General features: G+C 40.5%; 3 protein-coding genes across 3 annotated transcripts; 2 read left to right on the top strand and 1 right to left on the bottom strand.

Annotated features, from left to right (window-relative positions):
* The first annotated feature begins 23,943 nt into the window (after positions 1–23,943).
* LOC137259392 (zinc carboxypeptidase-like) lies at positions 23,944–36,792 on the top strand. The gene is made up of 11 exons (XM_067797060.1): positions 23,944–24,041; positions 24,338–24,419; positions 25,143–25,276; positions 28,525–28,621; positions 29,282–29,383; positions 30,826–30,930; positions 31,123–31,236; positions 32,727–32,817; positions 35,126–35,340; positions 35,927–36,014; positions 36,611–36,792. Exons 1-11 carry the CDS (start codon positions 23,944–23,946, stop codon positions 36,790–36,792), a joined length of 1,308 nt encoding a protein of 435 aa, XP_067653161.1.
* An 18,053-nt stretch (positions 36,793–54,845) lies between these two features.
* Positions 54,846–68,687, top strand: LOC137259391 (carboxypeptidase B-like). Its single transcript, XM_067797059.1, has 11 exons — positions 54,846–54,916; positions 57,170–57,251; positions 59,033–59,166; positions 59,894–60,005; positions 61,668–61,775; positions 63,058–63,156; positions 65,709–65,819; positions 66,327–66,414; positions 67,022–67,233; positions 67,651–67,735; positions 68,488–68,687. Exons 1-11 carry the CDS (start codon positions 54,846–54,848, stop codon positions 68,685–68,687), a joined length of 1,302 nt encoding a protein of 433 aa, XP_067653160.1.
* A 7,879-nt stretch (positions 68,688–76,566) lies between these two features.
* On the bottom strand, positions 76,567–130,494 carry LOC137259390 (uncharacterized). The gene is made up of 7 exons (XM_067797058.1): positions 130,188–130,494; positions 111,784–112,067; positions 81,772–81,936; positions 81,195–81,333; positions 78,969–79,126; positions 77,473–77,644; positions 76,567–76,709 (listed from the first exon to the last, which is right to left on the bottom strand). Exons 1-7 carry the CDS (start codon positions 130,492–130,494, stop codon positions 76,567–76,569), a joined length of 1,368 nt encoding a protein of 455 aa, XP_067653159.1.
* Positions 130,495–144,179: the final 13,685 nt, after the last annotated feature.

Below are 144,179 nucleotides of genomic sequence, written 5' to 3'. Positions count from 1 at the left end.
AACACATGCAGATGATCGCTTGTTGAAAGCGGCACTCAGCAATATTCCAGCATTATGGCGACAATCAAGTTAAAACGAGTCTAAACCAGACAATCCACTGATTGACAGCATGAGCAACTATGTACTTGGGACATGTGCTTGAAATGTATCATCAAAGTCAGCAAGTCTTACCATCTGATCCCGTTTGTTGCCTCTCATGACAAGCATGAGTTGCCAAAGTCAGTTCTCACACAGATCTTCACGGGTGTTGATATTGAGGGAAGAGTAAAGTAACACATAGGTGCTCGAAAATAGGGGACAGTGGCCCTTTATGCAATCTGATCAGTTCGATGGAAATCAGTTTCAGATGTAGTTGACATGGAGTCAGCTGGAGGTGTCACAGGAATCCTCAGGAGAAAGCACTTAGAAATCGTGGACCGAGAAATGCGAAAAACCTTAGAGATACGAAAGGGTCATCCCCAGACCCTGCAAATGTCACAAGAGAAGAGGTATGAATGAGGGCATTGTTCTTCATAACTTCAGCATTAGAGATCACCTGGACAATCCAGTGATTCAAAGTATTAGCATTCTACTGTTCTTTCCTACTCAACACGACCTTTTGACCTTGACTTCAGACATGTTCCACATTACCGATGGTCTGTGCTGGAGAAAATCTGGACCAGACACCAGTGAGTGACAGCATGAGCATCCAGTGAGGGAATGAGTTAAAACTTTACATAGTATCGGCAATATTACAGTCATATAGCGATGTAACAATGGTCACCCGTGTACAATGTACGTCGACAAAGGACACGAAAGATAACTTGACGATCACAGATATATATTTAAACCAGTAACGAAAATATGAAATACTTTAGCTATAGAGGACAATGCAATTTAAAAATAGTCTATAGATGGCCAACAACTGAAGGTATATAGCATTTATACTAGGGAGCATGAGCATCTAAAAGTTCCCTTTAAGACGCATCCTGGATATCTCCAGGGCACATGTTCCGATGAGTCTCCACTATACCCTGGATGCATCTACGACTTGGCTCGAAAATGTTATTATCTCTCTTTGCTGGCTCCGCATTCTGACAAGTAGCCAATCAGCTAAGCCTCCGTTACAACTGAGCTTGCCAGTGTCAACAACGGTAGCGCTCGCAGCTGCGAAGATTTTTTCGCATTGTGACACTGACTTGGGGGAAATCAATCACAATGATGGGTCCGAAAATTAAAAAAAATACATGCAAGAACTCCTGCCTCTTTCAGAGAACATGTGCATGATTTGTGTTGCCAGTTGTTATCGGTTAGATAATTTAAAAAAGCGACTGATTCGGTCAATTTCCTAGTGTATACACTTCATTAGATGAAAAGCCAGGCAAGGGAGGTAATACATTTATCGGGCTTAGCCGTAGATGCATCCAGGGTACAGTTGCGAACGTGTACCCTGGAGATATCAAGGGCGGGTTAGAAGTGGTCAGGAACCAATACTTGTAAAAGCCGCATAGCGTCGCTGACGTCACGGTAAGGTAATGAGTGAGTTTAGCTTACTCAGCAATTATAGCTGCGGTCTGTAAACAATCGAGTCTGGATCATCAGCATGAGCATCGATCTGTGCAACTGGGAACAGATGACGTGTCAACCAAGGCAGCACGACTAACCACCCGATCCCATTACTTTCTTCTTACTGTAAAGTATTGACGTCACTATAAGTATTCAAATCAGATAAGTGAAACACTGCATTTTCTCCATTTTGTTTGTCATAGGGCAATCTACTGGAGCAGTATGTTAAATGACAACCCAACCGTTACAGAAACTTTTTTCTCCGGAAAAGAAGGAGCCGTTTTTCACGCAAAAGACATTTCAATGACCAGTTTTACATTCAGGAACGGAGGTAAGGAAAGATGAGAAAATGGTATCATGATATTCCCCATGCACTGCACAGGAATACGCAGTGTGGCATTTTTGCATATTGAGTGGTAATGCAAACTTGTTTGCTACAAAAATTAACACACCATGAATTAGCTTTGGAAAGCTGAAAACCGTTCTTCAGTCATTTGTGTACCTTAATATAACAAAGCTGTAATTGTCTTCTGATGCTGCACATGTGGTAACTAGGACAAAAAGAGAACCATCGCTGTTGCCTTAATGTGATTTTGAAAAGGGAGACCGATACTTCCGTTTGGAACACCCATTTCATGATTATTGACATCAGAAACAGTGGATCATTGTTGTACCTAGGAGGATGAATGCGTATATTAATAGCATTAATACTGCAGTGTAATATTTTCACGGCAATATTACACTAGTGTAATACGGCTTGACGTATGACGTCTTAAGGGTTCAATGTTGTGACGTCACAATGCTAATGTCGCCGTGGCAATTTCGCCGCAGTTTCTGTCAATTTATGTTAGCGAGTAATAAACAGAATACTGAAGTCGTTTCCGTGAAATACCATTTTTATTAAACTCGCTAGAGATTTAGTGTCAAACTCGCTTTCACTCGTTTATTCCAAATCATTAACTCGTTTATTCCAAATCATTAACTCGTTTAATAAAAGTGGTATTACAGGTAAGATCGTTTTGTATCTATGAAATAGATGAGGTCTTAAAGATCGTTTTCCTACCAATGACCATCAATGTATCTGAAAACGTTTTAATCCGAATCCAGTCATGAATGAAAGTATATGGACTTAAAAGAGTTAACTGTCTACAGTTACCTTAGCTACTTTCAAATCAGATGCTGGCATATCTGTCGAGGCATGGTCAGTTTTGATTAGAATAGAAATATGATCACTCCCACATAAATAATTATGGGCAGACCATTGACAAGAGATGATCAGTCAAGACCTGAGTATGCGCCGCTGCTGGATGTAATTATACTGGACCGCAAAAGAAACGTGACTTTCAAACCCAAATGCAAACTTTTGTTTTTAAATGGTGGTGTTTTTGTCATGATTGCATCTGTTTCAATCCAAATTGACAGTAATTTGTGTAGTTACTAACATTAGTGTATTTATGATGATAGGGTATGTCTACCAGTAGCACCCAAAAGGCATCTGCAGGATCGCTTCCACAGAACCACAGAAAGATCAAATTTCAGATCAAAGTGAGTGCTGGTACAGTTTGCGCTGAAGAAACTTCAGGTACCACAGACTGTATCGTATCGTGCCACTCTCCTCACAATTCGTCATCGCCAAAATTGACTGCAACACGGCATCAAAATTGATGCTATTGCCAATGGAGAAATGTGCTTCTTCATGAAAGTCAATTTAATGTGTTTCGATAGCCCATGAAAGAGTGAGAATATAGCAAAGACGTGGGGAACTGCTTTTCCTATGAGTATTGAAAGAGACTCGTAGGATGGTCCAAGAATCGCAGTGTGGAGTGAAATAAGTTCGAACCAAAGAGCTGGCATTGTGGTGTTCCAGATTCTCAATCCAGAATGAGGAAATGACATGCAAAATAACGTTTGTGCCCACATAGCCTGAGCAAGGCATCCAAACTCTCAAATGGCCTTCACTATCCAGATGTGCGTCCAATCGACTTTGGGACGAGATTCAAAACGGACTGAATGACCTCGAACCAGGGTTGATGCGGAAAATCTGCTTATTTGAAGCAGTGTAAAGTGACAATACGCATCAAATAGAAACACTTGTGCTGTAGCGGGTAATAAACCCTGCAGCTGACATCTTAGGCGGGTCGTTCATTTACATTAAGCTTTGGCTCATTTGCACAGAACCTGGCTAAATACGGGTCGTGTTTCTCTTGTATTACAATATCAATATTTCAATCATTTTCATCTATTACCGTACATCTCCCACAAATGTGAAAGTCGATATGCAAAATAAATGACCACGTATCTATCATAGTACTAGTGTGTCAACCAATGGAGGCATTTACGTATCGCAAATCAAAAGCGCCTTTCGTAAATCTATAAGCAAGCCCGCGAATCATGTTGTGTCAACCAATGGAGGCATTTACATATCGCAAATCAAAAGCGCCTTTCGTAAATCTATAAGCAAGCCCGCGAATCATGTTGACAAACTCTTTTCTTGTTAAACCAAACCAGTTTCATCATTCCCTGTCTTTTCATGACAAATACCCAAAACGGTTTCCAAAGATGTATCTTTTTCGGTTAAACATGTAATAATGTACGTTATGGTCCGCATGTTTACTTCCATCAATCAGGTGATGCATATTAAACAGTTCGACGACTTTCGTGATTACTTTAGATTGACGATTGGTCGAAAACATCACGAATTTGTGTCAAACTAGCAATCGCCTGTCACAACAAGATAGTGAATCCTTCAGAACAGCGCGAAGTGCTGTCACATAACTTTAGTTATGATTATAAATGTTTTACATTGGCAGAGCAAAACTTGCAATTAGAATTACACAATGCTAGATGTATTTTTTGTCATAACTTAACAGTTTCAGATACTATACTTTTCAAACCACTGCATCACAACTCATCTTGAACGTCCCCGGTAAATGACAATGAGATATGCACAGCTGATGGCTATTTTCAGCTCTGAACATAAGTAAAACAAACATGATAATCTTATAAATTTGGGGTGGCCTGATTTTTCTCATTCTACCTACACTTTTATTTTGTCTGTAGGCAGAATGAGGAGTAAACCGTCCCAGCATACAATACAATTCAAAATGAAAACCACTGAAATGGTAAAACAGTCTTGTCAGGTGATGTTTAATTTAATTGCAAATTCATTGCTTTCGCTGACAGTTGTTCGTTCTCACAAATCGATGTTATGTCGTTCTTTCACCCCCTGAAAAACGTTTTGCGAAATTGAACTCGTACATAATGACTAGATATGACCCGTGATGGTCCGGGGTAGAATAGGCCTTAGCAAACCATGCTTGCCATAAAAGGCGACTATGCTTGTCGTAAGAGGTGACTAACGGGATCAGGTGGTCAGACTGGCTGACTTGGTTAAGACATGTCATCGGTTCCCAATTGCGCAGATCGATGCTCATGCTTTTGATCACTGTATTGTCTGGTCCAGACTCGATTATTTATGGACCGCCGCCATATAGCTGGAATAGTTCTCAGTCACTGTATCCTTGCTTGTTCATCAAACCAAGCTATGAAGTTACCACTGAGCTTCTCTATAATTCTCATTGTTGACTGTTTCAACAGTTTTTCTTGATCAGTGGCGACTTGGCAATGAAATTAGTAGTTCATCTAATAAGGAAGTGAAATTTTAGCTTTATTTACAAATTAGTTAACTTGTTTACATTGCTTGATATGACCACTATCCATTACGAAACTGTTGAAGGGAGATAATTCATTAGAATTCACAGGTTTAGAGGGATATACCTGAAAAAAAGAAATCATTTTGTTGAAAAGCGATCATCTTTGTAAAGCGTTTGACACCTCTCCTTAATTTGACTCCCCGCTGACATTTGAAACTTCCCTAAATATGAATGTCAAGAGGGAACCCTACCTACAATCATGGCTGATCACTGCGGCTGGAGTCTGTCAATCATTTTCTAGAGTATAGACACAAGTACTTATTATCTTATCAACCGCTGAATTCATTCCATTGACGATGCAACGCTTTCAACGATGCACGTGGGGGTCACACACGATACTGATGGTGGGCTGTTTTAGGTGGGGATGTTGCTGTTTCTGGGTAGTAGGTCAGACTTGTATCCTCTTTTTCCAGGTGGTGGAAGATCATACGTTTGCCTTTCCTCTTGTAGAATGTGTGCACTGAAATCGAGGATGTCTGGTGTGTAGTATAACAGTATTAACAAGATAGTCGTTTTTAAGCCATGTACGTCCAACCTGACATGATGCAGAACGGGTAGTGGCAGTGTATAAAAGCCCCAAGCCTCTGCCAGACATTACACATTTTTTCTATGACCTTGAAAATTTCCTATCTTGTTTCGTAGTTTTAGATAGTTGAAGAATGTAAGGTCTTATTTTCAGATAGTTGAAGAAAGTATGGTTTTCTGAAATATTTAAAACATAACATCTAATTCAAATTTAACTTAACTAATTTGAAATCCAATTCCAGTGAAGGCTACTAAACACTTGCCTCTAAACTCTTCTCATAATCCCTTTCCTTGCCTCCATGTGTTCAGTTATCAAACCTCAGCTCTGAAATAATTTGATCAACGGACAGCTGGCCACGGTCACGATGACTAATGATCCCATCGTTGACGTTAAGGCATTTATGTTGAAGATTTGTATACCGGGAAGTCTAGTTGATTCTATGAGGTTAACAGATGGCCTTCATGTCTTGCAGAATGGTTTCACATTTCAGATCTTTAACATTAAAATTCTCAGCTTTATTACCTTTTGTAGCAGAAAGTGTGAATACGATGTTAACCTCGAATCCTCAGAAGCTTTAAGTAGAATGATCAGGGACATGTGTCTCTCTCCCAATAGCACAAGCCACTTCATGATCTGAGAAGTCAAGTCCATAGGACATCGTTAAATATTCAACAGTTTATATATATACACATTAATTAAGCACCACCAAAAATCAAAACAGAGGAGCCAACCAGATATGTCTAAATACCCATGCAGCTAGCATGAAATTCACTTGCTGACTCAAAATGTATGCTTTTATGCTAAAGTTCTGTCATGGCACAAGCGACTGGGGGTATAAAAAGGTGAAATGAAGTATTCTCATTGCTTTTTTATCGACGCGTCAATAAGTGAACAGTGCTGAAATTGAACATTTTGGACATGCCGAGGCGTATGCGTTCTGAAAATACCGGATGGCAAATTATGGGTAGGCATGATGCTGGTCTGTCCTGTCGCAGCATTGGGTCCAGATTGAATATCAATCACGCTGTCATTAGTGGCCTTGCAAGGAAACATGCGGCCACTTGTTACGTCAAGGATCCCCACGATCAGAAAGACCACTCCCCGTGATGACCGTGCCCTAGTTCGCCCAGTGAGACGCAGGCCCATGTCAATGCCAAAGATCTCAGAGAACAATGGAGAGTGGGTGTTCGTCTCTCAAGCGGTACCATCCGAAGGAGGCTCAGATCCGCTTGACTCCAGGCACGTCGTCCGATCAGACGTCCCTTACTCACTGGTAGACACAATTCTTAACGTTAGGCGTAGTGTAATCAACGGCAAAACCACAATTTGAGGACATGGCGCGGGTTCCACTGGTCCGATAAAAGCCGTTTTCTTCTTCGTGTTACTGATGGCCGTTGGCTAGTTTGGAGGCGTAATAGAGTTTATCAACAGCGGCTGATCCATGCAGCTGAACCCTTTGGTGGTGGCCCTGTAATGGTCTGGGGATGTATCTCCTATGACTGTAAGCTGAATCTTATCACCGTTCAAGGGGCAAAGATACCAAGGAAGTACTAGAAGCTGCTGTTGTCCGCATTTTCATAACAACCCCCTCGTCAGTGGGCCTGTACTTGTGGACGATAATGCTAGGCCCCATCGTTCCAGAGCTGTTATCGCATACTTGCGGAACAACGCAGTTGACAGATTACCATGGTCTGCGACAAGCCCTGATCTCAACCCAGCTGAGCATTTATGGGACCATCTCGGCGTCAAGTTCAACTAAGGTATCCTCCTGTTCAAAATCTACAGAAATTAGCCCATTGGCAGACGATTGGCAGAGGATTCCAATGATGCGCATTCGGCGTTTAATTTCCCGCAGTAGGAGGAGGACTGCAGCAGTTGTCCGAGCGAGGGGAGGATACACCAAATACTGATGTCACCATTACTGATGGCTTCAGATTGAACAGTGAACGTTTGTTTGAGAACTTTGTGTACGTTGGACCACAGACATTGTGTGACCATAGTTTTGGACATGAATATTGATAACGTTTGTAGTGCCCCATATGACCGTCAGTAAATTGCAGCCGAAAGTAAGCGTTGGTAGTTGATGAATTGACACTTTAGATGGTACAGTTAACAAAATTATACTGTGTGTTTGGTTTCCATATCATGAATGACCAGTGTGATGTCACAACCTTATAGCATGAAAATGGGTGATGCTTAATTAATGTTCTTGTGTGTATGTGTGTGTGTGTGTGTGTGTGACATCTCACATATATAACAATGAGACAGCATAATGCATAATTGACGAAGGATACAACATAACTGTTGTTAAGCAGTTAGCTGATCAAGCGCAATCTGTTGTATAAACACCTCATCCTTCACAGCAACTCCTTCACACTGTAACTCACGCACTCACTTATACTAGTAGGAATGGTGTGCTTGTGGTTATGCTCGTCACACAGAGGCCCGCTTCGATTTTCCACAATGTGTGAAAACAATGTGGGAAGTCAATTCCTGCCGTGATATAGATGGAATATTGGTAAAGGGGCATAATATATACTAAACGCATTCACTTATGTCTGTAGATATAGATGTTGTATATCTGTATTTAATACCGCAATTCTCTTAGTGATTCGTCGGAAAAACAATTCTTTGATTAAGCTAGGTTGAGGAATCTTTTCACAAATATATCTTACCTAATACTCATTATATTTCTGTTTCTAGTATGGTGGTCTACCTTCAGGTTTTCGCACTTTGCAGCCTGTTCTTATATTGTATTGTCCACATAGTGATATTAGTTTCAGCTTTCCACGCTAGTTATGATTTCAGTTGTGATATTTTGCTTGTTTTACTGTCCTTCCGCAACAGGTTTTTATGATATACATATATTCCATTTCAGTTAAATGTTCTCGTCACGATATGACTGAAATATTGCCGATGTGGCGTTAAATGTCAACTCACTCACTCGCTCATTATTTTTCTTATTTTCAAAACTGAAGATCCGGCAATGTATCTTTGTGGCCTGGATGGAATTGTTCAGCTGATGAAGGCAACGCAGTTCCCATTGTTCGGCCGAGATGAATGTCTTAACATGCGTCCGGATGGACTTTACCTCGATTCACTCGTGGTACACGGTGATCACATGTACGTGTAGTCAAATGAAAGTCACCATAACATCAGCATCGTGTCTTATTGTGATCTTCATCAGTATATGAAACTCCTACATAAAGACAGGAAGCCCAAGATCAAGGGACTCATAACAAAAAAATGTTGCACGCCCTGTTAACATGTAACCAGCCCTGTATTAAATCGGGGATAATCTACAGGAGGGATAGGTCACTCGCTTGCTTTCTTTACTTTCTCTCTTTGTACTAACTAACGTGTGCCTCGTCATGTTCCAACGCACACAATGGCTTGGCTCGTACCCAGCGCAACTTCCACCGTGTTTAGCAGAACTTCAGCCAGTTTATTGTATCTGTCGGAATTTTACGATGAATCAATGATAGTGAGAATTATATGTGAATGAATGAAAGAGAAATAGAATAAAAGAAAGAAGTACATATGTGAATGAATGAAAGAATAAATGATACACCGCCTCCTTCCCTTCCAAAACACGTTAAAGAACGCAAAAGAGAACACGTGTTAACATCACCTGCCCTTTGAGGCATGTTAATTTACATTGAGAATTCAGATATCTTATTGCTTTTGGGAAATGGTATGGACATTGACACAATGTTAACTGACACTGACACACACCCCTCATAAACAGAAAGTGTAAACCTGTCACAAAGCGCTGTAAACACCTTTCCAGTTTCGTCAAATAATAAGATCAACAAGAAAGAAAAACGGTAGGGTACTATAACCCTGAAGCATCACAAGCATCAATGGCGGATCATATTTTTCACACACATCAGATAAGTATTTTAAATCACGAACTATGAAGGATCGTTTTAATAATCTAAGTTCTCGTTTAATTATTGCACTTTTTAAAAGAATTAGATTTGTTAACTGATATGTAAATATATAAATATTTTATGATTGGAAGTTTAAATCAATAACTCAGATTGTTAGTGGCTGTGCCCTCAAAGTATTGGAAATATTATCGTCCTCCTGAGAGGGTACGTAAGTCCCGAAACGTTCAAAGTAAATTTAAACTTACAAGTATACTAAAAAGTCTGGTTGGTTTTAATTTTGGCTAACATTTCCCACAATCGCCAGCACCTGAAGGAGTGATGTAAATCCAGCTACGGTCCATGCAGGTAGTATGTCCCCATGGTCCCTATTGTCTTATAATTGCACTGTTTTAGTTTCACATGCTAGTTTTAAGTTCATATCTGTGATAATGTAGTACTTTTAATGTCCTTCGATGAGAGTATTTTACGTTCCCAATTTACTAATTTTATTATTGATATAAATTGAAATGTTCTCGTCACGATATGACTGCAATATTGCCGATGTGACGCTAAATATTAACTCACTTGCCCACTTTCACGTACATTACATACACCCTAACATTTCGTTTAGATTATGAAACTATCACTGTTACTTGCAAACACATTTCACCTGATAGTATATTCCCCTCATAAGAATTAAAGGAGTATATGAAAAATGTTTTTTGAAGAAACAACTAGAAACGCTCCGAAAACAGCGAGTAGTATTCCAATGGCTGATCAGAACAGATCGACGATATGTCACATTTTTCACACACCTCAAATACACCCTGTCAACTTTTTAAAGTCATTAAAGTATCGCTGTTACTTGCGGATACATTTCAACTAAAGGCACGTTTCTATCTAAAACTTAAACCAATGTATGAACGAAGCTTTTAGCGGCACAATCTAGTCTATCTTCCCTGTGAATCGGGAATGGACGCCAGTGAGCTATAACATACCGACTTGAAACTTTACTACTCATTTACTGTCCTCATACCGACACTTATACCAATTATTTGACAAAATAGTGACAAAATAGTTACCGTATCGTCTACATGTAGGATTACAGTTGTCACAACACTCAGAGAATTTATTCAGATGTTGAAAATATACCAGGTCCAATCTTAAATACTAAGCTGATGCCATATTGGCTACACTGGTTACGCATCGAACCGCGGCATGTGTTCGAGGATTTCAATCTCCCTCTCTATATAGTCTCCCTGATTAAATATAGGAAATTGAGATATATTATGGTGTGAAAAGAAAGTAATTAATGAAATACTTGTAGTGGGGTAAACGTAAGCATGTGCAAAAGCAAATGTAATAAAACCATGACTTGACGGTCACTGTTAATTCATTTGTTGTCATTATTCACTGACATTATTCACTGACTGAAAGAATTCTTCTCGTCACATTTAGTGTTAGATAAGTTTTCGAAATATGTCCTATGGTCAGTTACATGGTCAAATCTATACCCTTGGAATATGTATTAGCTCCAGCTACAAAATGAAGTTGCAAACCAGCCATGTAACTAGCAAGCTGCGGGCCTCAGGGCAGATGCTATTTCATACACTGTTTTAGGTAACCATTCTGTTCATCCTCAAGATATTCTGTTTTTGCAGATCTTGCACATCTTTCTTTCTTTGCGTTGACGTTTGCATGACAAGGATTTTTCTGCCTTTCTCTATTAACCCCCTTTCATAGGGTCACAGTATAGGGAACAACTTTCCTTGATAAACAAGTGTCAGAAAACAGTATACATTGATATTTCTCCACGAAGCCTCAGTTATGACTATTGTTGAAATGAATGATCTTTTAAAACCGCACTCTGCAATAATCCCGCTGTGTGATGTCCTCTTCTCTCCAGAGCGATCTTTGCTTTCCCCATCTCCTGCCATCTCTTCCTATTTCCACATTATCCCGTATTGACCCAAACTTCTCATTGTAGCCTGTGGGGCGATGGGGTAGCCTAGTGGTGAATGTATTCCCTCGTCACGCCGAGGACCCGGGTTCGATTCCCCATATGGTTACAATGTATGAAGCCCATGTCATGTGTTGCCGCAGTAATATTTCTGGAATATTGCTAAACGCGTCATAATGCCCACTAACTCACTCATTCAGGTTGTATTTCTGACGGTGTTACTTTCAATCTGTTCTTACGCTGTTACGAAAATAAATACAAAATACAAATAAAACATATCAGACAATCCAATGACTATCACCATTAGTACTCCAGGGTCTAACATATACTGACATTTGTGTGTTATCTCTAACTCCTGGTAGTTCACTTCGCTTTGGCCGACATATGAAGTCGTTGGACCATTTGATAGCCGACCGTGAATATCAAAAGTGCAGTGCTAAACTACAAATAAACCAACCGTTTGACATCCTGTATCAATTGTGCGACAATATTCGTTACAACATAGGTATTATATACGATTTGTTAGAATTACTCATTTTCAGTAAAGTAAAGAATTCAGTAATTGTGTGTTCGAGCTCCAGGCGGGTTTCGAATCCACATTCATAGAGTTATGTCCCATATCGTCAGCGATCTTACCCACTCATCCATCGGGGACACAATCTCACAACCTGCAGCATTTTAGTCCGACAACGAGTAGACTAGACCATTTACGTTTTGTTCTCCTTTGACAAGTAACAATTTGCAAGGTTCCCACGACTGAAATCTCTGAATACGTGATGCTGTGTGACAAAAACATTTAGTGTCTCTACTAGGATACTTGTTAAACCGCCATGTAGGTCAGTAGAATTAAAGTATTTTACATGAAGGTAAGATAATGTTTTATATATTTAAGAAGGGATGCTGCGTGTACCTGCACCTAGCACTGATACAGATGTATAGGTTGATTGTCTTTTTCTGCACCTTGTTACGACACTTACACGTTACACATGCATACTTCTTGCCTGTTGATCATTATAACTGGTGACAGTAGAAACTGGTCTAATATCGGTGACCAATGTACATTACGGATTGCGTAGAATGTTTTGTTTTCCTACAGGAGACTGGTCAGGTTCAGACCTCTCAGTCGAATGATGCCAGAGCGTGCAGAGATACCACTGGATCAGATTCCAGAGGATGCTGGCAAATGGACCTTCGTGGTACGTATCTTTAATCATATCATATCATATATCTTATCTCATGGGCGGTGGGTGGCCTTATTGTAAAGCGTCCTTTCATTGCGCTGAAGACAGTTTGGATTCCACACATGGGTACAAGGTATAAAACCCATTTATTTGATTCCATATTGCTGGAATATTACTAAAATACAGCGTAAATAATTCTCAGTCATTCATAAGCATTCATATATGGAGGAATAGCGTGAGAAGGATGTATGCTTGTTGAGGCAGTTGTTCAAAACACTGATCACTCAGTTACGAAAACATGTTCGGAGATATGCTCGCGACCTTTCCTTCCCTTAAGAGAATACAACAAGGAGCCTGGAAGCAGCATGGAGTGGGTGAAAATTTAACGTCGCATCTGCATTATCTTAACCACCAAGCGTACACACATACCCAAATCCATTATTGACAATAGACTAAGAACTGGTCTTCAGGTATCCATGTTTGTCGTAAGACGTGGCTAAAGGGAACAAGGGGCGGGTGGAGGGAGGTGGCAGACTCTGTGACTGTGTTGACACACGTCATCGTATCCCAATTACGTTGATAGGTGTTAACTTGATGCAATATTGGTGTGTGCGACGTAATACTCGCTCACTAATAGCGAATTGTCACGTTAAATGCACATATTTACGGACACTTGTTTAACAAGACCCCTGAAATTCCTGACTTTCAGCAACCCATGCTTGAAATAAAAAAGGCGACTATGCTTGTCGTAAGAGGTGACCAACGGGATCGGGTAGTCAGGCTCTCTGACTGGGTGGACACATGCCATCGGTTCCAAGTTGCGCAGATCGATGTTCATTTTGTTTGTCACTGGATTGTCTGGTCCAGTCTCGATTATTTTACAGACCGCCGCCACATGGCTTGAATATTGCTGAGTGCGGCGTAAAACTAAACTCACTTACTCAGTTGTTTAACAAGGGTGAATGATATAACAAGTGTTTTTGTTTCAGCGACTGCTAGAGGTTAGAAGAGGCTCACTACCGGGGTTCAATATGGCAGGTTTCTCTGGACTCTGATGAAGAATGTTTATTATTGCTCAATGATTTAATATGTGAAGAAGTTATTTGGATAAACATGTTTATAATGCACATGTGGTATTACAATGGCTGTTCTGATCCACATGCTAGTATATTTTTGGCGTAAACAGGAATGTTCCGTATTTGGGCATTTACTCGGCTTTCATATTAATAAACGCAGTCTGTGTAGGGCAAAGCCTGATCGTGAGTCTTATTAAGATGGACTTTGACTATTTCATTTCCACCAAGCCAACTTTGGCGACGTACTGACTACAACACACAGTGAGTGAGTGAGTGAGTGAGTTATGATTATAAGCCACATATTTAAGCCATAGGACGTTAGTTAAAACTGTTATAGACAAGTCAGTATAAAAACAAAAACAACTTACAGACCAGCAAAATCTAGAGGCAGATCACGACACTGAGGTGAGTGAGTGAGTTTAGTTTTACGCTGCACTCAGCAATGTTCCAGCTATATGGCGGCGGTCTGTAAATAATCCAGTCTGGACAAGACAATCCAGTGACCAACAACAATACTATACTAAGGGCCTTGGGAACTTCACTACTTTTGCTTCCTGCATGGACAATAGTTGGATTCACAGCATCACCATCCCTTCAGCTGCTGGCGATGGTAGGAAAATGTAGCCACAATTTAAAAGGACAAACAAACTACGTTTAGAAAATTGGTAAGTTTATAGTTTACTTTGAAGGCTCTGGGACTTACTTACCCGCTCAGGAAAACAATAATTTTTCGATACTCCAACACCCTTTTGATTATTCAGCCACTAACAATCACAGATGCTAATTTACACTAATACTGCCACTGATGAGATGCCAGTAGTATTAAACTTCAGAATTCCTTACCCGAAGAAGTCAGACTTACACAATCACCAAGTGAATTCAAGAATAAGATTACACTACATTGTAATACTTCATTCGGGTTTACTAGCAACATTTGAAACAGGTTCTTTTTCTTCCAGAATGAAATCGAACCCACATGAACCCGTTATCACTCTATAGACCATAGCTCTACACGCACGCCGATATATAAAAAGTTAAGGAATAGTGGATGCCATATTACACTGTCGTGTCGACATCGACCCGTTCCGATTTCAGGCTGAAATTTAAGCTAAGAATTCTGTGACGTTCCAAACTCTACATACGTAACTCTCAATCATACATTTTCCCATACACCCTACTGATTTCCTATTTTGTTAACTTTAATACAACCTGAAACTCGAGAATACAACCAAACAACCTCTGGGGTGAACGTAGTCCCGCACTCGCTGCCCATCGAGCGTTCTCATTTGTCTGCTGAACAAGACTGCATGGTTAGAGTTCTCAGATGCGGTATGATGTTGACACCCGGTCAGACGGAAGCGTTGCATTTAGTTGAAGATGGACATTCTCTTCTTGTTCTTGGTCAAGCGGGCACATGTAGGACCGTTTTGATCAGGAAGATAGACCGTTGTTCACCTAAGAATGGAAAGACTCTGTAAATTTAGCACGAATGGGCTGGATTGAGAGATGGTTTAGCAGCGTGGAGCTGTCAACACTAGTTTTTAACAGACGAGTTTAAGCCGAATTAGGATCACTGATGTAATTATCATTGATGACATCAGCAAGACCTAATAGATATAGCTATCTCCATGACAGAGCTGTTCCATATGCGTCCATGCAATATATTTGTATTTGATAGTTGGGATTGATTTGACCCTTGTCGGGAGGGTTTTCCCTTACGACCTCTATTACGCTTTGAAGGAACTCTTGTACATGCTGTTGAACAGTCTTAACTGTGTCGTCGGGGATTACTGCATCAGGGATTTTTTTTCTAAATATCTGCAGGCAGCACATGATGCATAGGACTTTTAAGCTGAGTATCTTATGGCATCTCTCTGAGTATGCTACTTGTATGTTTGCTGAATTTGTTAATGTAAGTATTCCCTCCCCTTATCTGACAGGATGTCAAGAGCCATTCTAGGACAATACTTAAATGTAACAATGTCAGCAAATAGGAATCTCATTGAGAGATGTGACAGTATATTTTACGTATAACCACCGATTCACCAGTGTTAATAAGTACATTGTATCTCCAATTGTGAAAGAAAATTTACCTACATGGAAAACGTGCAAATGTAGGTAAATAGAATTCCCATTGCTCTAGCTGAGACGTGTACTGATGATAAGTTCTGTGTCAGATTAATTTGTCTTGAAGTAGGAATCAGGTACATAGCTATCAATGTCTTCAATGAATACTACATATAATCATTTTCATTGTACGTTAAATCTGTTAATCTTATATCTGTATTTCAAAAACATTCTTTCATGTGTTTTGGAATCCATAGTTATATTGTTGGCTTGAAATAGTGTTCGAAACGTGTATTGCTTCACTATATATATATATATATATATGCCAAATTGCATTGTCGTGTCGACATCGAATCGTACCGATTTCAGGCCGAACTTTACGCTAGGAAGTCGGTGACATTTCAAACTCAGCTGCACACGTACCTCTTAGTTATACGTTTTCCCACACATCCACCGATTTCCACGATATACCACCCATTTTATTAACTTTAACACGTCCTTAAACTCGAAAGTGAAACCAAACAGCCTCTGGGGTGAATGTTATCCCGCACTCGCTGCCTCTCGAGGGATCTCATTGGTCAGCTGACTGGAAGTATTATCTTTCCAGAGCAAGTTCATAATAGCTGAGCTATAATATATATATGTGGAAATCGGTGGATGTGTGGGAAAACGTATAACTAAGACGTACGTGTGCAGCTGAGTTTGAAATGTCACCGACTTCCTAGCGTAAAGTTCGGCCTGAAATCGGTACGATTCGATGTCCACACGACAATGCAATTTGGCAGACGCTAGTCCTTATTTACTCTATGTATTTATATGACGTGCGTTTAGATCTATGGTCCCACTTTAACCTACAGAGTGATAACGGGTTTCTATGAATGGACCCCATAGCTGGATTTACACCATCCCTTAAGATGTCAGCAATTTGTAGGAAAATCCAGTCAAAGGTTTCTATGTGCAAAAGAAATAACAACTCTATTTATTTGAAAAGAAAATATCCATATGGCCAAATTTCTTTAATTAAAAATGAGTTGTCTTCCTTTAATGCATATGAACATTTACATTTCTTGCTCTGCCCCCAAACAGGTGTATTCACACATATAAAACTATTTATATTTAGAATTGGACCTATTACATCTAAATCATTCATCCACACATCTTTAAAATATTTGTGGAAAAATGTTTCCAGAATTTATTTTCATAAAACTTACGTAATTTTGAGTTTGTAAAAATTAAGGCACAGTTATTTCAGAACAAGAAGTTGTCTGAATCGCAAGATTCATCTCAGTTGTTAGCTTGCAGTCTTGAAACTAATAGGCCATGGTCCTGTTCCCAAAACATTTAAGATCTTTACATTATTTATCACACGAATCCGTTCTAATAACGTATAGATTACAGAAATAGCATACGTAAATTTTAATTCTAAATAGTGTTATCATCAAACGGTGTTGTATGAATCTGTTCCCTAAGAAATTGATCACTTCATCGTGCATTGAGCACAATGTAACAAGGAACACCTTTTATAATTATGTTTTTAATTTACCCTGCACTCACAATGTTGAAACCAAGGTTAAATATTTTAGTCTTGTTCCCGACTCTAGTACCATCCCCAGATATCTTAAGTTGAACAGTTTCACCTAAACCTTCAGAATGTGAAGATAGAACTCGCTGGCGAGAATCACGCAGAGACTGTTGGATCCCATTACCGTCGGGTGTAGGAGTAATGTTGTAGGATTAGTTCTTTCTAGCAACAACATCGGCGATAGTGTAGCTTCTTGGTAGTGTGGGGAATAACATAGACTTCTCGTGGTAAGCCTTTTGCGAAATCCTGAATACATCTAATATGTAAATGAGAGTTGTGAAAACACCAGTATCACTATCGGATCCATTCATATGTTCATTGGGTGTCTGAGTGGCGTTGCTATTTTTGCAACTATCCTGTTTTTAAATTTTCTCTGGCAACGAGTTAGAAAAGTCCTTAAGGACGTTATCAGTTTGTCTTCCGGTATCTTGTTTCCGTGTACCAAGTTAAATTTTTTGCTCAGTAAAATGTAACTTTCTTTTCAGTCTATCATCATTTTCATTTTGAGTTCGAACATATTGTGTAAACTTTTGTTCAACTTTCTGTATGTGCTCCTCCTTTTCTTGGATGACAGGCTGTAATTTCTCTGTGTGTTTTACTGACTCGTGTCTGCTGACCTCAACACACCAGGAAAACTTGCTTTATGTTAACCTCTCCTTGAATTCAGAAAACTGAAGATCCCCTTTATTCGAGCCCTCAAGCCAACTTTTCGTAAACGAAATAGTTCAGTTCTAAGTCTTTTTAAATCTTGGCCTGAAGGCCTGAAAGAAACACACAACTTGTCTTCAAGGTCACATGCAAACATTTTAACTAAATCAACAGTCAATGCCTTTGACCAGTATTTCTCATTACAGAGAATCTCAAAAAGTGTCAGCTTTGACACAATCACCATTGCGACTCAAGGCTACTTATTCCTACATCCAGTCACTATTCAGAAGTACGTCAAAGTGCGATCTGTTTGACGAAAGACAAGCACAAGACATGGGGTCTTGGGATAAAAACCTTCTCTACGTGGTCAAGAAAAACGATGTAACCTGTGAGCGGTTTCGGTGGTTTTTTTGTGTAAAAACGGACGGTTTCAGTTTTAATGTACATGCTGTCACCATTTTCATTCAGCATCCGATAGTCCCACCCTACCCCCATCAAACGATTGAAGTCAGATTGCTACCGGATAGTGTAAATAGTTTTGGATCTGGTCTGCTTGTATGGTCGTCCATTGGTAGCTAGGAGGTTGAAATCCTCATCTGAAATTTGACTCTTACTTTTGCGTCTTGTCGAACTGTAGACACAACTATCTGTAGATTCCACAGAAAACCCGGATTTGTGAAGAAAGACGGGCACGCGCATAAAGCCTTTTTCGTTTTTATCTCATCATACTTGGAATCCCAGCCGATGTAATGAACCCGGTATATGTCGGATGATACCGGTGTGACCTGTGCAGGGTACCATCCCTCCTGCCAGGGTCTATTGATCGCTCACAGCAGTGTAAACACTTGTTTCTAACTGGATACTCAATATAGTTTAGGCATAAGTTATTTAAGTGGATGTATATGAATATATCTGCGTTTGGTTTTGGTTACATTTAGAAAGCATTTAAAGTAACGGAACGTTTAGCACAGAGAATAAATTGTTATTTCACCGGTACTTATTCTGAGACGTAACTTTAACCAATTTTTAAAGCATTGTCGTTTACTATATTTAGATTTAATCCCACCATACATACTCACTAACGTGAACTGTCATCGTCGTCAAGACTCGACATCTTGGAAGTATGCGTGCTTGACATATTTCGCTTATAATGATGGTTGTGTTGACGTTACGAACGCGCCTTTTGTCAACCGGCGAATAGAGAAACGTGGTGTAGAAAGGGGGATAACTCTAGGCAGCTCTTGCCGTTTCAAACGATATATTTCGCCAGATGCAGGCACAATAAGCATGGTACTGCCACTGTTTTTACACCGAAATATTGATCCTTTGCGATGGAAAATCTGGGTCGTAAGTATGCCTGCGTATGCTCTTGGCTTTTTGTTTGTTTGTTTGCTTTTTGCGGTTTTTTTTTGTTTTTGTTTTTCTCTATTTTCCAAACAATGTATACAAAATGATCGTGATTGACAATGTCAGGGCGAAATGTTTTGGTTTGGTCACAGCTTCACTTCACCTGAAGTAGCCTTTCTTCAACTGCCATGAGATCACTGGAATATTGCCGATGTTATATTAAAGTCTTAATTTCAGCCACTCGCTCACCCCTTTTCTCCAACTCTTCTTCCTGAGAAGGTATCGGCAGAACGATCCTAACACATTGCTAAACTATTCCGAAAATACAGCTTGAACGATTACACGCAGAAGTATTCCAGGTACATGGCAGCTGTAAATATACTGAAGGAAAAACAGAAGGGATCGCATGAAAGCACAAGTTTTCCTTAATTTTTTTCCATTTTTTTTTAGCAAACGGTGCGATACAAAGCTTGTGTTGAAAAAAGAACACTCATGTTCTCATGTGGTCCCTCGCAGTACACATTTATATGTATATTGCTGCAAGGCAGTTGAACAGACAGGGCCTTGCTTCCAAGACAGTTGAGCAGGTGGAGCCGTTGTTTTAAGGCAATTGGACATACGGAGGTAATTTGACAAGTGGAGGATTGCTTCAAGAGAGTTGGACAGGAGAAGCCTTGCTGCAAGGCAAGTGGGCAGCTGGAGCCTTGCTGCTTTGCACTAGGATAAATAGAGGAAACATTGAACAGATGAGGCCTTCCCCCAAGGTCGATAGGACAGATGGAGCTAATCGGACATGGTGGGGCCTTGCTGCAAGGCGACTGTACGGGGTGGAGCCTTGCTGGAAGGTGACTGGACAGGATGGAGACTTGCTGGAAGGTGACTGGACATGGAGGAGCCTTGCTGCAAGGCGACTGGACATGGTGGAGCCTTGCGTCAAGGCGACTGGACAGGGTGGAGCCTTGCTGCAAGGCGACTGGACAAGGTGGAGTAATGCTGCAAAACAGCTAGACAGTTTCTCCTGGGCAGAATGGTGTTCGTCTTCCACTCTATGCTCTTTGTCATTTCTGTCTGTAACTGTTCATTCAGTTATCAGTAATTATATTCTTTAATGATCACTACGTACCCGTGGAGTGCCGGGTCATCAGCAATCCATGCCCAGTGGCGTATGTCGATGCTCATGCTGTTGACCTCTGGTCCAGGTTCACTTATTTAGAGATAGTTTGAATATTGCTTAGTGTGGCCTTAAACAACAAAGAAAAGTGAATCGAAGCCAGGTTAAGTGCCCGTTGTCTCTAAATCTCTGTTTTGTTGGATACATTGGACATAAGATATGGTTTAAACATACTAACTTCTGATAAACTCTTATATTCATGAATATGAACATCCATGCAGCAAGAATCCTTTCAGATCTGCAAAGGCCAGATGAAAACTTGAAGTGGTGGTACAGTTATGTACCGATTTTATAATATTATGACCTATAGATCTGGGTAGTGTTAAATAGTAGCAATCTATATTGAGGTAGTAATGGTACAAGCAATGACGCCAGGGGACGCCAGCTAATACAGATCTGTACTCGGAATTGTAACCGTTTTAACAAGTTTCTAAACTCTTTCATCCAGATAACTATCAACAGGCTCGCACCAACCACGAGCTTCTCTCTGATTGGTCAGAACTAAAATATCAGTATTATTTATATTTCGTGGCGTGATATATCGTGTTGGAGCAAGCTACAAACATGGTGGACTCGACCACTCGATAAGTCGTGTGTTGTAGGTAAAAGATAAACACATTTGATTTGAGAGGTTGTATAACGAAAGCTCAATATCAAGCGATTAAGGAACGGCTTTGCTTTTCTAAGTGAAATACATAATATTTCTTCTAGAGGCGATGATTTTCGTAGGCAGGATTTTGGCGTACAAAGAAACAGTTCCAAGCAAACTTAGTCGGTACACAGTCCACCGATTTTGATACTATTGAATTTATTTGAAAGGGAATTAATCTGGCTTTATTTCAGTAAGCTGTATATTCCACAATTTCCCACCCAGAATTCGCTCATAATCAAACGTTGCTAAATCTGAAGACTTAATAAATATAGAAGTGAGGGGAAAGACTGCAATTTGACAGTAAGCTTAAGTAATTTATTACCATTGCCATCAGGGCCCCAGGTCAGAGCTGTTGACCTTTAAACCAGTCACCTGAACAAGGTAAAGGAGAGTCAGCAAACGGAGATAATACGTTCATTTCACTGGCACTTTTATTGGCTGATTACCCTTGATGCTTGCAGAAGAGGTGATGAGCTTGTAAATATAGATAAACATTTCAAACAGAACTCAATACTAGTCTGACTTTTGCGTGTAAGAATGTCGAGGTCGGGTCGGGTCGTTCATGTCGTAGTGTACCGAAATGGCAATGATATAATGATGAAGGAGACGTTTTAACATATTGCTATTTTGGTGTTTAACGCTATTTTCTAATCGGGATCTGCACGAGTTGTGTCCGGAATATATCTAAGAGAGGAGTAAAATAAACTCTCATCAACGACACAAGTGGCTTTGTATTGAAGCTGTGTGATTTATGCTTGTAAGTTATCGAATCTGAACCAAACAATCTAGTGATTCACGTCGACATCATTGATCTATAGAAACGATAAAATATATTGACACTGTCATCTACCTGACCAACTGATCTTTGTAGAGGGTTCATGAATTACCTCCTGTCCAAATAACACGGTGGTACTTTAAGACCATTCGTTCAAAGTTATTTCATGCAGAAGTAATGTAAGTCCCCGTGTTCCCAGATTGGTGACCTGACCCCCATCGTAACCCCAATCGTAACCCCCATCGTAACCCCCATCGTAACCACCATCGTAACCACCATCGTAACCTCTACCCGTAGCCTGATTTCATATTGAGTTGTTTACGAATGATTTAGCGTTTTCAAATTATCCCAAATTAGTTATGTCGTAATAAACCGAAATGGCAATACAGTGATAATCTAGTTGTAGTCTCTTTCGAAGGCAGTGAGTGAGTGAGTAAGTTTAGTTTTACATCACACTCGCCAATATTCCAGGCGGCGGTCTGTAGATAATCGTGTCTGGACCAAACAATCCAATGTTCAACAGCATGAGCATCGATCTGCGTAATTGGGAACCGATGGCATGTGTCAACCAAGTCAGCGAGCCTGTCCACCCGATCCCGTTAGTCGCCTCTTCCGACAAGCATAGTCGCCTTTTGTAGCAAGCATGGGTTGCTGAAGGCCTATTCTACCCAGGACCTTCACGGGTCTCTTTCGAAGGCACCATTGTAAGGGTATAGACATATTTATATGTTCTAAGTTACATGTCGTCACGATATGCCTGAATATATATTACCGATTTGACGTCAATTGTTAACTGAGGTCTTTACTGAAACTGGACGGAAAGAGAAGGTTCGATTTGTGTATTGTCTTGGGCATATAAACGTAGCACTTAGCATTACATATTTTACAATTTTTTCTGTGATATTCTTTTTGAACTACTCCCCATAGTTGACAGAATCTTATTCGGCTTTATGTGGTATGAATGCCTGACTAGTTTAGACACGATACGGGGTGAAATATTGCCGAGGTGACTGGGCATTTTAACGCACCCACTTAAGCCGTATAGACAGACAGTGGGGATGAGGGCTAAAATTAATCTGACATATACACTCTTCGTGACAATGGACATAATGTGTGAAGCCTATTTATGGTGTCCCCCGGCTCGATATTGCCAGAATATTGCTACGCTACACTCAGCAGTATGCCAGCTATATGGCGAAGGTCTGTAAGTAATCGAGTCTGGACGAGACAGTCCAGTGATCAATAGCATGAGCATCCATCTACGTAAGGAGGAACCGGTGACACATGTCAGCCGAAGACAACGGGTATGATCACCCGATCCCGTTAGTCGCCTCTTACAAGCATGAGCTACTGATGGCCAGTATTCTAACCCGGACCATCCCGGTTTAAAACAAGAACTGGTCCAAACTCGTGTAATTTAACTGAGTGGTAATCGAAGAATGTGGACTTCACCATCCGATGAGTGACATCATGAACATCGCCCAAGTAATGGTGTACTTTGACAAGCAAGTGCCTAATTCAGCGCGCGCCCCGCATCTTACGACTGACACGAATTCTTCAGGAACGTAAGCGCGACGATAAACCACAAAGCACCTCGCCCTTAGGTCACGCTTATGAATAAGATGGTGATAACACTGTCCGAAATCCGGTCGCCTCGGATGACATTGAGGAGCTGTTCACAATGGCAGTACATTAATATATGGAACTAATTCAGTTTAGTAATGCAGCCTGACACGTTTACAGCCCTTAGTGTCCATGTAAGGTGTATAAAAAAGGGTATGTGTGGCACCCCATCCCGTAGTCTGTGTAGTCGCTCATGATGATGCCGATGTCGATGGTGTTGATGCTCGCTGCTGGCCTTGCCTTGACCTCAGGGGCAACGCTACCCAAGGAGGAGGCAGTCCCTCAGAAGGTGACCTACGTCAAGTGAGTGTGTGTTTGTGTGTAAAGATCTTGTTTCAGTACCTTGTGTAAATGTTTCGAGCTGTCCGATATTATGATGATGTGGTTTATGTTGTTAATGATGATGTTATCAGTCGTGGTTGTTATTACACAGGTAAGATGAGAAGTTACTGCTTGAGACAGTGAGTTCAGTTTAATATCTGGACACGCGCTGTATCATCCGAACTGGTACGTGGTGATTACTTGCGCTGCAAAACATTTTTGTGAAGCTACGTAAATATTTACTTTCTAAAACTGTGACGATGTTCCTACACTTTCAGCCACCGCCTGCTTGCAGTAACTCCTCAGAACAAGCAGCAGGTCGAGTTTCTGGCGGAACTTGAAGATAGTGGCCACCTTGGGGTAAGTCAAAGTCGCGGTGATGAGTGTACATGTGCAGCGATTGACGTCACCCTGTGACACATTCCTCCAGAGGTATTCTCTGAGCATGAACGTATGCAGCGACATGAACTAGAAAACCTTAATATATGAGAATGAACTACCCTGAGCGATAAAAAGAAACTATTTTGGCTACATAGACCGAGAGGCCGATTCTGCCCCAGGTTGCAGGTTCCACGGCCGAGTGACGTCAAGCTGACACCGCCATTTGACATGCTGAGCGTGTACAGTTGAGATAGTGCCGCAATTGATGGCACAGTCAAGGCCGCCGTTTGACAATCATATGGCGTCTATTGTAGTATTATTGTACCAAGGTAAACCCGTTATTCAAACACTCGCTGAAGTGGGTGGCTGGGAACGCATTCGACTGCACTTCTAAATGTATTTGTGAATGTTGAATCTATGTAGAAATTGGAGAGCCCGTGAATAGTGCGATGTCTAGTGTTTCTGAACAGCAAATTGCAGCTCCCCAGACGACGGGAGACGATGCCGCTTTTAGAAATATTCTCGCAATATCAGGTCAGGACCTAGCTGAAGTGGGTGGGCTTTACACACTGCAGTCATGTGGGAAAGTCGAATCCGGGCATTTTGGCATTTCTGATACGAAATGTATACTTATAGACACGTATCAAAACAACAACAGCGTGAACAAATCAACGTGTTATGTGTGGATTTCTGTGTTGTCAGCTGGACGTCTGGATCATGCCACGGGTGAACCAGCCCGGGAGGGTCAGGGTTCCCCCTGAGAGCTACCAGAGATTCCTCGATCTCATCAACGCAGCGGGCATTCCACATGAGCTGAAGCATGATAACATTCAGGGGTGAGTTCAATAATAGTTCGATGATACTAAGTTGTTTATAGTTCGTTGATACATGCAGTTTACTAATCCATACTAATACAATATTACTTTGTTGATACCCAGTTACTGATAGATCAATGATTTGTGCCGTTTATTGACACTTCACCGGTTGATGATTCAATGATACGTGAAATTTATTGATACGTCAATGATACATGCCTTTTATTGATAGTTCAATTATACATGCAGTCAACTGATACTACAGTAATACTGACAGTTCCTTGAAAGTTCAGAAATACATACAGTTTATTGATGATTCATTGATACATGCAGTTTATCGATAGTTTAATGATACTTGCCGTGACTGATATTTAAGTCATACCTGCAGTTCAACGATACTTTAGTGATGCATTCAGGTTATTGTTAGTCCATTAACGCAAGCGATTCCAGTAATAACTGATTAAAACACACAATAAACATACAGTTTATTGATGCTTCAATAATACATGCAACTCACAGAGACGACAGGGTCCATGCAGGTAGCAGAGGTGTGGTGATCTACTTTGTGTTGTTGGCGATCTATAGCCTGTTTTTATACTGTATTGTCCATATAGTTATATCAGTTGTAGCTTTTCACACTAGCTTTAATGCTAATTGTGATATTGTAGTTGTTTGACTGTCCTTCGTTGACAGGTTTTAAAATGTACATATGGTCGTTTTCATTGTTGAATGTTCTCGACACGATATGGCTGAAATATTGCCGATGTGACGTTAAATATTAACCCACTCACTCACTCACCCACCCACTCACAGAGACGGCAGCCCTTACGCTTTGGGCGTAATTATAACGATTCTGACCAGTTAATGATGCCATTACACTTAATATGTGAAAATTACGTTTTTCTACAGATTTTAGGAAAATGAATTAAGTGGATAAAAGTTCACAATTAAGTGTTTCGTAACTGAAGTGAGTGTTATGAAATGGTCTTACACCGATAGAAAACGCTTATTCTTACAATCGGGCTCATTCCAGTTAATTAGTAAGGAAATAAAGTATTGTCTGTCACCTGACCACTAATTTTTGATGCATGGAGTTTCCTAGTGATTGATGACATGTATTTCTGTATGGAATGTTCCTTTGGTGAAAACGTGCACTATATCGAAGCGACCGGAAGACAAGTATTTCAACTTTTGGGTCAACATTTCACGTTCTGACATCCAGAATAACACTTAGGGACAAAATACGGTTTATGTATAGTTCATATTGAGGCTTCAACTATTATTCATATATGTGTTTGATGGTTCAATGATTCACGGAGTATATTAGTAGTTCAATAATACATTCAGTTAACTTATACCTCAGTAATACATATAGTTCCTTGAAAGTTCAGAAATACACGATACTTCAATGGCACATCCTGCACGTTGATGCTTCAATGACACAGACGCTCTGTTGATACTTCAACGATGCATGCAGCTTATTGATACCTGAATGATACATGGAGTATGTGATAAATCAATGGTACATGCATTATATTGATACTTCATTGATACATTCAGTTAGCGTATACTTCAGGGATACATACAGTTCCTTAAACGTTCAGATATACATGCAGTTTATTGATACTTCAGTGATATATGCTGTTCATTGATGTGGACTGTTAGTGGTTAGAGTGGGTTGTCTGATGGCCCAGCGGTTAAAGCGGAACGCCTTGCAAGTTTGTGGTGATAGATTGGGTTGTCAGTGGTTAGAGCGGGTTGTCTGATGGCCCAGCGGTTAAAGCGGAACGCCTTGCAAGCTTGTGGTGATAGATTGGGTTGCCAGTGGTTAGAGTGGGTTGTCTGATGGCCCAGGGGTTAAAGCGGAACGCCTTGCAAGCTTGTGGTGATAGATTGGGTTGCCAGTGGTTAGAGTGGGTTGTCTGATGGCTCAGTGGTTAAAGCGGAACGTCTTGCAAGCTTGTGGTGATAGATTGGGTTGCCAGTGGTTAGAGTGGGTTGTCTGATGGCTCAGTGGTTAAAGCAGAACGTCTTGCAAGCTTGTGGTGATAGATTGGGTTGCCAGTGGTTAGAGTGGGTGGTCTGATGGCCCAGGGGTTAAAGCGGAACGCCTTGCAAGCTTGTGATGATAGATTGGGTTGCTAGTGGTTAGAGTGGGTTGTCTGATGGCTCAGTGGTTAAAGCGGAACGCCTTGCAAGCTTGTGGTGATAGATTGGGTTGCCAGTGGTTAGAGTGGGTTGTCTGATGGCCCAGTGGTTAAAGCGGAACGCCTTGCAAGCTTGTGGTGATAGAGTGGGTTGCTAGTGGTTAGAGTGGGTTGTCTGATGGCCCAGCGGTTAAAGCCAGTCAAAGTAAACTTGGACTCAGTACTTTTAATTACACTCCACTACTGAGCCTAAAACCTTATGGGGGTCGCGTCAGGTAACCTTTGAGATGAACCAATCACAACACAGCTTACCAAATCGCGAAAGAGGACATTATGATATACCTTTTGAACTTTTTATCTCGAAAAGATTCGTACCCGAACCATTCCGAATGCTATTCAGCGTGGGATCGCTTCCGGGTGATACAGACGGCACACGTTACAACCATGACACAGATGAGCAAACAGTCGCTGAAAGTAGTGTTTGGGCAGTATTCAAGGATGTCATCTTGCGGAAATAATAGCTAATGGTAACCATGTCAACAGAAACTTAAAAGCGTATATACTTAAGATCAAATAACTGTGTTATATGTGGATTTGTGTTTGTGTAGAGATCTGTGTCAGTGACCTGAATATGTTGTAAGTCCCTCCGATCCCTATGTAGTAGCCTTCGTCTGATTGGTTAAATCTATTTACCCATCTCGCTATTGATTGGACTGCCATAGGTCGACTGACGCGACCTTCTACTAGGATTTGTTAGACATAGTGATGGAGGGTAGCGAATAACACTGTGTATACTTTGACTGGGTTAAAGCGGGACGGCTTGTGGTGATAGAGTGGGCTGCTAGTGGTTAGGATAAGTTGCGTAGAGGTTTGTCTTGGGGTCAAAGGAATGTTTTTGGAAATCAATTATATTGGCAGCTTCCTTCAGGGCAGATAGTCGTATTGAGAAAAATGTATTATTTTTAGAGAAGTGTGGCATGATATAAAGTTTTTAACACATATTCTTACATAATGTGACTGCATTCATTCATGTTTCACTGTTAAACATACGAGCCATGAACCAGGTGTACTGTGACCATTAACGTTGCCGACAGAAACTCCCATTTACGTACGTCATTTCAGCCTACTCGACAATCCCCCGCGAGTGAATTCCACAAGAAGAGCCCAACACTACTTCAACGGCATAGTCGACCACTCCCAATACAACGACCTCACGACGGTGAGTTGCACCAACTATATCGAGCAGCAACAGAAACGCACGTTTCCAAATATATGAAATCTCATAAACGTACGATGCCATGCTTATATCTTCTGTTTTAAATTTGACAAAAAAGCAGTTGCGTTTGTTTTCCTGTTTAGTATATATCTCAGTTCTCTGAGAGGATAAGTTCCGCTGAAACAGGTTTAAGTTCTGACGAATCATCTTGTTTATAACTCTTTCAACGCAAAAAGATGTGGTGGTATTTTTAAGTAAATATCTTATCTAGCGCTGGATAAGATATTTACTTAAAAATACCACCACATCTTTTTGCGTGGAGTAGCCCAAGTAGGTTAAGGTGTTCGGCCGCAACGTCCAAGCTCTGGGTCCCAATCCCTACATGGGCACGATGTATGAAGCCTATTTCTGATGTCCCCTACTGTGCCATTCCTGGAATATTGCTAAAAGTGTCATAAAACCAAACTCACATGAGTTACCACATATATCACGATAGTAAAGTGGGCGGTAGAGTACTCCATGCTCATGTCCAGACTCAATTATTTACAGATTGCCGCCATATAGCTGGAATACTACAGAATGCGGCGTAAATTTAAACTCACTCACTAATCATGTTGTCATGTTACAGACGAAGCATTCAAGATATTTCCCTGCTTATTTTAGATTAACAACTGCATCAATGGTTTCGCAAACAGCTTCAGTGGTGTCTCGACAGGAACCTTAGCCCACATGACGTATGAGGGGAGGCCGACACACTACATCCACGTAAGTATAATGTTTCCTGATGTCAGTATATGGTAACTTTGCACGTCGTCATATCTCAGCAACAGTCTAAGTAAACGTAGCCTCAGTGTTATTCGTTACACACCACCACTGAGTCTAACAAATCCTAGTAGAAGGTCGCGTCAGGTAACCTTTGAGTGCCCTATGACCGTTCAATCAATTGCGAGACGTATAAATAGATTTAACCAATCAGACAATGGCTACTACTTAGGGATCGGAGGGACTTACAAAATAATCAGGTCACTGACACAGATCTCTACACACAAAAATCCGCATGTAAATCAATTATTTGACTTGCAGTGTATACGCTTTGGGGATTCTTTTGACATGGTTACCGTTAGCTAACATTTCCGGAAGATGACATCCTTAAATATTGCTAAAACACTATTTTCAGCGACTGTTTGCTCACCGTTGTCATGGTTGTAACGTGTGCCTTGTGCAGTGTGCCGTGTGCATCACCCGTAAGTGAGCGTACGCTAAATAGCACTCGGAATCGTTCGAGATAAAATAGTTAAAAATATATGAGCGAATGTGCACTTTCGCGATTTGGTAAACTGTGTTCTGATTGGTCAAACTCAAACGTTACCTGACGCAACCTCCCATAAGGTCCAGGGAGACTGTCCAGGACCGAACCAAGAAGACCACAATGCCCAGAATGTAACGAATGTACAGGAGACAATCAACAAGACAAATCTGGTCTCGTTTGAAGCAGCTTGACCAGAGCGTCGAAGACAGAAACCGTAAGACCAGAATGTCAGGGTCAGGAACAGCAAGACACGAATGTCAAGACCAGAAACAACAACGCCTTGATGTCCAGGGCAGAAACAACATGACCAGAATGATCATAGCAGACACAACAGGACAAGGATGTCCAGCCCTGAAACATCCAGGGAACACCTTGACACAACACGTCAAGACAAGGATATCCTCATGAGAAACAGTATGTCCAGACCAAAATCATGACCAGAATGCCCTGGAACAAGATGACCAAAATCAGCTCCAACAGAATGTCCAGCCCAGTAACAACAAGACCAGAATGCCTAGGCCAGAAACATCCAAAACATTTCGACCCATGTTCATCTCTTGTAAACGCCTATCAAATAACTCAGTAATAATTAAAAGTGCATCCGGTCTTGAAAACATCGACTTCTTTATCAGTTTGAATTATTATTAATTCTCTACGATGCATATACCTTCGGAATTGCAGTGCTTTTTGTTTTTTTCCTTTAGTGTTTTATTTTTCGGTCTTTTTATGTGTATTTTTTTTTGTTTTTTGTTTTGGTGTGTGTTTTGTATTTTGTTTGGTATTCTTTTTATTATAATTATTGTTATTTTATGTCTTTAATCCTGTAACACAGAAAAAGACGAAAAGGGAGAGCGACACAACATAGGTGTGTCTGCATAAACTGTTTTCTTTCCTCCAGATAAACAACCCAACTGTTTCTGGCAAGAAACGGATCTTCATCGAGGCTGGGATTCACGCAAGAGAGTGGGTGACCCCGGCATCAACGATGTACTTTGTGGACAAGGTGAGTAGACACCGAACCATATTGACAGGTTGGTTCCATCTTCGTAAACATTGTGTGTCCACCTTTGCAATCAGGGTCCGTCTATCTTTGAAGACTGGGTCCGTCTACGGTTTTGGCAGCGCTCATTTACTTTTGAAGGCATGGTCCGTCCAACAATGTGTACAGTGTTGTCACTAATTCCGTTTTCTGCAGATGCTTCACGAACGATCTATCCCCAACAGCGAGGCTGAGTATTTGTACAACAACTTTGAGTGGTACATCGTCCCTGTCACCAACCCTGATGGCTATGCCTACACATACTCCAATGTAAGTACATCGTCCGTGTCACCAACCCTGATGGCTCTGCCTACACATACTCCAATGTAAGTACATCGTCCGTGTCACCAACCCTGATGGCTATGCCTACACATACTCCAATGTAAGTACATCGTCCCTGTCACCAACCCTGATGGCTACGCCTACACATACTCCAATGTAAGTACATCGTCCCTGTCACCAACCCTGATGGCTACGCCTACACATAGTCCAATGTAAATACATCGTCCCTGTCACCAACCCTGATGGCTATGCCTACACATACTCCAATGTAAGTACATCGCCCCTGTCACCAACCCTGATGGTTATGCCTACACACATTCCAGTGTAAGTACATCGTCCCTGTCACCAACCCTGATGGCTACGCCTACACACATTCCAATGTAAGTACATCGTCCCTGTCACCAACCCTGATGGCTACGCCTACACACATTCCAGTGTAAGTACATCGTCCCTGTCACCAACCCTGATGGCTCTGCCTACACATGCTCCAATGTAAGTACATCGTCCGTGTCACCAACCCTGATGGCTACGCCTACACATACTCCAATGTAAATACATCGTCCGTGTCACCAACCCTGATGGCTATGCCTACACATACTCCAATGTAAGTACATCGTCCCTGTCACCAACCCTGATGGCTACGCCTACACATACTCCAATGTAAGTACATCGCCCCTGTCACCAACGCTGATAGCTATGCCTACACATACTCCAATGTAAGTACATCGCCCCTGTCACCAACCCTGATAGCTATGCCTACACATTCCAGTGTAAGTACATCCTCCTTGTCACGAACTGTGATGACTATGCCTACACACACTTGAATGTAAGTTCGTCGTCCATGTCAACAATCCAGATGACTATGCCTACACCCACACCAGTGTATGTACATCCTCCTATTCAAAAGGCCACATCCTGCGCACACACAGATAAGGACATAAACCATATATAAGCGATATTCTAATACATACTACTCCCCCACGAGACAAACTCCGGACACACTCACACTCACAGACACACGACCGAGAGACACAAACCTGAACACAAACATTCAGGCACATACACGACCAGCCATACCCGTCCAACACACACACACGAGACACATGCACGAACACAAACACTAAGGCACACGACACAGTCACATCTCTCTCTCTCTCTCTCACACACACACACACTCACACAAGACACACACACGAGACACAAACCTGAACACACATAGACACAAGGCACAAACCCAAACGAACGCACGCCCGCGCAGAGGGTAACACACACACACACATAGACACGCACGCACGCACGCACACACACAAGACACTAACTCGAAAACACACACACACACACTAGGCACAAACCCGAAAACACACACACACACGAGACACAAACCTGAACGCAGACATTCACACAAACGAAATGATGTTGATGTTGAAATGGTGATCTGTTTTGTGTATATGTCAATGCCACACCGTTGTGGTCTCCAGGATCGGCTATGGAGGAAGAACAGGAACACCTGCAGTTCCATCTTCGGCCGCGGTGTCGACCTCAACAGAAACTGGGACGCCTTTTTTGGAGGTATATGCGTGCTGTCTGTAACTTTGTTTGCAACATCCCAACGAACATTGAACTTTGACACATAACAGTTTCGTTATGCTCGAATATTGTTAAACGCAGAGTAAACGCCCTTCCACTCATTCAATTTAACCAAAATACGTCACAGAAAAACTCAGACAACGTAACCGTGAGTAGGCAATGTGCTGGATATGAGCGCCATACAAGCGGGCAATTACTAAGTGAGTGAGTTAAAATTTAACGTCACATCGTCAATATCTCAGCCATATCTTGACGGAAACAATTTATACGAGACAAATGAAAACGTTTTGAAGACTTTTGACTTACAGTACCTTTGCTACCTGCACGGACCCTAGTTGGATTTACATCATCCCAGGGCTATTACTTTTACAAAACCTATCAAGTATTGTATCTGTTCAGTAGATTCAGTCAAGAGTTGTTGTCCCTACATATGCTTCTCAACAAACCTATGTAATGTCTTACATATGGCATTTAAACGAATCGATCCTGTGTACATCTATATGCACGTAATATATATGCGCATGTATTGTTGTGAAATGGATGAAATTGATAACCAAAACGTGAAAAACAATAATAATAGTAATAACAGGTTCTCCTTGTCGAGGCGTTTTCTAGTGATATTGGCATGACATTTGGACTCGACAAATGTAATACTCCTCATTTGAAACCTGGCAAGGTAACCAATGATGGATTGGTCAAGTTACAAGGGGGAGGAGCTACTGAGCATCTTGTGGAAGATCGGGCATACACCTACCTTGGTATGCAAGTTCGAGACAAGCAACAGAATGCCCAGAATCAAGATGAACTTCGAACCGAGTATAAATCTCGTTTGAAGAAAATCTGGAGCTCTGAGCTAAATGCTCACAACAAGGTCAAAAAGCCACCAATACTTGCTGTGCCAGTCTTCTCCTATTCCTTTGGTGTAGTTGATTAGACAAGACAAGACATCCAGAGTCTTGACCCCCTGACCAGAAGGATCATGTCTGATAACAGAGCACACCACCCTCGTTCCTCTCTACATCGTTTATATATGCCAATCAATTCAGGAGGTCGGGATTTGATTAATGTGGAGTCTCTTCATGATAGAATTTTACTCTGTACTTTTGCACATATTTATTTATCGGACGATTCTCAGGTGATGCACGTCAGGACTCACGATGAAAGCAAAGGATTCCACAGCTATTTTAAGCGTGTTAGGGTTGTTGGACACAATCTGAAATTTGAGGTTGATTTTGTTGATGGCGATGTACTGCTGGACGGTACAGTGATGGGAGTAAACCAAGTGAAGTCCTTCACCAAGTCTGCTCAGAGTCGGTCATTTGTGGAGAAGCTGTCTGAGAAGCCATTGCATCGTGTGTACATGCAGTGTGTGGAACAGAACAGCAATCCAACTGACTCCTTCGCCTGGATGAAGTCGGCTGGTCTCAAATGTGAAACTGAGGGCTTCCTTTTTGCTGCTCAGGACCAGTCACTTCCCACTCACAATCGTCAAAATGTGATTCTGAAATGAAATGAATTTACAGAGACTGTCCAACAACTTGTCGGTGGATGCCCATCCTTGACACAAAGAGCATATCTTAAAAGACATGGTGGCATGGCTGCCTTTACTATCGTCTCCACCATGCCTGTGGCTTTGACCCCGAGGTCCATCCATGGTACGACCCTGAACATGTCAAGGGCGTCCTGGAAAATGATGTTTTCAAACGTCTCTGGAATAGGCCAATATACAGTCTGAGACGATTTCCAGCCAACAAACCTGATCTTGTCCTTTTTGATAAAGCCAATGAAATTTTATATCATTGGATTTTCTGTCTCTTTTGACAGCAATGTGATTGGCAAGATTCAGGAAAAGCATGATAAATATGCGGACCTCACCTTTGAAATGTCTCGCTTGCATCCCAAGTACATTGTGGTCAGGCTCCCCATTGTTCTCGATGCCCTTGGTTTGGTACCTCCTGATCTCTTGGCGCAGATCAGGAGAGTGCCTGGGTTCTCCACCGGGAGCACAGCCCTTCTGGCAATCTGGGTAATGCAGAAGGCTGCACTGTTGGGGAGTGTTCATATTTCCCGGAAAGTTCTTGGTGGGTTCGACTAGGCAGTGTTTCCTGGGGTAAGTCTCATTCGCTGTCTGGGCTGCGTGTATATTGGGCGAGGGCCCTGAGCTGATGATGAGCTTTACCAGCCTGACTGTGTCAGGATCACCCAAACCCTCTCTGCTGCATTTATATCTCAATATGTAAAACATGATAATAATAAAAATTGTGCTAATAACATCTGCCTTCCTGCTAAGGTGGCGGAGCTTCCTCCAGCTGTTTTTCCGACACCTACCACGGCAGCAGTGCCTTCTCCGAGGCAGAGACGAGGAACATCCGAGACTGGGTGGCCAGTATCCAGGCCAACGAAGGCCCAATCTCTGCCTACCTATCAGTCCACGCTTATTCCCAATATCTCCTTGTACCATATGGATATGCCGAGAACACCGAGCCGGCTAACACTGCTGAGATAGTAAGTATCTGGTGGACAGTGCGGGTACAGCCGCTTCATATCATCTCAATACATGGGAAATCGTCTTACTATTTCCCAGGTGTAGCTTATGTAAAGTTGGGGGTAGGATTCCAACACGCCGCTGTTCTGTGGAACTCTTTACACGTCTGATGCGCTCCTTCGTTGACTGTATTTCAGTCATTCACTCACCCACAAAGAGACCCACATACTCATATGCAGAACCTCTCGACCCCTTACAAATGGAACGGTCTTAAGCAACCCATACTTGTCGTAAGAGGCGACTAACGGGCGCAGGTGGTCACCCTCTATGACTTGGTTGAATCAAGCATCGTTTGATGATTATAATGTCGACCACTAGACTTTTTAGTCTAGAATTGACTATTTCCAGGCTGCCGCCATATATCTGGAATATTGCTGAGCGCGGCGTTAAACAACCAAAACTCGAAAGGAACGACCCACTCACTCACTCACTCTCGCACTCTCTCAGTTAATATGAGACACATTCTCACTCACAAACCCAGTGACCCATTAACTGACAGAATCACTCACCAACACACCAACTCACCAACTCACCATCTCTCTACAGAGGCGCATCACTAACCTGGCTAGGGACGCCATCAAGAGCCTTCCTGACAGCAAAGATTACATTGTCGGAACAGCTCCAGAGATCCTCTGTAAGTGATGCTTTTCATTTCATCCTGTGATCACTGTATATAGTACCATCATCATCGCCGTCACCACCACCACCATCATTATGATCGTCGTCGTCGTCACCATCATCGTCGTCGATGTCATCACCATTGTCATCACCATCATCATCATCATCATCATCATCGACGTCATCGTCACCATCATCATCTTTGTCGTTGTGTTTGTTGTGAATATGATCCGTGTTACTATTGTTTTCAGCAACCGATGTATGTCGTAATGGATGGGCTAAACCCCTAAACTTTCTGCATTACCCGGAGGTTTTCATCAGAAAGACTAAACACTTGGTCTTCTGTATTACTGCGAGGTTCTCATTAGAAGGGCTGAACACTTAAACCTTCTGCATTACTGTGAGGTCGTCATCAGACGGGATAAACTCTTAAACCTTTTGCCTTACTCAAAAGTTCTCATCAGAAGGGCTACACACGTAAACCTTCTGCATTACTGCAAGGTTCTCATAAAAAGTGCTAAACACCAAATCTTGCGCATTATGTAGAGGTTCTCATCGGAACGACTGTTCTAATATAATCATTGTCAATATTCGTGCCTTCTGTATTTTCAGACGTGGCGTCCGGAACGTCCTCAGATTGGGCCCGCCTTAATGCCAACATCCCATACGCCATGACCTACGAGATGAGACCCGACGCCAATGACAACGCAGGGTTCCAGCTTCCGGCAAGTGAGATCGAACCGACGGGTGACGATCTCTGGGTGTCATTGCTTACCATCGCGTCTGAGCTGTAACATTCATTGCTTACAGACCTCCACAGACTTATCACGTGGCACTCTTCAATATAATGGCAAAGAAATGAGTTTCCATTTTTACCTCATTTTAGCTCTATATGGCAATAACAGCAAAAGACGCGTTGCTAATTACGTGCTTCAGTGAGTTGAACTGTCAATTAAATATAATGAAACATATTCATTTTCTTCATTTGTGCTTCAAAACCCGTCAAGGTCCAGGTTAGAATATTGGCCTTCAGTAACCCATACTTGTCGTAAGAGGCGACTAACGGGATCGGGTGGTCAGACTCGCTTGTCATCCCAGTTGCGCAGATCGATGCTCATGCTGTTGATCACTGTCTTGTCTTGTCCAGACTCGATTATTTACAGTCCGCCGCCACACGGCTGGAATATTATTTAGTGCGGTGTAAAACTGAATTCATTAGTAGCTCCGTTATTCCCGTACAAGCAAACCCGTCAAAAATATAATAATGCCTAAAGTTCTAACCATTAAAAAAAGATAATCTGGCACATTTATAAAGCTCAGTAATTATTTTGGTGAAAACCTCATACGTCCAAATCATGAAAAAGAGAAGGAGCCATTTTTCTATCGAAAAATCAAGAAGAGTTAATCGAAAAAAATGTGAATATTTTTAGGGAACGCAAGATGGAAAACAAAGCATTTTCCCCTTGAATTGAAGCATTCATAAAATGACTAGACCCGGACAAACTTGAAGTAAATGTAATGCTAAGATACTTACACGACTTGTTTGTTTATTCGCAAAAAAGGGTACATGTAGGCCATCAGCCCATGGTTCTTCGGTCACTGTCCACAGTTTATTATCACGTTCCATTATATAAATACTAACGTACAGCGTTCCCCACACAATTTCAATTTGGTCGCACTGTGTATGCTCGGTGAGATACGTTTTATAATTTTAACATATGTAGACATATATCATTAATCATCAGAGTCTCGGTATTTTCTCGCAGATAGTACAACAATTGCAGCACGTCTCGTGCTTCCAACAATAGTATAAACCATGGTACATACATCATAGACCACAATTTCAGTATTTGCTCGCACGTAGTACAAACATTGCTGCACATTTCATTGGTGTTGGCTCATGGTACATATATCATTGGTCCATAGAGCTACGATATTGGCTCGCACGTAGTACAAACATTGCTGCACATTTCATGACTTCAACATTGGTGTTGGCTCATGGTACATACATCATTGGTCCATAGAGCTACGATATTGGCTCGCACGTAGTACAAACATTGCTGCACATTTCATGACTTCAACATTGGTGTTGGCTCATGGTACATACATCATTGGTCCACAGAGCTACGATATTGGCTCGCACGTAGTACAAACATTGCTGCACATTTCATGACTTCAACATTGGTGTTGGCTCATGGTACATATATCATTGGTCCATAGAGCTACGATACTGGCTCGCACGTAGTACAAACATTGCTGCACATTTCATGACTTCAACATTGGTGTTGGCTCATGGTACATACATCATTGATCCATAGAGCTACGCTATTGGCTCGCACGTAGTACAAACATTGCTGCACATTTCATGACTTCAACATTGGTGTTGGCTCATGGTACATATATCATTGGTCCATAGAGCTACGATATTGGCTCGCACGTAGTACAAACATTGCTGCACATTTCATGACTTCAACATTGGTGTTGGCTCATGGTACATACATCATTGATCCATAGAGCTACGCTATTGGCTCGCACGTAGTACAAACATTGCTGCACATTTCATGACTTCAACATTGGTGTTGGCTCATGGTACATATATCATTGGTCCATAGAGCTACGATTTTGGCTCGCACGTAGTACAAGCATTGCTGCACATTTCATGACTTCAACATTGGTGTTGGCTCATGGTACATATATCATTGGTCCATAGAGCTACGATATTGGCTCGCACGTAGTACAAACATTGCTGCACATTTCATGACTTCAACATTGGTGTTGGCTCATGGTACATATATCATTGGTCCATAGAGCTACGATATTGGCTCGCACGTAGTACAAACATTGCTGCACATTTCATGACTTCAACATTGGTGTTGGCTCATGGTACATATATCATTGGTCCATAGAGCTACGATATTGGCTCGCACGTAGTACAAACATTGCTGCACATTTCATGACTTCAACATTGGTGTTGGCTCATGGTACATATATCATTGGTCCATAGAGCTACGATATTGGCTCGCACGTAGTACAAACATTGCTGCACATTTCATGACTTCAGCATTGGTGTTGGCTCAAGGTACATACATCATTGGTCCATAGAGTTACGATTTTGGCTCGCACGTTGTACAAACATTGCCACACGTTTCATAATTTCAGGATACGTATTGGACTATAGGAGGATGAACTTATGAACTGTATGGTTTGTGAAATACTTATGTGGTCTAAACTGTTTTCTAAGATTACTGTAAGCGTTGCATAAAAGAAGAAAAGTAAATTCATTTTCGACATAATCTTTATTACAGAGTTTACAAACCCTTTGATTTCTTGGGATATTATGATACCTTTCCGTTTAAATGTTTGAGGAGTGAGAACTACAAAGGAAACGCGCCAAAGCTGTTCTAAACTTCTCAGTGGTTAAGGATAGGAACTAAAACTCAACAGTGAAGGCAGTTTTGAATTGAGAATACAAACGCATCTTGGGGCTATTTGCAAGGGCAGAGTGCCAATTCCTTTTGTAAATGACTTAACACAATTAATCCTCTTTCCGTTAACGGACCATGTTTTCTTCCGCCATGGAGGCCCATTTGTGTAAGAGACGACGACTTTCGTTTCATCCATATTAACATTAGGTTCATATTCAACACAAATCTTTCCATCTGCAAGCTTGTAACTATCAACTTGTGGTGATGTAAAAGACATTCTGGTGAGATTCTCTTTACAGACAAAAGCACGATATAAAAACAGGGTAATGATCACCAGCAACGAAAGACTGATCACTGTACTAGGAACCATCGCTACTAACAGTACTTCGACTACATATATGGATCCTAGCTGGATTTATATCAATCATTCAGCCGCTGGCGATTATGGATAACTTTAGCCAACACTAAACTGACTGAAATGCTACATTTTAAAATCCGGTGGATTTAATTTCCGTTGAATGTTTTCCCTCTCAGGAAGCCATTATGTGTTACGGTACTTTAACCTATGTGGCCTTACTAATTACGTAATGCAGGTAACCACTCATTAAAATACATTTATCTACAAATCATATTCATCAGAATTTATCAATTTAAATTTAAAACAACTATAATGGGATGAGACCGTCAGGCAGAAGAGACGGTGTGTGTGTGTGTGTGTGTGTGCGCGCGCGCGTGTGTGTGTGTGTGCGTGTGTGTGTGTGCGTGTGTGTGTTGTTTATTTGCCCTCATATTAATCCGAAGATTGTTGATACTTGATTTCAGTTTCAGTTGATTATCGATATGGCAGACATGATCAAACATTATGATATAGTCAAACATTCGCAAAGGAATAACTGGCATAGATATCAAACCAGTTTGTAAGGTATACGTATGTGCCTCTTACAGACACTGTGAGTATACTAAACGATACCGAATATTATTCAGGTTTCCTGAACATATAAAATCATCAAGCGATGTTTCTGGAGAGCAAGATCATTTGCAGAAAGTGTTGATCTTTACCCGCAAATATCATGATTATATAAATTACTCACAGGATAACTGTGTTCTCTTTACTGAGTTCTCCTTCAAGTTTAGCAAATAAATCAGTCCGCACAGTCAAACCTTTATTTGGACGGCATACTAGATACACATATAACAATCACACAAACTTTTTAATTTGAAAGTATTTCTAGCGGCAAGAATATTGACGACAGGAATATTGACGACGATCCGACCAGCAGACGACATACAGTCGTTGGACGATCCAGATCGTGACTACGTTTTGAATAAACTACTACAGACCGGTATGCAAGCCACTTGCCTATGATATGTGCATTGAAAACCGATCAGATACAGAATTAATATTTCAGCAGTCACGGTAAAATGAGCAGTCATGGTAACAGCAATGTTCGATCAAAGTGCTAAGCCTGTTTTCGGTACTACAGTATACATCGCGGAAATAGTTACGTTCGGGAGTCATGATTTTATTAGGGTTTTTAAGAAACCTTCGGCTTTACTTCATAAAATGCTTCTTCTGATTCAATTTGTCCAAAAACGTTTTAGTATGGAGATAACCTTTTGTTTGAAATGGTACCGTTACGGTAGGCCAAAAACGTTTTAGTATGGAGATAACCTTTTGTTTGAAATAATACCGTTATACACAGAAATTGTTTATGACAAAATATATGAATACAGCGTGTACAGCAACATCATGAAGGCTAAGGCTTGAGTGTATATTAACTTAATGCCTAAGACAACAAGACTGCTCGCCAATAACATGTGACACAGTGGTGACTGCAATTTGAGAACATTTACCACCAGGTCGCAGGATTCAAACAGAGGAATACGATGGAGCTTAAGACATCCGGCCAAACTGGTTTCAGTTCCCACCCTAGACACATGCATACATGATTTCAATTTATATCTTGATATAAACCAGATTCTGTTTATTAGTTATTTCTGAAATTGTCTGGCAGAATATCCGGGAAAAATAGCCTGTGGGAAGGAAACTTCTCGAGAATGGCTCTGAGTAAGAATTCCATATACTCTGTGAATAAATTTTACTATATATGAGAGACATTTTTAACATACTCTCTGTACAGTTTGTTTCGGCTACCATGATAGAACCCGTGAAGGTCCCGGGGTAGAATAGGCCTTCCGCAACCCATGCTTGCCATAAAAGGCGACTCAGCTTGTGGTAAGAGGCGACTAACGGGATCGGGTGGTCAGGCTCGCTGACTTGGTTGACACATGTCATCGGTTCCCAATTGCGCAGATCGATGCTCATGTTGTTGATCACTGGATTATCTGGTCCAGACTCGATTATTTACTGACTGCCGCCATATAGCTGTAATATTGCTGAGTGCGGCGTAAAACTGAGCTCACTCACTCACCATGATAGAAATTTTCTTTCAAAAATGTACTAATCAAGTAAGTACTTTTGTCTTAACAAATGCTTAGGTGAAAATTAGATACCAAGATTAAAAACAAGTGTTTTAGCAAACGAGACTTAGTGTTGACTCACTAGTTGGAGAAAAACCTGCAGAAATAGGAACAGTGGTACCGGTTCAACAAAAGGGAGAAAAGAGACAAAAAATATTGATTATTCGAATTATATTTACCACATGTTGGTGTTTTGTTTACTGGCTTGGCCTCTTGGTTTAGGCTCAGGGGTAGCTGATTGCTTTATCGGGGTCTCCATTTTTGGTCACTGCTAGGGCATTCATAGCATTCCCCATATCTGAAAGTGGGTTAAAAGTAACCTATATATACAGCTGGCGTGATGTCCTATGGCTTGGGATATTGGGCGAAGGACAAATTGAATTAACACTAGACACAAATATATTACAAATCAAAACACCTTGTACTTGCCGTGTTTCCTTTCGTTTGGGCAACACCATTTCTGGATGTAGGGGTGGCAGGTGTACATTCTTTTCAGGTGTTATTTTACGGCGCTTCGGCAATTTTAAAGACGTTTGCAACGGGCATTGAATGATTCCTTTAAACAAAACACTATGAGAATATTTTCTCAATAAATTCTTATTTGACAAGCAAAAATTCTATCATCAATGTATAATGGCATTTAAATGTTCTACACTAAAAACAAATGTCATTACTCCACAGCTGTATCGAAGCAGCTTTGGTGTATCGTTTGGTCATACATAAGGAACAATGGCCAAATATAAACCTGCCTAGTTTATGCCATATGAAGAACGACGCAGATGACGACTTGTACATGCACCGATGGATAAATCAATTACCATCTTTCAATGTAGTTCGGTCAAGGTTTCACCCACGTTTTACAGAATAGAAGGAGTTACATTTTAACTGTACGGAATTTTGTATATTAAATCTAAATTCTCAGAGTCCAAACCACACACCAGTGAAAGTGGCATATTACTAATTTTAACGTTTCTGACACAAATACCTGCACCAAACACTTCAGTGAAATAGTTCGTGCAGACATGCGCCTGTATGTTATCTACTGGAACTTTACCAACAGAACTTTACCCAAACTGTCGGCATTAATCTCAAAACAATGAATGGACATGAATGGTCATGTATTAAATCATTAGGTTCCACTGAACAGAAAGTGATATTTTTATCACACATCTTATCAAAAGAATTACAGTAAATCAGTACATCCGTGTGCAAACTAGAAACTCAAGATAAAACCACACATCTCAAGTGAAATGATCATAAAAAGTCAGAAACCGCTGATGATAATTATCTCAATACAATCACAAGTGCTGACCACTATTTACTGATAACCATTGATAAGTCACTACTGCTTACACGAGGGGTGGTTGTGTCCAACAACGTGTCATTTGGCACATCTCTTATCACACACCCCTCTTTTTGACCTTGTCAAGTATTCAAGTCAGTTATGTTTAAGCATTATCTGTATAAAAGCTTCTCTACCCCTGTGTGAGGTAGAGCGAAAGAACCACTCGATTGCACAGTCATTCAGTCTCACAAAACCTTGCTGAGAGAGAGTAATAAGATTCGCCATGAAGTTTAATCATTTCAGGGATATGAAAAGCTGAGATATACATGTACGGAATTTCTTCCTTACTTTGATACACATATGAAAAGGTACTGGACCAGCTCCTACATTTATCACCTAATAGTTGATATTCACTTGTCTGGAATTAATTTTGTGAAAGAAGCTGAGATATCTGAGGCAAATCAGACCACAAAAAAACAATATCATATGTCTTAGGGTGGTGCGGTATGAACTCTGACACCTTCAGACTTTCGGAAATCTTTCTTTGCTCTAGTCCACTGAAATCCCTGAAAGTAAATCTTCGGGTTTCTTTATCATTCCTGAAACGAAATTCAATCCCTAAAATTTGTACAAAATTCGCAAATTTAAAATTACATTTCCACACTTGGATCCATCATATTTTCCGTTGCATTTTGTCCCTCCTTCTAAGCTCAGTGATCAGATGTTTCACTAGCTGGTCAGATAATAGAAGATACAAATGTAGCAAATTAGGCACTACTCTGGTTGACGCAATAAAACTGTACAGAAGTGGATAGAAACAGTTGAATTATTACTTTCTTTGTTGGACATTGGGATAATTTCCTCCACTGTCCTGGCTCCATTAACAAGTGACCTCTTTCTACTCATATCAAGTTAGGACATTTGCACCAAACACAACTGTAAGTGCAGGAACATGATGCAATACTACACACCATGTTTCGAAACTTCAAATCTCCACCTAGGAAATATGTTACATGAACCGGAGTACCTCCAATGTTCAGAGTGTTTAATGCCTTTGCTTCCGTGACTATAGCTTCTAGGGTTTTTTTCTGATATTGTCATACGTTTCATGACATGTAAACATGGTCAACATATAGCTTCCCCTGACTGAAGTACATAGATCTTCATCCAATATAATAAAACCAAACTTTATCACCTTTTTTCTCCGCCCTAATCCAGTGCCATCACCCGTGAGTTAAACATTGATCGATTGCTTTGAACGTTTGGCCTGACCCTTCCCTAAGGCAACACTTAGTAAGTCGACCTCTCAAAGACTGCTGTACACCAACAGTACCATTTGGTGTGTCCCCGATCTTCACATCACCATTGATTTCCTTAGCTCTTTTGACAACTGAATGTAGACGTGGCATGTGAGGTACAACCATTGATAATTCATGATCAACTATGTCGGACATGTTTTCCGAATCATTAACGTACAATAGTGCATCTACATCGATGGCAGGGTCATTCTCTTTAACGTCTGAAACTGAATTCTTATCCAGAGATAAATGTAACTCTTTCCCATCTTCCTGTCTAACATATACAGAGACTGCTTCCATGTTGCGCCTCCCGACAAAAGCTGAAGACTTCCAACAGTCACTCAATAACGTCTTTGTTCTTTTATGTATCCGAGAATTAGACAAACATGCATTAGGTTCCAAAACCCTAAACGGTCGGACTGATTTACTGTTCTGATTTTGCAAAAATATGCGATATAGTTTTTTAATATTTTTCGGTAACACATGTCTGGAGTTTCTTTGCCTGAAGGATATCTTTTAAACATACATAACATACAAAACATCTTTCAAACATTTTTAAACATACTCTTCCTCATCTTTCTTTCTTGTAACAGACGCTTCTGCATAGCTGGAAGATGTCCCTCAGCGACATCAACCGTCCAAATGTACTTTTCAACGTTCCAATCTTCAAGTACAAATGTAGTTGCCTATACTGTGTGCCCTCTTTCTTCTTATTTTGTTATGCTTTGAAATGAGCTTTTTCAAATAACTTTCAATTTAGGGTAAACCTTTGTCTAAAACGACATACTGAAAGTCAATATTGTTATTTTGACACAGTCGACAAGACTGCCTGACATATATCTGACTTAACTTTGGTATGTTTTCTAAACACTTCATACAATTTTGATTTTGTGATGATGACAGATATTTCCAAATCACCAGACATACCAAGTTGAAAAGATGAGAATAAGCATCAAAGTTAGCCAAACGTTAAACAGTATCATATTTGAAACAAAACGTAGGCAAAAGCTGAACATGAGCTGTCAGATAGAGGACATTACATCTTAGTGCCTTTGTGTAACCCTGAGAAGGCTGAGATCAATCCTGTTTCCCTTTTCTCGAACAAATTTGATTTTGAACATAAAACCTCTAAGACAAAATCTCTTTCTCATGTCTAGATTATATTCCTCTCGTACCTTTCTTTCGTAGTACCTGAAAATGATGGTCTCACGGTTAATGTATACGACGTCTGGTTTATTATCCTGACCCACCATTCATTACCAAACAAAATATCAGGACTGTGCACGTCAAGGAACTTGAACTCTGCTCCTCTGTTCTTAACCGTAACATTATAGTAACCAGACAGTCTACCCTCTCCAACTGTGCTGCTAATCTCTTACAGATGATAACAGCTGAAATTTGAAAATGTCATTTGGGAAAGAACCAGACAGACACAACCTTGTAACGACGCTACTATCACTGACCCATTGGTCATATTCCTTAGCCCACCCTACATAGTGGACCAGACTTTGCAGTACCCCATCTACTACCCTCGTTGCCATCACTTCCACATCAAACAACTGCCGGTCATTCCAACTGGACGATCTAGTCCGCAGTTGTGCTCTGTACGTTTGTGGAGGAGGTCTGTAGTCTGGCCTACGTTCATTGCTACTGCTGCTACTGCGTCAAGTTGGTGTCATCGTACTGCCCATGACACCATCAATCATTATTAGCTCTTTGTATGAAGAGCCAACTCATCTAAACTTGGGCTTCATAGCTTCAGCTATATTTCTACCTCATGTGGGTAGATTTTATTCATTTTTACCTCATTAAATTTTACTTATTTTAGGCAATGTCATTTATTGATTTTGGCTTATGTTTTTTATGGTGTGAGTTTTAGGAAGAAATGTGTGGTATAATGCTGAAACTGCGTCAACATGACCGTGACCAAATATGGTATGTTTTGTAAAAATGATACAGGACCAACTCGGAGATGATAATAAAGTCAAGAATGATAATAATATATTAAAGCTGAAGATAGCTCGATCATCATAAACAATGCTGTAATCAGAAGGTAATCAATATGTGATTTATCGAGTGCTTTCATACACGGTGCACTTTGACTGAGCTTTCTATCAGTGTTCAAAGTTAACTAATAATAGGTAACTTTCAGTTTGAAATTCTAGCATTAAAAGTGTTCAAGCTCCCGAGGTAGTACATTTGAAAGAATATTATCAAATTAATGGAAACCCACCACTATGGAAAGCCTTATGTGAAGGGTGGTTCAAATAAAGTACAGCTGTCAAGGATAGTTCTCCTGATAATTCATAACAAGTTGACATTATAATATAATAGAAGTGAACATCATTAGATAACAGTGGAGAACCATGCCATGAAAGATATGAACATTTTATCTTAAATTAATGACAAACTGACTTCATTCAAAACTATTAAAAACCAGAGATAAACACATACCAAGCTGCATAACTGACAGTTTTAATTTTCACAAGCCCAGAAACAAAACACTTGCCCAGTGTTTAAGCTAAACTTTAGATTGCATATTTTTTATTACTTTTGTACATGTGCTGTTGATGAAAACATGCCAAAAGCAAAAGCTGTACTGCATGGCACTACACCAGTCACAAGACAGCAAGCTGGAATAAACAATAAATCCGCATGTATTCTGCTGTACACAAGCCGAATGACCCTAAAATTAATGTAACTACAAAGTAAGTGACACGCACACCAGCACCTCTTATTGTCGTTTTCGTCGACAGAATGTTGAGTCGGTGTTGACGTGGCGTGCTGAGTATAACGTCAGGAAAGGGACTTGTGAAAGCTTCATGGTGATTAGCGAATTTCCTATTACGGCACCAATAATTGACCAATGAAACAATATTTTATATAAGACGATAGAAAATGACTCGTTAAACGTGAAACAGGTGTACCCAGACAACTACGTCATCCTGTGACATTATATGAGCGCTTCGAAGTGAGCAGTCGAGGTGTCGTAACTTATTACACATCGCAGCTGCACCAAAACTTACTGCGAAACCAGTATTAGTTTCTTTTATGAAGTGTAACTGAAACACTAACCAAAACGTTATTTTAAACCATTTTTCAGTGTAACCAGCAATCTAATATATTTTGACAGTTTTAAATAGAGACGATAATACGAGATTCGTGTAAGTAAGTCACGCTTCAAATATGGCCCATGAAACGTGTGATTTTGTTCGTCTTTCTGCATTGACGTCTCCCCGAGCGAATGAATGTTGTTCTGCGCCAAACGTAACAATTTTTGCATATCTACAGCAATAATAAAGTCAAGACCCGACAGGACAGTGAGAGAAAGTGTTACACTGCAAGCGACTCCAACAAATGTCTTCTCAACTTTCTCACAAATCACTACACTTTTGATCAATTTGTTTCAGAGTGCCCGCATCGTTCAGGGCCCCGTTTCACAAAACCCACGCCCACGCCCACGCCCACGCACACGCACACGCCCACGCACACACCCATACATGACTTGGCTCTACAGAGTAACTGTTCCAGTGAAAGGTTATATCTCTATCGAAAATAGACGTGTTTAACCTTATTAAAAATCCATTAAAAGTCGAAATTTGTATGGCATTCAAAAAAGGCATTATTTTGCAGTGTACAAGCATAAGCATTTATTGCCCCATATGTTCAGGATTTTAACATGTTTCTTTTATAATATATGAACACACTGAGAGCCACAACCGACTTCATAACCGAAATAACACTCAAAGAAATACTTCCTCGTTGTTTTAACTTAGGGTCTGGAACCCCTGACCACAGGCAAACTGTAGCGCAAATAGGTTGCGCAGCAGAGAGAAAATAGCCAGTCTTCTTGCAAGAGGTTGGCAACGTACTTTTCTCGCTTCGGTTCGAAAAATAATTTTCATGTCAAAATAAATTATCGCCACCATTAAAGGTATACACCTATTTCTAAACTGGGTTGTGCTCTCACATTTCAAACCCCATGTTGAACAATTACTCACGTGAAATATGTTTTATTCAACATTTTAAGCGCAACTCGTGGTATATCAGATCGTTCTTCGCCTCTATTCCCCATTCCAGCTTCAGGGTCAACGGAGTGAAGGAACAGGAGGGTATTATTCCATATGGAATACTTACAGTTACCTTCCTTATTTCATTCGCCCATAACACTACAGGTGTTTTATGTAGAACAAACATTACGAAAATCCCAACAATAGCGACGACAGTTAACACAATAAACTCCAACAGGTTAATGATAAAATTAGGCGGCATGTCTAGGCACGTGGCCTCAATGATTTATGCACACCAGTTTGTTATTTTGTATTTTGATGGGGTTGGGGGTACGGGTGGATGTAAACCTCGACAGATGCTGAATTTGCAGAGAATAACAGGTCGATGATTTCTAAACGTTCGAGACGAAAACATGAGTGAGTGAGTTTAGTTTTACGCCGCACTCAGCAATATTCCAGCTATATGGTGGCGGTCTGTAAATAATCGAGTCTGGACCAGACAATCCAGTGACCAACAACATGAGCATCGATCTATTGGGAACCGATGACATGTATCAACCAAGTCAGCGAGCCTGGCCACCCGATCCCGTTAATCGCCTCTTACGATAAGCGTAGTCGCCTGTTGTGGCAAGCATGGGTTGCTGAAGACCTATTCTACCCCGGACCTTCAGGGGTCATGAAAACATGAGGATGCCCGAGTTGTAAATGAGGCGATTTCTTCATTACCTATTTAATATGTTGTGATTTTACCTCTGTTGACCCAAGTTTAAGTCCAATTCCTTTGACGCTGGCTATTCATAAAAATAACAATGAAAAAAAACACATTGGCGATGTGGAACATTTGGAAAAACTGGAAAAGACAGATTTAGCGACACACTGTAAAACGGCTGAGCAACATAACCTTGCAATGATGGCGGCGTTTATCTGCGACGTTCGTGTCAAGAGTTATGTCCCAAACTCTCTTAGTCAACCCAAGGGAGTCATTTACAATGCTGACACAGTTGTAACTGACATCTTTGACAGACATTGTAGAAGTTGAGTAGATGAAGAATGAGGACTGATTAATGGATATAAATGACGTCGCACTCAGTAAAAGAAGTTGTATATCCATAAATCATAGTCATCATTCTTTACATGACTGGGGATGGGATAGTTGAACAAGTGAAAGAGTCAAAAGGTCAAATGTGCTCAAATGTGGAGAAGAACTTACTATTTCAATTCTTCTTCTTCTTCTTTCTCAACCCCACATTTAACTGAACATGTTAGGGTGCATTATCAGTCCTTTTGAGCGTATGTATATCCTATTAGCTATCAGATGCTACAACTGCCAGAACTTTGGCCATGTTTCAACCCGATGTAAGAGACCTGTATGCCCAAGGTACAGTGGTGAGCACCAAGTAGAAAATTGTTCAGCAAAGGCATCTTATAAGGGATATCAGAAATACAAGGAGGCGGTATCTGTGCAAAGGGTACGAGTAGAGAGTAAACAGTGTTATGCTGAAGGAACTTGTATAATCACATAGACTCTAGGAGTATTATAGCTAAGACGGTCTTTTCTAAATGTGGTCATTGTAAATTGGAGACACCTCGAACACTAATTGCATGCTCCTCGATAACAACATAAGACATAATCTCGGAAGTGCTGTACCTCACTTGCATTAATCTAGTATTTTCCCGTCCTACGATGGCAGGTTTTCACGGTCTGAGTTTGTTGATTTTAACATTGATATAAATTGAAATTGTCCTCGGAACGATGTGGCTGCAATATTGCCGATGTGACACTAAATGTTAACTCACCCACTCACTCACTCTCGGTGTTCCATTTAATGTGTAATGTAAACCAATATGTGAGATTAAATTTAATTTCTGATATTTCAATTTTCAATTGGCAAGGTCACACTATGAGGATTAGTAGTCGTAATTTCACTGTATTTGATTTACTCTTTAGTTTAAAGTTATATTCATCGGTAAGTTTTCACTGCAAACAGGCGATACAGTGTTTAGACGTCAGGAATAGCAGCCTTCAGTTGAAGGAAAATGAACATACTTGTGGCATGCAGAATTTTAGGTCACGTCCGGCGAGAGCTACATCTGTGCCCTATTTCAAATGTCGCCAAATCGTACTCAATATATCGTAAATAAATATTCGACACTGAGAAGGTATTTTATTAACATACAGCTCAGCTAAACCGTAAAATATGACATTCAAGACAGCGTACGCTTGCAGACTGACAAAACCCGATGATTTACGTTTTTGTTTTTGATTTTGTCAATTTTTGGTTTCTTTCTTTGACATTTTCCAGATCGATCATATACTAACGTCAAATGATGCAGGTTGCGTGTAAGCAATGCCAGTCGCTATGCGGTTTTAGGCCATGGGTTACTGTCTCACCTGTAGACACTGACCCAGTTTCTTGTCTTGTTTATTACTGAGTTTGTATCAGTATCTTAAGTACAGATTTTGAGCTGTGGAAATAAAATCTCCTCAGAGAGATGTCAGAAGCCTGTGGAGTCGTCATCAATGAACCCACCTTTAAATCGTTTTGCTTTGTAAAGGTTCAAATGTTCTAGCAAACATATGGCAGGAAAATTCAGATACGGCAATTTCAAACACAACTTCGGATACATATGTACACACGTTCCATGGAGTATAGCTGAGTGTTATATATTCACTGACCACAGTTGGTGTTTCTGAAATGAATCGAATCCTGAGGTAGCGGGGCAGTGGTTTGTTTGTAAAGAGCAAAGCCATTGATCTGAACCACACTTTTCACGCTTCCACGTTTGTGCACACATTGTCTACGGGCATCAGACGATTTCATCAGCGACAGGCCGAAGCAAATCTGCATGGGGGTTGCACAGAAATCGTTTGAAGGTGTTACAGATCGTACGGAAATTGTTCCTCAGCTACTGAACGGACATCGTGCGGAGCCCTTGGGTCGCTCGTGGGTACGGTGATCGTGCACTGTGCGAGGCCTCCTACGGTCTACGGGCATACGATTTTTCTATATTTGTCAAACTTCGCTTTTGACTAAATCTCAGAGGTTATGGCGCTCGTGGAATGGTGCGATTATGGGGGGTTGTTTGTAAAATTGAACGTTTCTTGAAATAACAATAAATTGTTGTTAAGTAGTGAGTTTTGGTGTGCTGTTTGTCGTGTTTAACTAGTGTCTAGAATGTCATATTTAATAATGATCATGAAAGAGCATTCTGACTGTGAAATAGTAACCAGATGTGTTTTATATGGTTATTTTTAACAACGCGTGGGAACCTCCCAGGATTGTCTGGTCCACATTGGATTATTAACAGACCACTTCAATACAGCTGGAATATTCCTTAGTGCGACGTAAAACTCACTTTTTGTGATTATAGGAATATGGATTGGGTACCAGCAAACCTTTAATGTCACCGAGTCTCAGTTCAATAACAAGGTGAAGAGTCCATCATCATCGACAAAATGGAGAACTTCCGGCTAAGAATTGATTTCGACGTGACGAGCGAACACTTTCCCCACTAGACTACCCTCTCCTTCCTTAAATATGTGGACGCATCTAGCGATGTCGAAATGAATATCAAAACAATGCCCGCCTCCAACCTCTTAAGAGATGTGGTTCGGGATCAGATATAGTCTGTATTGGCATCACCATGTTTGTATGATCTCCGTCCAATGCTGTGATGGGCCAGTGGAAACTAATAGCATACTGACCACCTTCGTTGTCCAATGTGCAAGGGACCCTTGAAGAAATGATCTTCAGCAGACCAGCAGAGTCGTAAGTGGCGCCTAATGGGATCGGGTGGTCAGATTCGCTGACTTGGTTGACACGTGTCTTTTCCTATTCACGTAGATCGATGCTCATGCAGTTGATCACTTTGTTGTCTTGTCCAGACTCGATATTTTACAGATGCTGAATTTCCAGAGAATTACACGTCGATGATTTTCAAACTTTCGAGACGTTAAACAACAAATAAACAGCCAATCAAGCACCATAACGTCAGCTCGCTATAACATAATAGCAGATGTGTTCAAAATTCCTTGAACTTCAGGATTAACACATTATCTCAGCCTACCTACCTACCTACCTACCTACCTACCTACCTACCTACCTCGTCGGTGGATAATCAGTCACTGAGTAACTGTAAATCCAACTAAGATATATATATATACACATACATACATACATACATACATACATACATATAGTCTGGTTCATAATTATTGAGAATGTTTCTTCTTACTTTGAGCTATCCTAACACCTCAACCGATTCACTGATACTTAAAACTAAGTAATGGTGTAAGGGAGGTAACTCATCTTTGCCTACTGAGTATAGTACAATTAGAGTTACCTCCCCTGAATTTGTAGCAGACGTCATTTTCCTCAGCACTGTCAACAATGTCTGCTGAAGATAAAAGAAGGTTGATTTTTGAGTTGTGTAATCAAGGAATTGATGATGTAAATACATTGGCAGAGAGAACAGGACCTCCTCTCTCTACTGTGTATAGGATTAGGAAGAATTGTAAAGAGGGAAAGGATTTTGGGCACCAGAAAGGAGCAGGGAGACCCAGAAAATTGGACTTCTCAGATCGTGTCCGGCTGGGAATTTTAGTGTCTAAAAAGCAAAGGGCAAGCATCTCCAACATCAGGTATGAAATGATAGAAAGGGGATCAACAGTTGTATCAATATCTACAGTTAGAAGAAATTTGATTGATCTTGGATGGGAGAAAAAGACTGGAATTCCTTCTCCTCTCATGAAACAAGAACATAAAGACAGGCGTGTTGAGTGGTGTTTGGCACATGAAAACTTTGACTGGGAAAATGTGATTTTTACTGATGAAAGCTCAATATGGGTATATCCCAATAATGTGAAAATATGGACAAAGTCTGCGTCAGCACCGTTGTATCGACGACCTAAATACAGCCCAAAGTTTCATGTATGGGGAGGGATATCCTTATTAGGAACGACCCCGCTGTGTGTGTTTGAGGGAAATCTGACAAGTCAACGCTACACTAACATATTAGATAATTTTCTCCTTGTGCACATGTGTTTTATGGAAATGACTGGATTTTGCAGCAAGATAATGATCCTAAACACACCGCAAAACATGCCAAGCAGTGGTTTCAGGAGAAAAATGTGACTGCATTACCATTTCCTGCATATAGTCCTGACTTAAATCCCATTGAGAACATTTGGGGGATGATGAAGGAATGTGTGAATCAAAAGGGGTTGACAAAAATTGAAGACATGAAGAGAGAAGTGGTCCGATACTGGGACAGCATAACTCACGAAACACTAACCTCTCTGATAGGAAGTATGCCTACCCGTCTTAGACTGTGCCGTGAAGCTCAAGGAGACTTGATAAAATATTAAATTGTTACCTACACAACATGAAAAGGTCAGTTCACTTTCACAATACATTCAATTTTATCTGATTTGTTCTCGTTTAATAATATGAAATGCTTTAGCTATTCTCAATAATTTTGAACCATACTGTACATACATACATACATACATACATACATACATACATACATACATACATACATACATATAAGAACAGATAAGAACGCTTACTTTCAAGTTTCATTTTTCTAAACTTCCGTTTCTTTTGCTGGCCATTATAGATGGAAAAGTAGTATGTAATTCGAAAACCTTTAATTATTAAAGACAATACAATAAAAAAACACAGACTAACCAAGATCACCCCAAACTAAAGGTAGCTCACCATACTAGGACAAAGGAACCTACCGTGATTAACACCATTCCTTCCGATGTTAGCAATTAGTGGACAAATCTGTCCAATGGTATCTGTGTACGAAACATATAATTCCAAATTTTGTAAACAATTCTATTGCTTTTATAAACCCAATTATCAAATGGTAACTGACATGGTAAGAAAGATCCTTCAATGTTTAACCCTGATTGATTGCTGAAAACGGCGTGAAACTAAACTCGATGAATTATTGATGGAAACTCCATGCAGTGAAGTAGTACATGCATGGCCGTGAATATGTCTTCACAAGGGAGGCAGAGTTGAGGAGTCTCACATTTCAACTTATGAGTATACCTCGGCCGAACAGTACGACGTCATCGCAAAACTTCTTGCCAAAATATTCACCACTGACACCGTGACTATTTATCACCCCTCTAGAATGAAGTACACTAAATCCAGCTAGAACGAAGTACACTAAATCCAGCTCTCAAATCTTAATCGGGATCTGGTTGTAAAATTGCTACTTGAGAAATGAACCTTTTACAGTCCATTGTATTGTGATTGATTGCGCTTTGTCTGCCTTAATACTGTGAAAGTTAGTGTTGTAAGACAGAAGGCAGATTTCACTTGCTGCGTCATGAAGTTCTTGGTGGCTCTCGTACTTGTGGTCTTCGCCAACAATGTGACAGCGAAGAAATCGTACCGTGGGTAAGTTTGTATGCCCCTAATTAAGAAGACATCATCCTTCATTGCATTTTATGTTAATTATATGATATAGCTGCAAAAATGACACTTTGTGTTCTCAGTGTGTTCTGTATTATTCTTGATCAAGCTGAGAGAATGAATTTAGTTTGACACCGCTTTTAGCAATATTCCATCAATATCAAGGCCGTGGACATCAGAAATGGGCTTGATCAAGGTGGACCGGCGGAGTAGCCTAGTGGTTAAAACGTCTGTTCGTCATGCTGAAGACCCGGGTTCGAGTCCTCACGTTGGTAACATACGTTAAGCCCATTTCTGGTGTCCCCTGCATTGATATTGTTGGAACATCGCTGAAAACCGACCAACTTTGACCTTACTCTTTCTCAAGGTACATTATTACAAAGATACCGTGAACCTACTCACGGCGCATGTTATGAGCGCAGCGTAACATCCCTGTTGAAACCACTTTTCCCCAGCGCTGGAGGAAAATTAGTGAATCGTTTGAACTCGATTTTGCGGGCTTTTTTCATCGCATATTTTTCAACTATGTAGTTTGAATTATATTTTGCATTTTTGAAGATTTGTTTCGGTAAGTGCATAGAGAAAGGTATCATAATCATCAGAGTTACATGTGACCTTTCAGGCTGTTTCGTGCAACGGGAGGCTAGCCTTAGTAAAGATCTAAGTTTGTAATCTTACAGATAAGGTTGACGTTAAGAGATAAGGTTGTTTGGCACTGATCCGATGACCAAGGACTCGAACTTTAGACCATCTGACCGTCGTGCCCTGTCCAAGTTGCCAATACAGACTAATACCAGTAACGGTGTTACATATCTCCTGACAGCGGTGATTCATATCGCCCATCCTGTAACAAGTACTAATATGAAATTCACTATGCTTGTATGCTTTCCCAAGAAAGGTACGCATTAACCATAAATCTGTTGCGAAAGTGTTGTATTTTTAAATATATGTAACTAACCACAAAATAGACTTTAGTGCATGAATCTTTACACAAGTTCAGAAGAAGGGAATGTCTATACAACCAAACGGGTATTTGTAGATAAAGGAGACGCTGAGCGCGATGGTGACGACGTAACCCTTTTTCTGGCTCATAGACCATTCTCTATCATACACCTGTTTGGTTACACCGAACTGCAAGCCGTGATATCTGTCTGAGACATCACATTCAGACGACTGACAACAGAAATTTAGTAATCTCCAGCGTGCATTCTTTCTATCGCGATGTTCTGTGTCGCAGTCAAAACGAATTCTAATTTCCGAAAATAATCTGGATTTCTATTGCCAGACAGTGCATGCTCCTTGCTGCGCAATTTCAAATGAAAGGCGATTTCTGTTATGGGCGGATACAGGAATTTTGCAAGGAGAGGGTTCGAACCCCTTGAACCCCCTCCCCTAAGGGTTCCGCCAATGACTTAAATTGTGGCTATGCTTTTTTTTAAGCCCTGTAGAAATCTCATCCAAATCAACATTTTCAGGTAAAATCAACTTTGTACTTGTGCCCTTGTGTAAAATCATGTTATCAACACTTTTGTTATTTATTTGGACGATTGTTTGAATACTTTAGGGTGTTCATAGATTTCATAAATTACAAATGCATTTCTGTTTTCATACAGCATGTCATTGTATATAGTTGTTCATCAGACGATGGATGGGCTAGTGGGTAAAGCGTTTGCTTGTCACACCGAAGAACATGTTTGATTCCCTACGTTTGAGGCCCATTTCTGCTGTAATCCGCATGATATTGCTTGAATAGCACTAAAAGCGGCGTTAAACCAGACATTTTTTACCTAACACCTGGATATTGCGCTGTGAGGTGATAGGGATACCATTCGACCAACGTTAGCTTACTCGATACGGAGGGGTATGATGGACATATGTTTATTCATAAGATATACAATGACCTTTAGGGGGATCGATCGATGCTCATGCTGTTCATCACTGAAACATGTGGCCCAGACTCTGTTATATACAAGACCGCCGCCATATTGTTGGACTGCTGCTGAGTGCGGCGTAAAACTGAACTCACTCACTCTCTCTCCAAATTTTGTTAGTTTATACTTGAAGAAAAATGGGCTCACGGATATTTTCAAATATGCTGATCTCAAACCAAATCCTTCCAGGAAATCTTCCTCATATCTGCACGCTTTCATAATATATTCAAGTTGAAATAAAACAATGAAACGTGTTCCAACAGAGGGCACCAACAAACAATATCCTTGTGCTTCATGTGTTTTGCAGGCATCGGCTGATGTCAGTGAAAGCTGCGGACAAACAACAGCTGGATGTTCTGGAACACATGATGAAGACAGCAGAACCATGGGTAACGATGATTCTATGTTCTTTAATACCCCTTCACAAATGAGGCGGAATGCCCTCGGAATGAACGTTCTTGAGATTCCTGGAAGTTCGAACTGAATTCTAAAACTTCTCACTGCATTCCCAATGCATCCCAACTGTTGGGCTAATTCTTGTATCATGCCCGAATGTTTTGATCAAAACTGTCAAGGAACCTTCCAAGTGGAAAACTATCGAACAGCATTATGTGTATTCTAAGTATTCTTTCTGCATTCTAACCGCACTCTGAATATTTTACCGATTCTAATGTATTCTAAGTATTCTGAACACGTTCGAGGGAAAACAGGAACCAAAAGCCACTTCAAGACCTGTCAGGATGTCTCGAATGCGTCTCGCGTGCGCCTCGAATGCGCCTCGAATGCGCCTCGAGTAAGCTTGAATCTATCTCGATTGGCGCTGGACTTCAGGTGGACCATTCGTCAACTGTATCGGAATATTTCGATTGAAGCTGGAATAAAGCTTGCATGTACCTCAAATACACCCTGAGTACACTCAGGACGACCCAAATGTTCTTCCGGTGAGGCCTGATGCCATCAGAACATCCCCGAATAGCATAAAAACGTGGTCACCTGTCACTGAAACGTCATATATAGCATTTGGGAGTCGGATTCTTACAAAGCTTGAAGCAATCGTTTATTTTGATATTCTCCCCCGAATGCGATCCGGATTTGGGAAATATTTTTCCTGGCTGATTCTCCTTGATTCCTGTCAATTCGATATAAATGTGATGCGACCATAAAAAACAGCACAGTATTGATTAACCCCACATAGCATGAACCTATCTTAAACTCCAAACATAGCTTGAGATTTCCAAATGTATTCTCGTTAACGATATGGTTGCTTGGTTGGTTGGTTTAACGTCGGGCAAAACAATATGGCAGCTATATGGCTGTGGTCTGTAAATGGTCGCGTCTAGTCCAGAAAATCCAGTTATCAACAGCAAGAGCATAGATCTAAGCAATTGAGATACGAGGACATATGTCAACTAAGTCAGCGAGCTTGTTGTCGCGCCTACGACAAGCATGGGTTACAAAAATCAGTGCTAACCTGGAACCTTCACGGATATTGCGATAACGACCCCTTAACGAAGGAAAGATGTCATGGCATTGCAATCTTATGATCTTATATCAAATAACGTTTAGAGAGATTGTTTTCAATTGTTACAAATGTTAAGTGCCAAATAAATGGAAGGCAATAGTATGGTGTCTGCCTACCACGCTGAAGGCCCAGGTTCGATTCCCGGTGGAGAGACTTTGATTTGGAACCAGAGGTGGGCACATTTGCGTAGTATCCTTGGACAAGATACATAGATCCATATTTTCTCAGTTCACTCAGCTGTGATATGGGTACCCGTGAGGATGTGCTGTCAGTGTGAGTGTTCAGTTCACTGCGCCCAACAGGCAGCATGGCTGTATGCCCCCAGGGAGTTGAATATAGTATCGGAAAGCACGATAGTGTCCTATGGTCGGGACAGTAATGTACGTGGCGCTATGAACAGGCAAGGAGCGGGATATCACAATTACTATATCAGTGACACAAGCTTAACTTTCGGTAAGGGGCAGGGCTTAGGTATAGTCTGCACGAATTATGCCTCCATCATCACGGGTTCGATAATAATACGGCTATTATCTTAATATAATCAGACAATAGTATGAATAATACGACATCACATCATGTGATACTAATACCCGAGTTTGTTAGCTTTCTTTGTGCTGAATAACGTTATTTTTCCGTTTCATGTTGCAGCTGGACATTTGGAGTTACCCAGTTGTCAACAGGACTGCGGTTTTCCGGGTACCCCCAAGCAGCTATGGCATGTTCATGAGCAGGATGGGACTCGCCAATATAAGTGTCACGCTGATGGAAAACGATGTAGAGGAGTATGTTTATATACTGATGGAAACAAATAAGGGAACACCACTTGATGGCAGTGTTCATTTAATTATTTTCATATTTTATCCAATAGTACTATTCAAAACTAACCGTCTCCGTTGTGTAGTGGTTAGACAGTGCTCCCGGAGAGCGGCAGGTAGCGGGTTCGACTCCTGCGTCATGCCTAAAAACGTTAAAATATGGTACTTGTTGGTCCTTGCCTGGCGCTCGGCATTAGTGAGAACAATAAGGACTGGTCGGATCGCAGTCAGTATAATATGTCTGAATGGGGTATTCGTGTTTAACTGTATCTCAGTGAGCCGGCACTATAAAACCGCCTTACGTCTAGACTAGTAGAAGCAACCATACATGTACACGCAAGCACATGATCGAAATAATTTAAGTCCATTTCACCTCACTTCGCCTCGCCTCGCCTCGCCTCGCCTCCCTTCATCTCGCTCTCGCCTCGCCTCACCTCGCCGGCGACTTAAACAACGCTTTCAACAAAGACTCGGTGACCTGGTTCAGGTCATCGTGTCCCAGTGAATCCTGTGGTGATGCTCACAATGTTAGCCACTGGGCTGTCTTGTCCATACTCGATTATTTTGAGACAGTCGTCATACAGCCGTAAAACTGCAAAGTGAGAAACTAAGCAGCAGACAAACACAAACTAACTTTTACTTTGTGCAAAATGTTTCGATATTTGATGTTTGGCCATCGTCTTTGTTACTGAAGCTTTCTCAAGCGATCGAGCTTACCTGTGAGTGGCCCACACGCTGAAACATCTCCATTCAGCGGTTGGACAGGAGGCTTCACTACCCACACATACTACAAACGCTACGGAGAGGTAGGTATCGGTTCGAATACGGATGAGTTACTCGTGCAAATACATAAAACAGTATCCTGGACCTTATTGACCTTATTGTATTGAACAAAGAGATGTCATTGTAGAACGGAGGGGCGGAGTGAGTTAGTGAGTTTTACGCCGTTCTCATATTCAAGCTATACGGTGGTCTGTAAATAACCAAGCCTGGATCAGAGAATCCAGTGATCAACAGCATGAGCATAGATCTACGCAAATGGGATACGATGACATGAGTCAACCAAGTCAGCGAATCTGACAATCCGTAAGTCGACAAGCATGGGTTACTGAAGATCAATTCTACCCCCAATCTCCGCTGATTAATCGCGTTGTGTAAAGATATAGAACAAGAAACTGAACCTCATGTATTGAACGAGAAGATGTCATTCAAAAATGGAAAACATCGATTTCGTAGAATAAACTGTTTCTCTCCTACCATTAGTGAGTGAGTTACGTGTAACGCCGCTTTCAAATTATTTCAGCAGGACCAGAAATGACATTTAAGTATCGTTCTTTGTCCTAGACTTGACGACAGTTTTAATTTTAAGGTCGAACCAATATGATATTTTGGACATGTGTTCTTTTGTTTGTTGCTTTTTGTTCAATAACATTGCTATAGCCCGTGGTGTATACTCACTCGCAAAAGAAACGCAAGCCAGGTATAAAGAATATAGGTATGTAATGTTCAATTTTGAATACAAGACTTACCAGCAGGATCAGATAGGTAAAAAAAACTGACTGAAGACGTTTAATTGGTTACCAAGACCCAGACATCATTACATTTTCGAAAAATAAAGGGTTTGACAAGAACGGATCTCGCTGGTGTTGATGGGTAATGTGCCCATCTTGTCGAGGGGTGATGAACTTTGGACGAATGCTTTGAGGAAGGTCATCAGTTGCGTTGTAGCGATGCTGGACACGGTAAATCGTAATTATGTTTACGTCGAAATGACGGGAAACATCTCGGACAGACACTCCAGCTTCCAATCTTTTCTATAACCTGGTTTCTAACAATCTGAGTTGGCATTGATGAACAAGGAGTGACACATCCATCTTTTGTGCAGTCTTGTGCCAACTTTTTATTGTGACAAGTCCGCATGTTCGATTTCACGAGATGCGGGTGCATGATAACCACATGTTCATTGGCATGGTACGTTTTGATTCCTTCTGTTGATGTGTATCTAGTCGGGTCTTTCAAACTGCAACAAAAAATATCAGGCTTCACTATATGCCAAATCGTATCAATTTAGGGAGGCGAGTTTGTTTCCTGTCTTGATAAGAACTTGCTTTTCTTATGCGTTTGAGTATGCATTGTTAATGTTGTAATCTCTAGAATTGCGGTGGATTGTGACTTTCCATTTAAATGAAAATGCATTGTAAATATTCTCGTTCAGATTGGTTCTGATTTTCAGACTGAGGTGTTCAGATTCACAGATTCTGTGAAAGCGGGTGCGTGCGTGAGTGTGTTAGTATAGTGTTAGGGCGCTTTTAGCATTATTCCGACAATACCTCAGCTGGGGACAGCAGAGATAGGCTACACACATTGTACTCATGCATGGAATCGAACCCTTGTCAACGCTTAAGCCTTTGTCTACACCACCCCTTTGTATATGTAAAGACATAACACTAAGAGTGTATTGTTTCCAGATTGTATCCCTTCTGACTGGAATGGGAAACACGTTTACGTCTCTGGTGAAGGAGGTTGGGGTTCTCAACACGCAGACCTACGAAGGAAGGACAATCAGCTACATCAGAGTGAGTGAGTGAATGAATGCGTTCGTGCGAGAGTGAGTGAGTGAGTGAGAGACTCACTCAAAGATGTTAAGTAATCATCAGAGTAAGACACATTCTCTTCCCACAGTGGTTACTTCTCATATCTTCCTACGTAACCTCTGTTCTAATACGACCCTTTCATGGTGCGAGTGTTCAAGACTCGTGATTGGAGGCAATCAGATTTAGTAGTGCAATCAGCGACCTTGTTTCAAAAGTGATCGTTCACAAGATGTCGGTAATTTCCGGGTGCATCGTGAAAACTAGAACCTCTTCCCGAGCGCGATTCTCAAATGTTTCTTCAAGACAGAACTCAGTCATGTCATATTTGTTTCTCCACATTGCTTGCATTTGTCAAGTTGAATCTAGGTCGATGTAACACGAGTTCTGACGGGACAGAAAAAGGGAGATAAATCTGCTGCCATTTTTGCCGCTAGGGGATTTTATGAGAATCGCGAAATATGGCCGTATTAGAACAGAGGTTCGTAGGAAGATATGACAAGTAACCTCTATGGGAAGAGAATGAGTAAAACATTGAAAGGAGAAAATTTCTGGTGAAACAAATTGTACATGAAATTTTCAACAATCGTAGAATATATTTGACCTTGATCCGCTAGTGAGAAACAATTCTCGCTCTTATTTCTTCCTAATGTAAACTTTAGTCCCAGCATTATTTCCAAGACATATGCATTTATCTTACCCACCACAAATATGGTCTCTGATTGACCGAGCCAATCAATGTACCCCGCTTACAAGAAACATTTTCGATGTTACCCATTGTAAATGCCGGACTGTGGGAAATTCATTTGGTACTTCGTGTAAGTAGTGTTTGGACTGTTTCTTACCTCCGGTACTCGCTATTATGATCTAATAAACGTCCTTCAAACAGTTCAAACATACATTTTGTTTTCGGTAATATAAATACGTTGTTTGGTGGTACCTCGTGGCCCACGGGTTCATGTACCCGGTATATCTGTGTTTATGTTCTAAGAGCCACACATACAGCTCATGTTCCATTCGTGACCCGTGAACAACTTATAGTGAAACTTAAAAAGGTGTCAGTGAAGATTAATACGTTTCAGTATAATACGTTCGTGTTTTGCCCTGAGAAATACCAGCATGTAATTTTCTTCTTACTTATCTTGATGAAATACGTAAAAACGGCAGAACAAATGTACGATCTGCGTCTACAGTTTATTAGCTGGTTTATTACTTGGTCTTTGGCTACATAAAGATTGATACGTTATTATTCTTGTTTATACTTAAGTTCGGAACCCCAGGAGATAAGCCAGTGATTTTCATCGAGGGTTTGATCCATGCCCGAGAGTGGATTGTAGGTGGTACTGTCATGTACTTCATGGACAGGGTAAGTATCCTGGCAAGAAGAAAAATAATATACTGAACAGCTAAAGAAACGCGACTGTGGCTTTGGTCAAGTCTTTCAGTAGAAGACATAAACATGAAAAATTACTTTTATGAGATTACATTTTTAACTTGCGTTTCTCTTGCTTTTCAGTGTATATACACGCGGTTTCAATTAAGGACCACCTTTTCTATGGTCAAATTTCACGTATTAAATCTAAGTGCAAATCAATTGATTGACTAAATATTAGATATTTGGTAAAATGTTATGCATCTCACCGCCTGTTATTACCAAAAGTTTTGTTTGTTTCAAAAGTTCGTTCAGATTGAATAGTTACTTCATTAAAACTCATGTAGGGACTTAAAGAGCGCATCCATAAAGATACTGGCCCCGATTTCTCGAAACAAACCTACGTTTTTATTCAGATTTCAAACACAGTTTGGCAGTTTTAAATTGCTTTATTTTTAGCTCAAACATAGAAAATGCCCACACACCTTCAGCAATATATTCACAAAACTCAAACTGTCTAATATTTTTGATTTTGATATCAATTTCAGTACATTAATATTCGGGGAAATGTTTTTTTTCTCAAATTTGAGTAAAAGCTCGAACTTATGTCAAAACTCAGACGTAAGTTTCTTTCGAGAAATCGGGGTCTGGTTAGAAATAGTTTCGAACCGAAACATGAGTCATACGAGCCGATTCAGACAATGACCTAATTTTCAGATGATCCGAATTTTGTCGTGTGAAATTGAAAAGAGACACTATAAACAACTACGGCTACAGAAAACCCCGATTCCTTGTTTCACAAGGGAATGGTATTTACACATGGATTTTAATTTCAAGTTTCATAAAGTCGTATAAGGTTAAGGCGCGGTTAAGGCAGCATGACATAAACGATGACTTCACACTCCAACAAAATTTGATAAGGTTGTGAAATGATTCACAATTCAACTGGCTCAGTGGTTACACTGTTATGAATTCTCTCATCTATTTAAGTGCGTGACGTACAATGTTTTGGATATAGTATCAAGGCGTAACAAGACCTCCAAAACTTTCCGGTCGCCTTAGTCTCGGTTTGAGATTTCCACTATCTCCAGATTTCCGTTCATCGGACCAGCTCGGATTAGCATGAACATTAGTGTTTCAAAAAACTATAAAAGCAGTTAGATGCATCAAATAATACTGATTAATATGGATATATCCAGTTGAAAAAGTTCGTCTAAATAATGGACTGGTTACTGTCCTACGTAGAGCAATAGGACGGAACCCAGTCTGCAGAGCGTTGTGCAGTCAACTTTTTGACTTGCCATGCTTGTCATAAGTGGCGACTAACGGGATCGGGTGGGTCAGGCTCGGTGGCTTGGCTGACATATCATTGTATACCAGTTACGTAGAACGACACTCATGATGCTGATCACTGGATTGTCTGGTCCAAACTCAGTTATGTACAGACCGCCGTCATATAGCTGGAATATTGCGGCGTAAAACTGAACTAACTCATCTTTTGAGCGCATTTGTATAATTTTCGTCATACGGTCGAATACAAATTGACCTCACGAAGTGGGTCAAAGTATCAAAGGCGACCATAGGTGTAAAAATGTATCACCCTAGGAAACCACCAATGGCATATACAAAAGCCATACAACATGTATGTTTCCATTCCTTCCAGTTTGTGAAATAGACACTGGTCCGATAAGCCCGTTGCTGTTAGATATGCAGTCGAGCCAGTAAATCATCACAGGCACTAGCCCGACTGGCGAGTGAATTTTCAAGGAGTCATTATGTAGACATTACACACTCTCCGACTTGTTAGGCTATAAATACACGTTTATATCATGGAAGATTATTGCCTGATTAATAAATGTCTGTCATTTTGGCAGTTTACTGTGAATTCCACGTCATTCCGATAATATCTTATCCTCTTCTATTTTTTTAAAAAAAATTTGCTTCGTTTTTACAGTCAAATTTCGGGTTGGTGAATTATTTTGTGGGTCAGTAAATTTCAAGCACAGTTAGACTGACTGGATAGAACATTCATTCATTCCGAATTGCTTGGGTGTGTACATAGAGTCAGCAAGGACAAATGGTTGTTACTTTCAGAAGAATCACTTTGATCAAAGAGCACACGTATGAACACCCATCATCAAATCTAACATAACATACAACTCGTGAATCGTGAGTTATCGCCAATAATCGTGAAAATCGTGAATAATCGTGAATATCGTTAGAATTGATCTCCAGCAACCCATGCTCATTGTTAGCTTCGATTAATTATATATAATCTGCTTGGTTGTTATGGCATCCTAATTATGTAGACCGGTGTTCATAATTTCAGTCACTGGAAAGCCAATTACAAAAGCTCAAATGTAGCTACGTACCTTCTCAGTTACGTACAAATTCTAATCATTTTGGAAAGTGAATCTCATGCAACTAATCGCCTGCAGGCAAAACCAGCGATCTGACCCACTCAGCCACCGCAACTTCTACATAAATGGAAGTAGGACACCTGGTAGTCGAGATCAAATACTATATGTAGCCCCTTGTATTTGCAGTTGGTGAGCAGGTACAGTCTTGACGCTGACGCCAAGTTCCTACTGGACACGTATGACATCTACGTTGTGCCTGTGGCCAACCCAGACGGCTACGAGTACAGTCACACTTCAGTAAGTCAGTAAGACTATGTGAAACCAAATGTTGCTCCAATTGTAAATCTTTACCTTCACTACAGTAAGACCAGGGGAACCGAATTACACCTCCTTGAGTTTTGAACTACATACTGCAGTTTTAAAGTCAGTTTTGAACTACATTCATAAATTGTTGCCTCCAGTAAGTCTTCTATTGTCCGCTATTCTTTATTACCCATGGGATCCAGGAATCTTTAAGAGGAAGGGGATGTTCCGTGGATCTGAAGCCCCCGAGGAGACCCCTCTGGAACAACAAACCCTACGAAACACATTTTCAGTATAGTCTTAAGTGATTTTCAAAGGTGATGGTTGGAAGCCCCTGAAACACACACATACTCACTCACTCACTTGTGGCGACAAGCATAATATTGCTGGAACAATGTAAACAGTTATGTTAAAATAACCTCACTCACTCACTCACTCAAATGAGGTTCATATGTCTTCATACGTCCTGAAACGTAAACGTGCATTGTATATCTGCAATAGCAACGCCTTTGGAGAAAGAACCGTTCCAGCCATCGCAATGGTTGCCGTGGTGTTGATCTAAACAGGAACTTCGATGCTTTCTGGCGAAGTAAGTGCTGTTCTCTCAGATACAATACACATTTGCGTGCAAGTATAACCTTTGATTACACAATACCATTTACAAAGTGATCAAATAAACAAAAACAAAAAAAAGGATTCAAACTTAACTGTTGAATTTCCACTAATATGAAAGTATGTGAACATTTTACTGCTTGTCAGTAAGGTTGTTTTATTTATTCATTTAGCGGTATTCAAGAAACGAAAAAAATGTTAACTCCCTTTTGACTTTTCACCGGAAGTGACTGTACATGTGCTCTCTTAGTCCGCTTGAAATGTAATGACCGACCGTGAAAGGTTGTATTCGAAGGTATAACTCAAATGGATGTCATACATGAGGGTCAAGATGTCAGCACAAACAATATCATGATATAACTGATACTTCTAAAGAGGCCTTGAACTCCAACTGCTCTGCACTATTTTCCAAAGATCCGTGTTTGATTCCCATTTATGCTGTCCCCATCCGTAATATTGCTGGAAAATTGCTCAAAGTGGCTTAAAAGTGAACGCACTCACTATTTGGACAGCGTTAATTGTTAACACGTACCCTTCTCGACTAGCAGCACAAGTCGCATACATGTAGCGTTGTATTTATCCAGCCGAGGGCGTCAGCACAAACTGCAATAGCGACATCTACTGCGGCCCGTCTGTGTTCTCTGAGGCGGAAGCTCAAGGCATCAGAAACAAAGTAGCGGAGATCAACACCGGAGGTCAACGACTGCATGCCTACCTCGCAGTTCACTCCTACTCCCAGCTTGTACTTACGCCATACTCGTACGACTACGTCAAACCAGACAACTACGCTGAAATCGTAAGATATAACACATTACACTTTGGGGCTTAAATTTAAACTTCACCTAAAATCAACGATAATGCTTTTTTGCAAGTCTGTTGTACTTATACCCTATTCGTACACCTACAGTCAGACCTCGTATATCCGAACTTCAGATATCCGAATACCTCGGTTTCCGAACATTCTTCGCAAAAAAACGAATATGTGTGAACCCGGGCATTTACGCTGAATTTGTAAGCTGCATTAATTCAACTTCCATGTTGTTTAACTTTCTTATAATAACAATTCACAGCATACGTGTCACTCTTCCACTCGTGTTTCGGTGAAGGCATACGTTATGGTTGTACAATGTCAATATCGACGGACGCTTAAAACAGCAAAATCTTGTGGTTCACCTGCATTCATTATAGGCGTTTCTCCTGCTCGATATTTCAGGAATCGGCTGCAGCTGCGATGACGCAGGCCCTGAGGCTCCCCTTCAACACAGACTACACTTGGGGACACGGGCCAACCACTCTGTGTGCGTACACTGCGGTATTACCTTGAAGGTCCCGATGTAGAATAGGCCTCCAGCTACCCATGCTTGCGAAAAAGGCGACTATGCTTGTCGTAAGAGGCGACTAACGGGATCGGGTGGTCAGGCTCGCTGACTTGGTTGACACATGTCATCGGTTCCCAATTGCGCAGATCTATGCTCAGGCTGTTGATCACTGGACTGTCTGGTCCAGACTCGATTATATCCAGACCGACGAATAACTGACGAGTGAAATTAGTTGTGAGTATCGGATATTTTCGACATAAGGTTCCATGCGAGCCACACAGTAACCTGCCTCCACAACAATATTCCGAACTCACGCACTCAATATGGGTTATTACATGCGCTACAAATATCATGTTATTGTCTAGAATATTTTTTCTACATAATTTTCGAGTTGATATCTAAGGTACGTTTCGATTCAACTAATATTGTTCTATTATCCGGGTTAGAATCTTCAGTAGCCCATACTTTTCTCATGACCTTTTCTGACACGTTATCATAACCCGGTTGCGTAGAACGAACCCAGTGATGTTGATCACTGGATTGTCTCGTCCAGACTCGATTATTTACAAACCGCTGCCACATTGTGTAGATTTCATGTATGTAGATCGATGTTCACGATTAAAACACTAAACTGTCTGGTTTACCATTTATCATTTGTATGCCTGAAAATGGCCGAGTGCGGCGTCCAACAAGAAACAATAATTTCTTTTAAAAATGATTATCATTTGCAGATCCGGTGTCCGGAGCTAGCGACGACTGGGCCATGCTTGGGGGAGGAGCGCGATACACCTACACCTACGAACTTCGCCCCAAGGAAGCCAACTTTGAGATCAGCCCCACCAATATCATCCCCAATGGCTACGAGTTCTGGCTCTCAGTTGTTGCCCTGGGTTGCAACATGAACGGAGTCTCGGCCACCTGTGATTTCTAAATCCTGCAATTACCAAATGCGAAAATACCTAAATTCGTTCGTCAGTGCTTTGTATAATTTGGTCATTGTTATCAAAGCTCTTACAGACATGCCCTTGAAATAAAACAAAAATAGCATCTGAACTCGATGCTGTCTGTTTCATTCTGTGCACTGGACTTTGATAGTTTGTGCGCATGAGTTCATATCAAAAGTCACATCGACACCAGTTCAGCTATACCGTGACTTTAAAGAGTTATAAATTCACGATAAGCGCAACATTATGTCATTAATCTGTCTGTCTGATCCAAAAGAACTAGATCATCATAACTAGGTAGAGATTTAAATCTAGCATGTGTCTTTAGAATTAAACGAATACATTCATGACAATATTGGCTGAAGATCACCAGCATTAGACCATGCGGATGTACAGTACGTTTGGTACATGTGCCTGCCTGGACGCAAACTGGATGTAGATCATTCCAGAAGACGCTTGTAACATGTATATTACAATTAAATGAAAATAATATGCATGACTTACACGCGCTCTCCAAGCGTTGGTAATATTCCATCAATATCTCCATGGCCCTGTAACAATAGGAACACATGAAGATACGGGTTAGAATTGATCTTCAACAACCCATGCTTGATGTAAGAGGCAACTAACGGCATCAGATGGTTAGGCTTGTAAACTTGGTTGACACATCATCGTATCTCAGTTGTGTAGAATGATGTTCATGATGTTCATTCCTGGATTGTTTCGTCTAGATATTCGAGTAATTATAGACACCTAAACTCACTCTCTCAGTGTTGTAAGAACTCGAGACAAACATCCGTAAAAATGACGTTCTCGTAAAATGACTTCATGCCTGGTCTCAGAACCACTTAAGTACCAGGAATTGTTCAGAGTCATAAAATATATGGATTCCTACCTGGGTGTTTCACACTCTTTTTATGCCATATTTATCAGAACTTTTGTTGGCTTGTAATCACGGTACGATAAAGCTAAAAACACTCTTCAATCACCAAAACCCTGAAGATACGGGTTAGAATAGATCTTCAGCAACCCTGCTTGTCGAAAGAGTTGACTAATGAGATCGCGGACTGATCACATGTCATCGTATCCCAATTGCGTAGATCGATGTTCATGTTAACCACAGTCTGATCCAAACTAATTATTTACAGACCATCGCCATATAACTGGAATTTTGCTAAAAGTGAGCTTAAACATCAAACAAAGGCATCCGTCCACTTGAAGCAGTTTGTGATACTCATGCCGTCTGTCCTCCATTAAACAGTTTACAGAAGAAAGACAAAATGTTTAATTTGTGCCTTTGTTCCATAAAATATTACAAATTAAGTCAATGTTTTACTGTAAAATATGACAGTGGAATAGGTGACAATATTTGTATTATGACAAAAGACTGAACCTATCAGCAAAAAAGCAAACCTAATCACTGAGCTGAGCGCTATGGGCGCAGCTCAGCTGTTGAAGTCACCTTTTCCCCCAGCGCTGGGTTGAAATTAGTGAATCGTTTGAACTCTGATTTTGCGGGATTTTTTCAATCGCGTTATTTTTCTACTTTATAAGTTGAATTGGCATTTTTGATAATTTGCTACTGTAAGTCGATACTAAAAGGGATCTTCAAAGTTGTAATTTGTGTTGGATGTGACGTTTAATTTGTGCTTTTATTTCATGCAACATTGCGCATGAAAACAGTGTTTTACTGAAGGGCTGACATGCATGCACGCACGTACGTACGTGTGTGTGTGTGTGTGTGTGTCTATATATATATATGTACTATCGACCAAAAATAAGGGACCTTAGAAATTGAATGCAACAAGTTAAGGTGAAAGGCTGCTTTACCGTAGCGTTGTACGCGAATGCAACACCCAATGACAATGAAATACCACATGCTGCATTAGAAACACGTGATGCACGTGCACACGTAACCCCTGTAAACGCAATCACTGATGCAAAAGAGCTGAAAACATGCTGAAAAAGACCTCCGAGGCAGTATCTCGATGAACAAACAAAATGGAGAATTGTGTGGACGATAGAGGGGCTATATCATTGTGTCAAGTTACCCGAATGTTGGGTCAATCAAAAAGTGTAACCCTACGCCACTGGTTCAAATGAGCACTTGCCATCAATAGGGAATTCCGTGTACTCACTGGCGACTCCCAATCCTTAAAACTCAGCTCTTCACGCCGTCTGAAAGCAAGGTGGCCTTTGAAAAGAATTACTCTTACAGCTCACCATAGGCACCAAAGTTTGGCATCAGCAAGGTCGCGTCAGGAACGTGCTTTGCGCCATGGGTGTTACACCGTGATCTCAGTTGAGTCAAGGCTTTGCTCAGATTCACAGATGGCAGAATACGTTGTTGGTGCTGTATCAGTGAGCTGTATGTCATTGGCTGAAATTATCGATATGGTTGTAGTGTCATGTTGTGGGATGTGGTTGCACACGACAGATCTGCTCATTGGTAACGGATCACTGACTGGTCAGCGATACGTTGACGAAATTTTGCGTTCTGTCGTGGCTCCACTGACTAGAATCATCGGCAGGATTCCAAGATGATAATGCCAGACCACATCGGGTCCAAACTGTCACAGGTCATCACCGACGAGAGGGCATACAGACATTGGACTGGCCCTCTAAGTCCCCAGATCTGTCCCCAATTGAACATATATGGTACATTCTCAGTGGAAGGTCTAGACCTGTCCCTAGGTGTACCAAATCAAACATAAAGTTTAAACGCTAACGATTGATGGGCACGATATTGAAGAGCTTGGCCTCCGCCTGCAATATTAATACGTTGTTATCGGTAAATGTCATTTGATAGTCTTGAGATCGCCTACCAGAAGATTAAAAGTGGCGTCAGTGGGGTATCCTGGTGGTTAAAGCGATCCCTCGACACACTGATGAACTCGACTGATTGAACTAGATACCAGTAATTACAACTGCATTATACCATTAGGTTCCCTAATCTAACACACGCTCCCGTTGTCAAGGTATTCATCATATCTGACAAATGATAACTCTAGGGCATAAACAATGCATTTCGTTTCTGAGTTTTACATTAAATGTATAAATTAAATGTTAAATGTTACATGTATAGTGAACAACAAAAGAAACGCAGTTTTCGAAAAACTGACATCTCATAAAAGTCAGTCGTTCATGTTTAAGTCATCTCAACAGAAATCCAGAGTTGCGTTTCCTTTGCTGTTCAATATACACCAAGTGACAAGTTTGGGTGATTAGCTCACTTCCCCTAAATTACATCCCAGGTTGACAATGACAATGGCGTTACCTGATCATAGTAATTTTAAATCATGTTTTACGTACATCTCCAGAGTATTGAACGTACTTGTTCTGGCAGTAACAAAAGAAGACGACAACAGTTGAAACCTATGGTGTCACTGACTGATCACACCGTGAAGAACCGCTTTTGAATTGATCTTCAACAACCCATGTTAAACGTAAGAGGCGACTATCAGGATAGGGTTGTCAGGCTTGCCTGCTTGGTTGATTCATTTCATCGTGTCTCATTAGCCTGTAGCCCTGCCCGTGCTGTTGGGCATTTGACTGTCTAGTCCAGAATGCCATATAACTGGAATGTTAGTGCGGGGTGAAACTATACTCACTCGTCATTCAGTGTTGTCAGGTGTGTTACTCTAGTAACTGGACAGAGGAGGGTTCTCCTGTTCTTACTGACGGATACATTGTAAGTTTGGTAGGGACACAAGATTTGCCTCGGCAGCCCATATCATATGCTTGCATTTCACTAAATGCCACTTCTGATCTTCATGTGATGATTCACAGTGGGAAAACACACTCCAACACAACCTTCTGCACAATTGTACGGGTATAAATTTTGCGGTTTCTCGATTTCGGTTTCGATCTCGACAAGCATTTCATTTTGGACCTAATGAAATATATGCTGTCCTACTCACCGTCACACCAGCCATCACCCAGCATTGGTTCAAAGATGTCATGGTACCACTTTTGTTACAATTTCTTATGGACATCACGATTAATTCCTGAAGGGCACGTTATGGATCTGCCATGAGACTCACATGGTTACTTTTTCCAATGCAATAACTCTGTGCTCAAATAAGAGGTTTGCCTGCCTGGTACACTTCTATCGCTATATAGATGAAATGAAGCCTGGACATCGTTAAAACTTTACTCATTCAGGGTCTGGTCAAGTCTCTTTAATTCATAAACATCTGTTACATACATAGAACATTCTGAAGTGCAAAATGAAACAACAAACAGAAAAATGTAAGACTGTATTATTTTAGCTTGTACATGTGTAGGAAACAAGACCATGAACTGACGTAAACAGCAATGAAAAACTGTCACATGGACATGAAACACGTTTGATGAAATCAGGGTTAGAGGTGTGGAACAATAAATGGATGGCTCTGAACTGACAATGAAGGCTTGTATTTCCAGACACAGACTTGAATGTCAACATTTTCATACTTATGCCGTCAATCACTGGATCATCTGGTAGAGACACGATTAATGATAGACAGCTGCCATGTAGATGGAACATTGCTGAATAAACGTAAACCCCTCACTGTGAAAATCGTCCAAAGTTGTGTTTTGTTCTCTTTTTATATAACCATTTTGTTGACATGACAGATATCAAATATGATCTTGAAAGTGTTCCTATTAAAAACGAAAAGTTTGACTAACCTGAGGATGAAGTCAAGTAGTAATTACGGAAGGTGACAATGCCTAAATGTATGGTACAAGGCTGAACAGTTAAAGTACAGACCATGATACAGAGACAACTAGTTATTGAAGACCTCTCTAGGGTCTTTTCCATTTTGTTCACCAACTGCATGGCTTAATTGAGTTCTATTATCTGTACATAGATCAGACGTTTTGTTCATAAGGTCTAGGAAAACAAAATAACTTTTAATGTTTCCTTGACGTTTTCACTGTTTTCGCAGCCTTGTTTTAGACATAAAATGGTGAACTTGTGTAAAGGTGAATAGAGCATTAGAGAAGAACAAGCATTCGAATGTAAGGATTTGGGGTTGCTATAGTATATCCCACCTTCATTTTCAAAATATCAATAGTAAGAATGCCCCCATAAACAGTGACATAGAGTGTATTGTTCCCATCATATATCAGAGTCGAGGGACTTTGTCGAAGACCTGCAACCTTTAACCTGGTAATCTTAATAATGCCATCCTTTAGCAAAGATATTTGTGTGATATGTGTGGATTCACTGCAGTACAAGACATGATCAGAACCAAGAGACGGGTTTGTGGCAATACGTGTTTGGGGTCTAGTCTTCAGAACTCTCATCACCTTACCATCATAGCCTATCAAAACTATGTTATCATTTCTGCCCACACATATCAACTGACGCCCTGGCAATACTGCCAAACTGTTAAACTGGTTATTTTCATTGAGTCTTTGAAGATGATAGCACCCTAAGTGTATCTTTCCAAGATAATGTTTGCCCTTGTGAATACCAGTGAAAAACAAAAGCCGTCGGCCTTCATCCACACCCATGTTTGTAGCAGAATTGTTGACAACGATATTCCAATTATCGGAACTATCTACAGGTGCCCTCCAGATTGCGCCGGGTCTCGCGAATGAAACCAGAAGACTTCTTGGAGTCGAGAGATATGCAATGGACGAAATTTTGTCAATTCTTCGAAGGAAAGAATACAGTTTCATCTGATGACTCTTCATGTGTTGTTGCTTAAAGACATACTTCCCTTTGTAGAAATCAGGACCAAAGAGAATCCGTGTAAACAGTTCCACCGTTCCATTATTCAGACCACCTGCGGAGACAGGAAGAAATGAATCTTCTGGTGTTTTGAGGATATATGTAATATATGTCTTAGATATAATACTGTATTGGTCCAGACAAACAACTTGAAAACAGAAACGATTGGGTTTTGTTTGAAAGTGTTAAGCATTAAACAGAGTTGCTGTTCACATTATTATCTTGAGTAATACATCCTCCCACTCGCAAGAATAGAAATGGTTAGTAATGAGTAAAATCCATGTCTCAATACTTTCTCTCTAAAATTGACCTGTTCACCTTGTTCTCTGTAGTAGTACTGGTCTTGCTGACTGATAGTATTCTGCTCAGCTTCATCAAGTCGACCGCTGAAAACATCACGATGAAAACGGCAGGTGCTCGTACGAGGGCTATAGAAGAAGGAATTGCACCCTGTAGTCATTGTGCACACCCTTTCACAGTAGAGTGTATGTGGCACATCACACGTCATCATCAGCGACGACAGGTTGACACCTCGTCTGTCACAACGATTATAGCTGGCTGCAAGGACGCTCAAATCCAGACAATGGACCGGGATAAACTCCAGAAGAAACATTAACCTGAGAGGAAAATATGACCCCAGACAAATAAGGGAATGCCAGCAATTCTGATTAATTGAAATATAGAATCAAACAATCAAAATATTGATCATACATACGCTTCACGTATGACCTCTGACAAATTGGATGGGTGTGAGGTGTTCAACTCTCCCCGCGGACTTGGTCCATCACAATATTTCTGCTTAGCTTATTGTAAACAGCAAACCATTGACGTGAAAAAAAGAAAGAAAAGAGAAAGAAGACCTGTAATCAGCTACTGTTTCCTTTTACACATATTATTTATGCTAATAAATGGTAGCGTTGCGTACTGCGAGTTGACAAACAGAAATTGTGAATGAGCAATTCAGCAGTATTCCAGCAAAATCAGGGCGGGGAACACCGGACATTGGTTTCAGATGTTGCACCCGTATGGGCGTTCGGCGTGACAAGGGAGCAGTTTGGCCAAATGGCACCCCATCGCCCCAAGAAGATACACACAGCCTTTGATGTCATTCAAAGAATGTGCACAATACATCACGCTGATAATCACCATACCTCACAACATGAGTTAGCAGTTCTCCCAACGCCTTGAGCATCATGCTGCTTTGCTTGTACACCTTGCCTCGTCCGGCACAGTGAGAAAGAAAACAAGACACGAAATTGTCTGTAAATGAACCAGCCCACACATTATGTTTAGACACTGGCAATTGATCTACAGGATATTTACGAGCTTTGTTCATTCTGCAATATTAATATGGTGCTGTCAGTGGATGTTATTTGATAGTCGTGAGATGACCTCCCACAATATGAACAGTTCGTCTTTTTTTCGCAGCTACAATATTAGATACTGTGCTAAAGTAAGTTTTATGTCACACGTATGCAATAGTCAGTGTCAGTGCAAACGGCAGTGATTAAGGTAATTAAGTTAATGGGTTAACATTTTACGCCACATCGGCAATATTTCAGCCATAACGTGACGACAAAAACAAAAAGTCATTTAGTACAAACATGATAAATATAATTATACATTTTTTTCAAAATAGCTCTCATCGAAGGACAGTATAACATCTTGACTACCACCGATTTTCATTAAAACTAGTCTGAGGTCATTTTGAAATCCTAAATTATACAAACCGATGCAAGTCATGAACATGTTGCTAATACTATGGAACCAATTTGTACAAGTCCTGAATGTGTTATCAATAACATGGGCTCTACATGTACTACAGTGTAAGGTGTCTAAACCAGCTCCCTTTGGGATTGATGAAAGTATCCGGTTTGAACAAGGAATTTTAGAGCTGACATGGTTACTGAACATTGTTATATCAATTACCTTCAATTACTGTACCTATTGACAATGCAATACACAAGACAAATATTGCAGCTCATATTATCTTTCATTCACACATTTTGTAACACATTTGAAAAATTTCAGACATCTTGGTTTGTCTATTCACAACTGATGATTCGAGAACGATTATCTCAGCAACACTTTCTAAATTTCAATGTCAGGCAGCAAGCGCGTCTCTCTTGACAAAGCAAACTGCTTCATTGTCGTACAATAAAGTCTCTCATTGTCATGGAGGACTGCTCAACTGGAACTTCTGTCTCTTCGTGGGAGGAAGACATCATTTTGTCTTCTTCCTTGGTTATTGCCGTCAACAGTTGATCCTCCTGCGTGTCGCGGTTTTCTGTAGGGATGGCCATGTCACTGATGACAAAATAAGCAGTCGTCATGTCAGAGGAGAGAGTGGACATATTTTGCCTAGACAAGGGAATCTCATCTTTGTCATCGATCTCCTCTCTGACAGGACTGACATCAAAACCACAGGAGGCAAAACACCTCCTAACGGTGTCTTCCGATGTCTCTCACTAACCCTGGAAATCCAGTGAACCGCGTTGAGTACTGCTAACTCATCTGCCTAAACAGTCCCTTCCATTCTCGTAATGAGGGACTTCAGGAGATGTGATTTGTATCTCACTATAAATGCCTGGACGCTTCCTTGGTCAAGAGGGTGTAAAACGTAAGTAGTTCTGGCGGGCAAATAACTGAGCGTGGCATTACTGGGTGACCCTCCGTGGGCTTTGCATGGTGCGTTATCCATAAGTAAGATGATCATCCGCCTTTGTTTCCCCCATATGTATGTTAATCTGTTCTAGCCAATCATGATACAGAACGCTGGTCACCCCCGCCTTGTTTGCACACCATATCACAGATTGACTGTCCGGGTTTGCAAAGTTTCAGAAACGCTTAGGCTTTTGGATATACCGATCACGAATGGTTTGAGTTTTTCTCCAGTCATACTGCAACATAGCATTACAGCTGAACGTTCTTTTGAAACCTTTCCTCCTGTTGTGTATGTGAATACGAATGCAAACTATGCGTGTATTAAGTTATCTCCCTTTGACCGCGCATGCGTGTAACTACAGTTCCGGTAATAAACTGTCTCGTACCTGCCACCGAGTGTTTGGTCGTGTTGTGAGGAGCTTTTGTCTGTATTGGTATATTTGAGTTGGAACCTGAGTCGGGGGTCACTAAACCTCCCTTGGCAGATTCAACATTTTTAGCAAGGGTCTTGTCTGGTAGTGCGCGAAACATCAAACCAGTTTCGTCTGAAAATGTCATCTGCAGAATAATCACTCAATGTTGGTAGGCGTGTCTTAAAATCTTCCACATCGTCGTTATTGACGCTCGCACTCTCGCTACTGCAGCTGGTGATGACAACTTGCCGGGTTTGACAGCTGCCGATTTATACAGCTACAGATTTATACAGCATAATATATATGTCACGTCTGTCCAAAATTGTAATAAATGAACACACATTGTTAATGCTTCTGTATTGAAACAGTGCAGCTGAAGTAAAACCAACAGCATTTTCTCCGTACATGCATTCAGTGACCGTGAAACACATACAGATGTACAAATGCTCAACATACTACATGCTGTATATTTTTCAGATATTACTGAGTAAAATCTATCTGACTAAAAGTGCTTTATGGTTCAACTTCTTTATTATACAAGGTCACAGCGTTTCGAGACAGATTCTAGTCTCTTCACCTGAAGAAGAGACTAGAATCTGTCTCGAAACGTTGTGACCTTGTATAATAAAGAAGTTGAACCATAAAGCACTTTTTGTTTGATTCCTCCAACTTCTAAATGCCTTTGAAACAACTTAAAATCTATCTGGCAACTGAAGCTAACACCACACCACCGACAGGAATAATTCATATATTACACTGTGAAATAACATCATTATCTAAGCGCCTTTACGATTGTACATTCTGGAAGCAAAATGTCTTTAGTCACTTTAAAACCAGGAAACGACGTTATTCGTGAACATATCATACGGCCTATCAACCGAGGCTCAAACCGTACTATTGACCGGAATTATTCATATATATTATAGTGTAATACCGTCATTATCTATGCCATCCCCTGAAATTTAGATGAATAATACAGGCATACCCCAATTTACGTCACTGAGGCACACCCCTCTGGTTGAAATTTCGTTCGCGGGAGAGAATTGTACACTGTTGTCAAAAAGGTCAATTCAAGATAATTAAATGTCGAAATGAGTACTTTTAATAACGGCGTTTCATTCATAACGATGTCAATAAATGATTTATGTATTTGTACCCCTTTAGGATATACGTGATCTTTAAAACTAAAACGCTGTCATAAAAAAATAAACAAAACAAAAATATAAATCACTGGGGACAACAGTACAATATGTATAACGAGCTGTAGATCACCAACAAGGATGAAGAATGGTTACCATGCTGGTGATGAAAACAGTAAAGGCATATCGACCAACGTAGCATGTTCCAGAACTCCCATGCTGTATATGCAGATCTAGGCTTCATCTCTGGGCTTCATCAAGCTGGTAGTCAGCATTTTATGAAGAGTGAGAGAGTTAAAATTAAAACCATGATGAATATGCAGACCTCGCCTTAGAAATGTCTCGCTTCCATCCCAGGTGCACTGTCGTCACGCTCAGCACTGTCCTGTGTGCCCTTGATTTGGTACAGATCTTGGCGCAGATCGGGAGAGTGTCCGGGTTCTCAAACGGGAGCACAACTCTTCTGACACTCTGGGTAATGCAGAAGGCTGCAGTGTTGGGAAACCCTCATGTTCTCCTGAGGGTTCTTGGTTGGTTCGAGTGGGCAGCGTTTCCTGGGAGAAGTCCCATTCGTTGTCTGGGCTGCGTGTAGAGGGGGCAAAGGCTCTCAGCTGATGATGGGCATTATCAGCCCAGGACCACCCAAACCCTCTCTGCTGCATATATCTCTAATCTGTAAATCATAACAATGATCACTGTAACCTGTCTGTGTGTGGTACATAAGCGTCTGTTTGAAATCAACTTCTCTACCTCCCACCTTCCACCGTCACATAAGATGGCAGTTCATACATAATAACACAGTTTTCTTCTTGTTGCTGTTATGCAAAATGAATAGATTTCGGTTCTTATCGATCCACCCTCAGTAGTCAGTTGGCTAGAATATCAGTATACTTTTGGCCGAGCATTATTGACAACCCCATATAATGACACAGCCCTATTCAGAATCACCATCCGTTCATATCATGTAATTTCCACATCAGTCCAACTGAACGGAAAGGAATCCCTTACAATCGACTGTGTAAAGAGCCAGGCAGCACATCAGATGTCCGTTGTTAGGCCCTGCGCCTTTACAGATGCGTATACTTTACTATTCTCGATATTTGTATGTAATCAATCTGCCAGACCTGTTTCCTTTCTTCCACTGATATTTGGCAGCATAAACTGAAATAACAATTGCCGGGTTTTGTTTCCCTTTAACTTATCGGGTACAACCGCGCACACACACATATCTTAGCCCCACTTCACTACATCCCACTCATCCCTAAAGGACATGACGTGACTATTACAAACTCACAGCAGTGAACTAAGGCTTGATCAACATTTATAACTACTGAATATGACCTTCATGCAAGAGATGAATATTACCTCCTTGCAAAAGGTTAATATTAGCTTCATGCAAAAGAGATTAATTGCAAGGTTTACGTCTTATAAAATTGTTTGTACCTACGGGTGGCTGATCATAACATTCCGTGACATTTTATCAATGGATGGAATGGTATTCTGCATTACATTTGGAATTATGCACAACATCTTAACGAACAATAAAACTACTAGCATACAGAAGAAGAAATTTATTTCTGTATTTGAGGCCAAGATTACAAAAACTGAAATCAATATTTTGCGGATGGACAGATAAAATAATTTAATGAATTCATTTTCATACAGGCAGCTTATGCTTCGAAAAATGGCCTTAGACTTCAATATACGTACATTTGTTTTGTATTTTTTTCAAGTTGTGTAAAATTTAATCTTGATGGAAACTTATGCTAATAAATACAGATTATATGTACGGAAAAGTATGTACATACAAGTAAAACATTCGTCTTTTGTAACATTTATACTCTTATTATAGCTTTGTTTTACCAAATTCAGCTTGTGACATAAACTGAGTAATTTGCTTAAAATACGCATGTGGTCCTTGCTATGATAGAGTTCCAGTATGTATTTTTCAGGTTCAAGGGTGGAACAGAAAAGATGATGACGTTACACTAGAATGCCAATTTTGAATGTCAGGATTTTACAGATCTTGATATCTTTGCTTAACTTCACGTATAACTATTTCCTTATTCTCACATTGTTGTGTATATCACAAATATTAAAGTAAAGCTTTCAATCAGTGGCAAGTGGCAACTTGGAATTCAAAGTGCCAATGTCTCATGCAAATAAAGTGCCATCATACGATACATATAGCGGTGTGTCCACGTATGTCAAAGTGCCATCATACGATGCATATGGGGGTGCGTCCATGCATGTTTAAGTGCCATCATATAATACATATATGGGTGTGTCCATGCATGTCAAAGTGCCATCATACAATACATATATGGGTGTGCCCATGCATGTCAAAGTGCCATCATACGATACATATATGGGTGTGTCCATGCATGTCAAAGTGCCATCATACAATACATATATGGGTGTGTCCATGCATGTCAAAGTGCCATCATACGATACATATATGGGTGTGTCCATGCATGTCAAAGTGCCATCATACAATACATATATGGGTGTGTCCATGCATGTCAGAGTGCCGGGTCTATAGCTGAGTATCCTGACTGTTAGGGTAGAGGATCATGTCTCCAACAGGATCACATCTCCCACACCAGCCTCCACACACCAGATCAATGACGGCGCCATCGTGTGTCCGGGTAATACTGTGCACTTTGGATCTAGATCCAGAGGCAGTCCACTGTAGCTGTATGTGAGAAGATCTACTAAAATGTATTTGTCATAACAAGTCTTAATTTTGCTCTGATCAAGGAAGCAAGGTGATGATATAGACATAATCATGTGATATTAATAGACTATTCATGGTTTTCAATTTAACTTAGAATAACAACAAGATTAACTACAGTTTCTGCATATCTTCATAAACGGAGGACTTTTAAATGTTCTTGAACTAGTTTTATTTACGCACATAAAATCATTTTATCCTGCTTGTGTTTGATATTTCAAAGACTGTTTGGCAAACATTTACATACATTTTCTTCCCCTGTTCCCCTATTTCAAATACTAAAACTCTAAACACTAAAAAGATATAAAAATATTTGGATTTAAACTTCTATTTATTCTAACCCCTTCTACCGGTGTTTTATATTAACATTGCTGATACTACCAGAAATGTATAACTCACGTCAGTGGCGAACTTCATCCCTGTACCCAGCGTGTTGATGCGAAAGGTTCCGATTCGCTTGCATGTTCCTGAGTATGAGTAACAGTCTTCTGCTCTGCCATACGTATGTGGCTTCGTCTTGGTCCCGCTGGTGAAGGTGGTGTCCGTTCTCACAACAGTCATTGTCTAAAGCATACAATTGTATTATTTTAGAGAGTGAGTGAGTGAGTTAATAATTAACGTCACATCGGCAATGTTGCAGCCATATCGTCACGAGAGTGAGTGAGTGAGTAAGTTAATACTTAACGTCACATCGGCAATATCTCAGCCATATCGTGACGAGAACATTCAACAATGAAAAAGAGCATATATAAATCATAAAAACCCGTCAACGAAGGACAGTAAAACAACTAGAATATCACAGTTTCAATTAAAACTAGCATGGAAAGTTAAAACTAATAGCACTATTTAGACAATACAATATAAAAACAGACTATAGATCGCCAACAACAGAAGGTGAGTGAGTGAGTGAGTTAATATTTAACGTCACCTTGACAATATTGCAGCCATATCGTGACGGGAACATTTAACAATGAACAGGACTATATGTATATTATAAAAACCTGTCATCGAAGGACAGTAAAACAACCAGATTATCACAATTTGAAATAAAACTAGCGTGGAGCTTTAAAACTAATATCGCTATTTAGACGATGCAATATAAAAAACAGGCTATATATATCGCCAACAACCGAAGGTAGATCACCACACTAGGGACCATGGGGACTTACAGTACCTTTGCTACCTGCATGGACCCTAGCTGGATTTACACCATCCCTTCAGCTGTTGGCGATTGTAAGAAATGTAGCCACGATTAAAATAGAGGAGTACTACGTCTAAAAATCCTGGTAAGTTCAAATTTACTTCAAATGTTTTGGGACTTACGTATCCTCTCAGGGGGACAATAATTTTACAGTACTTTAACCCCCCTCGAGGATACAGCCACTAACAATCTTAGTTACTAATTCAAACTTCCATCCATAATATATATATCTATTTACAAATCACTTAACAAATCTAATACTTTTAAAAATGCAATAATTAAATGAGAATTTACGTTACTAAAAAGATCCTTCAAAGTTCGTGATTTAAAATAGTTATCCCTTGTGATAGAATACTCAACACAGTCAAGCAAAATATGCTTGACTGTGATTCTTTCATCACAAGGGATGCAGAACAGAGGATCCTCGCCTTTCAATAGGTATTCATGAGTATACCTTGTGTGGCCAATGCGACATCGTCGCATAATGACCTCCTCAAATCTGGACTGACAACCCAAGTAAGTATAACCGATATAAGGTTTTATTTCATGTAATTTATTTAGACCTACCTGGGTATCCCACTTCTTCTGCATCAGATCACGGATGTAAGATCTTATTGTAGCTTTATAATCTGAGTAAGGAATAAGAAGTGGTGTCACAGATTTGTTGAGTGCTGCCTTCGCAGCAAGATCGGCCATTGTGTTGCCAGAAATGCCTACGTGACTGGGTAACCAACAAAGGACGATGTCGCATTGGCCAGTAGCAAGATCATTATACAATTCAACAATTTCAATTAAAAGTGGTTGGTTACAAGAAATATTTTTAATAGCCTGAAGGCAGGAAAGAGAGTCGGAATAAATTATATACTGTTTATGTTTAGGGTGTCTTTCAATATATTTAAGAGCCGTTAGTATGGCGTTAGCTTCTGCTGTAAAAATAGAACTATTACCTGGTAATCTAGAAGATATTGTTCTGGATCCAATGACAGTGGCACAAGCCACTGCGCCACCATCCTTGGACCCATCTGTAAATAAAGGTTTATAATTGCTATATTTATGTCTTAATTGATTATATTCTTGTTTGTATTGTAATTCATTTGTTTCTGATTTTTTAAAAGTAGTTAATGTTAGGTCCACTTGGGGCCTAACCAATTGCCAAGGAGGAGAAGACAGAAGACGGGAAGGGGCTATGTATTCCAGCTCAATGCCGGCTGAAGAAAGAAATGGTTTAATTCTTAAACCAAGAGGCGGAACAAGAGAAGATTTCCTTTTGTATAAATCCTCATACAGAGAACTGAAAACACAGTTATATGCAGGGTTTGACTCACTGGAATATAATTTTGTTACATACTGTAAAGCCAATTTTATACGTCGCTGCTCAAGAGATGGCTCATCAGCCTCAACGCACAGGCTGTCAACAGGTGAAGTTCGAAAGGAGCCAAGACAAAGTCTCAGACCTTGATGGTGAACAGAATCCAAAAGTTTTAGGTTGCTTTTACAGGCTCCACCATATACAATGGAGCCATAATCAAGTTTTGACCGGATCAGTGATCGATAAAGCTGCAGGAGGGTAGCTTGATCCCCTCCCCATTTAGAATTTGAAACGACTTTCAACAAGTCAAGTGCCCTCAGGCATTTAGTTTTGAGGGATTTGATATGTGGTAGAAACGACAAATGTGAGTCAAACATTATTCCCAAAAACTTGGCCTCCTTTACAACTTTTATGGAAGATCCGTTTAGAAACAGTTCAGAATCATTATGCGGTTTACATTTTCTACAAAAGTGTATACAATTAGTTTTGGATTTAGAAAATTTAAAGCCGTTTTCAAGGCACCATTTATCTATTTTATTTAAACACAGCTGCAGTTGCCGTTCGATAGTATGCATATTTTTACCACGACAAGAAATATTAAGATCATCCACAAATAACGATCCATCAATTGAATCGTTTAAAACTTTTGACAAACTATTTATCTTTATACTAAAAAGTGTTACAGACAAAATACTGCCTTGTGGAACACCCTGATCCTGATTGTAATGATCAGACAGGGTAGAACCCACTCTAACTTGAAATTGCCTGTTATTTAAAAAGTTGGCTATGAACTGAGGTAAACGACCTCGTAAGCCAAAGTCATGTAAATCTCTTAAAATCCCATGTTTCCAGGTAGTGTCGTAGGCTTTTTCTCAATCGAAAAAAATCGATACTGCATGTTGCTTATTAATTATGGCATTCTTAACAAAAGATTCTAAACGCACTAAATGATCGATAGTACTTCTGTTTTTACGGAAACCACATTGAATATCTGTTATTAGGTTATTGGTTTCCAAGTACCAAACAAGTCGATTATTTATCATGCGTTCCATGGTTTTGCAAACACAGCTAGTTAATGAAATTGGCCTATAATTGGAAGCATCAGTACGATCACGTCCAGGTTTGGGGATGGGAACAATTATTGCATCACGCCACGACGAAGGGAAGTTTCCACTTGTCCAGATGTTATCAAAAATATGCAAGAGTGTCTCCAAACATGATTCAGGTAAGTGCTTCAGAAGTTGATAATGGATGTTATCAGCTCCAGAAGCAATGTCGTGAGCCTGATCAAGAGCAGTATGAAGCTCATGTATCGAAAAGGTTTCATTGTAGTCTTCTCCATTATCTGCATTGAAATTAATAGGTGTCCTTTCCTGCTGTTTTTGATATTTTTGGAATTCAGGTACATAATTAGATGAGGAAGAATGTTTGGCCAACGTACCACCAAGTTTGTTTGCAATATCTGATTGATTAGTCAATAATTTGTTCCCATCTTTTAGATGGTGGATGCTAGATTTTGATCCCTTACCCTTTATTTTCCGGATCATATTCCACACCTTTGATATGGGCGTGCGGGAATTGATTCTTGATACATAGTTGCGCCAAGACTGACGTTGACTTGGCTTGAAAGTACGCCGTGTTTTAGCATTAATGAGTTTTAATTTATCTAAATTGTGGACCATAGGATGGCGACGGAAGTAATGTTCAGCTTTCTTCCGTGTCTTCCTAGCTTGTTTGCACTCATCTGTAAACCATGGTTTTCGTATGTGAGGAACTGTAGAGGACTTTGGGATACATTCGTCAGCTATTTCATTTAGTGTATCTGAGAAACATTTTATGGCATCAGGGATATCATTAAAAAGTTCAGTTTTGAGTTGGTCAGCACAGAGACTTTCATATAAAGGCCAGTTAGCCTTTTTAAAATTCCATCTTGATGATGGAGGAACGTCAGATGGATTCACAGGGTTTAGTATGGTTGGGAAATGGTCACTTCCACAGAGGTCGTCGTGGACTGACCATTCAAATTCACTCAAAAGGTTGGAGTCCGTAATAGATAAATCAAGCGCTGAATATGTTCCTGTGCCAGGATGTAAATAAGTATTTGCACCGTCATTATAAATACACAAGTCATTATTTGAAATGAAATCCTCCAGTAATTTACCTTTGGTGTTTGTAACATTACCACCCCAGAGTGGGTTGTGGCCATTTAGGTCACCCATGATGATACATGGTTTAGGTAACTGATCATACAATGTCTGGAGATCAGACTGTTGAAGCACACAAGAAGGTGGAATATACAAAGAGCACAAAGTAAACACAACGTGAAGTGTAATTCGCACAGCAACAGCTTGAAGATTGACATTCAGCAACACAGGGCTGTGGATCACTCCCTCGCTTACTAAAATAGATGAGCCTCCAGCAGCTCGTACCCCAGGAGGAGAAAAACAATGATACGAGCTAAAGTGTCGTATATCAATTGTATCTGACGCCTTCAAATACGTTTCTTGAAGGCAAAGAGCTGAAGGTTTCAATTCCTGGTTCAGTAGCTGTAATTCATTTAAGTTTGTCCTAAGTCCTCTACAATTCCATTGCATTAGTATTTGGGAATGATTCATCTCTTGGGTGGTTTGATTGGGGACCTACCTCGCCCATTTCTTTTAGGTGAAGAACTTTCAATTCTACGGTGGATAGTTTCTGAGACATCCATCTCTTCTAATGATCCATACTTATTGTACAGTTTGATGGGATCATCTGAACCTTTAGACTGTCTACCAGTTTGATTTGCACGAGAAGATGTGTTGTCCGATTTACGTGACGCTTTAACGTTTTGGTCTTTTCCAGAATGTGCCTTTTGTGATAGTTCATGGTGTAAACCTGACTGTGATTTTGATGTAATTGTCATAGAAGGTAAAACGTCAGAGGCCTCTGTGGCTGAAATTTGATCAGCAGTTTGTGTAGTAGAATCAGATGTTACGATGGGCTTTGGGTTGACAGAATTCACCAACGTTATATCTGTCTGACATTGAGTTGATGCTGTCATTGTTGATACTGCGTGTCCTTTGGTCACATTTGCATACGTATCAATCTGCTCATTATTTGGTACAAGTTTCTTTGCCTCTGCATACGTGATGTTTTTGGTGCATTTTATTTTGCTGATTTCCATCTCTCTTTTCCAAACTGGACAAGATTTACTGGAAGATGAATGAGACCCAGAACAGTTCGTACATTTTTTGACCTCACTGATACAGTCTTCAGTGACATGGGTAGTTTCACTGCAATGTGCACAGGTTATATTGTTTCTACAGGAATTGACACCATGCCCAAATTTCTGACATTTAAAACACCGCAGTGGGTTAGGGATATACATGTCAACATCTATTTTACAGTATCCTGCTCTGACTGATTTTGGTGCAGTGGGAGATGAAAAGCTAAACAGGTACGTATTTGTGTTGATTGTTTCAGCACCTTGACGCCTGGTGAACCTTTTCACAAATCTAACACCTTGATCCCTCATTTCGTAAGCAATATCCAATTCAGTCATATCACTGAATAGTCTATCACGATCTCTAATAATTCCTCTGCTGGTATTGAGAGATCTGTGAGGAGACACACTAACTGGGACTCCGACAAGTTCATCAATTGACATCAGGTTTGTTGCTTGTTGTCGTTTGCAACACTCAATGAGAATTGATCCACTTCTCAACCGTTTGATATTTTTTATATCACCCGCTATTCCATGAATGCCCTTTGCAACAGCAAAAGGGTTAAGTTTAATTGGGGTTTTGTCAGGTATTTCCATCACCAAGAATCGTGGCCAGTATTCAACAGATTTTGAAATGAGATCAACATCATCCGTTTCAGAATCATTTTCAAGCGTACGTTTGGATTTTTTAATGGGAGTTTGAAAAGCCATTTTTATATGGATAACGTTTCATCATCTTTACTCCCCACCCGCCACCGAGTGCCAACAAGGGCGATATCTAACGCCTGTGGATGTCCAACAGACAGATATCAGAGATATAAGGATGATATACACCAGCAGTAAGTTCTACCAGTTTGGCCCATGAGCCATCGCCTTCTGGCACCAGCATCTAGGCAAATTTGTTCAAATTTAAAATTCATGTAACACAATGTATACAAAAACACACAAGTCAGTAATATTTCTAAAACAACCAAGCCACATAATCACAGAGCAATAACAATTAGGTGCTCAGGGCTCGGCATGACCAGCCGATTGATAGAACCGGGCCGTTTCTACCACCCGTCTAGGTGAAGTAGGGGCCAAAGTGGTGTGTTGAGCAAAGGGAACAATGTTCGAGCTCCCACTGCCCTCAACCACCAGACTACCGTCCTCCACCGACACGGGACGCAACCCACGGCCAACAGGTTGCCCAATTTGGTCGCCTCTTACGACCAGCAATGGGGTGCTGTAGACACATTCTGCCCCGGGTCCACACGGGAGAAGAGCACTTAGCGTTACCCAGCACCCACCACGAGGAGGTGGCTCTTCATGGGTGCCTCAACAGAAGGTAGATCACCACACTAGGAACCATGGGGACTTACAGTACCTTTGCTAGCTGCATGGTCCCTAGTTGAATTTACACCATCCCTTCAGCTGCTGGCGATTGTATGAAAAGTTAGCCGAAATTAAAAGAACATGAATGCTACGATTAAAATATTGGTAGACTTAAATTTACTGTGAATGTTTGTGGACTTACGTACCCTCTCAGGAGGACAATAATTTTACAATACTTCAACCCCCTTTGAGGGTACAGCCACCAACAATTCAAGTTACTAATTCAAACTACCAATCATTAAAATGCATCTATTTACACAACATAATTTTCAAAATTCCACCAAAAAATCAATTTCTTCTAAAAAACCAATGATTAAATGACAACTAACAGTTCTTAAAAGGTCCTTGATAGTTTTGACAATGAACAATTTATCCCTTGTGATGGAGAATATGCTTGACCGTGACTCTCTCATCACAAGGGATACAAAGCGGAGGATCCTCACCTTTTAAAAGGTATGCATGAGTGTATCTTGTATGGCCAATACGACATCGTCGCAAAATGACTTCTTCAAATCTGGACTGACAACCCAAGTATGTATAACCAATGTAGGGTTTTATTTCATGTAGTTAATTTATACCTACTTGGGTGTCCCACTTCTTCTGCATCAGATCACAAGTGTAAGCTCTAATGCTGGCTTTGTAGTCAGAATAAGGAACAAGAAGTGGTGTCACAGATTTGTTGAGTGCTGCCTTAGCAGCAAGGTCGGCCATTGCGTTACCGGAAATGCCAACGTGGCTGGGTAACCAACAGAAGACGATGTCGTACTGGCCAGTAGCAAGATCATTATGTAATTCAATAATTTCAATTAAAAGTGGATGTTTACAAGAAGGATTTTTAATCGCCTGAAGGCAAGAAAGAGAGTCGGAATAGATTGTATATTGTTTATGTTGATGGCGTCTTTGGATATATCTAAGAGCTGTAAATATGGCGTTAGCCTCAGCGGTAAAAATAGAACTGTTGTCTGGTAATCTAGAAGATATTGTTCTGGATCCAATGACAGTGGCACAAGCTACTGCGCCACCGTCCTTGGACCCATCTGTAAATAAGGATTTATAATTGTTATATTTATGTTTCAATTCATTATATTCTTGTTTATACTGTAATTTATTAGTTTCTGATTTTTTAAATGTGGTCAATGTTAGGTCCACTTGGGGCCTAACCAACTGCCAAGGAGGAGAAGACAGAAGACGGGAAGGAGCTATATTTTCCAGCTCAATGCCGGCAGCAGCAAGAAATGGTTTAATTCTTAAACCAAGAGGCGGTACAAGCGAAGATTTCATATTGTATAAGTCCTCACACAGAGGACTGAAAACACAGTTATATGCAGGGTTTGACTCACTGGAATATAATTTTGTTACATACTGTAAAGCTAATTTGATACATCGCTGCTCAAGAGATGGTTCACCGGCCTCAACGTACAGGCTGTCAACAGGTGAAGTTCGAAAGGAGCCAAGACAAAGTCTTAGACCTTGATGGTGAACAGAATCTAAAAGTTTCAGGTTGCTTTTACAGGCTCCACCATATACAATGGAGCCATAATCAAGTTTTGACCGGATCAGTGATCGATAAAGTTGCAGGAGGGTAGCTTGGTCCCCTCCCCATTTAGAATTTGAATGTTCTGCAAAAATGTATACAATTAGTTTTGGACTTCGAAAATTTGAAGCCGTTTTCAAGACACCATTTATTTATTTTGTTTAAACACAACTGTAGTTGCCGTTCAATAGTATGCATATTTTTACCTCGGCGAGAAATATTAAAATCATCCACGAAAAGCGATCCATCAATTGAATCGTTTAAAACTTTTGATAAACTGTTGATCTTGATGCTAAAAAGAGTGACAGATAAAATACTGCCTTGTGGAACACCCTGACCCTGATTGTAATGATCAGACAGGGTAGAACCCATACGGACCTCGAATTGTCTGTCATTTAAAAAGTTGGCAATAAATTGAGGCAAACGACCTCGCAAACCAAAGTCATGTAAATCCCTCAAAATACCATGTTTCCAGGTTGTGTCATATGCTTTTTCAAGATCAAAAAAGATAGACACAGCATGTTGTTTATTAATTAGTGCGTTTTTAACAAATGATTCCAGTCGCACTAAGTGATCGACAGTACTTCTGTTTTTACGGAAAGCACACTGTATATGTGTGATAAGATTATTTGTTTCCAAGTACCAAACAAGTCGATTATTTATCATGCGTTCCATGGTCTTGCAAACACAGCTAGTTAGTGAAATAGGTCGATAATTGGACGGATCCGTATGATCACGTCCAGGTTTAGGTATTGGTTCTACTATGGCGTCACGCCATGACGGAGGAAAGTTACCCGATGTCCAAATATCATCAAAAATATTGAGAAGAGTTTCTAGGCAGGATTCCGGTAAGTGCTTCAGGAGTTGATAATGTATGTTATCAGCTCCTGTAGCAGTGTCATGAGCTTGATCAAGAGCAGTGTGGAGTTCATGAATAGAAAACGTTTCATTATAATCTTCACCATTATCAGAATTGAAATTAATAGTTATCTTTTCTTCTTGTTTTTGATATTGCTGGAATTTTGGTACATAATTAGAAGAGGAAGAGTGTTTAGCAAGGGTTTCACCTAGTTTATCAGCAATATCTGATTTATCAGTAAGCAATTGATCTCCATGTTTAAGATGATGGACAGTAGATTTAGTACCTTTACCTTTGATTTTCTGGACCATGTTCCATACCTTGGACATGGGTGTCCGAGAATTTATTTTGGACACATAATTTTGCCAAGATTGGCGTTTGTTTTGTTTAAAAGTACGCCGTGCTTTAGCATTTAAAATTTTAAATCTATTTAAATTATGCACCATAGGATGGCGACGGAAATAATGTTCAGCTTTCTTCCTTGCCCTCCTAGCTTGTTTGCACTCATCGTTGAACCATGGTTTTCTTATGTGTGGAACTACAGAGGAATTTGGTATACACTCATCAGCTATGGAATTCAATACATCAGAAAAAGATTTAATAGCAGCGGGAACGTCAATAAAACGTTCAGGTTTAAGTTTTTCAGCACACAGTGTTTCATATAAAGCACAGTTAGCCTTTCTAAAATTTCGTCTTGATGATGGAGGAACATCAGATGGAGTTACAACTTTTAATACAGTAGGAAAATGGTCACTTCCACAGAGGTCATCGTGGACTGACCATTCGAATTCATTAAGTAGTTCGGAATTTGTCAATGACAAGTCAAGAGCAGAATAGGTCCCTGTACCAGGGTGTAAATATGTGTTGGAACCATCATTATAAATACATAAATCATTGTCAGAACAAAAGTCCTCCAACAATTTCCCTTTAGTGTTTGTAGTTACACTACCCCAGAGTGGGTTGTGCCCATTTAAATCTCCCATTATAATACAGGGCTTCGGGAGCTGATCATATAGAGCTTGAAGATCAGTTCTGGCAAACGTCGAAGACGGAGAAATATAAAGAGAGCATAGCGTAAACGCTACATGTAACGTAATTCTCACTGCAACAGCCTGCATATTAGTATTAAGTGAAACAGGGCTTTGAATAACGTTTTGTTTGACTGGAATGGATGAACCGCCAGTGGCCCGATCACCCGGAGGTGCAAAACAATGATATGCATTAAACTGACGAAAATTAAATGTATCTGTTTGTTTTAAATATGTCTCCTGGAGACATATCGCTGAAGGTATAAAATCTTGGACTAATAGCTGTAATTCATGTAAATTAGTCCTCAATCCTCAGTTCCACTGTACAATATTATTGGAATAAACTATCTTTTGGGGGGATTTATTGGGGATCTACCCCGCACTCGTTAGGAGGGCGACAAGCTATGTGCCCTAGAATGGACGTTTTCAGAAACGTCCATATCTTCAAGAGACCCATATTTATTAAACAATTGAACTTTATTTTGTGACCCTTTAGGAGGTCTACCACTTTGTTGTTTTGAAGCATCAGGCTTTGGCTTTGGTTTACTTTTCACCGTTTGTTGATTATCAGCTGTTGATTGAGACTTTGAATGTGACTGAGATGATGATGATTTGTGATCAGAAGACGACTTTGAGGTACTAGGAAGTGATTCCTCAGTCTGTGATGATATAGCAGGGTACAAAGGCTGTGTAGAATCACACTTTACCCAAGTCAAGGTAGTTTAGCAGCCTGTGGTTGATGTTGTTTTAGAGCTAGAACCCGATGATGTTTTTGCTATTGTAGCATAACTTTCTGGAAGATCAGATCTCTTTACCAGTTTTTTGGCCTCCGAAAAAGAGATATTGTGTGTGAATTTTATTCTATTGATCTCCATTTGTTCTTTCCAAATTGGACACTGTTTAGAAAATGAAGAATGATCGCCTGAACAATTGGTGCATTTTTTATAATCACTGTCACAATCTTCTGTTGTGTGTGTCTTCTCACCACAGTGAGCACACACAACAGACAATGTGCAAGTATTCACACCGTGTCCATATTTCTGACATTTAAAACATCTTAGCGGGTTGGGGATGTAGGTATCAACTGGAATATTACAATAGCCTGCCTTCACTGATTTGGGAGCATTAGGACATGAAAAAGTAAACAGATACGTGTTCGTTTTGATGGTTTCATTGTTTCTGCGAGTTGAAAAGCGCTTGACGTAGAGTACACCTTGATCCTTCATTTCAGAACCTATATCAAGTTCCGACATATCGTCAAACAATCGGTCGCAATCTCTAACGATACCTTTGCTGGAGTTCAAGGTTTTGTGTGCAGAGACCGTGACTTGAATGCCCACGAAAGATTTGATGTTCAGCAAATTAGTTGATTGTTGCTTTTTCCCGCACTCTGCTGTCTCTGGTGGAATTATTAATCTTTTAATTCTTCTGCTGGAGTATATCATTCGGGTATCCTTGGTGCTGCAAGCTGGAGGCCCGCTTGATTTTAGCATTGTCCTTGTGATACTCCGTGGTGGGTGGGGAGCTCGGATGATGAACCATTTACACTAACCATGGCTTATGAAAACAGACCGTCTGCATCGATTGAGTATTGGCCGCGTTTCATCGTGATTGACGCTTACGTTCAGGTGGCCTACCGCACATCTGCTAAGATATGGTGGTGGTTGTAATCCATCCTACTTATATTACCTTTCAGGTAATAATGAACTCCGCTGAGAGGAGTTTCAGTTTACTCTCTGTCGTCTCTTCCGCAGCATGTCAAAAGTATCCCATGCTGATCAAGATTGTGCTGTCAGTTCCAATATATGGAGAGACCAGGCTGATCATCTTTGATACATGGTTGTACAATTATACAATAATTCCACCAGATTGGCCCATGAGCCATCGCCTCCTGGCATAGGACTCTAGGCAAATTACAGAACAACATATTTCAAAATCATAAATGTTTTAGATAATAAAACCAAGTCCAAATTTTCAAATGTGTGCATTGATAAATATAAAAAATACTCCATGCACAGGGCTTGGCATGACCAGCCGATTGGTCGAACCGGGCCCATTCGACCGCCCGTCTAGGCGAAGTCAGGGCCAAAGTGGTGTATTGAGCAACAGGAACACGGTTACAGGTCCCTATTGCCCTCAACCACCAGGATCCCCTCCTCTGCCGACACAGGGACGCAACCCACGGCAAACGGGTTGGTGGACCAAATATTCCCCCGGGTCCACTACGGGGGTGTCGGCGAGCTCTTAGCATTACCCAGCACCCACCACGAGGAGGTGGCTCGCCACGGGTGCCTATCGTCACGAGAACCATTAATAATATGTATAATAGAGAATGGTAAAAACCTGTCAACGAAGGACAGTAAAACAACTAGACTATCACGGACAGATATGTAAAACTAGTAATTAAATCTAAAACTGTTTTATTTTAAGTATTAAGGGAGAATTAAATGTCTTTTTTCCAAAATTGCATATAATTACGGTAAGGTTCTACGACTACTGTAAGTAATTTTCAGTGATTAAAATGCATGTATGCAGCAATTACGGTAAAACAGCGCGAAGTGTTCAGATTGGACATATGTCATTTAAGTATGATACTTATTATACATGCATTCTCCCACAATGTGCATAAAATGAATACCCCTGAACAGTGTCTAAGAAACATTTGGTTATGTAGGACTCGTATTTACAATGAAAAGTGCTTCAACATCGTAGGAATGCTTTAAACCTATCTCTAACATTTTCTAGAGTGAGTGAGAGAGTTAATATTTAACGTCACATCGGCAATTTTCCAGCCATATCTTGACGGATTTTCTAGACAATCATGACAAAGAAGTGACAACGTAGACATAAGCATGAATAAAGTTAAAATGTTTCTCACCTTAAAACAGGAAAGAAGAGAGCTTTGAGTTCCTTAGGTATATTCAGGCAAGTGTGCCTTAGATGGAAGGACCCAGGGTTTTATAACCCACAGATTTATGCGTTTATCATTATCAGGTTCCTCTAAAGTAAAGTTTTCCATATGCGTTATTTACCCTCTGCTGACAAAATGTAATACAGGAAGTAGATGGTCAGAAACTGGTTACCTAACAAGACTTCATTTTCTTTCTGGTATAACCACGGTCAGTTTGTGCCAGCTGCTAACAAAATATCGGTCAGCACTTGATCATTGCATTTATGACAGGGCAAAGAAGATGGTACTATGGTAATCTCGAGCGATCTTATTCAACAAAAGTTGATTTTCGATTACCAACTTATTGGTGGTAGACATGTTCCTACTGCGATGGGACTACTTATCTGCAGTTGGCCAAGCAATGTACCCGAGAAGAAAGGGGTTCTTCTCGTTAACCCACCACCTGTTATTCTAGGTGGGCAAAGCACTGACGAGGAATAATCCGCCAGACAATAGATGTCTCTTAAACTTTGCTCCCCTTGAAATAAGGTTCGCCCACAATGTAATTCAAATACGGTGTGACAAATAAAATACAAAACAATTCGCTTCTTCAATGCTGTTGAAATAACATGTTTTGACAAATATGTACATGGATAACATATCCCCTGCTGTCGTTCAAACTAGACACATGCTGTCAGATGATAGAACAATCAAAATTGACATTCTCGCAGATACTACATCATTGCTGTCATTCAAAATTTACATGTTGGTTTCTGAAGGACGTCTCAGAGTCTCATCAGCAGCATCATCATCATCATCAATTTGGAGTTTAACGTCGACTTTTAGGGTCGACGGGGTAGGTGGGGTTTAAGTAATATTACTAATATAGTACCAAAGGGGGATAAACCACCTATCCAAATATGTAAATGACACTTACGTGAATTTTGACACAAAACGTTAAGAAATGACATAGAAACATGGAGATAAAGCACTAGTCATAAAAGAAAAGATACAACAAAGCAATTTTAGAAATGAGGTAAGAGGAAAGTAAGTAAATAAATAGAAAAAGGGGGGTGAGGAGGTGGCGGGGGTGAGTGGGGAGTGTAGAGCATAAGGGGGCTGATAAATGGATACAGTTAAGGTGTATGTAATGTTATAATGGGATGATAAATAATTACTTTATAACCGACCATATGCATCTCTTAGTTATGAACCTGGAGAGTCAAGTATTGACCACCCCTACCATTGGTAATGAATCATCAACATCATCATTATCAGTGGGGAGTGTAGAGCATAAGGAGGCTTGTAAATGGATACAGTCACGATGTAATGTAATGTTATAATGGGATGATAAATAATGACTTGATAACCGATAATGATGACTTGATAACCGACCATATGTATCATTATATACTGATGGCAATGGTAAAGAGTGTTCACTAAATTCATTAAAAATCAGCAACAACAAATCATTAACCTCAGTTCATGAGCGGTAAACACTGTTCACCTGGATGAGACTAATTAGTGTCACCCACGAGGACTAAATTTTATGGTGAGCACTGTAATCACTAACCTGTCTATACTAAACCTCTTTACAACGTAAATGAGAATGACCTTAAGAAAGGCTGGTTCCGACACAGTTCACTAACTTCATATGTTATCTTAATTAGTTTACGTTAGCGTGGATGAGTTTTTTAATTAACTGCCGCTGTGCTTGACAAGGTGTGTCGCAAACAAGATACACTATGCAAAGCGACTTGCACATATACGGAAAATACAAAGAATGAATGAAGCCATATATGCACTGTAGTAATATCCCCCTGCGTCGTAAGGGTTTTGTTCTCAAAAGCTTTTACAAATAAAAAGAAAAGGTTGCCAATACTGATGGTGTACAATGAGAAACAAAGAGATGCACGGCAGAGGTTTTGACAAATATATGGTACAATGACTAAGATACAATTATTTGATCTGAAAGACACATGCATACTGCAATTTTTCAGAAACAAGGCACAATTTAAAATGATGGACAAGTGAAATGGAACCTGAAAACAATTGTTCCTTAACAGTTTTCCCTTTCAAGGACATTAAAAGCAAGGAAATACCAGACAGACAGACAGACAGACAGACAGACATTTTATTCAGTAATAGGCCAGTGGCCCAAAATACAAACATAGGTATAATTAGAATTTACATGCGTTTATCTAAATACATCAGAATCTCTTATTTTCCCAACATTATATAAAAATAGGCATAAGTTTTTTATAACATCTATATTTTTTGAGGTCATAATGTTTATAAAACTGTGTTGTGATATAGGGTGTTTCAAATATTTATCCAGAAACTTTTTTCTTATGTCTAGGTAGGCTTTACAATAAAGTAAAACATGTATTTCATCTTCAATTACATACAAATTCTTTTGATAGCAAAAGTGACAGAATCTTGAATCATAAGGGATATTGTTGTATCTGCCAGTCTCAGAACAAAGTTTATATTTGCCGCATCTAAATTTTGTTAAAGAATTTCTCAAATATGGGGCAATATCTATAGAGAGATAAGATTCGACATTCAAGGTGGACTTAAAGAGTATATAATTAGAACACTTGGTTGTATTATGTAGCGATGAGAACCAGTCTTGTGAAAGATTATCAGATAGTCTTTGTTTAAAAACAGACATGAATACATCAATATTACCAATATCCTGTGCAATCCAGACAAAGCCAAACCCAAGTCTGTATAATATATTCTTGATATGAGATGCCCAAGTCGTTCGTCCAGATTCATCTAGTGACTTTAGCATTAAATAACACTGGTGGGGCAACCTACAACTTGGGAGAGTTAAAAGTCTACACCAATATTTAACTGCCTTTGACATATAAGTAAGCTGAAGAGGGAATCTGCCACATTCACCTAGTGCCATGTTGTTGCAAGTATTTTTACCAACTTTTAAGAAATATTTACATGTTTTTATCTGTATTTGTTCGATGATTTTACAGTGGGTAACACCCCAAATTTCTGAACCGTAGCAGAGAATCGGTTTTACCATAGCATCAAATATTCTAAAAAGATCTGCACATGACAGAAAACCTACACGTTTTTGGAATCTAAAGATAGCCATAACGGCTTTATTGGCTTGTGATGCAAGAGTAGTGTGAGCTTTAGTCCACACTAACCTAGGAGTAAACACGATACCCAAATACCTGTAGTATGAAACAACTTCCAGCTTTTGCCCTAAAAGAAACCACTTTTCATACTGTCTAAGGGGCCCACTATTTCTGAACACAATAACCTTAGTCTTATCAATATTGACCTTCATACCAGTGACTCGACAAAAATTCTCAAGGCCATGAATCTTCTTCTGTAGCTGGAATGCTGTATCTGAGACTGAGGAAACATCATCCGCAAACATTAGAGCATATAGGTTATTAACGTTAGGCGAAATAAATACACCACGGCCGCCAAATTGCTCCATACTTTGCATGAGCTGATTAATGAAGATAATAAACAGTTGGGGACTGAGGATGCAGCCCTGCCTAGTACCTATACTACAATCAAAATAGCTTGACAGACCTTTAGATGTTCTAACACAGGCTGACAACCTATCATACATTGATACCAAGATGTTATAGAATTTACCACCCACACCAACTCTTTTCAGACTTGACAGAAGAATTTTGTGATTAACTGTATCAAAGGCCTTAGAGAAATCAATAAACAGACAGTAGAACCTTCCTTTTTTCTTAACTGAGTATTTCTGAACCATAGCTTGAAGTGAGAAAATGTGGTCAGTGGTAGAATAATTGCTCCTAAATCCTGCCTGTGCTTCATGAATAATATTCTTCTCCTCACACCAAACCTGTAATCTACTGTTAAGAATGGAAGTGAATATTTTACACACTGAATCAATAAGAGAAATACCTCTGTAATTATTAGGGTTACTTTTGCCACCAGATTTATAGAAAGGACAAATAATGCTTCTGCCCCAGTGCACAGGAAAAATACTTTCCTGGAAAATCTTATTAAACAGCACTGTTAAGTAATTACTGATAAATGTCTTAGAAGCTTTAATGAAGTCAATTGCAATACCATCTGGTCCAGGGGACTTGTTTTTTGCCAGTTTATCAATGTGAAATAAGACTTCATTTTCGGTAATGTCACAGTTTAATGTTACAAGCTCTTCATCCTTGTAGACCTCTGAATTGATATCTCTGTCATGCACATTACCAGAACACTCAGTAAGAAGCCCTGAAAAGTGATTGTACCAGTTTTCACAACTTATATCGTATGTTTTGTCAGGTGTTGATATTGAACCTGATTGCTTTAGTGTTCTCCAGAATTCTCTTGGGTTGTTTCTCGCTGCCATAAGTTTTTCTTTTTGAATATCAAAGTAAGCTGTTCGTTTGTAGTTGAAAGTCTTCTTGAATGATTTACGTAGGGTTTTATAAATCAATATATCTAAGTTATTATCTCTATGGTCTCTCAGTGCTTTATATTTCAAATGTTTTAATTGTTCAAGTTCTTCGTCCCACCATGGGGGCTGAGGTTTGGAATTAATGTCATGGAAACCTGAAAATACCTTCCTATTGTGTTCTGCAGCTCTTTGGTACAGCTCAGTAAAAACATTTAATGAATCTTCAATATTAATGTCTATATAGTGATATAATTCTCTATGTAGTTTTCCATACAGGCTTTGGAACTTAGAGATAAACATATCACAGAGCTCTTCATTCCACACGTATTTAGTCCATACTGTTGTTGAATTACTCTCTATGCAATTGCTAGTTGGAGGATCTGTTGCTACAGGTGACTCGAGCACACCAGTAATGTTGGGTGGCTGGATATTCAGAGAACAGTAAATAGGAAAATGATCAGACACATCACATGTACCAACACCAAAATTAGCAACTCTAGGAAACACAGATGTTGATGCAATCATGTAGTCTACTAGACTAGAACCATTATGTGTAACACAAGTAAACTGTCCTTGTTTATCCTCATATAGTCTACCATTCATGATATGGATTCCAAATGCACAGCACAGTTCCATCAGTTTTTTACCAAAGTTGTTATGATGTATGTTGTCTTTACTTGATCTGGACATTTGAAAATCATCTGAGGGATAATCATCAACATCTCTTACAATAAAATCAATATTATCATTAGGAATGAAGTCTAAAAAGTCTTTAGTCCTAGCATTGAGGTCACCAGCTAGAAATAGTTGCTTGTCCGGGTGATCAGCAGCTATAATATTTAAGTAATGTTCAAGCATGGCAATTCCATCACTGTCACTAGCATCATACACTGGAGAGCCCTCTGGCGAGATATAAGTAAATATAAGCAGAGTGTCTCTATCCCAATGCAAGCACTTAGTTGAGAAAAGTAAAACAACAGTGTTTTGAAAATGATCATAAAGTCTTGTAATTATATCATCCTGTAGCCATTTCTCCTTTATCAACACGGTGACTCCGCCACTGTGGCGGCCTAACTGTTTCATTTTATCTCTCACAGCGTTGACTGCTCGAAAACCGGACAAAAAGGCGGAAAATTCGTTATGAGCCTTTACAAATGATTCACAAAAACATACTATATCGAAATTATGACACAAAGGTTTCACCTGGGAATATTCATTGTCATGTTTATGTAGACCGCCGATATTCCACGTCAGAATGTTGAAAATAAGGCCATGGCCATCGCATCATTCGTCGGTTTGTTTATCTTCCGACTGTGTCCGTCCTTCACCTTCCTTGTCTATTTCATTTCCGGGTCCAAACAAACTGGCCCACGTGGTTGTGTTATTGTTTGAGTATGGCGGTTCTTTGTGCGATCCTTTCTCTTTCACGATGTTTTGGGAATTCCTATCATACACAAACACTTGACCATTTACAATAAGCTTATTTTGCCTCATCTTCGGGTTGTTTCCTGCATTCCTTGCCTTCACAAACCAAGGTGAAAGTGCTCGTCTGTCCTCTCGTATTTTCTGGGGGAAGTCCTCTGTCACACGCTTGTGTTGTGATCCCTCAGTCTTGTCCGCACGTGCTGCCTTGAAGATGTCGCTCTTATCTTTAGATGTCAGAAATTTCGCAATGATTGGAGAACCTGGCTTCCGCTGATTTAGCCGATGTGCTCGTATTATCACCATCTCGTAGGCGTTGCCCATATGTAAATCTTCAGATAGAAACTGACGCACCTTACTCTCCGATTGTTCCCACGTCTCGCCTTTATCGCCGGGAATCCCATGGAAAATTAGATTTTCTCTTCGGTTCCTAGATTCGAAGTCAGTAATCTTATCTTCCATCGCTGATAGTTTTGACTTTAGCTCTTTGTTTTCTTGTTGTAGATGATGAAGTTGGCTGCTGAAATCTGTCGCCATCTTGTCGACCTTGTCACTGAGGTTTACAAAGTTTTTGTTCATAGATTTGATATCAGTTTTCATTTCAAGGAGTATGGTCAATATATCAGTGCTGTCCTTTTCACTCACGTTTATGCCAAGTGCACCCGATTCGTCCACAGCCAGGGTTTGTTGTCGTGTAGTGGGTCCAGGGTTTGACTCGACATCGCCACATGTGATAAGTAGGACACTCATCAGACAAATTAAACGCACTCCTAGCGAGAGGTAACACCTCTCAAGTTTTAGTCCATGCATACTTAGGCCTTTTATCTTGTTTGGTTGGCAAAATGTGCCTATTTTGGCTCTGTATTGGGCTAAAGAAATGCCCATTTTTCAGAGCTCGTAACTGACACGTCCACACACGAGCTCACGCTACCAATGGTGGACTAAAAATGTATATGGTAAACGGTTGCTGAAAGAGTTTGGGTAATTTGTGCACGTTGAGATAGGAGACTCAGATTGATGTGCAGATGTTGAGTGGACGGTTGCTTAGTTTATTGTTGCCATGGAAATCAGGCCAGTGAAGTGTTAGTGTAGGCAAGAAATATCCAGACAGTTGATGATGTTCTATTACAAAAGAATGTTGGATGTGCCAATAGGAGGCACACAGTGTGAAAGGAACAATGGAATAGAGACACAATCACTACCAGAAGTGAGTTCTAGGAGTAGACAGTTGTTGGGTCGAGAATATTGTTTATGAAAGACAACGGCGAGAAGTGCTGTCACGAGGACAGTAAGTATTCCTAACAGAGTGGAGACATGGTAGTTTGCTAGGGTTGTGGTTACAAGATGATAGGGGTTAATCGTAGTAGATATGTAAACATCCATGTTAAAGGTTGGAAGCAAAGCAGCTGGTTTAAACATAGTTTATTCACTTGGAAATGGACTGGCAAACAAGCCTGTATGGCTTATATTAATGCCTCTCCAGAACACATACTTTGTTCACATTTGTACGAGGAAATTTTACATGATATTACTATACATTGACATAATGTATTAGATGAGTCAGAATGTTTCGTAAGGTAAACATTATATTCCATTTCAAAGTTATGTTCCCGTCACGATATGGCTGAAATATTGCCGATGTGACGTTAAATATTAACTCACTCACTCGTACGATACACAAAATCAGTCGTCAAAATAGAAACAGACTGCATTGGTATTATAAGCTTTAAGTGACATTAAGAAGTAAACGTAATAGCTGTACTAATATTTGTTCATCTTTATTTGTGGGCAGGAAATACACGGAAGTTATTACCTACTACAATGTTTAAGAATCAAATCGTTTTGATGCAATGGTGAACTGATGTACTGAGTGTGGAACATCCATGTTTGTCTGATATGAAACTGAATTATTGCCATTCAGCACGTCCCGAAGGGTGAAACCTTTCATATAGAAATATGATTCATATCGTATATTTTTATATTTAGGACACGTGAAAAAATAATGGAAAGCATCCTCAGGAACATGTGACCAGGAGCAAGAAGCATTATCAGAAATGAAACGGTTGTATTTGTCACTGTTAAAGTCACTGCATCCTAGCCTAAAGCGACTGTGTGTTATTTGACAGAATAGACTACCATAGTCTAGATCAAACTTAATATCAGTATTTGCGCGGGATGTGATTTGATTCTTAAACTGTCCAACAGAAGAAGTACTAGTTGCATTAGTAGGTAGATTACTCCACCGTTTGATTGTATCGGGTAGTTCTGATAGTTTGGTAATTTTCATTATTTCTAAGATTATAATTATTATTGTCAGATACAATCCCCGGAACAAGACCACAAAGATAATCAGGAACCATGTGGTTTACCATTTTATAAAACAATGTTAATTTGCATCTTTCTCTTCTTTTTGCTAAGGAGGTTTGATTTGTCTCATTATACACCTTATCATGGCTCGTACCTCTGACTTTCGCCGCATATTGTGCGTATGACATCTAAGTGAAGGTGTTCTAGTGACAACGATTGCTCATTTGTGCAATTGTCCCAGAGATGAAAACAATGATCGAATAGTGGTAGAATAAAGGATTTGTACATTGTTTCCAATGTTTTGTGGGACAACCTATATTTAAAACTACGAAAGGAATTAATCATGGGGCTAATTTTGCAGATCATTTCATTTATGTTGGAGTGCCAGAGTAAGTTATCCTAAAAGGTAATATCTAAGTGTTTATGAGTCTGAACTTCTTTTTCCCATTCATGATGGGGACGTGAGAATTGGATGGTTTCAGTTTTGTTTGGATTACATTTAACTTGCCAGATTTCTGCCCATTGGGATACACAGTCTAGATCTGAGTTTAGGGTAAACGCACTTGTATAAGGATCGTCAACGTAGAGTGACGTGTTATCTGCGAAGAGACGTATATTACTTTCGATTCCATCAACTATGTCATTAATGTATACTAAGATTAGAAGAGGCCCCAGAACTGATCCTTGGGGAACTCCGGCTATGATCGGTTTGGATTCCGACTTTTTACCTGAATAACTACTCTCTGCTTTCGATATTGTAGATAACTTTCAAACCATTTCAGTAAGGTTCCACCTATTCCACAGGATTTAAGTTTATGGATAATTCCTTTGTGCCAAACTGTATCAAATGCCTTGCGTATGTCGCAGAATAATAAAATTATACAAATGTGTAAGTTGATACACTAGTGAATCTCCTGGAATAAATCCAGATTTTTAGTTTGAAAGGTAGTTATTATCTCTCATGAAAGTAAAAACTTACTTTCGATGAGCAAGATGTCAAAGTAACCAGTCTATAATAACGACGGTCCATAATGTTACCTTTCTTATGTATAGGTATGACAAATGATTCTTTCCATGTATCTGGGAAGACTGATGATTGAAGTGACTTGTTAAAACGATGAGTTAATGGTACAGACAAAGAAGACGATGTCAGACTTAAAATTCGAATTCCTGAGAGAAAGATGTGTTTTCAGATTACTTGTTCACATAGTTTTTAACTAAGTTTGGCGCTATGGTTGTTATTTATTTCAATATCTAATTTTGCAATATAACTCTTCCTGGCTTTTCTAACTACAGAAGTATCTTGGTTTCGAAATGTTCTAAAAGAAGCCCAATCGACTTCACGATTTTTTAGCTTCGCGATTTTGTGTTGTCTATTCCGTTTCCGAATGAGCTTGCAGATATTATTATTCGTCCACGGGGTATCTTTACTTCTTATCGTAACAGTTTTGTTAGGTGTATGAGAATCACATATATGTGATAGAGGTTTGACGAACGAATGTTTATTCATATTTATATTCGGTGATGATATTATCTCTATTTATCTGATTGTAGTCATAAACTTTGCCTGCTCAATAAAGTAATTATTCCTGACATTTGCTATTGACGCTTGATCATGGTAAACATCATTAGTACGATGAATAGGGGGAAAGATGTATTTTCAGATTTCTTGTTCACACAGTTTTTAACTAATCGCCACCATAGCTTGGTGCTATTTCAATATCTAATTTTGCAATATATCCCTTCTTGACTTTCCTAACTCTGCAGAAGTAACTTGGTTTCGAAATGTTCTAAAAGTACTTTATCGACTTCACGATTTTTAGCTTCGCGATTTTATGTTGTTTCCGTTTCCGAATGAGCTTGCGGATATTATTATTCATCCACATCTATACTTCTTATCGTAACAGTTTTCTTTGGTATATGAGAATCGCATATATGTGATAGAGTTTTGACAACAACGCATTTGTATTCATATTTATATCCGGTGATGATAGTACGTTTTCCCAGTCAGTATCTTCAATGTGGGAGCAAATATTATCTCTATTTATCTGATTGTAGTCATAAACGTTTCTCTGATATGTGCTTGTTGATTTCATACATTCTTTTAGCATTACGGATACTGGACAATGGTCACTGCAGAAAGGTTGCAAGACATTAGAATCTTTTACCATATGAAGACTAGAAACAAATATCAAATCAATGACGGTTTTACTGTTTTGAGTGATTCTGGTTGGTGATTCTATAAGCTGATGTAAACCATGAGTCGCTCATGCTTCCAGACCAATCTTATCTAATGTTTCCATACGTTTAGCAATGAGTGTGTTCTTAACGTAAACAGTGACCCCACTACCCCATGTAGGTCTGTCTTTCCTGAAAGGACACTAAAAGCCTGGAATCTGAATACAATGATCTGAAATTCCTCCATGGAACCACGTTTCTGTCAAATAGATAACGCCATAATCATTCAATTCTGCATTTATGAGGTCGATCTTATCTTTAACACTTCAAACATTTAAGTGAATAATCTTGAGTTCAGTGTAGTGAAATGGCCCTGGGTTGGGATGGACATCGCCACAGGGTAATAGCAACAAGGTTAACATTAGGGATATTCTAGCATCGTAAGGGCACGTCATCATTACAACACACTTACGAAGGTGTAACAGATGTGGTTTATCAAAAGATAATTTTTGGGAGAACAAACCACCGATTGCCTGTATTGAGAAATGTCATCTGGCATTATCATCATTAAATTGTCCAATAAACGGCGGCAATGGTAGGAGTAAGACCTGTTACTGGTATAGACTGGCCACGCAGCCTGAACTAAGTCAAATGTATTATGGACTAGATCATTGGCAAGTAAACAGGCAAATACATTCTGGTTTCTGAGTAAAAAAACCAGGCAAATGTACATGTATTTTGTGAACTCAAACCAGTTGTCATGAAAGGAAGACTCAAAATCAGCATTTGTTTTGGGGAACAAAAATACAAAAAGTAACAAGGCAGATCATGATCTGCAGGTTAGAAAGACTATCTTTCATGGAATTTGTGGAAAAAACTCACACGTGCGCACACCAATTATAGTAGAAAGAGATAACCATGGTTATAATATCGGAACATCTAAAACTTATATACATGTACTCAAAATTATACATCATACACATATTGTGAGGCGTAAACATTTATACATATACTCAAACGTGTACACCATATGCAAATTGTAAACTGTAAAGGTATAAGATTTATGAGCATATACCCATGCCTAATTTCCCATAAACGCACGGACATGCACACAGACACACAGATACACAGGCACACAGACACACAGACACACAGACACACAGGCACACAGACACACAGACACACAGACACACAGGCACACAGACACACAGGCACACAGACACACAGACACACAGGCACACAGACACACAGGCACACAGGCACACAGGCACACAGGCACACAGGCACACAGACACACAGACACACAGGCACACAGGCACACAGGCACACAGACACACAGACACACAGGCACACAGACACACAGGCACACAGACACACAGACACACAGGCACACAGACACACAGGCACACAGACACACAGGCACACGGACAGCAAAAGCAGATTTGACGGAAGCAGCGTGGGACATTACGTCAAGTGGTGCCGAGAGGGTGTGTAGTTTGAAGACCATCCAGATGACAAAACAGATACAATGGACCGATATACTGGTACTGACGAGGACATTAATACTATTTGTATTGGTCCAGAAGCAAGGAACAACAATCTGTATTTTGAATGTCATGCAAGATACACTTGCTTGATTATGCCCAAGTCTCGCTCCAAAGAGATAATCAACCAGTTCGAGGCCAGGCAGCACCCTTAGGATACTTAAATCTAAGGATTGTCTTAACAGATGCAAACTATCTGTCGTAACAGTGATAAAGAAATATTGCTTATTGAAAAACATTCAAGGGAAAGCGTGAAGTCTATAAAGAAAATCCAGCGAACTGTTCTTGAGATATCTTGTTGATATTCTTAACTTATAGTTTGACATGCTGAAATCTTCGGAGAGTCGCCGTGACCTTGAAATTCATGTGAAGGTCAATAATAATTACAGGGCACGTTCCTTGGATAACGCTTAGTGTCAAATATGAAGAAAACTCAGAGAGCGGTACTTGAAATACCTTGCTGACAATCTTTACATGCAAGTTAACATGTTAAATCTTCAAAGTGTCGTCGTGACAATTACGTGAAGGCCACGAAAATCGACTGGGCACTGTGCCTACCCTGGCTAAAGCTTGGTGTCAAATATGAAGAAAGTCCAGTAAATGGTACTTGAAATACACCTTGTTGGCATCCGAGTTGTGAACTGCTATTTTCACATTTTCATTCTTAGACGTTTGGGTGCCAGCTCTGGTCGGAATGGTCAGACCATGGACTTGGTATCTAGGGACCTTTGTCGCAGTGGTGGTTAAGATTAATTAATACCTCAATCAATGCATACTTTGTTCTTATGTTCTAACAGTCAAATAGGTGTGAAATTTTGACTTTGACTGAGTTTAACTGTAGACAGAGTGTGACCGTGAAAACTGTTTTACTGTGTGTTACATGTCTTTCATAACACCAGTTATCATGAACAATGTAACCCGGCAACTCGACCGGAAGTGTAGGGATGGCAAGGTAGAAACGACATGTGCCAGGACGGGGCGAATTCACACGGGGTAGCTTTCGAACCACCCACGGAACAATAGATAAAGCGGTATGTCATGAACACGTTTCATCTCATGTTTTTAGCTATGAACTCTTGTTCGAAAAAAGTCCTAGTGAATTTGATAGCGCCGACGCAAGTACTATGAATTCGACGGGTCGCACCCTCGAACTACCACGTGGCATGATGGAGACTTTTGTCCATTCCGAACACAAACTACCATTTCTTGCGAAACTGTTTCATCTGAAAATGAGCATTTACAATTATTTATTAATAAACCTGGTCAAGTTAGTGTTCCAAGTGTAAACGTTTGTGGACTGAGAAATGGACTTGATACTCAGGGGGTATATGTCTAGCTGTTAAAGACTGTTTCTCCAAATATGTATCTTTAGGGGATTTTGATTCAGAATATATTCTATGTTTTAACATATCCAAGGTAGCTTTTAACAGCAAAGACGATATTATAGTTGGCGTTCTGTACCTCCCCGGTGAAGGATCCAAGTACGCCACTATTGACATGTTCGATCAGTTAGAACGGGCACTGTTATACTTGTATTCTCAATCTGAAATTGTCATTCTTACTTTAATGCCCATACTGGAACATTGTGTGGTTATTTAAGTTTAGATAAACATTTGTTAGAAGAGTTAAATATGGACACTGATGAAATGTCACATGACTTAGACCCTGAAATTGTTTTAGAAGAGCTTCGCATCCCGCTTAAGCGATATTCGTATGACAGAAATAAAATTAATAATTACGGACATAAACTGATTGATATCTGGAAAAATTTCAATTTGTTCATTTGTAACGGTAAAATGGACAAAGATGCAAAGCTAGGAAAAGTAACTTGTAAGAATACAAGCACTGTTCATTATGTCATATGTTCTAAGAGATGTTTACCATATATTAGGAGCTTTGAAATTGTTGAATTTTCCCCTCTGTATTCAGATGTGCGCTGTCCTATAGCATTCTCGTTATCAAACATGAATAGCAGATTGCATACTAAGGCATCTAAATCATTTACTGATAAACCTGTAATTACATCGATGAAACCAAAAAGATATGACTCCTCAAAAAAATGACCAATACAGGAGCAATATTGATATTATCCAAATAGACGAGATAAGCACATTATTAAACGAAGTGGTTAGTGACAATATGAAGGTAAATGAATTAGCAAACAAAGCAACTGTGGTTTTCTCAGATGTTCTTAAAAACGCTGCTAGAAATACTTTTGGCATACGTCCCTCTCGTCCATCTAATTATACTTGTAATTATAAGAACAGTAAATGTAACAAACACTGATTTGGAAAGGAATGTATACAGAAACGTAGACACTACCATAAAGCTAGAAAGAAATATCGAAAACATAGGAATGATGCAAATCACATCTACTACCGCCATGCAGTTATGGAGTATAAAAAATGTATGAACAAATATATGAATAGACATAAGTGTAAACTAGCCACCGAAATCCGAAATACACAGAAGAACCCACGGGGATACTGGAAATTACTGCTTAAACGGAAACCGACTCATAATGATTCTTCCCCTAGTATCAAGGAGTTATATGAATACTTTAAGAACATTAACGCACAAGGGTGCAATGATACAGTCTCTGAACATATTACTAATACGGATGTACACATAGACTGCTCAACTCTTAATGCTGCCATAACACAGAAGGAAATCTCCGATGCAGTATCACTACTAAAAAAATCAAAGCATCAGGTGAAGATCTTATAGAAAATGATTTTAATGTTGTATTGGACACAGGAGAAGCTCCCATCTACAAAGGTAAAGGTGACTCACGTGATCTGAGTTCATATAGACCTATTAAAATCTTAAACTGTCTTGGAAAACTTTTTACTAGCATTCTTAACTGTAGATTATCCAGATTCTTAGATATCAACTCTTTATTATCACCTTGTCAAGCCGGTTTTCGTAAAGGTTACTCTACAATCGATAATATGTTTGTTCTGAACTCAGTCACTGAGTTTCTAAAACATAATGAGTACAATGTGCTTTCACTGACTTTTCTAAAGCATTCCATAATGACTGGAGAGTTGGTCTTTGGTCACAAATGTTATCTTATGGTATCCAGGGAAAGTGTTTTTTACATTAGTTCAAACTATGTACTGTAACATCAAATCTAGTATAGAGTTTAACTATGAAAAATCGACATCTGTTCCAAGTTTCTCGGGAGGTTCGACAGGGAGAAAATCTCTCTCCTTTATTGTTCTCTATCTTCATAAATTATGGTTACAAACATGTGTTTGTAATGGCGTTGATATAAACATTAATAACTATGATATTAATGTAATTTACATACAGCTTCTAGTACTTTTATATGCAGACGACACCATACTATTTGCGGCATCCCTGCAAAGGTCCCTGGACCAGTTTCATGGGTATTGCTAGGTATGGAGACTGACTGTAAATAGTGATAAAACTAAAGTTGTTATTGTGGGAAGTGTAAATAAGTAAATAAGCTATCGTTTCATTATGGCACAAAAGAAATTGAAACCGTAGATAATTAGAACTACCTGGGGTTTAATTTTCACAAAAATAGAAAGGTTTCCTTCGGTATTAATGTACTAGCTCCACAGGCCTAAAATGTATGTTTTAGTTGTTGAAAATGGCAAGAAATAACGGCTTACCACTAGACTGTGTACTTAAAGCGTTTGATATAATGATTTTACCTATCATGTTGTATGGCTCTGAATTTTGGGGCCATGGTAAAATTGATATACTTGAAACCGTACATATAAAACTTTTAAAATTGACCACGGGTCTCAGAATGTCTACACCAAATTATTTCTTATGTGGTGCACTCGGAAGATATCCTATCAGTATTCATGTTTCGTAAAGAATTATTAGTTATTGGCATAAACTTACTATATACATGTCCCAATCCAAGTTATCACAGGTAATCTATAATCTCATGTCACTAGATAGTGTAGTAACTAATCATTCCTATCATTGGCTTGAATTGGTTGAAAATATCTTAAACTCATGCGGACTTAGCAATGTGTATATGTTCCCGAGCAATTTTAGTCTAACATGATTGTTGAATATGGTAGAGGGTAGATTAAGAGATCACTTTTTTCAAGAATAGAGGAATAACATAGAAGAAATGAGCTCTAAGGGACAATATTATAAATATATTAAAACTCTACCCTCATTTGACGCCTTTCTATTATTGCCCAAATATATTTATTTTCCATTATTAAAATTCAGAACTTCCAATCATTGACTACCAATTGAAACCGGGCGCTGGAATAATATTCCAAGAGAAAATACAAGCTGTAAATTATGTGACTCCCCAGCAATTGCAGATGAGTTTCACTATATTTTTCGCTGTCCTGCCTTTAACGAATCTAGGAATAAATTAATACCAACCAAATTATTGAAACACTCAAACACTGCATCGCAAAAAACAATTGTTACTTGTTTAGATTTTACTGTACAAACAAACTTAGTAAAATTTGTGAATGTTATCTCCTCTGCTATAAAAACTGTTAGGTAACAGACATGTCATATCATCAACTGATGTGCTATGATATACTCTGTCATACTCTGTTGCCATTTTAACAGTATGTAAAGATTGATATGTGTACCACGTACATGTACGCTCATACCGCCATTGGTGGTCTTTGGAGAATAAATGAAAATGAAGTTGTAAATGTAAAACAAGTAGGTTCTCCCATCACTTTTCTTGACGTACTCACAACAGAGAACTGGGCATTAAAGTATTCAATGCAGGGCTCCAGATACCTTTAAGGATTGGTGTACTTACACCTCATATTGCAAGACTTCAGACAATTTTAAGGGTGGGGTGTACTTACACCTCATATTGCAGGGATTCAGATCAGTTTAGGGACGGGGTGTACATGTTCTTCATGTTGCAGAGCTTCCACTAACTTGTGTGGGTACGGGTTTACTTAAACCTCATTTCCATTTACTGATGGCATATTTCTCATGTTCTGATACAGTGTTGTTCCTCTGATGTTCTGATACACTGTGGCTCCACCCATGCCGTATGTTTTAAATGTCTACCTTTTCAGATAATAAGTTCACATTTGGCAGTGTGACTTGGTACAGTTAGTGACATCTACAAGCAGTAAATCTTCATATTCACATCACAGAAATGTTAGTCGAAATATGCACCTACCGATGGTATAATTCTGATCTTCTGATACTCTGTTACTCCATCTCGACCAACACCACTAGCTACAAGATACGGATGTTCTTTTCTACAGTTACTGTTCGACCTCTTAGGAAAGTTTCCAATGTTTTCATTTGGCAGCGTGACATACTCCAGCTGGTGTGTGTCATTCATCAGGCAGAACACCTTCACTGACATTCCCCTGAACTGAGGAGCTGAAGGCACGATGGTGTACTCTCCACTGTGAGCAGCTGGGTTGGCGGTCCTCAACTCAGCACATGTCGTAGGATCTGTTATATAGTAAGGACAAGAAAAACAGTTTAAAAGGCAACCGTGGAGACACGTGAATGTGTTCCAAATTTTAATGAGAAGCACGAGAGATGATTGGCTGATTTCAAGAGCATTATGATGACCATACCTCTGTCTATAAGAGATGTGCTTCTTTTAGAGATCGCTATACGTATCACAAACATGATACTCCATTGCTATGACATTTCGTATTATCTCCGCCATATCTGCCCATGGCTGGAAATGATATATTGCTGAGGAGCGGAGGAAACATGGTCCTGTGGTAGCGAGTCGTCAAAAGATGATACAGAACTCGGCCATTGACTTATTTGTAAAGATCAGTTGGATCCTAGCCTTTCATGACCTAAAACACAGCTACCAGCTTTGGCAGTTTCGTGAAACAGTGGTCAAAATTTTCATTGAGTCTTACTTTAGAAACATATGTACAAATAGCGTTGTGCAGTATATAACTTGGAAGTTTGGGGATTGCAAAATTGAGTGAGTGAGTAGTCCTTTTAGACATTGTGTAATTGTTTTGAAGTATTTGTCTCTGTATCGCTAATATTTGTCGCATTGGAAGAATACTTGATTCTCATCTTCTGTTTCAGTGGCATCACAGAATGAACACAAGTAGTTCGTACTTGAGCCATCCTCCTTAACTCTGTCCATGTTCACTTTAAAGATGTTACGTGATATACAAAACTTGATACGTGCTCAGATCAGATGTTATATTTAGTTCGTTTATGTAGGGCACCAGGCAAGGTTCACATTTAAACTGTGAATAATGGCTGAGAAAAGTGGAACTCTTGTTTCAATCGTTGTTCGAAAGTATGCATGTATAGGTGAACTTTAGTAACGCCCTGGTTTAACCAGACGTCAGAAAATCTGTTTCTGAATAGAATGAGTAGTATAGGGAATGATAGTCCGAAAACACTTTTCAAAAACCCCTCTAAAAAGCCTCATTTACTAAATGAGGCTTTGGTGGGACCCTTAGCTCTTGCTATTATTACCCCTACTACAAAGCTACGCTATCACGTTTACCGTGACTTGGCAGGCGGTAACACTGTGCCGTACGGTACGATCAATAATTCTTCTCTTACAAAACCCCTACCCGGCCCATCCCTCAAGTAGTACAAGTTAGGTTCGTCGGCTTTTATATCCACTTTATCTATGTTGTAAGTTTTGACCGACCATATAGGATCGGTGGCTCGCTTACGGCTATCACCCTCGTGTTCCCCCGGCTGGTATAGATACCTCACTAGTGCCCTATCCGGTATCTGTTTCTCCTTTCCACGCAATGGAGCAGACGACTCTGCTAACACTGATTTTAGTTTGATAGCGTCTGCCGGTTTCTTACCAGTGAGCCGGGTTACTTCATGGTTGATTGCCGACACCACCTCGGGTAACCTCGCTACCCATTCAGTCGATCGTTTTCCAGTGGTTGTCATTTCCCTAGCATATTGATGGCCGAACAAGCGCTCAGCCAAAGTCCTATTAAATCTCTCAACTATAGCTTGGCTGCGATGGGCTCCGGCCGTGCCACGTCTGACCTTTGTATCGTGTTTGGCTAGCAGTTGTGAAACGGCACCCATGAACTCCCGTCCTGGATCAACTTGCAGCTCTGTTGGCCAAGTCAGCGGGCTGCGTTTGTATATGCGTTCTAATCCTTTGGCTACTTTGGCCGAATCTTTCGTGGTCAAGGGTTCGGCTTCCTTGTAACGACTGGCTACGTCCACTACGGTTAAGGCATACTTGTACCTCTTATCATGAGGTAGGAACAGTAGGTCTGCCTGGTGAATGCTATTAGGTATGTTAATTCCGAAACTCCTTCTAGGTACGTAGCGTGGCGCCGGCAAATAGATCTGCCACAGGGCTTGTTTTTCAAGCCACGCTTTGGCTTTCTCTGGTGATACTCGTGCCATTTTAGATAGCTTATCTACTGCGCTAGCTCCTTTCCAATATCCACGCGGGCTGTAATAAATAGCCTCAAATTTTTTCATGTCCATACGCGTATGTGTTTATACCATCAATAGCTATCCAACGTTTCGTGTCCATAGGCGATAGGGACGTCTTGTTTATAGTCAGTCCGTATATCTTATGTCCATCACTTCTAAGCGTGTTCATCTTATGCCTAAAGGTACGGGTCTTGAACAGGGCCTCCTTGAATCTGGCGTGTTTGATGTGTTGTTTCACCACATACTTCTTAACCCCTTTAGCTTTTCGGATCTCACTATTGTCGGCTTTCAATATGGAGTACATCTTAGGCCTCAAACCTATGTACTCAGCTATTGGCGTGCCAGCACACTCGTCCTTCATCTTACCTAGGACCTTTTTATTTACCGTGCTGTGTATAGTATGGGTCTTAGGATAGTCGCTGGTGTCGTATAAATCGATGTGTTTTTTCATGTCCTCGTACACGTCCTCGGTTCGAATCTCCATCAGCAGGGAATCCGTGTCAGTGTACAGCACTTCGCACCTGTCGCCGTACTGTTTCTTGAGCTCGTTGTAGTAAAAGTCGTACATCAGGTGTTTGGATAAATCGAGGATACTCATCCCAACGTAAACAGGTCGGTTGAATTTTATGTGGCTTTTCTTCATGTGTATGGCAACTAGGTCGTCTGTGAATATTTTATTACGGTTGAATGCCGGACTGGCTATTAATTTCCTGAGCTTGTCTTCCTCACTAGATCTAACCAGTTTCACGGTTACGCGTTTCCTCAGGTTTTCCATAGTCTTACCAAACACCGAGTTGTTCATGAGCTTGTAGAGATTTTTCTCAAAATCACTGGTGGCTTTTTTTCGTAGGTTTGTGTTCATTCTGATGTAGGGCTCCATCCATGGGCTCTGGTCGAACATGAGCACCCTGTGTATTTTGGTCAGCCTCATACCCAATGACAGGTACAGCTGTAGGTTGCGATAGTGAACTATGTACTTGGTCTTATTCATTAAGTTAGGCACGAGTTTCTCAACGTCCGCCACACGACCACCTGACAAGTTATGTTGGTACTCAGACATCCAGTCTGTGTTAACCTTCATACGTTCGGGTGCAAGGGGATAGCTGTTGTGCGATGTGTGTAATTCCTTGGGATACTCTAAGTCAACTTCGAGGATATACCCTTTGTTCGAATCTGGTGCAATGCTCATAATATCAATGTTTGGTACCCATTCGAATCCTCCTGTAGGTAGATACTGGCTCATGGCCCAGCCGTACAGGTTATTTGCGTCGAGGTAGAGAATGTGATTGGTTGGTTTGTTAGGATCGTAACCTTTCACGTATTGATTATTTGCTTTCGCGTATCGTTTGGATACCATGGAAATCCCACCTCGCAAGCCTTTCTCAATGAATAGGTGCATGTCGTAATCTGTGAGCAATTCTAAATTAACTCCTGTCTTTTTAAGCAAGGCGTCCCACGACAGACCTGGGCTGGTGTAATACCATGCGGGGTCGAGTTTATACTGCTTGAAACATGTCCGCCGAAACGTCTCGAACACGTCGGCTAACAGCAGTACATCTGTCCTCAAGTACAGGTCGTGATAATCGCCAAGGTTCTTACAACCAAGTTTATTCCATACGTTAATCGCGTGCGAGTAATCGTCTCGTGAGACGGACGCCTCATTCAGCTTGCTATAAAAGCAGTCGATAGGAGGTAGTCTGGTCTCTGTGAACTTAGCCCAGCTATCCATGTACTCATATGGGTATACGCCCTTCCTCATGAGCAGGTGTCTAGTCTCGGCGTCTGTGTATCGATCTGTGATAGGGAAGGTATTGTTGGCCTTGACCAGACTGTCGAGTGACGACAGGAGGAATTGAAACGAGTCAATGAACCTAAGTCCGTTTAAGCTGAAGGAGATGTATCTCTCCATGTTGTTGGGAATGCACGATATATTACCATCGATTTTCGCGATGGCCTGCATAATCAAGTGAGAGTCGTATCCTCTCAAGTTGTGAAAGACAACGGGGATGTTTATTGTCTTAGGATTGATTTTAAGCTTGAGGTTGCACGCGTTGTGAGCGGCGCCTCTATACTTACCAGTTATGTGGCAGTGATCTCTCACCGAATCACCGTTAAGTGGTGAGTCGCACACGTGACAGTTAGTGCTACTAGCGTGAGCTAGCCTGTCGGCTCGGGTCATACGCATGGGAGCGATTCTATACAACGCATTCCTAATAATTTTTTCTTCCTCCTGTAAACACGTTAGAAACCTTTCAGCCGCGTCAGGGCCCCTATACACTACCGGAGCTTTCGTTTCCCCGTCACAACGGACGACAATGTATCCAAACGAACAGGCTTTATGCTCTTGTGTTTTGTGTGTGAAACTCCCACTAGTGGATGATTCCCCTACAACTAAGGCTTCGAAGTCGGCGTATATGATATAAGGCACAGACATTTGATTCTTGTGATTGTCGAATTTTAGGATATTTTCACCTTCCTTAGGCATGTCGACTCGTATGGCCGTCTGCCCAACACCTTGGCAATCCTCCAGGTGGGATTCTAATAAATCGGCCCGACTGAAACAGTGTAGGCATCGTACACAAAAGTGTTTTTCCCCAACGTGTTTCGACTGGTCGTGCAACAACCGGCTGAGATGTTTTATCCACGTGTAGTGATACTTTTCACCTTTTTGAATCATGAATAAATTAATAACTTGACAATCCTTCACCGGGCTGACCCTGTGTACTATTGTTGTGTTACCTTCGTGTCCAAAGACATTTATAGCCAGATTATTCTGTTTTTCTACTTTAGTGATCTGGGATATTGGGGTGGGTTCATCTATACCATCCCAGTTGAGCCCATCGTCCTGTGGATAATTAGAAGGCCTGTTCGGATTAGTGGCAGCTGGAAATAAGGCTGACCTGATAGATAACCTCAGGCAATCGTTTCCTCTATTCTTAACGTTTACTATGGCTTGTTTGTTCTTATAGTAGGGAGGCAAGGCTAGGTATGACCCACCTCTGAACGGCATGTATTTAGCTATATCTAGATAGACATTATCGATTTTATCTACAGCCCACCCGGACCCTAAGTGTGTGTAGCGTTCTAGGTATTCTCGTATCTGCTGAAAACTTGTATCGATTGATGCGTCAATGGTCTCTGCATGTGTGACGACCTCTTGTTTACCTCGGAAGTAAGGCTGAACATACTCAGTGGTACTCCCAACCTGCTTATCGAGCGACATTTTCACTGTGATCTGAAACTTGATACTTCCTAGATTATTTAGTTCCTGGTTGACCTTATCAGCTATCAGAGGCTTGATATCTGTAATGTCTATGTTTCTATCGACGTGCATGCGCCAACTTCCCAAATAGTTGCCTACAGCGTGCTTAGTGCGCACGAACTGTAGGTCAATAGCTCTATTCTGTCGTAATAATTCTAAAAGCTGTGGTTTTCTCATACGAGAATACCCGCCTAAACCCAAATCGTGTGCCTCGGTTTTCAGTTGTTTTACAGTGGGACGTGCTACGGGGGTATGTGATAACAATGCGGTTAACCCGGCTTTCCCCAATTTTGAATAACCCGTGTATCCAAGCTGTTTCGCTTGAGCTTTTAACTGTTTTACCGTAGGAGGGACTTCTAAACCTAGTAATCTCAACAATGCTGGCTTCCGCATTCTAGAATACCCGATAACACCTCTCTGTTTTGCGACCCTCTTGAGCTCGCGCACAGTAGTCATTGTGTTTACACCTAAGAGAACTAATGTCTAATTGGTTCACAGTAAGGGGAGGTAACTCCTCCACTCTTGATAAAAAATATTTTATTTCTTGTAATCACTTATTAACCAAACTCGGTTTGTTGGCCACAATTCTCGTAAGTCTTCCAACAGCTTGTGTGAATCTATGTAGGCATCGATCAGTGTTTGGTTATTTGATAACAATTCGATTAACCCGGCTCTCCCCAGGTTTGAATAACGCCGGCATCCAAGCTGTTTTGCTATAGCTTTTAATTGTTTTACCGTAAGATAGGCTTCCATATTCAAGAATGTACAGTAGACATGTTTACACCTAAGAGAACCAATCTCTAATTGGATTTTATCTTGAGCAGTCGCCTACGTTCTTTTATGTAGTCTTTTTTATTCTCGTATATGAGTTGATGTCTGACTACGTTCGCTCCGTGAGCTTTACATAAACAGTAGTGCCCTTTAACCCCGATACCACACACAGAACACGTGTAGTTAGGACTTCCCATATGGAAACAACAGAACCCCTGATTCCTGCATTTCCTACCACAGGCCTCGGTCTTCCCCATAAGTATATATTCACATCGGTATGGAGCGGGTCTCATGTTTACTTATATAGGTATTTTAGTTTAATTGCTTAGCAACCAACGCAGTAGCTGCTATACCCAACACTATGAAGCCCAGTTCACGATTCATTTGTCCCTTGGATGGTGTGTAGTACTGAGCGAGTGTGGGTTCATTGAGCGCTTCCAATCGTTTACCAGTTAGTAGGTAGTATTCTTTCATTGCTTCATCGACATCGTTGAATGTTTGAACGGCATGGTTTTCACGCTGGAGTTGTTCGTTAATGAAATCGAGCCTCTGGAGGCGTTTTTTAGCGTACTCGGCCTGTGCTCTTTGTAATTTCTCAGTAGCGAGATCGTGTCGCTTCCTTTCTTCCTGTATTTCAGCCGCGTGATCATCTCGTAGTTTCGAGAAGAGGAAATTACTCCCGGAAAATGCCAGGGCATTCACTAACGCCCCACCAACCATCATAGCTATCGTGGCCATCCCTATATTTATTTCATTATATTATCAGGTATTATTCCTTGTTTTACTAGGATGTCTTTTGTGGCCATCGCCATACCAAGGTTCATTATGAGCATACCCATATCCTGTAGGTTGAAATCTAGCTTGATAGTTGGTTGTTTAAGCACCATTTTAGTCAACCGAGCGTACCCTACTGCTAGACTGGCTACCACTGTGGCGTGGTATGCGTCGTTGACGAACGTTTTCCCCTCAGACATTATGTATATGATATAAAATATTAAAATTATAACATGATATGCGGGTCTACCATGGGGGATACCCCCACACCCCCACTGTTGGGGGTTACCTCACTGTTGGGTTGTGGCTCACTGTGGGAGGTGTATAACCATGTTATAACCACGGCAGCAGTTACGCCTACAGCCAACAACAGTCGGGTTGGGTTGGTCACTTTATGTTGGTTACACCACCGTTTTTTACCGGCAGCTACTCTCTTAGGATTCTTCTGTCTGGTTACTGTTGGAGGTACCTCCACTGAAGGGGTCACTGTTGGGGGTGGGGTCTCCTCCATCACTGTTGGGGGTACCTCCACTGGGGTTTCCTGTGCAGCATCCATCTATACTATTATTATTATTCTTTCTCTCAAATTGGCAATGTTTTGCCGTGATAATCGCCGCCGTCACTGGAGCCAACAACATACCATATTTGTGGTACAGCCCGCAGCTGATAGAGCTCACGGCGTGTTCGATAAAAGGGTCTTTATCTAGGTCCTCCCACAGGTAAAGTCGGCGCTCTGGTGGAATGGGAAGGAATTGTGATACAATACCGGTGTATATCTGGGTCATAGCCGATCCTATTGTCTTTGTCATTTCTGCTCCGAGCCGGGCCTCGTATCTAGCGTACAGCTTATCGATTTCTTCGGCTGACATTTTGTTAATTTTATCTGGAGTGTAGTCTCCAAAGTAATGTTTGGCTTTGCCGCCAACAGCCAACGCCACCAGTTTCTCTCGCTTGGGGGAATCCCCAGTTGGGGAACCCTCCACAGACAATTGTTCGAGCAATTCCTCACACTCCATCTTATAATATAACAAGTAAGATTTAGTTTTAACTATATAATACCCGATGCAGACAAAACACAGAGAAATGAAAGTTAAGTTGCACACGACAAATACTTCAAATATCATAGCTATGCTTAGCATTTGCTTAGCTTTGCTTAGCTTTTGCTTAGCTTTAGTATACTATATATGCTACTGGTTGGTCGGTCTTTAGTACGAGCTTAGCGTGTTTAGTTTCAGCGAGCTGTTTCTTTACCCGTTCCCGTTCTAATTTACTCATCACATCGTTCTCTCTCAAACACTCCTCGAACGAATCCCTGTCCTTGCAGTGAAATAAGGCCACCCATCGCGTCTGCTCCCTGAGGTCTTTCAACACCGAGTTGAACTTCTGCGTTAGCACCCAGACGCTGTGATTTGCATGCCGGCCGGAGAAGGCCAGGTACGATAGCATGTCTCTCTTTTTTGTTATCTCGCGATTAGCGCTGCAGTCGTCCAGTATAAACAGCGTCGGTTCCCCTTTAAATTTCTCGTGAAGAGCTTTCAACCAGTCCTGCAGGCGTGTTCCAGGGTCGATTTTGTGTACGTCCGGGTCCGTCATCACCCAAGGTCGCGCGTACGTTTTATTCATGCCCAGAGTAGGGCACATGATAACGATGTTATCGAACACATCCTTGTAGTAACCCTCCAACATATCCAACACGAAAACGGTCTTCCCACAGCCAGTCTGCCCGCATATGATAGCGCAGTGTGGGTCAGTGGGGAGGGGGAGACCCCCATACCCCCCAGAGGTTGGTCCCCCACTAGTAGATGGCTTGCACGAATCTCCCATTGTCTATATTAAGTTGCGCGTCCATAATTACGTACAGATATAATTTCAACTTACCAGCGGTTTGGGCCTTCTTATTAATCTGGATGGTTATCCCTTCGCTACCGTTATCTATACGACGCCCGCTACCGTGCAGTTTATCATCATCCGTGGATCGCATGTCCAACCATAGGGCGTACTTGGTGGTCAGGTATTCACCGATCTGCACGGAGCCGAGGTCCAGGTCCTTTGTTATATAATCCCCCACTGGTAGCTTTTTTATCTCATCCCACTGCTGGTGTGGCCTCATACCATGACTGAACAGCTGGTTGGGCACGCCCTCGATGGTAACTTCCACCTTTTCAATCTCGGGGTTGAAAAACTTCTCGCTATCCCTCCGGAATGGATCGTAATCCTCCACGGGGACGACCAGGATACCTTTCATCGATCGCGCCGGCACGTTCAGGTTGATATTCCACACAGTGTCGCTCTTATCTCGCACGACTGATCTATGCCTCAGTACACGATCGTACAGGATAGCCATCTTCCCAGAGTACTGGCTTCGAACCTGCCTGGCCAGCTCCGGGCTAGTGACCATGTCGAACTCAAGAGAGATGTTGTCTATGACATAACTGGCCTCATCACCGTTCGGCGTACGCACTACTTTGCTATAGTCGTTAAACGTGAGCTCGTATTCTAGCCTATCACCCAGCGCGGCCTGGTAAAACGGCGCGTGTCCCGTGAGCAACTCGAAGTCGAGCGGCACGCAGAATCGATTCCCGTATGCTAGAGCGATAGCCTTTTCACCGTCCGATAGCTTGTCTTGCTGGTCTGTCGTGAAGACGTATCCTATGCGCGCCCGGGTTGATTTGCTGATACCCTGGTACACATCATTGACTCGTTCTCTCTCGCTTTTCCAGAGATCCTTGTAGCAGTGAAACACGTCGCTGTCGTCGATGCTCAGCACCTCGTTACCGCTGATCTTGACGGTCGTTTTCTTGATGATAGCTCGACCCACGTTCCGCACTAGCTCGCGTTTGTCGTTGTCGGAGGTCAACGTGATATTGAACGCCAGTCGAACAGTGCCTGGTACAATGAGGTCATTCTCACCAAGGTTTGGAAATCTAACCAGCAGAGTTTGGTTCTGGTCTATCTTGCTGGGATTGTTGGTGATGGTCACCGACTGTCGCACGGCTCTGGCACCTAATGGCTCTCTCAATTTTCTGAAAGGATCTAATTTTCTACCGTACATTGTTATATAAATGAAATATATTTTTAATACTAATGGATGAAGACATACCTATGGATGATATGTGGGACGATAGTGCCCAGGCATTCAATGATGACCAGGAGACCTCATTCTCGCAAGGTGACGAGCTCCTTAAGGACGCCGTCAACGATTATTACGATGTAGTTGAAAATAAATCCAAACTCAAGCCGTTGGGAAGGAACTATTCCGATTTTACCCTCAGCAATGGCACGCTGCGTTTGAAGGCTCACCCGGATATCGATCTCATGCATCAACACACGAGAAAACCGCTTGCCTTATCAACATTGGCCGGTAAACATGGAAGTAAGTTTGTCCAAGATGAACTAGGCTTCACAGATTACGGTGGCGCGCGACCTAAGCAGTATCCTCCGAAGTTAGTTCAAGGTCTGGAAGGCATCAGGGACGCCACATCAGATCAAAACATGACTTATGATATTAAAAAGGTGTTGGCCGACTACGAGAACAAACCATTCCCAGGGCTCGAATTTACCGTTCGGGAACTGCGGGGGTTGGACTTGTTGATGCAAACCATTCGTGGTCAGCTCTGGAAAAGCACAGCCAAAATAAGTGAGATAGACGACCACATCGCCTATGAAAAGAAAAAACTCAGTGAAACTGAGGATGAGTCTATGAAAGCCACCATTGAGGAACGAATACGTAATTTGGAAGATGAAAGGCAGACCTGGTTGGAGACAGCGTCCGGCTACAAAGAAAAGCTTAGATCCCAGGTCAGCCGTATACGGGAAACCATCAATCAAGTTCTCCACCGAGACACCACGTTAGCAGATAGGATTAGGATATTGTTCCGGGAGCAAGGGATCACCATCGCCAGCATTCTGACTGCATTGGGTTTCATTATATCAACCCTGGTGGTGTCACTAACAGGAGGTACCCCTGTTGGGTCTACAGGAGGCGGCGGAACTCCAAGTGGCGGTGGGGGTGTTAAAGACTGGATTAAAAAACTCGGGGAAGGCCTAGCTAAACTGGCTGGTAAAGCCGCCGAAGCCCTTCCCGGCATCCTGGGTAGCATCGTCTCGTGGTTGTTGAGCGCTCTGTCTAAAACTGCCATGTGGCTCAGTCAAAACCTGTGGGCAGCCATCGTCGCCGTGGCGGGTCTGGTGTACGTAGCGGCTAAGAAATCTTTAACCAAATAAGTCCCAAAGTTACCCCACCAACCACTAGGGCCGTTTTATTATCAATATGCTGCTGATAGGGGGGTAACCCCACATGCATATGGGTGTGTGTGGGGGGCACATGAACTTTAGGCTCCGGGGGTGGCGCCACTATACCCTTTTCATGTGGTGGGATGTGTGGGATATAGGGGGTGTTAATATCGGGGTTGATACCCAACTTTTGGTCCGCCGTGGCTATGACTATTTTGTTGTTATAACCCACCACTTTTTTTATTCTCAGTTGCATATCACTCGGAGCCATGTACAACCCCACGCCGAACACGTAATTGACTTTCGATCTGGCGTATTCTAACACGTTTTGGTAGCGTTCGATGGCCCTCGGGAGATCAACTGGAGAATTGATAGCATCATCAACGTTGGAAACGAATTGTGTCTGAGCGTCGTAAGCAGTTCCCTTACCGAGGATGTTGGAACGCGTCATAGACTGCGCACCCAACAGCGCCCACACGTACGTTCGAATCGAGTCGTTCAAGCGTATTGTACCAGCACGAGTGAATCCTTTCGATGTTTTTGAGATCATTTTAGTCCAGGCTGTGGCTGCATCAGGACTGGTTTGCTTTATACAGCTGACATGGATCTTTTCATTCGTTGTGGGGCCTGTAAATGTATGCCGGTTTGGGTTGTATGAACCATCTTTAGAACCGGCATAATATTTTCCGGACCTGTAGAAGTACACGAGAACTATACCGAGACCATGGTTCACACCAGGAAGGCGAAAGTCTTTATTCGTTGGAATCTCAAACTCCCCACAAATACGTTCATAAGCGCGTCTATCATAGGGGTTATTCGTCATACTCCACGCTTTATCTTGGGGAAGAGGAGCACTTATTTCCTTCAATATTCGTCTCGTTTGATAATAAATATGAAACAAAACAACCGCCTTACTCAGTTCGTCTATACCATAGTCTGGTGTCACACCCGACCCTGTCGTCACACACCACACAGCAAAGTTGAGTTGGTTCTGCCAAAACTGCATTGGGTTTTGATTCCAGTTTACCACCGCCTGCGCGTTATTAACGGACACGACATACTTTTCAAAGATATCAATAAAGGTTGTTTTAAACCCCGTACCATCTGCATTCACCACGATTTTCAAGTGTGCTAAATCCATATTATAATATATAAATTATATAATATAATATGTACATAACACTTCCAGGAATAACTAGCGGTGAGGCCGTTCAGCTGACGCACGCGATCGATAACACGTCAGGTCAACTCGAAGTCGCACTCTGCGATATCACCTACCTACCGCAATGGACTAACATTAATATCAGCAACAATAAGCTGTTCGTCAGTGGAACTCGCAGTCAAATAACTGACGGCTACTACAGCGTGTGCTCGCTAAACGACGAGGTCTTCAAACCCCTGGGAGCCGAACTCAAGATGAACGACTCAAACGGCACAGTGGTGTTAATCAACAACGGAAGAACCTCCTTGAGGCTCGGCCGACCATTAGCGAGGATACTCGGTATGTCTCCTGACGAGATAAAACCAACAACAACCGTCACAGGCACGAAGTTACCCGAACTAGTACCGTACCGAGAGCTGTACATTCATCTCGATCAGGTGAGCACAACGTATAACATTCAAGGAGGCCACCCTTCCACTATACTGAGAGCAGTGCCGGTGAAAACTGAAAAATTCAACGACGGTAGAACCGAGTCGTTTTCACCACGGCAGTATAAGAGATTAACCCAGGGCAACATACCTGAACTGACAATATCAGTGTTAGATATAAATCATAATCCTGTAAATATAGGATACCTCAGCTTAACGCTTCACGTAACATGACCAGCGCACAAGGACCCGGAGTGAAAAAATGCGTCAATATCGGGATCTCCGACCTCGGAGACACACGCGGTTTCGACGCTCCCGGAGTAGATGGTAAAACGTACGCCTTGCAACTGAAAAACAACATTTACAAACGCGTTGAAATCCCCTCCGGTGGAGCCCTAAGTGATATGATAGATACCACAGGGGCAACAGCCAACACTAAGTACGCCCTCGTCAACACCGGTGATGACAACTGGAGAATATACCCATCATTCGGAGGTAAACTGTTCGACTTAGACGATGTTGAGAGCACTACCGTCGTCAAAAACAAACCATATATGCTCGTCTTCACCGAAGATGACAAGTGGGTGTTGTTACCCGATAACAAATGGTTTCTCAATATTAGACTCGTCTCCCCTTACGTGTTCACGGATAACAAAGACAACCACCTAAACAAAGTCGTGAACAATGGAACCCTGCTCGTGGCTTACATCCCAACTCAGAGACGTAGCATAGTCGTCAGCCCAGTCAACACTATAGCAGCCCACATGCTATCAAGTAAACCGGCCATGCAAAACGTGAAATTGCAGTTGGTGTCTGAATTCGAAGGCGTGGTTAAGATACTGGAGAGTCTACCGGCAAACTCAACACTGTTCATCAAAGTCTACCTAGGGGAACCATCGGGGAATGATGTCGAGATCGTGAAGGGGATCAAACTCGGGTGGGTGAAACGACACCAGTTTCAAGTTTGCAACGTTTACGTGCGGGTGGGTGTCGACTCCAAGACCAGTCTGCAGGGGGTCAACGTGATCGTAGAAAACAAGATATCACTAATCAATATCTTCCTGCCTGACAACATACACTTCATGGGTATCAAGTTAACCCCTGAATTATTATCAGAAAACCAGTTGGAAATTATATCATAATAGTATAATAATGACTAATCATCATCCCAACACTACACTTAACGACCTGGGAGATACAGAGGGATTCGATCATCCTGGTGAGGAAGATGAATTCTACATCCTACACTTCAAAGACAACATGTACAGACCGGTGCCGTTACCAGATTTTAAAAAACCTAAATGGCTGATCAACTTAACACCCACCTCACCTTATATCACAATAGACGAAAATAATTGGGTCACTAAGATTAGGAACAACGGTATCTGGGCCGGGGATTTCATTCCGGAGAGGGGATTATCACACAGACAATCTTATAGTCACGACAAAAAAGGGTTATCAACTTACTACGAAAATGAATTAACATTTAGTAATCCTGAAATAATAACCCCCCCTTTCACACTCATCATAGAAGTCTTCCTTAAGTATTCATTCGATAGAGACCCCCTAATAGCACACCAAATTTTACCCGGGGTGTCAATACGCTGGGATTACACAACCGATTATTGTCGTATTGTTATACAACAGGATACCACGGGTCCTATAAACCACTTAATAAACCCCAGTGAGGTTTTTATTAGTATAGGATATTTTATTAGCCTCTCACCTATTGCCCTGAATACTAGTATAGAACTTATAGGCTTCAAATACATTGATAGATTTTTAACTGAACCCCAATTAAAATATCTTTCAAAATATATATTATAGGATGGGTCTGTACCCAGTCGTAGAGGAAGTAGCTAAGACGTTAGAAACCGTAGATGGGTTCCGCTTGAGGCAGTTATGTGATGTAAAACGTCAACTAGAACAAGACCGTGACACGCGGAAAGCACTATGTAAAAAATATAATAGAGCTTTCAATATCGTGGATGGGGCTGACACTACCCTTATGGCAACCAGCATGGGACTAGGGGCGGCAGGCGTTGGGTTGTTAACCACCATCGTGGCTGCACCTATAGTGCTAGGTATTGAAATAACGGCTGGGGTGGCAGGGTTGGTAGGGTTGGCGCTTAAGTTAGTATCACGCAGACTTAATCGTAAGGCATTGAAACACGACGAGATCAGGGTTCTGGCCGAAGCAAAGCTGAACACAGTGAGTGAGCGAATTTCCACGGCACTCTCTGACAGTAAGATCTCAGAAGAGGAGTTTAGTTCAATCCTCTCTGAACTCAAAAAATATAACGGAATGAAACAAGATATTCGATCCAAGTCTCGTAAGTCTGCTATCAGCGAGGATGAGAAAAAAAAGTACATAGCACAGGGAATACAAAAAGCCCAGCAAGCCTTTATTATGAACACCAAAGAGATCGTAGGCGGTTCACGTTAAACTGTTTCATCGATATAAACATAACATAGCCGTAAGCGAGCCACCGATCCTATATGGTCAGTCAAAACTTACAACATAGATAAAGTGGATATGTACTACTTGAGGGGTGGGCCGGGTAGGGGTTTTGTAAGAGAAGAATTATTGATCGTACCGTACGGCACAGTGTTACCGCCTGCCAAGTCACGGTAAACGTGATGGTGTGGCTTTGTAGTAGGGGTAATAATAGCAAGAGCTAATGGTCTCACCAAAGCCTCATTTACTAAATGAGGCTTTTTAGAGGGGTTTTTGAAAAGTGTTTTCGGACTATCATTCCCTATACTACTGAATGAGTGTGGCACTGGATACCCAGTTTATTCTGCCCATGTCATCAAACGTTTTTAGCATTCTGCTGCATTGTAGTGGATAATGTTTTTGATTCATACTGACTATCTGGAACCCAAACTTAGTTACTTGTCTTATCTTTTCTTTCCTGGAACATCCCCGGCTTACATGCAAAATTGAAAAAAATAGGATAATCATAGTGTGTAAAATATTTGATGTATTCTGCATTTTGGAGACAATGTTATGCGTGTGAAAACCTGTAAAATGTACTTAACTTTTTATAAATGTTTCATTGTAGATGTGGAAGTGAACGAAGTACATTTTACATAAGATACTCGGAAACAAATGAACAAATGATCGTTGATTGGATGCGAAGGGAGATGGATACAGTGTTATAGCGCCATAACTGCTCTCAACAGGCTCCTCTCGTGCACGTGGGCTCACATAAGCATTAGTAAGATACTGTCACGTTTTCGCTGCCTTTTCAGAAATTCCAGGGAAATAAATCGGGGCGGCTAGACTGGAATGGATGTTTCGATTCTTCAATTGAAAATTGTGCACTGAACCAGCTAGTACAAGAGTGCTCCAGGTTGTTAACAGTTGCTAAGTTATGTTCTCCAGGTTCTTATCAGTAGCTGAGTTATGTTGTCCAGGTTGTTTTCACTAGCTCTGTTATGTTGTCCAGGTTATTAACAGTAGCTGAGCTTGTTCTCCAGGTCAGGTTCTTAATAGTAGCTGGGCTTGTTCTCCAGGTTTTTAACACTAAATTAGTTATGTTCTCCAGGTTGTTGACACTAGCTGAGTTTTGTTGTCCGTCCTGGTGACAGTAGCTGAGTTATGTTGTTCACGTTGTTACCACTAACTAATATTTTCCAGGATTTTACTGCTAGTTGTGTTATGTTCTCAATCCTGTCAACAGTAGCTGAGTTATGTTTTCCTCATTGTCAATAGTAGCTAAGTAGTAGCTTGTTATCACTATCTCCAATATGTTATCCAAGTTGTTAACACTATCTGAGCTATGTTGTCCAGGTTGATAACACTAGCTGAGCTATGTTGTCCAGGTTGATTACACTAGCTGAGTTATGTTGTCCAAGTTGTTACCACTAACCGAGTTTAGTTGTTTAGGCTGTTACCACTGAGTATTGTTGTCCAGGGTTCTAACAGTGACGGAGTTATGTTCTCTATATTTTAGCAGCAATTGGAATGGTTGTCCAGGTTGTTACCGCTATCTGAGTTAAGATTCTGTAGGTTGTCAACAGTAGCTGAATTATGTTGTCCAGCTTTTTACCACTGGCTGGGTTATGTTGTCCAGGTTGTTACCACTAACTGAGTTATGTTGTTTAGGTTGTTATCACTAACTGAATTATGTTGTTTAGGTTGTTACCAGTAAATGACTTATGTTGTCCAGGTTGTTACCACTGAGTATTCTTCTCCAGGTTGTTAGCAGTGATGGAGTTATGTTCTCTATTATGTTACCAGCAGCTGGAATTGTTGTCCATGGTTATTAACGGTAACTCTAATTGTGGTTCACGTTGTCTTGAAACATTTATGAGAAACAAATAGCATTTGATTTTTGCGCAAACGTCTCACTCGATCATAATGCCGTGGCATTCGAAACGTCATACAGTGCATGTGTGCAAGATTTCTTGGAGACTTTGTTTTTCTTTCTATTTGTCAATTACAAATGAGTGTCAACTTGAGACGATGAACGTTTAGCATTAATAGAATTTTTTCCACGTGTATTTATCCAGTGCTTTCTTCGTTATTTGTTGTTTTACGCCGCACTCAGCAATATTCCATATGATGGCAGTCTGTAACTAATTCCAGTGCTCGAAAAACCAAAGTGTCGATCTTTGGTATGGGGATATGACATGTGTCATCCAGGTCAGCGAACATGACCACCCACTCCTGTTTGTCGTTTCGGTAAGCATGATTTGCTGAAATTTAGTTTTAACTTCACAGTAATTCGTACCGAAAGATTCACATTGAGATTTCAGGTATATGACGAAAGGAGTAGTTACGGAAAATAATTGTAAGTCATTAGTGAGGTTAGATTTACACTTCTCTCAGCAATATTCCATCCATAGGGTGGAAAAATAAAATATCGAATCTAAACCAGACAATCCAGTGATGAGCATCAACAGCATGAGCATCGAGCTGCACAATTGGAAACCGGTGGTGTGTGTCAACAAAGTCAGCACACCAGGTTCCTGTTAGTTGACTTATACCAATATTCCAAATCAGGCCTTCGTGTAGTACTCTGAACAAGTCCTATGATACAGTTGTGTTTTGTGCAAAATTCCTCCGTTGTTTTTTGTTTTCACACTGATACTTTTGCATACATATTTCAACGTATTATTTTCATTTTAGGGAATAAACAAGGTAAGACTTGCCATTTGCCCTAACGAAAACAAAACACAGAACGAGTCAAATGAATACTCTTTCTCGTTTTCAGTAATTCTGAATTCAGAGTAAACTGTCAGTTCAGCAATTCCTTTTCCCTTTTAATGTTTCATGCCATTTATACAATTCTCCTATTCAACACACCTAAAAACAACACAATATGAATCACCATAATACAAAAAAGAAGAAACGCACTGTGTACACGTATTCAATGAATCATCCTCGTACGTAAATGGTGAGCTTTACTTCTGCTATGATCTAAAACATTAGCTCATTGAACACTCATGCTTCCAGTACCAAGAGTATAGGAATCTAACGTATTGACTATGTAATATTTTCACGTTAAAGAATCTACTGACTACGGTACCTTGTTTGTAGGTGTCAAACAAAACTTTGCCTGGGTTGATGACACCACCAAATACTGGATCTGTGTGTCGTGTGATGCACAAGCGGCTTGTGTCTGAATACTGGAACTCTCGGCATGACCTGTAAAAGCACAGGGCGGCACAGGTTGTTCGTCTAAAAACTTGCTGGATATGAAGATTTTGAGGGTTGTCTAAATCGGCGGGAGCTCCACTTTGGTACTTCTTAAAATGGGTCTCTTCCAAACCGGATGTTATTGAAATACAGATAACCAAGAAAAAGCATCTGTTAAAGCTTATAACTGTCTGCATCTTGAAAGACGTTTCAGTTAAGGTCTTTACACAAACAAAAAGGTCCTATTCTGTACAGGTAGGATAAACTAGATCTTATCGTCACAGAACGAAGTCCCCATATGTCTATAAGACAAATACGATTCATATGACATGAGAATTGGTGGTCATCCCTTGTTCAATAAGATTATTCCACGTCGCTCGCTTTGTTACAGAATTGATTTCTTGTGAGCTGGCACTACATTTTATGTATTTCTCATGACCTTTATCGCCATAGTTAACTCAGTAACCCTTGGAGCCGCTCCACTGCCCAACATCTTGGACCCCTCGCTGACTTTGTGGCTCGCTGTGGCCAGACTAATTAGTGCTAGTCACACCTGATTTCCCTGGCGATGGCAGGAAACTCGTCTCGCCATGCAAACAAGTCCTAATTGTTTAATTGTGTCATAAAGATCTAAGTGGAAAGGAGGCCGGTGTCAAATATTACTGCATTTCATGTCATCTTATTGCATACGTCTCTTATAACCCTATGGCGACTTGACACCTGTGTCGTCTCTGTATGTACAAGATGAGACGTAAATAAACAGATCCTTACTCTCTAATTTACACCATCAACTTCACACCATTTAATTCATTGAATTGAATTTCAAAAAGAATCTATTCACTTTAGGGGGTTATATACTTTTGTTAATAATAGATTCTGAAGGAGAAGTCACATTTTACATTTTTCAAAATAGTAATTTTTGCGAACACATTTGAAGAAGAGTACCAATACATATGTATGTAACATACAATAGATTCACAGTTTGTCACTTTGTTTCATCTTCATTTAATGCTGCTAACATGCATTACCATACGTACATATACAAACTGTATGATATATTTGCCTTGGCTAGACTTGAAACAAAGCTTAACGTGATAAGATGGAATCAAGTCTACCGAATAGAACGTTTAGTATCTCAATTGCTGGTTATAGTGGCTGGATATCTATGAACAGTTGTATTACGAGGTTGACAGTTGGTGAGGCGTGGCATAAATTTCTGAAGAGCATGCTCGGTCACTCAAGAGATTGGATAGAGAATGATTATTTGCTACACGTTTAGTATCTCAATTGGTCGCTATAGTGACTGATCACTGGATACCTATGGAGCTTTGTATCACGAGGTACCTGTCACATTGGAGGGGACAGTTGATGGGGCGTGGCATAAATTTCTGAAGAGAATGTTTGGTCACTCAAGAGATTGAATAAAGATCAATTATTGCCTACATCGTTAACCAATGGATTTTGCTACGGTGAATAAACTGCACTCATTCACTCACTCACTGGTGTCTCCTGACATAATATTGCTGGAACGGTGTAAAGAGCGATGTTAAACTAATCTCACTCCCCTGTCATATTTTTTTATTACTGTAACAGTGTAAAGAGCGGTGTTCAGGTACACTCACTCATTCACTCACTCACTCACTCAAATGAGGTTCAAATGTCTTGATACGTCTTGAAGATAAAAAGTGTATTGTATTCCTGCCATTGCAACGCCTTTGAGGAAAAACCGTTTCATTCATCCCAATGGTGCTACACAATGCCATTTAGAAAGTGGTCAAATGAACAAATGTTATTTTTGGCATTACATTTTCGCAGTACAATACAAATTCTACTACTTTTGTTGTGTAGCCCAATCCGGGATTCGAACCCCCAACTTCAGAGTCAGTCCCCTAATCTGCTCCGCCACAGCGACTTCCGCTGTACTAGAGTTTGTACTGCACTAAGAAAGTGAAATCCCAAATATAGCATAAGTTACAAGCATAAACCTCTTCTGCTTGGGCTCTGATGACGCAGCGAAACATTTGGCAACTTCATAACGTCATTCGGCTGTAACAGAATCTACTGGTCATTGTACAGATTCTTCACACAGTCCAATGCAGATCATAGCATCATTAGCACCAGAAATATGATATTAGGATTCACACTTAACTGAGACGGAGGCCCAGTACATCAGAAACAAATTAGTGGAAATCAATGCCGGAGGTCAACGACTGCACGCCTACCTCGCAGTTCACTCCTACTCCCAGCTTGTACTTACGCCATACTCATACGACTACGTCAAACCAGACAACTACGCTGAAATCGTAGGATATGAAATATTATTATTTTTGGCTTAACTTAAATCTTTACCTAAAAATAACGATAATTCCTTTCTTGCAAAGCTGTAGTACTTACACCCTATTTGTACTATCGGCTGCAGCTGAGATAACGCAGGCCCTGAGGTTCCCCTTCAACACAGACAACACTTGGGGACACGGACCAACCACTCTTGTGTGCGTACACTAAGACATTACCGTGAAGATCTTATTTAGGATTGGCCTGTGAAGGTCCCGATGTAGAATAAGCCTCCAGCTACCCATGCTTGCCATGAAAGGCGACTATGCTTGTCGTAAGAGGCGACTAACGGGATCGGGTGGTCAGGCTCGCTGACTTGGTTGTCACATGTCATCGGTTCCCAATTGCGCAGATCGATGCTCATGTTGTTGATCACTGGACTGTCTGGTCCAGACTCGATTATTTACAGACCGACGGCATAGTCGTAAGTATTGGATATTGTTCGGCCCGTCTTGTCGACATAAGGCTTCATGCGGGCCACACAGTAACATGCATGTTCTTTTGTAAGGTTCGCATACAGTTCCTTTGCGGTGATATAAGGCTTTTCGGCAGAGGTGAGATCTCGGAAAGCTTGTTCAACCTCCGAAGTGGACGAGACGTTTTTTGTCTCTCGACTGATCATTGAACGCCATGTATTGCTGAGTGCAGCGTAAAACTGAACTCAGTCACTCGCTATTTAGAATTGGTCTTAACCGCCGTAAGAGGTGACCTAGTTGATGGCAGACACTGGTTGAAATTTAGAAACGACCGCCTTATAGCTGGAATATTGTTGGAGTCCGGCTCTAAACAGCCAAAGCAATAATGTGGAAGCAGTCTGTTAATCATATCCTAGAATAGAACAGTGTTGTGCCCCACTCAGGGATATTCCAGCTATGTGCAAGTACATACTCATGTCTGTACCAGACAATCCAGTGATCAACGACATGAACATAGATCTACGCAGTTGGGAACCGCTGACATGTGTCACAAGAGTCTGCCAGGATGACCACCCGATTCCGTTAGTCGCCTCTTACGACAAGCATGGGCTACTGAAGATCTTCCCGGATCGTTTACCAAAATTACGCTTTAGCTGATATATTATTTATTTACCCACATTACACAGTTGTCACAGACCACAGTAGCATAACTTCAAGGTGTAGCATATTCATTCCTGAAGGTTGGGTTTTCTGTTTAACGCCACCCTCACCAATATTCCTACCACAAATGTGAACTCACGCACTCAATATGGGTTATTACATGCGCTACAAATATCACTTTATTGTATGAAATATTTTTGCTGCCTAATTTTCGATTTGATATCTAATGTAGTTTTCAAGTAATATTGTTCTATTATTAAGCTGGTTAGACATCTTCTGACATTTTTGACATGCCATCATAACCCAGCTGCATAGAACGAACCCAGTGATGTTGATCACTGGATTGTCTGGTCCGGACTAGATTATTTACAAACCGCCGCTATGTTGTGTAGATCCCAAGTATGTAGATCCATGTTCACGATTAAAACACTAAACTCTGTGGTCCCGATTTCATTGTTTTATGCCTGGAAATGGCTGAGTGTGTTGTTCAACAAGAAACCATAATTTCTTTCAGTAATGATCATCATTTGCAGATCCCGTGTCCGGGGCTAGCGACGACTGAGTCATGCTTGAGGAAGGAGCACGATACTCCTACACCTATGAACTTCGCTCCACGGATGCGGGCTTTGACATTAGCCCCACCAATATCATCCCCAATGGCTACGAGTTCTGGCTCTCAGTTGTTGCCCTGGGTTGCAACATGAGTGGAAACTCGGCCACATGTGATTTCTAAATCCTGCAATTTCCCAATAAGAAAATAACTAAATTCGTTCGTCAGAGCGTTGTAGAAATTGATCATTATTATCAAAGGTCTTACAGATATGACCTTGAAATAAAGAAATAGCATCTGACTTCTGTTTTATTATATACACTGGAGTTTGATAGTTTGTGTGCGTGAATGTTCCCAGAAATGCCAAAGCCTGAAGACAAGAAAGCGAGTCAGAATAAATAATATATTGTTTATGTTTTGGATGTCTTTGAATATAGTTAAGAGCTGTTAATATGGCGTTTGCTTCAGCTGTAAAAATTGAGCTGTCATCGGGTAATCTAGAAGAGATTGCTCTGGATCCAGTGACAGTGGCACAAGAGACTGTGCTACCACCCTTGGATCCATCTGTAAATAAGGATTTGTAATTGATATATTTATATTTTAATTGTCGATATTCCTGTTTATATTGTAATTCATTAGTGTCTGATTTTTTAAACTGTGTCAGAGTGGCCTAACCAACTGCCAAGAAGACAGCAAACGCAAAGGAGCTATATTTTCCAGCTCAATGCCGGCAGCAAAAAGGAATGTTTTAATTCTATGCCCAAGAGGTGGAGCAAGAGAAGATTGCTTGGTGTATAAATCCTCGTAGTGGGGACTAAAGACACAGTTGAAAGCAGAGTTAGACTTGTTAGAATATAACTTTGTAATATACTGTAAGGATAATTTTATACGGCGCTGTTCAAGAGATGGTTCATCTGCCTCAACGTAGAGACTGTCAACTGGAGAAGTTCTAAAGGAACCAAGACAAAGTCTTAGACCTTGGTGATGGATCGTATCTGACAGTTTAAGGTTGCTTTTGCAGGCTCCACCATATACAATGGAGCCATAATCAAGTTTGGAACGAATGTGTAATCTATATAGATGAAGGAGGGTAGTTTGATCCCCTCCCCACTTTGAATTGGAAACATCATTTAACAAGGATGTCCTCGAGTGCCTTTAGGCATTTAGCTTTTAGTGACTTAATATGTGGCAGGAAGGTTAAATGTGAATCGAAAATAAGACCCAAGAACTTGGCCTCCTTAACAACTTTGATGGGAGTGCCATTTAGATATAGTTCAGGATCTTTATGTGGTTTATATTTACGACAGACATGGATATAATTTGTTTTGGATTTAGAAAATTTAAAGCCGTTTTCAAGACACCATTTATTTATTTCGTTTAAACACAACTGCAGTTGCCGTTCAATAGTATAGATGTTTTGCCACGGCAAGAAATGTTAAAATCATCCACAAATAATGATTAGTAGATTGAATCATTTACAACATTTGACAAACTATTTATCTTTATACTAAACAGTGTAACGGACAATATATTGCCTTGTGGGACACCCTGATCCTGATTGTAATGATCAGACAGGGTAGAATCCACTCGTACTTGAAATTGCCTATCATTTCAAAAGTTGGATATAAATTCAGGCAAACGACCCCGTAATCCAAAATCATGTAAATGTTTTAAAATACCATGTTTCCATGTGGTGTCGTATGCCTTTTCTAGATCGAAGAAGATCGACACTGAGTGTTGTTTATGAACTATGGCATGTTTAACAAAAGATTCAAGACGCACTAAATGATCAATGGAACTACGATTTTACGGAAACCACATTGTATATCAGTTAGAAGATAATTGGTTTCCAAGTACCAAACGAGCCGATTATTGATCATGCGTTCCATGGTTTTGCAAACGCAGCTAGTAAGTGAAATTGGTCTATAGTTTGCAGGATCAGTATGATCACGTCCAGGTTTAGGGATAGGGACAATTATAGCACTGCGCCATGAAGTAGGAAATTTTCCAGATGTCCACATGTCATCAAAAATATGTAACAGAGTTTCTAGACATGATTCTGGTAAATGCTTCAGGAGCTGATAACGTATGTTATCAGCTCCTGAAGCAGTATCGTGAGCCTGGTCAAGAGCAGTTTAAAGCTCATGTATCGAAAAGGTTTCATTGTAATCTTCCCCATTATCGGAACTGGAATTAATAGCTTTCTTTTGTTGTAGTAGTTGGTATTTTGGAACTTAGGTTCATAATTTGACGAGGAAGAATGTTTTGCTAAAGTTTCACCAAGTTTATTTGCAATGACGGGTTTACTAGTTAACAACTGGTTTCCATCTTTAAGATGCTGAATGCTAGATTTGGAGCCCTTACCTTTGATTTTTTGGATCGTGTTCCAGACTCTAGACATTGGCGTACGCGAATTCATGTTCGAGGCATAATTTTGCCAGGATTGGCGTTTACTTTGCTTAAAAGTACGCCGTGCTTTAGCATTTAAAATTTTAAATTTATTTAAATTATGTATCATTGGGTGTCGACGGAAATAGTGTTCCGCCTTTTGTCCGATCCTTTCTGGCCTGTTTGCAATTATTGTTGAACCATGGTTTCCGAATATGTCGAATAACAGAGGACTGTGGTATACATTCGTCAGCAATGATATTCATTTCATCAGAAAAACGTTTTATAGCATCAGGAATATTGATGAAAAGTTCAGGTTTAAGCTTGTCTGCACACAACATTTCATATAAAGCCCAGTTAACCTTTTTGAAGTTCCATCTGGATGATGAAGAAACATCGGATGGGGTTACAGGTTTTAATAGTGTTGGGAAATCGTCACTACCACAGAGGTCATCATGGATTGACCATTCAAATTCATTTAACTCATTAAGGCCGAGAGCCGCGTATATGCGGCAAATTAATTAGCTTCTCACAGCGAGAGTCGCTTATTGGGGGTAATAAAAAGCACCTCTCATTCAGCGAGAGCCGCATATTGGGGGTTATGAAAAGCACCTCTTATTCAGCGAGAGCCGCATATTGGGGGTTACGAAAAGCACCTCTCATTCAGCGAGAGCCGCGTATTGGGGGTTTTACATTTTAAATTCGTACTGTACCTATAATTTCAATCAGTTTAGCAGTAATGATCAAAGATTAGCTTTTCTTACGAGAGAGGTTACTTTCTGTGTTAATCAGAAGAACTATTAATGTGTTTTGATAACAATTGCTTGCAATGTCGGGGGCTTATACAGGCAAATGAACACATGTCTGCGAGAAAAGGGATTATGAGATGTTGTTACAGGAGGTACGTGTTTGTTACTCGTCATTGGGTGTGAATACTAAGATACTATGTTTGCACATTGATTGAATTAACGGTGACAAAACCATCTTCTAAATTAAATCATTCATTCATTCGTTGTAATAGTCCATATAATGAATTGTAGACATAAATAGCAATACTGTGTTACATTCATGTTCGTGTTGATTTGAAATGAACCAAGTTACTAATTTAGACCTAATTCATTTGCGACTATTGATTTTTAAAGTTGACAATAATACATAATCGAATATGAAGTGATAACTCTTGCATCTACTCATAATATACATATATAGTACACATAAACCATACAAAGGTAACTGGGGTATTTTGTTCAAGCTGTTTCATGCTTGTTTGAAATGTGATGTTTCAATGCAATTTACATAAGCATTGTGTAAGAAACGTTTGTATTTGATCTCTGTAATTATCCTGTCCTGTCCTGTGTAATGATCACGTGTATCAGATCCATCGTCAATAAAAGGAGGATAATATATCAGTTACGGAATTGATGCGTATAATCATTCAATCAGACAGCATTAAATGAGATATGTGAACTCCTCTTTCAACCTCAAATAATAGCCTCTGGCCGAATGCATGTCCAGGTAAACTTTTGTCACGTGACAAGTGTAAAACAAACTAATACGTTGTTCCATCATTGGACAACCTGTTTTGTGGAGTCACGCCCATTGTCAATCTTCTGAACATCGTTTGCTTTCAAAACAAATATAAGTATGTCCGTCTTCATAAATATTTGGGGAAATTCAACTTAAGTGTACACATCACAATAAATCAGTATCGTGTTACTTTTTTAAATTCTATACTACATGTACTTGAATTATGGTATTTATTCGTAACAATGTGCAGATTAAGTTGAAATGTTCAGCGAACCATTATGTTTGATATACAATAAGTGTACGCAAAAAGTATATGCAAATAAATACCATCTCTACTCAATAGTTGGATTGGGTTATCCGGGGTAAAAATAATCGGATTGTAGCGTTCTGAGTGCTTCAGAGAAAAATATACTCGTCAAAGTGTTTGTTAGTTCTACATTTCAGGCATCCTTACGATTATATATGTTCACGATACACAAACTTTTCATGATAGCTAGAGTTGATAAAGCCAAAATCTAGCATATCGATTGGTCAACGATCTAACCAATAGTCAATCTGTATCCAAGCTGTCAAGTGACCGAACGTACTCTTCGGAAATTTAGCCCACGCCCCATCACCTGTCATTTCCAATGTGACAGGTATCTCATGATACGATTGGTCATAGATAACAAATCAGGGAGTATATTGAACAGTTAAGATACAAAACGACCTATTCGGGAACTTTGACGACGCCCACCCTATGACCCTTTGTCGTATGTATGTGCAAGGAATAGCATTATACAATATATACATACATGTATGCTCGTGCGATAACGTATATTTTCTGCGTTAAATCTAGATGAACTAAAGCGACAAACTGTGAATCTGTTATATGTAAGTCACAGACTAGCTTATTAGTACTTTCCTTAAAATATTCAGTAAACACTAGCAATGTATCAGCGAAAACGCTTCTTTCATAGATTATTAGGCATGTGCGTAAATTCGTCTTTACTGCCATTGACATAGATGTTTTGAACAATTTAATCTCAAACAATGATATGAGTGGGACATAATTTGGTTTAAGTATGTCTTACATACAAAGATTCCAAACATGTGTGAAGAAAGGCACACTTACATAATCCCTTACTTTATGTGCTATTGAATGTTTCTTGACACCTCTCTGTAATTATCACGTGTAGCAACTAATTCTGTTGATCCATCATCAGTAAAAGCAGGATAGCATATTAATAATGGTATTGATACCCTTGCGTATCATCATTCAGACTACAGTAATAAGATTATTTAGCGCTACTTTTGGTCTTGAAACAACAGTCTCCGGTAAAATTTATACGTAGCCACGCCCCTACTCCCTTATTGAACGGACTGTCCTGGGACAAGCGTAAAATAAACATGTGTTATTTTGTCGGACAACCCACTTGATGGTGCTACGTACGCTTCATTCTCTGTACTGTATATGCACACATGGATGCAGTCTGGTGAACTTTGATAGCGATACGATATCCGACAATACACAAATTGTTACGTGATTGTTAGAATATACAACCAAAACACAACATATCCACTTGTCAACAATACAATAAAAAATCAATGTATCCAATCTGAATGACCAAACGTGCCCTTCAGAAATTTAGGCCACGCCCCATCACCTTGCCCTTCCTATGTGACAGGTTCTCACGATACGATTGGTCAAAGTATCAGCCAATATAATGAGTAAGTGAGATATAATGCGTTGCATTCGTGATATTTTATCCCATCACATGACGGGAAGCTTTGTTTAGCATCGAGTAATGATAAATGTATCATGCAGTATGTATGTGTATGAATGGTGATGTATGTTTACAGCGTTAAGTTAAGATGAACACAGTGACAAACTATAAATTTCTATATGCTCCATGTTACTTACACACCTATTGATACTTTCCTTGAAATAGTCAGTAAGCACGAGCAATGTATTGGCAAAAATGTAGACGATTATAATGCAAGTCCCCCCTCTTTTTAAACTCTATTATAAATAATATATTATAATTCAGTCAAGACGATGAGAGAGACAGGAGGAATTTGTATATTTGTTCATCTCGTACGTACAAAGACCGCGTATGTGTTGATGAAAATACAGCACACACTGGCAAAGGGGTATGAGAGACACAGGTACCGGTAATAAATTACATGAAATGCTGTAATATATGTATTCACATCGGCCTCTTTTCCAACTTTACGACACAATTAAATAATCAGTACTTGTTTGTGAGACTAGACAGTTTCCTGTCATATCCGAGACCTGCCAGGGAAATCAGGCATGATTAGCACTAATTAGCCTCGTCGCAGCAATCAGGCAGTCAGCGAGGGGTGCCAGGTGTTGGGCAGTGGAGCGGCTCCAGGGCTTAATGAGTTAATAGGTTTGGGTATGTAATTGGAACATCAAGGGCAGAATATGTTCCAGTGCCAGGATGTAAATACGTGTTTGAACCATCATTATAAATGCACAAATCATTATTTGAAATTAAATCTTCCGTTATAGTACCTTTATTGTTTGTAGCTGAACCACTCCAGAGCGGGTTGTGGCCATTTAGATCACCCATGATAATGCAGGGTTTAGGAAGTTCATCATAAAGAGCCTGTAGATCATTCGGTTGAAGAGCTGAAGAGGGTGGTATATATAGAGAACATAATGTGAAAGAAACGTGCAACGTAAGCCGCACTGCAACAGCTTGGAGAATAGTTCTGACCGTAACAGGGCTGTGAATAACATTATGCTTAACAGGGATGGAAGATACCCCAGTTGCTCTCATACCTGGAGGTGAAAAAGAGTGATAGGCATTGAAATGACGCAGGTCAAAAACAATCAGACTGTTTGAGATATGTCTCCTGTAGACAGATGGCTGACGGTGTAAAATCTTGCACTAAAAGCTGTAAATCATTTAAATTAGTCCGTAGCCCCCTGCAGTTCCACTGAATTAAGGATGTGTAAGGCATTTAAGGGGCAGTAACAGGTGACAATGCTCTCCCTTTCTTTTTGGGTGAGTGACCATTGGTATGGACGTTGGTGCTGACATGGGCGGATACCTCCATATCCATGTCCTCAAGCAACCCATATCTGTTATGGAGTTGCACGACATCTTTCAGGGCCTTTGGCACGCGATCCGATTGAAGTTGTTGTTTTTTAGAGTCCACTTTGGTGGATTTAGATGGCTTTATGTTTTATTCAGTCTGAGTCGATGATGACGATGGTCTGTGTTCTCTTGATGTTTGATTGGAACTACTATCTGAATGTGACGTACTAGGTACCACTGCAGAAACATTTGTTGGGTGTTCTGACGTTACCCACGTCAGATCTGTTTGGCAAGGAACTGATGCCGTTACCTTTTTTGCTACAGCAGCATAAGAAGGACGACTGATGGTTTCAGATGTGAGTAAACGTGCTTGTTTTCGGACCTCAGCATAGCTGATTCTTTTCTCACATTTCAGTTTCTGAACAGTTGCCTCATGTTTAAACACTGAGGAGTCCTTGGATGAAGCCACGTGGTCGCCATCACCACTCAAACACTTGATTAGTGCATGTTTTACCTTCATGATCACATTCTCCACATCAAGAATTTTGCCCAGGACCAAACTTCTGACAATTAAAGCAGCGTGTTGGTCGTGGGATGAAAAGTTCCACACGCATATTAAAACATCCTACTTAAATAGAACTAGGTAGTATTGGAGAATCAAAAGTTAACAGATGGTGTTTGATGGAAACACACGGTCATCTTTTCGAAAGGTGAAACGTTTTACCTCGATGACACCTTGACATCTGAGTTCGGACACAATATCTTCAATTGATTCATTGGCAAGGCTTCGGTCTCTATCACGTATTAGACCTTTTGAAAAATTTAAGGTCTTGTGAGCAGAGCAGGTAATAAGAATATCAGCCAATCTTGTTGAAGTCATGAGATTCATTGCTTGAGACTTCCTAGCACATTCCACCAAAAGTCCTCCTGAACGCAGTTTTGTCACATCTTTTAAATCTCCAGCTTTACCTTGAAGTCCTTTTTCCCAAACGAAATGGTGAATATGAAGTAAGGGTACGTTCACCCTTAGTTTCAATAACTAGAAAACGAGGAAAGTATCCCTTTCGGAATAAAGTAATTTGGTAACTATTTCATCATCAGAGGAATCCAGGTCTGAATCTGAGTCAGACAATTGCCTCTTTGGTTTTTATATATATATATATAGTTTTCCCGTGGTTATTGTGGTTCAGCATTCCTGCTCCTTGCCCGCCACGGATTGCCAACAAGGGCGATGCCACATGTAACCGGTATTCCAGCATACAGACACCAAATGGATACAGGAATGTTATACTCCAGTTAAACCAAAGGATCAACCAGATTGGCCCATGAGTCACCGCCTTCTGGCATAGGACTCTAGGCAATAGTAAAGGTAACAGGTTATTGATGACATTCATTCAAATCATCTCACAATTGTGATACTACGCAAATTCAGAATGAATGTGTCCATGCTCAGTGCACGGCATGACCAGCCGATTGACATAATCGGGCCGATTCTACCACCCGTCGACGTGAAGTAAGGGACTTATTCTGCTCTCGACTTGTCATTGACAAATTCAGAACTACTTAATGAATTGGAATGGTCAGTCCACGATGACCTCTGTGAAAGTGTCCATTTTCCTACTATACTAAAAGCTGTAATTCCATCTGATGTTCCTCCATCATCAAGGCGAAACATTAAAAAGGCTAAGTGGCCTTTATATGAAACACTGTGTGCGGAGAAACTTAAACCTGAACGTTTTATTAACGTTCCTGATGTTATTAAATGTTTTTTCTGATGAACTGAATTCCACAGCTGATGAGTGTATACCAAAGTCCTCTGCAGTTCCACATATTCGAAGACCATGGTTCAGCGATGAGTGCAAACAAGCTAGGAAGGCCAGGAAAAAAGCAGAACATTATTTCCATCGCCATCCTGTGGTGCATAATTTAAATAAATTCAAAATTTTAAATGCTAAAGCACGGCGTACCTTTAAACAGAACAAACGCCAATCTTGGCAAAATTATGTATCCAAAATACATTCTCGGACACCCATGTCCAAGGTATGGAACATGGTCCAGAAAATTAAAGGTAAAGGTACTAAATCTAGTGTCCATCATCTTAAACATGGAGATCATTTACTTACTGATAAATCAGATATTGCGAATAAACTGGACGAAACCCTTGCTAAACATTCTTCCTCTTCTAATTATATACCTAAATTTCAGCAACACCAAAAACAACAAGAAAAGAAAATTATTAATTTCAATTCTGATAATGGTGAAGATTATAATGAAACGTTTTCTATTCATGAACTCCATACTGCTCTTGATCAAGCTGATGATACTGCTACAGGAGCTGATAACATCCATTATCAACTCCTGAAACATTTACCAGAATCTTGTCTGGAAACTCTCCTAAACATTTTGAATGATATTTGGACATCGGGTAACTTTCCTCCATCATGGCGTGACGCCATAGTAATACCAATACCTAAACCTGGATGTGATCATACAGATCCATCCAATTATCGTCCGATTTCATTAACTAGCTGTGTTTGCAAGACCATGGAACGCATGATAAATAATCGACTTGTTTGGTACTTGGAAACAAATAATCTCATAACAGATATACAATGTGGTTTCCGTAAAAACAGAAGTACTGTCGACCACTTAGTGCGACTGGAATCATTTGTTAAAAACGCACTAATTAATAAACAACATGCTGTGTCTATCTTTTTTGACCTTGAAAAAGCATATGACACAACCTGGAAATATGACATTTTGAGGGATTTACATGACTTTGGCTTGCGAGGTCGTTTGCCTGAATTTATTACCAACTTTCTAAATTACAGACAATTCCAGGTCCGTATGGGTTCTACCCTGTCTGATCATTACAATCAGGATCAGGGTGTTCCACAAGGCAGTATTTTGTCTGTCACTCTTTTTAGCATAAAGATCAAGAGTTTATCAAAAGTTTT

Source organism: Haliotis asinina, chromosome 13, assembly GCF_037392515.1.
Source record: "Haliotis asinina isolate JCU_RB_2024 chromosome 13, JCU_Hal_asi_v2, whole genome shotgun sequence".
NCBI lineage: Eukaryota > Metazoa > Mollusca > Gastropoda > Lepetellida > Haliotidae > Haliotis > Haliotis asinina.
This window is presented reverse-complemented; position numbering and strand designations above follow the sequence as displayed.

Bases quoted from the DNA above. Each gene is read 5' to 3' on its own strand.
- LOC137259391 (XM_067797059.1), top strand. From the start codon at position 54,846: ATGAAGTTCTTGGTGGCTCTCGTACTTGTGGTCTTCGCCAACAATGTG. The intron at 63,157-65,708 runs GTAAGTATCCTG...TTGTATTTGCAG, and splicing joins TCATGTACTTCATGGACAGG to TTGGTGAGCAGGTACAGTCT. The intron at 65,820-66,326 runs GTAAGTCAGTAA...TATCTGCAATAG, and splicing joins ACGAGTACAGTCACACTTCA to CAACGCCTTTGGAGAAAGAA.
- LOC137259390 (XM_067797058.1), bottom strand. From the start codon at position 130,494: ATGCAGACAGTTATAAGCTTTAACAGATGCTTTTTCTTGGTTATCTGT. The intron at 112,068-130,187 runs GTACCGTAGTCA...ACTATATAACAG, and splicing joins GTTTGACACCTACAAACAAG to ATCCTACGACATGTGCTGAG. The intron at 77,645-78,968 runs GCGAGGTCTGCA...ATTATTCTGCAG, and splicing joins GGAAGCGAGACATTTCTAAG to ATGACATTTTCAGACGAAAC.
- LOC137259392 (XM_067797060.1), top strand. From the start codon at position 23,944: ATGTCGATGGTGTTGATGCTCGCTGCTGGCCTTGCCTTGACCTCAGGG. The intron at 28,622-29,281 runs GTGAGTTGCACC...TGCTTATTTTAG, and splicing joins AATACAACGACCTCACGACG to ATTAACAACTGCATCAATGG. The intron at 30,931-31,122 runs GTGAGTAGACAC...CGTTTTCTGCAG, and splicing joins CGATGTACTTTGTGGACAAG to ATGCTTCACGAACGATCTAT.